Source organism: Salmo salar, chromosome 16 (genome assembly GCF_965601325.2).
Source record: "Salmo salar chromosome 16, fSalSal1, whole genome shotgun sequence".
NCBI lineage: Eukaryota > Metazoa > Chordata > Actinopteri > Salmoniformes > Salmonidae > Salmo > Salmo salar.
Genome location: NC_138306.1, coordinates 72355158 through 72456845, shown reverse-complemented (window position 1 = coordinate 72456845; position 101688 = coordinate 72355158). Strand labels below are relative to the sequence as shown.

At 43.5% G+C, this 101688-nt stretch overlaps 7 protein-coding genes across 7 annotated transcripts; 3 read left to right on the top strand and 4 right to left on the bottom strand.

Annotated features, from left to right (window-relative positions):
* Positions 1-6049: 6049 nt before the first annotated feature.
* Positions 6050-28305, top strand: LOC106574551 (heparan-sulfate 6-O-sulfotransferase 3-B). Its single transcript, XM_014150515.3, has 2 exons — positions 6050-6662; positions 26099-28305. The coding sequence occupies exons 1-2, from the start codon at positions 6094-6096 to the stop codon at positions 26880-26882; spliced, it is 1353 nt and encodes a 450-aa protein (XP_014005990.1). The 5' UTR covers positions 6050-6093; the 3' UTR covers positions 26883-28305.
* Positions 28306-30895: 2590 nt separating this feature from the next.
* LOC106574553 (2-oxoglutarate receptor 1) lies at positions 30896-36932 on the bottom strand. Its single transcript, XM_014150523.2, has 2 exons — positions 36819-36932; positions 30896-32259 (listed from the first exon to the last, which is right to left on the bottom strand). The coding sequence occupies exon 2, from the start codon at positions 32217-32219 to the stop codon at positions 31161-31163; it is 1059 nt and encodes a 352-aa protein (XP_014005998.1). The 5' UTR covers positions 32220-32259; positions 36819-36932; the 3' UTR covers positions 30896-31160.
* On the top strand, positions 32583-34886 carry LOC106574577 (uncharacterized). The gene is given in 7 exon segments (XM_088540368.1): positions 32583-32588; positions 33806-34065; positions 34067-34143; positions 34146-34275; positions 34277-34350; positions 34353-34753; positions 34755-34886. Coding segments are annotated over 7 exon segments (1080 nt in total).
* A 1610-nt stretch (positions 36933-38542) lies between the features above and the next one.
* Positions 38543-42695, bottom strand: LOC106574549 (kelch-like protein 41b). The gene is made up of 6 exons (XM_014150513.3): positions 41449-42695; positions 41028-41185; positions 40792-40899; positions 39590-39775; positions 39261-39407; positions 38543-38872 (listed from the first exon to the last, which is right to left on the bottom strand). Exons 1-6 carry the CDS (start codon positions 42556-42558, stop codon positions 38761-38763), a joined length of 1821 nt encoding a protein of 606 aa, XP_014005988.1. The 5' UTR covers positions 42559-42695; the 3' UTR covers positions 38543-38760.
* An 896-nt stretch (positions 42696-43591) lies between these two features.
* On the bottom strand, positions 43592-80205 carry LOC106574546 (uncharacterized). Its single transcript, XM_014150504.2, has 36 exons — positions 79878-80205; positions 79379-79539; positions 77794-78368; positions 75159-75179; positions 74969-75028; positions 72527-72580; positions 72393-72437; positions 72181-72207; positions 72046-72090; positions 71611-71655; positions 71365-71418; positions 58685-58753; positions 58515-58583; positions 58278-58346; positions 56056-56124; positions 54561-54629; positions 53681-53749; positions 53498-53566; positions 53319-53390; positions 53138-53206; positions 52933-53004; positions 52760-52828; positions 52599-52667; positions 50452-50520; positions 50299-50367; positions 50102-50170; positions 49272-49340; positions 49068-49136; positions 48899-48979; positions 48752-48787; positions 48626-48662; positions 47934-48491; positions 47128-47396; positions 46129-46363; positions 45635-45826; positions 43592-45534 (listed from the first exon to the last, which is right to left on the bottom strand). The coding sequence occupies exons 2-36, from the start codon at positions 79518-79520 to the stop codon at positions 45530-45532; spliced, it is 3660 nt and encodes a 1219-aa protein (XP_014005979.1). The 5' UTR covers positions 79521-79539; positions 79878-80205; the 3' UTR covers positions 43592-45529.
* A 4754-nt stretch (positions 80206-84959) lies between these two features.
* On the top strand, positions 84960-94867 carry LOC106574550 (ATP synthase F(1) complex catalytic subunit beta, mitochondrial). Its single transcript, XM_014150514.3, has 9 exons — positions 84960-85152; positions 87223-87396; positions 87584-87758; positions 87942-88063; positions 88153-88337; positions 88863-89144; positions 89274-89486; positions 91070-91271; positions 94431-94867. Exons 1-9 carry the CDS (start codon positions 85050-85052, stop codon positions 94526-94528), a joined length of 1554 nt encoding a protein of 517 aa, XP_014005989.1. The 5' UTR covers positions 84960-85049; the 3' UTR covers positions 94529-94867.
* A 1308-nt stretch (positions 94868-96175) lies between these two features.
* LOC106574554 (retinol dehydrogenase 7) lies at positions 96176-100664 on the bottom strand. The gene is made up of 5 exons (XM_014150524.3): positions 100560-100664; positions 97651-97965; positions 97179-97437; positions 96812-96975; positions 96176-96588 (listed from the first exon to the last, which is right to left on the bottom strand). Exons 1-5 carry the CDS (start codon positions 100603-100605, stop codon positions 96365-96367), a joined length of 1008 nt encoding a protein of 335 aa, XP_014005999.1. The 5' UTR covers positions 100606-100664; the 3' UTR covers positions 96176-96364.
* Positions 100665-101688: the final 1024 nt, after the last annotated feature.

The following is a 101688-nucleotide window of genomic DNA, read 5'->3' as shown; positions in this document are numbered from 1 at the left end:
CCAATGAGGATTTCTCTTGGATCTCTTCAACCAGAGCTACTCAGAACTATTGAAACTGAGAGGACGCGTTATGTACCCCCTCAATGTGATCCAATTCTAGAACAGAAATACAACACATACACAGAGCATGAATGCAAACAGTCACATGATCTGTCCTCACATCTCAGGACACCAGGGAACGTTTAAAAAATGTATATATCAAAAAAAGATCTAATATCCTGTAGGAGCCTGTGCACGTCGGGGCTGTATATCAGCGGTGAGGTGTTGTGCTGAGTCTGCACTCTGAGGGGATGTTCCTCATACCGCAGCCTGCTTGTCTCAGTCTCAGGCCCTATAAACATCACAGTCACAGGATTACAAGACTCTTTACCACACCTCACTAACTGGGACTGGTGCCAAGGGGGTAGCCAGCTAGCACAGAACATTCCCATAACGAGTCTGAGAACCAACATTTGTTAGCTGGGATGGCTGATGTTGATGTTTACAGTCACCAGGACTGGACTTTTTTATTCTGTTCCTGATTAGACTGGATTCAATTGAATAATAAGACCCCAACCTTATTGAGTAATGTACATCAGCTCAATCTTAAGCTGTAATCAATGATTGTAGCATTGGGAATGGCTCCAACTGCCAAACGTTTGTTCAAAGGTGTCCATGTGAACATCAAACAGTTTGGCAAGTGGGTTAATGTTCAACCAACGAGGAGAGGAAAATGGCGAGAACTTATCTGTCTAGTTTGTTGTGGGGTTCTGTTTGAACTCATTCAACTGCGTGGGGTCCCTTAACAGTGGTGATCTCTGTGCTATAAAGGACACAGCTGTTGTCTTCAGCCCTTTCCACAACACAACTTCTGCTGTATTATCCACAGTCTCTCACTGCTAAAGCCCGGCATGTGTTTATCTAACACTCACAGCTTATGGCTTTGTTCTCCTGGCTGCAGTGACACAAACCACAATGTCACATTTTCCGATGCTGATCAAAGCTGTGATTATGTTACCACAGGACCGGGCAGGAGTCGTGCTGGAGCAGTCACGGCAAAAAGACGATGGAATACTAAAGTGCTTCACCACATCGTCATAAAAGCCTTTGATGGTGGGTGTTTCACGCAAATCACAACAAAAGCATGAGATCGGTATAAAAGCTTAAGAAACATGCATTTGTTAAAAAGCTTAGTGGAAGCACTTAGTCATTATGATGCAGATTGAGAACAGCATGAGAATAGGCTACATTCACGCACACTGTCCTGCACGAGTAGGCTATGCACACGGTCCTGCACGAGTAGGCTATGCACACGGTCCTGCACGAGTAGGCTATGCACACGGTCCTGCACGAGTAGGCTATGCACACTGTCCTGCTGTCAGGCTGTGGGTAACTGGTGCATGGAATCAGGCGCAGGAGAGCAGAGATGAGTGTACAAGGTAATTTATTCCATGAACAGCACCAGTATAAAACAAATACTAAAGGTGCGTGAAATTACCGGTCACTCGTAAATAATGGGCGTAATAACGAACCCGGGAAACAATACCAGCCAACAAGTAACGACCTGAACATGGTGGTGGGAGATTCTGTCACGGTTGTCGTAAGGAGAAGCGGACCAAAGTGCAGCATGTGTCATTCCACATTTTATTTACACTGTGAAACTATGCAATACATAAATAAACTGAATGACAAAAACAACAAACCGTGACGCAGAGGTGAACCATACACTGACTCAAAGATAATCTCCCACAAACCCAGGTGGAAAAAAACCCTACTTAAGTATGATCTCCAATTAGAGACAACAAGGACCAGCTGCCTCTAATTGGAGATCATCCCAAACAAAACCCAACATAGAAATACAAAACTAGAACCTGAACATAGAAATAGAAAACATAGAGAGAAAAAACCTGTCACGCCCTGACCTACTCTACCATAGAAAATAACATATTTCTATGGTCAGGACGTGACAGTACCCCGCTCCAAAGGTGCAGACTCCGACCGCACCTAAACATAAACAACAACCCCCCCCCCCCCCAAAAAAAAAATTTAAAAATAAAAGAAGAGGGCAGGGTGGGTAACTATTGTCTATGGCGGCTCTGGTGCAGTACACCTTCTCACCCCGCGGATCCTCCCACAGAGGAGGCGGCTCCGGTTCGGGGCGTAACCCCCGCTCCACCCGCTGATCCCTCTGCTTCTGTGCCACCGGACCGTGGATCGTCGTCGGAGGATCCGGACTGTATATCATCGTTGGAGCTTCTGGACTGCAGACCACCACTGGAGGTTCCGGACTGCAGACCGCCGCTGGAGGTTCCGGACTGCAGACCGCCGCTGGAGGTTCCGGGCTGTAGGCCGCCGCTGGAGGGTCCGGACTGGGGAACGTCGCTGGAGGGTCCGGACTGGGGAACGTCGCTGGAGGGTCTGGACTGGGGAATGTCGCCGGAGGGTCCGGACTGGGGAACGTCGCCGGAGGGTCCGGACTGTAGGCCGTCTCAGGAGGTTCCGGACTGTAGGCCGTCTCAGGAGGTTCCGGACTGTAGGCCGTCTCAGGAGGTTCCGGACTGTAGGCCGTCTCAGGAGGTTCCGGACTGTAAAACGTCGCCGGAAGCTCTGGACTGGGAACTGTCGCAGGAAGCTCTGGACTGGGAACTGTCGCCGGAAGCTCTGGACTGGGAACTGTCACCGGAAGCTCTGGACTGGGAATTGTCGCCGGAAGCTCTGGACTAGGAACTGTCGCCGGAAGCTCTGGACTAGGAATGCGCACTGGAGGCCTGATGTGTGGGGCTGGCACAGGTTGCGCCAGACTAGTAACACGCACCTCAGGGCGAGTGCGGGGAGCAGGAACAGGACACCCCTGACTGGGCAGGCGCACTGGAGGCCTGATGCGTGGGGCTGGCACAGGTGGCACCAGACTGGTAACACGCACCTCAGGGCAAGTGCGAGGAGCAGGCACAGGGCGAACCAGGCTGAATAGACTCACTGGAGGCCGGGTACGTGGGGCAGGCACAGGATATACTGGACCGTGAAGAGGCGCACTGGAGATCTCGAGCGTAGAGCTGGCACAACCCGTTCTGGTTGGATGCTCAACCTAGCTTGACAAATGCGGGGCGCAGGCACAGATCGCACCGGCCTGTGAATGCACACTGGCGACACAGTACGCATCACCGCATAACACGATGCTTGCTTCGTCACTCGCTCCCCACGGTAAGCACGGGGAGTTGGCTCAGGTCTCCAACCTGACTCTGCCAATCTCCCCGTGTAACACCCCCCCCAATTTTTTGGGGGGGCTGCCTCTCGCACTTCCCTCGTGGTTGATATAGTGCCTCGTAGTATCGCTGCTCAGCTCTCGCTGCCTCAATTTCCTCTTTAGGACGGCGATACTCTCCAGCCTGCCTCCAGGGTCCTTTCCCGTCCAATATCTCCTCCCAAGTCCATTTGTCCTGCTGACCACGCTGCCTGGTCCTTTGGTAGTGGGAGATTCTGTCACGGTTGTCGTAAGGAGAAGCGGACCAAAGTGCAGCGTGTGTCGTTCCACATTTTATTTACACTGTGAAACTATGTAATACATAAATAAACTGAGTGACTAAAAACAACAAACCGTGACGCAGAGGTGAAACATACACTGACTGAAAGATAATCTCCCACAAACCCAGGTGGAAAAAACCCCTACTTAAGTATGATCTCCAATTACAGACAACGAGGACCAGCTGCCTCTAATTGGAGATCATCCCAAACAAAACCCCAACATAGAAATACAAAACTAGAACCTGAACATAGAAATAGAAAACATAGGGGAAAAAAACCTGTCTCGCCCTGACCTACTCTACCATAGAAAATAACATCTTTCTATGGTCAGGACGTGACACACGCACACAAACATGGGGGAAACAGAGAGATAAATAATGAACATGTAATTGGGGAATAGAAACCAGGTGTGTAGAAAACAAAGACAAAACAAATGGAAAATGAAAAATGGATTGGCGATGGCTAGAAAGCCGGTGACGTCGACCGCCGAACGCCGCCCGAACAAGGAGAGGGACCGACTTTGGCGGAAGTCGTGACACCTGCATGAGTAGGCTATGCACACTGTCCTGCACGAGTAGGCTATGCACATTGTCCTGCACGAGTAGGCTATGCACACTGTCCTGCACGAGTAGGCTATGGACACGGTTCTGCACAAGTAGGGTATGCACACGGTCCTGCACGAGTAGGCTATGCACACTGTCCTGCAAGGCCATGCAGGTTATGGTGTAATTTTGTGAAAGGCGGTAATGTTGGAGGTGCATTGCAAAGAAAATCATCAGGAAATGATTACACACACGCACTTGTGCTCACATGCACACGCACACACACAAGGCTGCTGGCCCAGACGGCATCCCTAGCTGCGTCCTCAGAGCATGAGCAGACCAGCTGGCTGGAGTGTTTACAGACATATTCAATCTCTCCCTATCCCAGTCAGTTGTCCCCACTTGCTTCAAGATGAACTGAACTAAATGAATATCACCCCGTAGCACTCACTTCTGTCATCATGAAATGCTTTGAGAGGCTAGTTAAGGATCATATCACCTCTACCTTACCTGGCACTCTAGACCCACTTTAGCAGGGAGAACAGGCCGGCCTGTTCTCCCCGCTACCATCCAGAAGGCGAGGTCAGTACAGGTGCATCAAAGCTGGGACCAAGAGACTTAAAAACAGTTTCTATCTCAAAGCCATCAGACTGTTAAATAGCCATCACTAGCCGGCTACCACCCGGTTACTCAACCCTGCACTTTAGAGGCTGCTGCCCTATGTACATAGAGACGGAATCACTGGTCACTTTAATAATGTTCACATACTGCTTTACTCATTTCATATGCATATTCTGTATTCTATTCTACTGTATTTTAGTCAGTGCCACTCCGACATTGCTCGTCCTAATATTTATATATTTCTTAACTCCATTCTTTTACTTTAGATTTGTGTATATTGTTGGGAATTGTTAGATATTACCACACTGTTGGAGCTAGGAATACAAGCATTTCACTACACCCGCAATAACATATGCTAAGTATGTGTATGTGACCAATAAAATGTGATTTGATTTGACACACACGCACACTAACGTAGTGGTTGCAAAGGTGCTTTGCTTTCCTATAATCTAGGTATTTTCTGTCGCTATTGGACCTGTCCAAGGTTCTGAAACGCTATAGCCTAGTATAGACCGTTCAGCTCAGCACAGGGCTCACTTTAAATCCAAGAAGACATACGACATTTGTTTGAAAGTCATGTAGTTAATATTGGGAATTTGATAAACCAGATGTTTGACATCAGAAACTCCTTTGCAAGCTGACGGAAAAGGAATTTGATGTCCACTCATGGGGCTGGCCGGTGTAGGCCTATAGGCATAATAATGTATCCCCCGTTTCGATTGGCTTAAAAAGTCATGTTTTAGTGTGAACATTGTTATGGTGGCCAATGGGTATTTCACGTAGGCTATGTTCATGGATTGGTTGATTTTACAGCAAGTGATAATAAATGATTGGTTCATATGTAGATGATTCTCTATCCTCCGCTTTCAATTTAATGCCCTGCGCACAGATGAACAATTGTTGTTGAGATGTTGACTTGAGCCGGCCTTAAGCGACACAAAATTATTATTTAAAAACATTGTCGTGGTGACGCAAAGGTGTAAAATTAACAGTGAACCGGTAGGCTATAGAGAGATGCATGGGCAGTGCGTGGCGCCTGGTGGTTAAGCTACTAATAACAGCGTGATGCATTTATGCGAGCTTGCACTCGCCGCCTCCGGACAGTGCTGTTGTAGAAGATGCTGAATCAGCCGCGCGCTCGTGAGATATACTGCCCTGGGTAGGCTATGTCTCCTTTTCAAATTTCACAAATGTCTCCCTTGCTTCTGACAATAGAAGACGATACATTGGCACAGCGTTGGGAATAGTTTATTATTACATTTTGCTGCTGGAAATAAATAGGCAGCCTGTCTAGAGAGATGTGCATCGCTCCAAAGGAGACATCAAGTTTGACAACTGTAACCATCTAGGCTACGATGAAGCAGGGTGCACGATGAGTTAGAGCATTTGGTTTGGCTGGAGACTTTATGTTACCGCTTATATCAATGGCATGACTATTTCAGCACGCACAATGGAGGATAAATCCAACAAACTCATTTTGATTCCGATACTGGCCGTGGTCTTCTTGATGATAGGCTATCAGTACATTTGTCCAGCCGGCAGTAACTCTTGTCGCTTCCTAACTGGGGACAAGTTGAGTGGAATGTTCCGCCAATATCACTCGGGGGACGACATTTACGCGTACCAAGAAGGGCTGGAGGAGGAGGGTTCCTCAAAAATTCTGTCCAAATTCAATTTTACTGACCGAGACCTTGAGCGACACGTGGATTTCAACATCAAAGGAGATGACGTTATAGTGTTCCTCCACATCCAGAAGACCGGTGGGACTACTTTCGGACGACACCTTGTCCGAAACATTCACCTCGAACAGCCCTGTGATTGTATGCCCGGACAGAAGAAATGTACCTGTCACCGCCCGGGCAAAGCGGAGTCCTGGCTTTTCTCCAGGTTCTCTACTGGCTGGAGTTGTGGTCTACATGCGGACTGGACCGAGCTGACTAACTGTGTGCCTGTAGTGATGAACAAGAAAGACAAGAAGGATGCTCAGAGGAACGGACGGTATGGGGTCTCAATTTGATTCTTGTTCCTGTAGCTAATCAGTAGAGCCTAAACTGTTTGTGGCCAGGAGAAACAGTGTGAGATGCAAGTGTATATTGACAGAATTCAATTCAGTGATCAGATAGGTTTGAAGGAATAATGTAGCCTATACTACATTTCTATAACAGGAACAATACCATGCAACAGGGGTGGAAACCTTGCCCTCAGGGGCTGCAGTGGGCAGGCTTTTGTTCCAACCCAGCATGAACACGGATTAAAATCGTTATGGTTTGTATTAAAATACTATGATTAGCCTCTCTTTTGAATAGAGCGTGCTAAAAGCTTGATTAAAGCATAGAAGACAAGGAGCTTGACTAAAGATATGAACAATTTCTCCCCTTGCACTCATGTTCCTGTTGAAAATGAATTTGCCCTTTTCTGAAGGCTTTAACAGGCAGTAGTTATCCTTACAGAGGGCTACTGTACATGACCCTTTCTAAATGGTTATAAACACATTATAAACACATTATAAACTGCCTCTATGTCAGGGTTATTCCATTTTGGGGTAGAAGGGCTGAAACACTTCTAGTTAAAAAATAAACAAGGTTTGTACTTTTGGGTTCTACTTGACATTACAATCATTTAATCTTCTTGTCTTTTTGTTGGTGCATTTGTCCTCTTGTTGGTCCTGATTCCATACTTCTGACTGTAGCTTTAGGATGTACTGTAACTATAGGGATAATACAAGTAGAGTACTGTAGATTATCCCCATGGTCTTTATTGGTATCAAGAGTTCAAAGATAATCAACGATTATGAGGGTGTTATAAAATACCATAAAGACTGAGATAGTAAAACCTGAAACAGTAAATCTGGTACAATGCACGTAAGTATTACAGAAATATGATCTGCTTGTATAAGAAGAATAAGCATGGAAATGAAACAGATCAAACGGTCAGACCAAAACCATGGCGCTGGTTTGTTAAAGTTCCAATGCAGTCATTTTAATCTCAATAACAAATCATTTCTGGGTAGCAATTAATTACCTTAATTTGAGAAATAAATCTCAAATGAAATGGTAAAAGATAAACAAAAATAGCTTGTTGGCATAGAGCAATTTCTCAACAAAAATATTTTCTAAGATTGTCTGGGAGTTGCCTGTGTGGAGATAACTGAAAACAAGCTGTTATTGGCAGAGAGGTTTGGAACTCTCTTTCTTATTGGTCTATTAACCTATTTTCCGCCTGGTGATGTCACCAGGCAGCCCAAAATACCATCCCACCAAAACAGGCTGAAATTTCAGGCAGCCTTTTGAAACTGCTCTTACAGTAAAGGGCACTATCACCATTTTCACAATTTCACAGTATTATTCCAACCTCATATTGTGGAAATATATATTAAACACATGAAAAGCATGTTTTTGACTGCACTGGGACTTTAACATGGGAAATTGAGAGGTTGTCACTCTGAGAGTCTCCATGCCTATAGGCTAGCTTGGAGCATCTATGGGGACATGATGGTCTTTAGTGGAGAGAGAGCTGCCATCTGTCTATTGTTGCTCACGGGTCATCTCACAGACACCCCATCATCTGGTCTCCCCTGGTCGAGGCTGTGTCAGGGCCGGTGCCAGGGCTCTGACAGCGTTGGCATTTCCAGGCAGTCCCCATGCAGCTCCAGAGCATGGGACGCTTCAGTCAGGCTAACGCATGAAAGGTCACATCAGATCCTGTCACATCAGACTAGTTTCATTGGTGCACCCAGCGTGGGTGAATGTGGATGTATCTCCTATTCCTAACCAACATGATCAGGATTAGGCTCTGCCCTAATGCTAAAATCCATCCATCCATCCATCCATCCGTTCAACCCTCCCTCCCTCCCTCCCTCCCTCCCTCCCTCCCTCCCTCCCTCCCTCCCTCCCTCCCTCCCTCCCTCCCTCCCTCCCTCCCTCCCTCCCTCCCTCCCTCCCTCCCTCCCTCCCTCATCCATCCATCCATCCATCCATCCACTCACCCACACATACATCCTTCCATCCCTCCCTCCCTTCTTGACTTCCGTCCTACTTTCCACATAATTTACCTTCACTTGACCAACCCCATCAGTGAGTCATGTGAGGTTACTGCCAATTACTAATAAGAGCACCGTGCCACAAAGTCCAGCATGGCATGCTGCTCACAGCAGAAACACACTGCTCCAACCTTAGAATCTGCTTCATTTGTCAGGTCTGCTCTTGCACAGTCAGCTGCAATGGTAGGAGAGAGAGAGAGAGAGAGAGAGAGAGAGAGAGAGAGGAGGCAAACCTCACTGTCTCACCCAAGTATAAAGCTAACATAATTACATGTTCTGGGTTCAATTTCATATCAGAACAATCAAATTCAAATTGCATTGAATCATCGTCTATGAACTGGAAAACTGCCCATTATCTTCGATAACAGTTTATTTTCTTCAATTCATTGAAAATGAATTGTCAAACCCTGAGGCTGAGGGACATGGCTTTGACTTAGAGCCTGTGAACATTGGCTAATGTGTTTCTTCCATAAAGAGACACCACTACTATATTAGACAATTATATTCTTAACGTTTTGCTTTGTTTTATAGGAGGAGAGATAAAACATCCTTCCCAGGACCCACAGCAGCCTAGTAGTCTAATAATATGGGTTTTGTGCACAAAATCCAGCACGCTAATGATTCAGCGTTGTCTTCCTCCTCCATGTTCCACTGGCACTGGGACCCAAAGCAGACCATGAGAAAATGAGAAAAAAAACATCTGGTGGCAAATTTCTGACATTAATCTTGTCCTGCACTTAAGTCAATTCCTCATCCGTTAAATCCCTCAGCTCAAGATTCCCATCTGAAGAGAAGGCTGTTTTATGTAAGCTCCTCTCCCGGTTAGTTCAGAGGGTAGATTGAAATTCTAACTGTATTTACAGGGAATTTCACATGACCCTGTCACAACCCATTTCACAAACACATATAACAAGGAAGTCACATCCGATAGGATGAAAATGAATAAGAATAAGTCATTAAAACAAAATAAAACGGATAATATATGATCAGAAGGTGATTATCAGTCGAGGTGTAGCAGCAGGTGTCTTCATGTACAGCAGATGTCTCACACTTCGGGGTGTGTGTGTGTGTTCCAGACACTCGGTATAGATCAGCAACACGCACGCATGCAAACACACACACGCACGCAAACCTTCTTCACACATCATTAGACTCAGCATCCTGGTCCTGACACTCAAATACCCTTTGTTTTTCTTCGCAGAAGGCAAGAGAGAGAGAGGTATGATTTCCGACATGAATTAGCCAAGTTGGTAAAAGGTAACTCTGTCATTAGTGTGTTCTCTCTGTGTAGTTTCTATAGACCTGCTATTAACTAGACCAGGGCTTCCCAAACTCAGTCCTGGGGCCTCCCAGGGGTGTACGTTTGGGGTTTTGCTCTAGCACGACACAGCTGATTCAAAGAATCAAAGCATGATGATGAGTTGGTTATTTGAATCAGCTGTGTAGTGCTTGGGAAAAACCAAAACATGCACCCATGGGGAAACCCTGAACTAGACCAAAGGTCCATTCCGTTATTATTTTCCATAGAAGTTGGTCAATTGATCATATGCCTTAATAAAGTCTTGTGTCAGCAACACTTTCTCCCAGCAATTGACTGGGAAGTCTTTCAAAAAACCAATGAGTCGTTGGTTAGGATCATATTCCAAAAATGTATCAGTCCCTAATCAGAACATGCCAAAACGTAATATATTCCATTGTAATGTAATATCATGCATTCTGCAGAGGTATTCAGAGGATAGTAGTAATCTCCACACTCCTTTACGGGAGATTAGAGATTACATCGTTTTATCATCTGGAGGCAGATTAAGGAGCAGATCCCGATTTATACACAAACTTGTTGTTCTTCACGCGTATGTATTGCACGCCACTAAAGCCCCGGATACAAGCCTGTTGTTCTTCATGTGTATGTATTGCACGTCGCTAAAGCCCCGGATACAAGCCTGTTGTTCTTCATGTGTATGTACAGCACGTCGCTAAAGCCCCGGATACAAGCCTGTTGTTCTTCATGTGTATGTACAGCACGTCGCTAAAGCCCCGGATACAAGCCTGTTGTTCTTCATGTGTATGTACAGCACGTCGCTAAAGCCCCGGATACAAGCCTGTTGTTCTTCATGTGTATGTACAGCACGTCGCTAAAGCCCCGGATACAAGCCTGTTGTTCTTCATGTGTATGTACAGCACGTCGCTAAAGCCCCGGATACAAGCCTGTTGTTCTTCATGTGTATGTACAGCACGTCGCTAAAGCCCCGGATACAAGCCTGTTGTTCTTCATGTGTATGTACAGCACGTCGCTAAAGCCCCGGATACAAGCCTGTTGTTCTTCATGTGTATGTACAGCACGTCGCTAAAGCCCCGGATACAAGCCTGTTGTTCTTCATGTGTATGTACAGCACGTCGCTAAAGCCCCGGATACAAGCCTGTTGTTCTTCATGTGTATGTACAGCACGTCGCTAAAGCCCCGGATACAAGCCTGTTTCTACTTGTTCCTTTCCCCTCTCTTTTTCTGTCTTATCATGAGGTGTTTTGAGTACACAGGTTTCGCGACAGAGATTCTGTGTGCGTGGTATTACAGTAACAGCTGTGTGTGTGTGAGTGTGTGTGTGTGTGTGTGTGTGTGTGTGTGTGTGTGTTGTGTGTGTGAGGTGAGGTGAGTGCTGCGTGTAACTCACCCAAGACGACCCAGAGGATTGGAAGTGACTTATTTAGAAGAAAACAACTGCTACGATGAACACGTCAAGCTACTGTAAATACTAATACTCCAGGGTTGAGTACTAGAGTAGTAGCACGCCATTGGCTGTGTCAAAGAATTTCAAAATACTTCTGTCTGACTCTGAATTGCTCTAATATAAGGTAATTTGAAATAGAGACATAACTTGACTGTTTTCATGTCTCCGTACCAAGTTATTTTCTGAGAAGCAATCAGGACATGCTCATAAGTGACATGTGATCTGTGTCTGTAGACCAGTGTTGTGGTTCCATGTATTACTGTATGTAGTTCCATAAGCAGTACATGGTCTTTCTGATAACTGTGATAAAGAGAAAGGTGACATGCTGACTACTACAATCCTGACAGGCTACTGTGCTCCTGACTTGTATAGTTTATCTTTAGGAAATGTCCAAGTCTTTGTAACAAAAGCAGGTTTCTGTCAATTGAGAAATATGCACTGCTGTGTGCTGGGGCGAAAGTGAAGGCTGAAATACATTGTGGTCCAAGTAACTCACTGGAGAGACCATTATTCTTTGGTGTCTCCCCGCCTACCCACCGTCCCTCGCCCTCTTCCTCTCACCCTCGCCCTCCTTCTCCCACTCCCCTCTCTCTCTCTCAATTCAATTCATTGGGCTTTATTGGCATGGGAAACATGTTTACATGGTCAAAGCAAGTGAAATGTATAAACAAAAGTTTATCTCTCTTTCTCTATCTCTCTCTCTCTGTCACACACACACTACCCAAGATCTACCCGGTAAATCTCTCATTTTACTCCACTGTCTCCACACCAGTATCCCTGGGGCTTTCCTGTAGCTCCCGAAATAGCATCCCAGATCTGAGACCATCAGAGAGCCACAGTTAGCCCTCGCTCTTTCTCTCTCTCTCTCTCTCTCTCTCTCTCTCTCTCTCTCTCTCTGTCTCTCCCTCTCTCTATCTGTCTGTCTCTCTCTCTCTGTCTATTCAATCTGAAATGGATCTCTGTGCTGTATCGAGTAACATACCTTCTCTGCCTATTCTCCCGTGGGCTTGTAATGGACTGCACATTGTACTGTGGATGTGCAGTAAGTGTGTGGATATTTGTGTGTGTGCGTGCGTGCGTGTGTGTGTGTGTGTGTGTGTGTTGGCACGAGGGCGTGTGTGGGTATAGAAAGGTATTCTATTATCACCTCATGTAACAACTGGCAGAGCATTCCAGTAGAGGAAGTGATCTGTTCAGTTACGTTCACTAATTGCTCAATTAATATGCAAAACTCTATTTAATCCAACAGCATCAGCTAAACGAGTGGTGTTAAGTTATCACAGCGTCTCTAAAGGAAACAAGGATTTCACACACAGCTGTTCACGCTTGGCTAGCACATAGCATCTTTCCCTGCATTAAATGAGTGTTGCATCAGCATTCACTCTTCATCTGTGGAGAGAGACTATACACGCCGTCGAACAGAAGAGAGTGAAGGAGTGATCCGATTGGTCCCTAATACAGTTGAAGCGGAAGTTCACATACACCTAGGTTGCAGTCATTAAAACTCGTTTTTCAACCACTCCACAAATTTCTTGTTAACAAACTATAGTTTTGGCAAGTCGGTTAGGACGTAATTTTTCCAACAATTGTTTACAGACAGATTATTTCACTTATAATTCACTGTATCACAATTCCAGTGGGTCAGAAGTTTACATACACTAAGTTGACTGTGCCTTTAAACAGCTTGGAAAATTCCCGAAAATGATGTCATGGCTTTAGAAGCTTCTGATAGGCAATTGACATCATTTGAGTCAATTGGAGGTGTACCTGTGGATGTATTTCAAGGCCTACCTACAAACTCAGAGCCTCTTTGCTTGACATCATGGGAAAATCAAAAGAAATCAGCCAAGACCTCAGAAAAACAATTGAACTCCTCCACAAATGGGTCTTCCAAATGGACAATGACCCCAAGCATACTTCCAAGGTTGTGGCAAAATGGCTTAAGGACAACAAAGTCAAGGTATTGGAGTGGCCATCACAAAGCTCTGACCTCAATCCTATAGAAAATTTGTGGGCAGAACTGAAAAAGCATGTGCTAGCAAAGAGGCCTACAAACCTGACTCGGTTATACCAGCTCTGTCAGGAGGAATGGTCCAAAATTCACACAACTTATTGTGGGAAGCTTGTGGAAGGCTCCCCGAAACGTTTTACCCAAGTTAAACAATTTAAAGGCAATGCTACCAAATACTAATTGAGTGTATGTAAACTTCTGGCCCACTGGGAATGTGATGAAAGAAATAAAAGCTGAAATAAATCATTCTCTCAACTATTATTCTGACATTTCACATTCTTAAAATAAAGTGGTGATCCTAACTGACCTAAGACAGGGCATTTTTACTAGGATTAAATGTTAGGAATTGTGAAAAAGTGAGTTTAAATGTATTTGACTAAGGTGTATGTAAACTTCAGACTTCAACTGTACATGGTGACAGTCATTTACATTCAGGAAGAGAAACATTGGTTCTGTCCCAAATGGAACGCTACTCCCTATATAGTGCACTACTTCTGACCAGGGCCCATGGTGCTCTGGTTAAAACTAGTGACCTTTAGGGAATAGGATGATATTTGGGACTCACCCACTGAGAGAGATACACTAACAGTCCCATTCTGCCTAGTGTGAGCTCTGACGTTACCTGATGCTCTGTATCAAACATACTTAGTGAGCTCAGTTGTCATAATTGGGGCTAGTTTGATTTTTTTACCTGACCATGATGTTCTCTGGGCTCTAGTCATTACAAGTGAATTACCCCAACAACATCTTCCAATCCTGGAACTACAAAATCTGGAACTACAAAATCAATCTCACACTAGAGTGAATTAATCTGTTCACTCCCACACTTGGCTGTACAGGCCGGGGACAGTGCTGAGAGTGTGAATGGACAAGAGGTCAGTCTGACCGCTAGAACTGGAATGAGTTTCATTCTATTTCTAGGATCTGACCTTACTCTACAGACAGCTCAGGCAGGTATTTCAACTCCTGTGGAGTTGTCCTCCCTGCAGTCTCTAAGACGGGGCTGTGTATATATAGTATCTATGCTCTTTTATCCATCACTTATCATATCATTCTCTGCCTCTTTTTTGTGACTTCTCCCTCTCACCCTCTGTTTGTATTTTTCTTAGACCCTATGGTGCAGCGAGGGTTTATAATGTAGAGCTCCAGCTCTTTGTTGTGTCGTTGTGTCTGTGGGTCTCCCTGTCCCTCTCTGCCTCTTCTTCTGTAACTTTCTCTCTCTCTCTCTCTCTCTCTCTCTCTCTCTCTCTCTCTCTCTCTCTCTCTCTCTCTCTCTCTCTCTCTCTCTCTCTCTCAGTGAGGGTTCATTAAGTAGATCTCTAGACCAGACTAGGGAGGATATCTCCTACGGTCTGGCTGCTGGCAGTAGTCACACAGCTCCACATGGCTCTGGCTCAATGGGCACACTGATGATCCAACTCCCATCTGATCGTTTCCCACACTAATATAACTCCCATACTGACATTCAAATATTCTGAAAGAAATGTTTAGGCGATGTGATTTTATGTGTTATCTTCAGTTCCCTGCTTTGACCATCTTTCAGGCCCCTACAGTAAGCATTGAATTAATCTGCCACTAAGTATAGTAACATTACCAGTGGTTGGTTGGTTAATGGTTCATGGGAAATGGTTGATTGCCGGTTAGTGATCAGTTAGTTAGTGGTTAGCTCTGATATGTCTTCATTCTCTATCTTTCTTGTTCTTGTCTCACCGTTGGCCTGCTGCCTCTACCAATCCCAACGTGCTTGATAACAACACGACACTCTGCACGGTTCACGGACACCACCTCCATTCCCAGCAGCATATTCCACCTCTTGCAGGGGGGCCCGGGGAGCAGGAGGTCACAAACTCACACCCTCTGGGTCTCCTGCAGGGAAGCTAATTCACACACCAGAAAGGGGTGTCGGAGGGTGTTTGAGGGTGTTACGTTTGGGAATAGGACAACCGATTGGGTTATTGTGAAGATGAAAGTGTACGATAGAAAATGGTACGCCTCGTGTAGCCTATGTGGGTGAATGTAGCTTCAGTGTGGTGTTTAGTGACACCTTTGAATTGGATTTGCACTGGCTGTGTGGTACACTCCCCGAGAACCATCAACACCCTAGCTTCAGTGTGAAGTAGAAACATCCATCTCTTTCAAACCGCTTATCTACCCGTATGACACAATATGGCGGAAGTAAGGGTAGCGTAGGAACGCTAGTACACAAGTACCAGGTCAGGCAACTGTGATTTATGAAAATGTCTGATGAACTTATTCACCTCATTGGATTGGAATCACAGACAGTAGTCTCAGTTTGGCCAAACTTCCTATGGGGGGACAGTGCACAGACTTAAAACAGTCAACACAGTAGTAGAGTAAGAGATGGTGCTGCAGTGGATAGCAGCCATTTTGCAGGCTCCTGACTAATTCTTTTTTGTTGTTGTGCATAACGTGTTCGCCATAATTTCCTATGAACGAAAACAACTTCTGGACAGAACAGCGACCACTAACCTTGATTTGGATGACAATTTATACTTCGATGATTCGACAGCTCTGGACTTGCTGCTTACTCCAGACCAGGCGCTAATCCCCGGGACATGAAAGAGAAAGTGACAGCGCAAGACAGGCAGACGAGCCGCCATCCTGACGAGATTATGTTGACGAGGAAATAAACCGCCTTTACCCTCTGTTCTATTGGCGAACGTACAGTCACTAGAGAACCAACTGAACTTTAATATTCAATGTTTCTCAAAGTCGTGGCTGAACAAGGACATGGATAATATACAGTGCATTCAGAAGGATTTCGACCCCTTGACATTTTCCACAATCATCTCAGCAGCACTCCACCAATCAGGCTTTTATGGTAGAGTGGCCAAGCAGAAGCCACTGCTCAGTAAAAGGCACATGACAGCCCGCTTGGAGTTTGCCAAAAAGCACCTAAAGGACTCTCAGACCATGATAAACACGATTCCCTGGTCTGATGAAACCCAAGATTGAACTCTTTGGCCTGAGTGCCAAGTGTCACATCTGGAGGAAACCTGGCACCATCCCTACGGTGAAGCATGGTGGTGGCAGCATCATGCTGTGGGGATGATCTTTCAGCGGCAGGGACTGGGAGACTAACCAGGATCGAGGGAAAGATGAACGGAGCAAAGTGCCGAGAGATCCTTGATGAAAACCTGCACCAGAGTGCTCATGACCTCAGACTGGGGAGAAGCTTTACCTTCCAACAGGAGAACGACCCTAAGCACACAGCCAAGTCAACGCAGGAGTGGCTTCGGGACACGTCTCTGAATGTCCTTGAGTGGCCCAGCCAGAGCCCGGACTTGAACCCGATCGAACATCTCTGGAGAGACCTGAAAATAGCTGTGCAGCGATGCTACCCATCCAACCTGACAGAGCTGGAGAGGATCTGCAGACAAGAATGGGAGAAACTCCCCAAATACAGGTGTGCCAAGCTTGTAGCATCATACCCTAGAAGACTCGAGGCTGTAATTGCTGCCAAAGGTGCTTCAACAAAGTACTGAGTAAAGGGTCCGCACTGCTCTGATTCAGAGGGGTTAAATGCAGAAGACACATTTCAGTTGAATACATTGAGTTGTACAACTGACTAGGTATCCCCCTTTCCATTTCAGTTTTTTATCTTTAATGCAGACTATACTATTTACCAAGAGAGTTTTCATCTACATTTTTCATGGCTATCCATTTGCCACTACAAACCGATGCTGGCACTAAGACTGCACTCAATGAGCTGTATAGGGCAATAAGCAAACAAGAAAATGTTCATACAGAGGCAGTGCTTCTAATGGCTGGTGATTTTAAAGCAGGGAAACGGAAATTAGTTTACCTTCATTTTTACCAGCATATCACCTGTACAACTAAATGCAACAAAAATCTACATCACATTTACTCCACACACAGAAACTCATACAAGGCTCTTGCCCTCCCTTTGGCAAGTCTGACCAAAACTCTATCCTCCTGATTCTTGCTTACAAGAAAAAATTCAAACATGAAATACCAGTGATGCCCTCAATACGGAAGTGGTCCAATGAAGCGGATGCTAAGCTACAGGACTGTTTCGCTAGCACAGACTGGAATATGTTCTGAATCCTACTATGCCGGCTCTGACGGATGTGGCAGGTTTAGCAAACTATCACGGATTAAAAAGGTAAACCAAGCCGCGAGCTGCCCAGTCACGTGAGCATACCAGATGAGCTAAATGCCATCTATGTTCACTTCGAGGCAAGCAACACTGAACTAGTGTTGTCACAATACCATCATTTTGACTTCAATACCAGACTTAGTACCACAATACTCAATACCATCACGACACTCGATACCAAAACGATACCAAAACGATACCACGGTAAAAAATAAGGCATATTAGCCAATGCCACAGAATGGCACCTGTACCAGACAGATAAACTCAGCTACTGCTCTGTTAAATGGTTGGTCATCTTTTTGAGCACTTTTTTTTATTTTTTTTTACATCAACATATTTCAGAGACAGCCTGAATTAATCAATTATACAATGATACAATCAATTAGACATTTATTTGTTTACCAATCTAACTACATAATGGTAATAATTTATTTGAATGGTAAATCTCTGTGGATAAATTCTGTAAATCACCATGTAGCCTTATCCACAAAACTGGTGAATACATATTCAACAGGAGTGTGTTGAGTTATTGAGCTTGTTTTAGCAGATTTCATGGGGCTACAGATGGCAAACAAGCTTATTTTATAAAAATGTGCACTGTCTCTTTAACCAGTAATAACGTCATTCACAATGCAGTTAGTTCGCTAATGAGAGACCGAATAAGTGAATGAATAATATTTTGGCAATCAGCTTTGAAATCAGCATATTTTGCTGATTACATTTTGCTGATCACAAACAAAGGACTAGGGTAGTGAATTGATGTCAGATTTATCTGTAAGCTAGCAAGGAAAGTTATCCTACAAAGCTGGATGCAACCGGTATTTCATTGTAAAGTGTTCTAGCCTTGTATAGACATTGTTTTGTGAACAATAATTAAAAGTTTCAACATTTCTACAGGCAGTGTCGCATTATTCAAGTGTGTTAACTTCTGTGCAGCATGAGTGGGTATCTAACATAATGCCGCCCAGACTCCCAGTGCAGGTTAGCAATGAGTAAGTGGAACTGGCACGCTATAATAAGGGGTCGGCTGTGCTTATAGACAGAATTGATCCGTGAGACACAATTGACAGAAGTACCGAAAGTAACATAAATTCTAGCACCTAGTATCGAAAAAGTACAAAAGTTTTGGTATACCGTGCAACACTAGTCTGAACCATGCATGAGTGCACCAGCTGTTCCGGACGACTGTGTGAACTTGCTCTCCGTAGCCAATGTGAGTAAGTCCTTTAAACAGGTTAACATTCACAAGGCTGCATACTCATAGCATGCGCTGACCAGCTGGCAAGTGTCTTCACTGCTATTTTCAACCTCTCTCTGACCAAGTCTGTAATACCTACATGTTTCAAGCAGACCACCATAGTCCCTGTGCCCAAGAACGCCAAGGTAACCTGTTTAAATGACTATCGCCCCGTAGCACTCATCTGTAGCCATGAAATGCTTTGAAAGGCTGGTCATGGCTCACATCAACAGCATCATCCTTAAAAGTTTCTACAGCTGCACCATTGAGAGCATCTTGACTGGCTGCATCACCACTTGGGATGGCAACTGCTTGGCATACGACCGCAAGGCACTACAGAGGGATGTGCATACGGCCCAGTACATCACTGGGGCCGAGCTCCCTACCATCCAGGACCTCTATACCAGGCGGTGTCAGAGGAAGGCCCTAAAAATTGTCAAAGACTTCAGCCACCCATAGACTGTTCTCTTTGCTACTACACGGCAAGCGGTGCCGATAGCTTTTATCCCCAAGCCATAAGACCGCTAAATAGTTACCCAAATAGCTACCCGCACTATCTGCATTTTCCCTTTTTGAACTAACTCTTTTGACACATTACATACACTGCTGCTACTAATTATTATATATCCTGTTGCCTAGTCACTTTAACCCTACTATATGTACAGTTGAAGTCGAAGGTTTACATACACCTTAGCCAAATACATTTAAGCTCAGTTTTTCACAATTCCTGACATTTAATCCGAGTAAAAATTCACTGTCTGAGGTCAGTTAGGATCACCACTTTATTTTAAGAATGTGAAATGTCAGAATAATAGTAGAGAGAATGATTTATTTCAGCTTTTATTTGTTTCATCGCATTCCCAGTGGGTCAGAAGTTTACATACACTCAAATAGTATTGCTTTAAAATTGTTTAACTTGGGTCAAACGTTTCGGGTAGCCTTCCACAAGCTTCCCACAATAAGTTGGGTGAATTTTGGCCCATTCCTCCTGACAGAGCTGGTGTAACTGAGTCAGGTTTGTAGGCCTCCTTGCTCGCACACGCTTTTTCAGTTCTGCCCACAAATTTTCTTTGGGATTGAGGTTAGGGCTTTGTGATGGCCACTCAAATACCTTGACTTTGTTGTGCTTAAGCCATTTTGCCACAACTTTGGAAGTATGCTTGGGGTCATTGTCCATTTGGAAGAGCCATTTGTGGAGGAGTACAACTGTTTTTCTGAGGTCTTGGCGGATTTCTTTAGATTTTCCCATTATGTCAAGCAAAGAGGCTCTGAGTTTGAAGGTAGGCCTTGAAATACATCCACAGGTACACCTCCAATTGACTCAAATTATGTCAATTAGCGTATCAGAAGCTTCTAAAGCCATGACATAATTTTCGGGAATTTTCAAAGCTGTTTAAAGGCACAGTCAACTTGGTGTACGTAAACTTCTGACCCACTGGAATTGTGATGCAGTGAATTATAAGTGAAATAATCTGTCTGTAAACAATTGTTGGAAAAATTACTTGTGTCATGTACAAAGTAGATGTCCTAACCGACTTGCCAAAACTATAGTTTGTTAACAAGAAATTTCGTGGAGTGGTTGAAAAACAAGTTTTATTGACTCCAACCTAAGTGTGTGTAAACTTCTGACTTCAACTGTACATATCTACCTCAATTACCCCTTTTCATCGACTGGTACCCTGTGTATATGGCCAAGTTATCGTTACTCATAGTGCATTTATTCCTCTTGCTATTCTTTTTTTTATTAAGAATCTCTCTCCATTGTTGGGTAAGTAAGCATTTCACTGTTAGTCTACACCTGTTGTTTATGAAGCATGTGACAAATACAATTGTATTTGATTTGAGCCATTTTCCAGTAAGTGACTCAATTCCACCTCATCAAGCCAGTGTGTGTCCTTAATGGTAATGAATGAGAATTGTCTTGGCTAATATTGATCCCATGTTCCTCATTTCCTCTACGGCGTGAGTTCCTTGAAAGCCTAAGCAGGCGATGGGGAGGTGAGGGGAGGCAAGGGGGGAGACAGCAAGAGCGTCAAGTTCGCCCCACACACTCAGGGAAATCAATGAGAGGCTGTCTGCGCTGCAGATGAAGGAGACTTGGAGATCAGGCCATAAGAGGTGCATAGACATAGAAATCGAATTCTAGGTCTATGGGAATACAAGGTGTTTCAACAACTATTGCTCCTGTTTTAAGTGTCCCATCCATTCATTTACGTTAGTCATTGAGTGCTTTGTCTGATATAGCAGCATACTGTTTTCTTAGAGTTGTATTTTTTTAATCATATGAGTTTGTCCAAGTATCTTCCCGACTATCATGGGTCCGAGTACCCATAACACCCTCTGTTTCCCTCAGACATTTCTAAACCAGAGAAATGTGTCAAAAAGGTCAGCAGACACTGCAGACACTGGATAGTTTACTAAAGGCCAGTGGATACAAGTCCAGCCGTGTTAAATGCCATAAGCCAACTTCGCCCATTTCGTTTTTTTATATTTGACCAATTATCTTTATTCAACCATCCATCAGACAGACACTGGGAGTCCTGGCAGGGCAGTATTGATTGCTTGTCCAGAGTGCCCAGAGTGTTTCTATGCACTGTTGAAATGGTCAGTTATGAATGATTGAGAGACACTCATCTTATTAGGGTGGATAGAGACCTCTCTCTGCCGCTGGGTCAGATGCATCCGAAATGGCACCCTATTCCCTATACAATCCACTACTTTTGTCAAATAAGTGCACTACATGGAATAGGGTGCCATTTTAGACACAGCCATTGCATTGACCATTCCAGAAGATGAGGAGGGGTGTTCTTCTGAATGAAAATGATTATGTAGTAGTGAATTACGTTGTTGCTCATTTACATACTTTCCCAAAATTGCGTGATTTACTATTTTATCTCAATAAATATTAGTGACTATTTGTAAATTATATCGGCTTCCTCCAGTGCATGTTCATATTCCTTGTTGCAACACAATTTGAATTGTAGTTACACAGGGATTTTGTGAGAGCAACACAGAGAGGAGCTGGGCTAATTTGCCTGCACTTCTCTGAGCTCTGTGGAAATAGTAGTTTGTTTCTCAATGAAGTCATCAGACAGGATCAGTCCTCCAGTCGCGCTAATAGAATCCGAGCTGTCTCATTCCATTATGGAAACCCAGTAGAAATCACAGATATTCATTAGAGGAGTAGCAACCCGCTACAGCTGTTTAAACAGTGGGAGGGAGTTGTAGTGTAGACAGTCATCTAAGGTCAGGGTTAAAGTACCGATTTGAGGATGGTAAGCTAGATCTGTCCATGTACCTGCAGCGTTTAACCTTTTACTGCAGTGGGCTGAATAAGGGAGTGTTTCTTGGTAGTCTTAATAAAAGAAGACACATGCACCATGTCAGATATAGAGTTGAAATGTATTACATTTTGAGTTTGCATCCCAATATTACACTTCATATACATAATGGAATACTGAAAAATATAAAAACCGTTTGACATAAACCCACCAGATTTTCTGTGTTAAAAAAACAATGTTTATTAATTATGAAATTATGAAAAATATGAATAGCATTCTACCCATGAGGCCACTATGTCATTTGACTGCAGGAAAGGTCTACACAGAGGAAATGGAGAAGATTCCCCATGTAATGAGAATGTTTAGTTGGCACGATGTCCCATTTTAGTTGGGTAGAAATGATTGGGAACAAAGTGGCTGCCAGCTAAACTCTCTTTTTGTCACCATATGCAAGTGGACCCTAAGCATTGTTTGAGTGTCATTTATAAGGGATCATAATATATGTATAAGCACACAGAGTATATACGATTTGGCGTTAAATAGTTTGAGTTTCACATTTTCAGCTTGTTTTATATAGATTTCATCCCCTTTTAAAGATGACTGGCGCTAACACTGTAAAGCAAGCCCACAGGCTCTGGTCAGCTTCAAGTGACGAGTTCTTTCTGTGCTGTAGAAATGAAACAAGTATACTGAACAAAAATATAAATGCAACACACAGCAATTTCAACAATTTAAGTGAGTGACAGTTCGCATAAGGAAATCAGTCAATTGATATTAATTCGTTAGGCATTCATTTCAGCATGCCAATTGCACACTCCCGCAAAACTTGAGACATCTGTGGCGTTGTGTTGTGTGACAAAACTGCACATTTTAGAGTGGCCATTTATTGTCCCCAGCACAAGGTGCACCTGTGTAATGATCATGCTGTTTAATTAGCTCTTGATATGCCACACCTGTCAGGTGGATGGATTATCTTGGCAAAGGCTCACTATGTAAACTAATTTGTGCACAAAATCTGAGAGAAATAAGCTTTTTGTGGGTATGGAAAATGTCTGAGATCTTTTATTTCAGCTCATGAAACATGGGACCAACACTTTACATGTTGCGTTTATATTTTGGTTCAGTATATATGTAAATGCTTGGAGTGTAGCCAGTCTGTAAGTCAACATCCATCCTACTACAGAATATGATCTTCGCCCAAGTCAATTACATGCCAAACGTGTGCATGTTGAAACAAAGTGTGCGTGCACTGTTGTTTTGCACAGTAAGATAAAGCTGAACACTCAATTGTTTGATGACGGACTCTATTAACTGTTGACTGATGCCCCGACCTTCCCAACCACTCTGTCCCTCGAACACACACGCACGCACGCACACACACACTCGCACGCACGCACACACACACACAGACGAGTAATCGGAGCGCTTTGACATTCACCCATTCATGTCAATAGGTCACTATGAAAGAATAGGCCTGTCCTGTGGTTGGCGGCCCAGGTGTAGGATCTTAATTGGACCAGTATTGTCACAACAAAATAATCCTGCAGCAACAGGATTTGAACGGTTAGTCCATAATGTTTCTTGAACAGTGGTTAGGCTATTAGCTGCTCAAAATGTAGTAACATGAAAAGTGAAATACTGTTAATATAACTGTGCGTTAGTGTGGGTTTTCTGTGATTTTATGCAAATCATGAAACTCATCTGCATTTCCCGTGGTGCAGGAAAATTCTCAGCAACAAAAGAGTGATCAAATAAAGATCCTACATCTGTAGGTGATGGAGGTCTAAAATGCCCTCTTCCCAGAAACACTGTGTAGGCAGCAGCTCTGGGAGTGTGTGTCCATCTCTCTGTACAGCTCTGGGAGTGTGTGTCCATCTCTCTGTACAGCTCTGGGAGTGTATGTCCATCTCTCTGTACAGCTCTGGGAGTGTGTGTCCATCTCTCTGTACAGCTCTGGGAGTGTGTGTCCATCTCTCTGTACAGCTCTGGGAGTGTGTGTCCATCTCTCTGTACAGCTCTGGGAGTGTGTCCATCTCTCTGTACAGCTCTGGGAGTGTGTGTCCATCTCTCTGTACAGCTCTGGGAGTGTGTGTCCATCTCTCTGTACAGCTCTGGGAGTGTGTCCATCTCTCTGTACAGCTCTGAGAGTGTGGTCCATCTCTCTGTACAGCTCTGGGAGTGTGTGTCCATCTCTCTGTACAGCTCTGGGAGTGTGTGTCCATCTCTCTGTACAGCTCTGGGAGTGTGTCCATCTCTCTGTACAGCTCTGGGAGTGTGTGTCCATCTCTCTGTACAGCTCTGGGAGTGTGTGTCCATCTCTCTGTACAGCTCTGGGAGTGTGTGTCCATCTCTCTGTACAGATCTGGGAGTGTGTGTCCATCTCTCTGTACAGCTCTGGGAGTGTGTGTCCATCTCTCTGTACAGCTCTGGCAGTGTATCCATTTCTCCCCACACACTCAGTGCCAGTTTAATTCATTTACAGCCTGTGCTGTGGTCGAATATCCATTACGACTTGGAGTGTGTGTGTGTGAGTGTGTGCGTGTGTGTGTGCGTGTGTGTGCGCGTGTGTGTGTCATGAGAAAAAAACGTTGTTAGGATCTATTTCTGCTGACACATTAAAATCTCGGTCGATGGTAGTCTGCCACCTGACAATAATCTCCTAATTACCTTTGAGGGTGGTGTGTGTGTCCCCTGCACCAAAAGGTCAACAGTCAGATGGTTCTTTAAATGGCAGTCACAGAGCCATTATTACCACTTCAGTGGTGCAGACTGACATTTCTCTTTCCTTAATTACCCCTAAGAGTTTTGGTAGAAATCAATATTTGTTCATCAGTATAGAGACAACATCTGACGTACTCTGACTCCTCAACGCCACTGCTCACCGTTGAGAAAGTCCTGTTCAAGCAATTCAGTTTCTGTTCAGGCAAAAATGTTAGCAATTCAGTGTTGACTATGGTATCTATCGCATGAAGTGTCTGTTCCTTCTCCGTCAAGTATTCCCATCTGATTCAGAATGTACAAGTGAATGCTTTGTTGAAGCTTCGTCTCCTCTGGCAGGCTCAACTCTTTTCCTACCCGCTCCTCATAAAATCTCTAGCAGCTCGCCGTTAGGAACCTCTGAGTGAAAACAAGCAGCGCTCTACGTTTGACACAGTCTGACTCCATGCAAGATCTTTATTTTGCCGTGTAGCTGCAGCTTTCAAGGTTTTAGTCTTGATCTCAATTCTCAAACTCCTGTCGTACCTGTCGGGGGGGGGTTCCATTTTTTTTTCCAGTGCCCAAAACGGTTCCCCTACTTTATTTGACTACGGGATAATGTAGAAAATACTGCAGTGCGGTGTGATCTGTACTAGAAGAAGTGTTTCTATATACTACACTCATCTTTAGCCTATATTCCCTTTTTTGATTTAGAAGAAATCCTCCAGGGATTGGATGTTCGATAAGTTAATCGTTTTCAGAAAAAGGACAGTATGCTACTTAGCGCAACATGCTACTTAAATGTAGCTATTTGTTATGTAGTGAAAGGAAGGTACCGAGGTATGCATATTCAGGAGCTAGGGAGGCCTAGCAATAGGATGAGAAATATCTCTTATTCAGTATTAAAAATGAGATAGCCCACTGAGCTCTCAGCTCATTTGGATCACTGTTTAGAGAGAGCGTTATTAGAGTTTCCTATCTTCTAATGCTGGCTATTTTTACATGTGAGAAATATTATATTTTCTTCATTCTTTTCATCGCCCCATTTCCACCTTTTTTCTCTCTACATCGTCAAATAATTATAGCTCATTGCCACCTGCTAGCTCATCAGTGAGTGTTAGATAGAGGGAGGGAAAGTGAAAGACGTGTGCCAGTCTCACTCTCTCTAACTCTCCCACTTCTCCCACTTCCCAGTTCTGTCATTACAGATTGGAGAGCACGGAGGAAAGGAGACAAGGAAAGGAGACATGGAAAGGAAGGAAGTATTGAAACTAATGTCTCTTTCTGTCTTTGCTGCTGCAGGAACTTCTACTACATCACCATGCTGAGGGACCCTGTCTCCCGCTACCTGAGCGAGTGGAAGCACGTGCAGCGCGGCGCCACCTGGAAGACAGCCCTGCACATGTGTGACGGCCGCTCTCCCACCCAGGACGAACTGCCCGCCTGCTACAGTGGCGACGACTGGACCGGGGTCACGCTGACCAACTTCATGGACTGCCCTTCCAACCTGGCCAACAACCGGCAGGTCCGCATGCTGGCCGACCTCAGCCTGGTGGGCTGCTACAACGTCTCCACCATCACCGCCGGCGCCGAACGGGAGCGCGGCCGCGTCCTACTAGCCAGTGCCAAAAACAACCTCCGCAACATGGCCTTCTACGGCCTGACCGAGTTCCAGCGCAAGACGCAGTACCTATTTGAGCGGACGTTCGGCCTGCGCTTCATCCAGGCTTTCACGCAGATCAACAGCACGCGGGCGGCCAGCGTGGGGGTGGGGGAGGGGTCTCTGCGGCGACGCATCGAGGGGCTCAACGCCCTGGACGTGGAGCTGTACGAGTACGCCAAGGAGCTGTTCCTCCGGAGGTACCAGTACAGCCGCCAGACACAGCACCGGGAGCAGAGGCTGAGGAGGAGGCAGGAGAGGCAGGAGGAGAGGCAGGAGGAGAGGCAGTGGCTACTCCAGCACAGAGCCCCCATCTCCAAAGCCAGGAGGGAGGAGGAGGAGAGGGAGATAGAGGGGTTGGAAGGGGAGGAGGTGGGAGGTGTAGCCACCACAGAGGACTACAGCAGCCAGGTGGTGAGATGGTGAGGCCGTAACACCCATGCAAGGACTAGTACTTCCTGTCAGTTTCCCTCTCTCTCTCTCTCTCTCTCTCTCTCTCTCTCTCTCTCTCTCTCTCACTCCCTCTCCCTCTCCCTCTCTCTCTGTCTTGGGCTGCCCAATGGTGTCTTAATCTTTCAGATTGTATTTATTATTACTATGTATTAGGATGTGGTCAACTTTTGTTTCTCCTCTCATGCAGAGTTTATTGTGTGTGTTCATTTTCTAATGCTTGTCTGTTCTTCAGAGTAGGTGAACAACTCTGGGGTGTCAAATGGACATTCTACAAGATTTGATCAGAATCTCCATGGGACTGTACGTAAACAAAATTAGCGCCTCAGGATTCTTGAAAGTAATGTGGTTCGCTTAGGGTTGCAAAGGGAGGGTGTATTACTGGAAACTTTCGAAGTTTACCAGTAAACTATCAGGATTTTGGTAGCTTTCTTTTTGTATTTTATCAGATGACATCTACTGGCCATTTTGGGTACTTCAGATTATCACAGGTGTCAGTAATTATCTATGGCCCTCTATGTGGCCTTATCACATGTAAAATGTATAAAATAATCAAGTAAGATGATTCTAAAATAAGAAATTAAATGAAAAACCTGTAAAATATTATCCTAATATAAACCATCAACTTAGTGAATGCCATTGGTGTTTAATAAGAGGGTTTCAGCATTAAACACCTTTATATTTTTTCACACACTTTTATTTATTTTACAATGTCTTTGTTGTAAATGTTTTGGCGCCAAAGTGGTGGCAGTTGTGAAAAAAGTCAATAGTTGGAAGAGTTGCAGAGTTAAATGAAAATAATGCCATTCTTAATTAGATGCTTTTTTTCCATTAATGACGCTATTTTCTCTTGAACCATGTGGTCTATCCACTAAAAACTCATGGACAATATGGACACAGATATATAAAAAAAATGAATATAAATATTTTTAAAGTTATTTGAGTAAATTACCAAAGTTACCAAAGATTACATTTTAATTACCAAAATTACTGAAGATTCCGGTAACTTAGCTTTACAACATAGGACTTGCTCATGATTTCTAAAGTAAGATATGCTAGTAAATAACACAATAAATTATTATTAACCACCCTCCCATACTTTGGTTATTTAGGACAGGACGTGTATTAGTTTACCTTGTAAGTTTGCTTTCCAACTATGAGTTAGTATGTACAGTATGATGGTATTCAAGACATTCACCTGTAAGAAATGTGCATTAAATGTACGCAGCATACCACTGATTTCCAAGCTTTCCAAAAGCTGTCCTCTTTTCTGCTTCCGTTCATATTGTGTGTTAATCATGACAAAGAGAAGCCTTGATGACATCCACTTCTCTTTGCACGCTTTCCCTGTCAAATCCACGAACGCACACACGCACACACACTCACACGTCCACACACACGCACACGCACACACACACACACACTCACTGTGTGATGGAACTCTGTTTAAGATGTTAGAAATAAACACCGGGGGGCACAATAGGCTGGCTGTCTGAACCAATTAGAGCCCTCTTACATCATGGTGGTGTAGAGCTGCCGTTAGCCATTAGTTGTGGTTACAGGCAGTTCAGGGTGAAATGAAGCGTTTAAAGTGCGATTGAGCTCGACTCCAACGCAGCACAATTAAGAGTAGGCTATCTGAATATCTTTCTCCTTCATCAGGGTACATAGTCACTCTGGGGATTTCTACATACCAGAGAGGCTGGTGTGATGTGATGAAGAGAGAACAGAACCAGTGATGTATGGAGGAGGAGGAGGGAGGGGAGGAAGAGGAGGGAGGGGAGCAGGAGGAAGTCAGTGTGTTCTTACCCCAAAATAGCCTCTCTTCAGCCCAGCTGCAGTTCTCAGGCTATCTAATTGCTATCGCAGAAGGAGAGAGAGAAGAGACTTATTGAGGTCAATAATTCTACAACCATCATTACTTCTTATCAAGTCAACCCAGTAACAGTGAGAGAAGTTGTTTTTCTCCATAACTACTACCATGCACTACTCTGAATAACACTTAGAATGTGAAGCTTTTTTTTAAAAAGCAGTGTGATTCCAGTAGAAATCCATTATTGCAAGAATTCAGACAAAAATAAACCTGTGTCAAGTCCACCGCTTCTCCAAATGGCACTTGTTCTAACCGTAGGAGCTCTATCACTTTTACAATCATTAACATGAGCGAGCACTGTGAAATGGTTAGTGAAGCATAAAGGGATATGACATATGGCATTCAGTAGAATCGTTTGGTGCCATAATTTCTAAAGAACAAGCTATCCAGTCACTCCTCTTGTTTTCTGAAGATCTCTCACTGTTGATTGAAATGGGTCATTCCGGTGGTTCTGGTTTGACTAATTTACCTGAAATATACATTGAAATGAAATGCAGACAGCCCTGAACCACATGGAGTCCTTATACTCAGTACACTTATGTCATATGCATCATATTATGTAGAACTGATGTTTGGGAATCCGACTTTTTAACATTTTTTATAGTAAAGTATCTGTGGTCCGTAGAGATGCCTGTAAAAACAAAGGCTTTGTCGACTTACATTCCAGTTGACTTATATGGGAAGGGCGGGTGCTGATCGAAAGACAAGTGGTTATCGAGAAACGTGAAAATATGTGGATAGAAAGGGAGGTGTGCAGGAAGGAAGAGACAAACACTGTAAAGGGTTTTACCAGACAGAAACAAACAGTTACTGCCTGGTTCCCAGTCAGTGTGAAACACAGCACTAATCCCTGTATGCCTCCAAAATGGTACACTATTCCCTATATGTGCACTACTTTTGATCAGTCTCTGGTCTAAAGTGGTGCACTATAGGGAATAGCGTCCCATTTGGGACAAAGGCCCTGAGTAGCCTGGGAGTACACTGACTACAGAATAAATCACTGAGCAGCAATCGCATGCAGTGTATGTGTACATACGTCCATGTGTACAAAAGTACATGCACATCCACGTTACTCCATGTTGAGAGTAGTGAAGAATGACGTCATTGCCAAAAAATCTGGACATCTGAACACCTCTGAATGACAGTAGATACTGTGATAGGAGACAGCATGCTCCTGTTGGCCTACACCTGCACATTCTCAAAAGGGTCAAATGCATAACACTGATTCTAATGATTTGGGGAATTCATCAAAGGAGCTTTTCAACAATGTTTACTGGAACGGTAGAGGAAGAGATTGAAAGGTTGACAAGAAACAACATCCAATAATCAATTGCAACGAGAGACAGGAGGAACTTGTGGCCCGCATAGCCCTACTAATGTGTATTCATATTCAAGTTACCATCCTAGCCTATCCTCTTTATTGTTCTCATTGTGTTACGGTAGCAAGATACTAGACTGAGGTCTTTTTTTACTGTCAGAGTTCACTCAAGGGTTTCTTTGCATTAGATACTTGCTTTCGGTTTTGAATCTGAAGTGAGGTCTGGGCTCCCACAAGGTAGGATGGACAGTGGACATTACCTCCCTTTGATGTGGGACTCAAATAGTACAGCCTCAAATAAACATTTAAGCACCACTAATCTGACACTAGTTTGTTAGTAACTTGATACAATCAAATGATGAAATTTGTTGAAATAATGAAATTGGATGAATAATGTATTATAGTAAATAGCCTCCAGAGGAAAAGCAGGATGAGACAGTTTTTACTATCAGTTTCCTTATTAGGAAGTGGTTCTGTGATTCTCCATAATGCAAGATGTAAAACAGACGTCACTTAACAGCAGGAAGTCTTTCCCCCCAGCCACTCCTTTTCCCCCCAGCCAATGTGTTCCTTATTCCTGGACTCTCATCTCATTGTTGCTTGCATTAAGTAGGGGAGAAATACATACCTGAGAGAGTGCCAACACTGGGTATAGAAGTGAAAACATTTGGTGTCTGAATCATATGGGCATGTTTCTGGTCCTGGGCCAAACGTATCATGTTCTTGTTTCTCTCTCTCTCAAGTCATGCCAGAACAATGCATCAAATACCCACTGAGCTCTGAGACGGATATTGGATGGTTAAATGTTGATTGTTAAATGTTTATTTATAATGAAGTGATATGGCAATATCAATTAGAGTATACAGTAGATATAAAGTCACCCTTTATAGGTATCTAATATTTTTATAGAAACCACATAAATGTTGTAAACCTCATACTGGCATATAATAAAATCTGATAAAAGGTTTTCTATTTACAGGATCACAGTACAGTATACACAGTATTGTAGGACAATATATTGGCATGGTAGTAATATCCACACAGAATGAAGTAGAACACTGTATTATATTTCCTGTCTATGGATGTCCATATCCGTGGCTACTGTCCTTTCTGCTAAAGCTGGGTTACTGGGCTTACTGACGACAGCCAGGCTGAGTTTGAGGTGAGTCCTGAACTTGGTCCACCAGGGGCCCCAGTGGAACACACTAAGGAAGGCCTGCTTGAACTTGTCCCCGGCCAGGGTGTACAGAGCCAGGTTAAAGAAAGTGTTGAGCCCCGCTATGGGCCTGGATATGATATAAGCGGCGTGGACCCAGTGCTCCAGCATACATGATGACTCAGGATTCATCCTGGTGTCTATTCTTAGGATCCTCAGGACGTGGTACGGCAGGAAGCATACCACGAACACCACCAGGATCAGTACGGTGAGGCGGCGTGCCCGCACCCGGCAAGGGTTGTGGGTGTGGGGCCCCTTGGCTAGTTCCCGGACGATACCGGCGTAACACACCACAACCACCACCAGGGGCAGCAGGTAGCCCAGCACGGTCAGCAGCCAGCCGTACCACCACACTACAGCCAGGTTGTTGCTAGCAAAGTCCAAACAGTTGGTCTTGTTGTTTTTATTCTCCATGGTGATCATGGTGAGCATGGGCACAATCTCCGCCCCGGCTATAGCCCAGACTGCGGCGCACGCCAAGGTACCCCACCTCTTTTGCTGCACCTGCGCCGTCCTCATTGGATGCGCCAAGACTACATATCGAAACACAGCCAAACAGGTGAGAAACAGTATACTACCATATAGGTTAAAGTGGAACCCGAAACGCACAAAGCGACACATGAAGTTGCCCAGGGTCCAGGATTCACCGTTGGTGTAGTAGTAGACCAGGAAAGGCAGACTCAGAACATACAGAAGATCCGTCAACGCCAGGTTGAACATGATGATACAGCTGGACTTCCAGGGTCGTAGCTTGGCCAGGTAGATGGCAATGGCGGTGACGTTACCCAGCAGCCCTACAGCGAAAATTACACTGTACATGACAGGCAGGTAGTATAATTTCATCAGTCTGTCCACGTTGGTGCAGTTATAGTCGGATTTGTTCCCGCCGTAGATGACGCTAGACATGACCGTGCTGTGAGTGTTGTTATCGGCCTAGAAGAGGAACCTAAACAGAGACAGTGATATATAAGTATATACGTATATAGTGAGCTCCAAAAGTATTGGGACAGTGACAAATTTGTTGTTGCTTTGGCTCTGTACTCCAGCACTTTGGATTTGAAATGATACAATGACTATAAGGTTAAAGTGCAGACTGTCAGCTTTAGTTTGAGAGTATTTTCATCCATATCGGGTGAACCGTTTTGAAATTACAGGGCTTTTTGTACATAGTAGAGGACCAAAAGTATTGGTACCAATTAACTTCTATGTGTATTGATGTAGTAGAAAGTGAAGTATTTGGTCCCATAATATGTTTCTAAACACTTCTACATGAATGTGAGTGCTACCATGATTAAGGATAATCCTGAATGAATCGAGAATAATAATGAGTGACAAAGTTACAGAGGAATAAATATCATAAACCCCTCCAAAATGCTAACCTCCCCCTCCCCTTGTGCATCTGTAATTTATTCATGATTCATTCAGGACTGTCCATAATCATAATGTAGTGAAAGTGCATGCACACGTCACCACAGACCCTTCATTGCATGTTACCACACGACGGATCTGCTTCCTGTCACATATAGGTGCAAGCGTGTTGCACGTCACAACAGGACACATCATAACATTGTTATTGCATTGTATAATCAGTATTTTCCTACAGGTGACCTCTGCAGACCCAGACCATTCGTCTGGACAGCACTGCAGGGAGGGTATGCACTGTGTTGGTTCGTGAGCTGCTGATTTCACAAGCCTGGACAAACGCAAAGAATTGTTCATGGTCAACCAAGTATTGTTTTAACAGTACTACATGTCAGTGGAGGCTGCTGAGGGGAGGACGACTCGTAACAATGTCTGGAACGGAGCTGATGGAAAGGCACGAAACGCCATGGAAACCATGTGTTCGATGTCGTTGAGACAATTTCCACTCATTCCGCTCCAGCCATTACCAAGTGCCCATCCTCCCCAATGAAGGCGCCGCCAACCTCCTGTGCTACATGCGGCTATCACAAACCGACACAGTGTCCATAACCATATCCAGTCCCTAAAGTTGGTCCCGTTAAAGGAAACATTAACAAGACCCTCTTGCATGATACTAGTCTAGTTACGGTTCATGTGTCCTACAGCATATCTAATGTTCTGGCAGCATTCCAGGCTGATTGTAGCAGTAATGGTAGAACATACACATGGTTGCAGACACGTATTGAGGATTTCATTTCTAGTTACAAGGGCAGATTTGCTGTCCAAGCCACACACGTACAAAGCGTGACTTAATCGCGGCTTTGACTGGCCTCTTTGGGGCTGGTAACTCCATGTCTAACACATATCAGCTGGCTAAACAATCACAATATACTGCATGGATTTCAAATCAAATAGCTACTGGTTTTCAGCACCTGGTGCACCTGGCCAAAAGGCCAGTCAAAGCCGCGATTAAGTCACGCTTTGTACGTGTGTTTGTCTTGGACAGCAAATCTGCCCTTGTAACTAGAAATGAAATCCTCAATACGTGTCTTTAACCATGTGTATGTTCTACCATTAATGCTACAATCAAGGCCGTCAAGTCAGAAGCTGAGACATTATTGAAGCTTAGTCACATTGTCTTTGTCCAAACCCACACTGTGGAACACAATACAGCTTGTATAACTTATGCACAGGACTTGTTCACAGCTGCACGGCAGCAGATATTGGATCTCCACCTGGGTAAGGCGCCACGCCATGCGTCGAATGACCTTAATGTTTCACTTGAACTAGAGAAATGGTTCAAGTCAGACAATATTCAGAATATTCAAGATGCAGAACTGTTAGCCACTATTGTTGCACATTTCTAGAGGATATTTTGGCTGTATTCGTTTTTATATGACTTTCCCTTTTATTTTTCCGGACCAAACATTTCCAACTCAAGCTCCATCCGCCCTTCGTGAGTGGTTGTTAAAGACCAATTCATAAAATGGGATCACTTTGCCGGCTATTTTTGTGTGAATGGTACTGATACGTTGGTAACAACTCTGTCTTGTTGTCATGCGAGTAATTTACACCTGTAATACATTACCATCGGTCATTTTTAATGATAAAAAATGGATGAGAGTACGATCATTGCATGCTATTCTGATGCTATCCAAGTGTCTCATACCCAGTGACATGTGATAAGTGAGATTAATTATTTCTCCTACAGGGGCCTGACCTGTCCAGCTAACCACACTTTCTGCTTGAAAGTGACTGAAGATTTCCCATTGGGACAGCTGAATATTCTAGGCAGGGTATCTATGCACACGGACATTGCACCCTGGTGGGAGGATACCTTCTATGAGAAGAGCACCAGGTCTCTGACGGAACCCACGGCCATGGTACAGGATCTTCTGCAGGATACCTGCTACCATCTTGCACGCTCCCAGGTCGAAGTCAACCTGGTCAAGAAGACTTCAACTATCCCGACTAGTGTCTCCATTGCCCCAGCCAAATACACATGGTGGGACTGGGTGTACCGCATGTTCAGTCTTGGCAAGCCTGCTTGTGGTAACTAGAACTTTAGTACAGTGTTGCTATTGCAGACATTGGATCACCTTTCTTCGTAAGACCACTTGTACTTCTTTCGCTATGGCACCTCTGGTTCTGGGAAAGTCAAAAATAGAGTAAACTAATGTGAACGATGATGAAGGCCAGTGATGAAGATGCGTCTAGCGACTTGCTAGCGCCGAGGCCCAGGATGATGACTCAATCGCGATTTATGACATTGTTTGAATGACAGACCATCAGTGGGCTCTCACAGGGGTCAAACACACCTTATCTGTGGTAATCTGGAGGAAGAGACATTCCCACAGAAATCCTAGGGTCACTGAAGCCAGGAGAGGTGAAGACTGATTAAACTTGAAATTAATGTTACTGTGTGAATTAAATGATCATGTTTGGATTGTTTCAAGAGTTCACAAAGAGCTATGAATTATGATATACGATATTGTACTGTAAGTGCTATGGATTTGTTGTTACAGAGACACTGTGTTATTCTGTTGGTCGGATGGCGGATAGTTAAAAAAGGACCGACACAGAGGTGTGCGCTTATCACACAGTGTTGAGATGTGGTGATTAGATTAGAGAATGCAAAAGTTTTATGCCTTTTGTTTTTATTGTTTTGGGCCATGCAAAGTGATGTTAATTAGATGATGGGAGATACTGGAATTTGCCACTCTTGGAAGAGTAAAAGATGGGTTTAAACGTTGATCATGGAGTCATTGGTAAACCGATCTCCTGATGTACGTTTGTATGTCATAGTAGGGAATTTTCTGTGCCGTTAAGACTTAGGATATTTTGTATTATTTTTATTGGGAAGATTTCTGGTATGTACCATTTGCTAATTGTATTCCTATTGCGTAACTGGAATAAATCTGATTACTTTTAAATGGATACGATCCGTAGTCCTCACATTTCTGAGTAATATTCCTTGAATTATTATTATTATACTACTACTATTACTACTACTACTGCTACTGCTACTACTACTGCTGCTGCTACTACTACTACTACTACTACTCCTACTCATGCTACTGCTACTACTTCTACTGCTATTGCTACTACTACTACTACTACTGCTGCTACTGCTACTGCTACTGCTACTACTACTACTACTACTGATACTACTACTGCTACTACTACTACTACTACAGTACTACTACTATTTCTAATACAGTCACTTACCCTCAATTTTCAACACTAGCCTCTAACAATTTCAACTTCTAAACTTCTTCTATTAACATAAAAATACTCATAAAAAATTACCCTTTCTACTTCCCTCTGCTCTCATTATCACAAAAGGTGTGAGACAGTCTCAGGTTTGTCTGGCAGCATAAACAAAAAAAATTCCACACCATGCCAGTGCAAAGTTTACACCTCAGATCTGATTATTTTTTCTCATCTTGTTCCTTACTTTTTTACTCTGCACTTCATGTATTCTTCCTACCAGAAAATACTGTAACATGTGAAGCCACCTAGTAAGTATGATCAACGCTATACTAGAACAAAGAAAATGATCCTTAGAGTTTCTTTGTACTGAACACATTGAGTCAGAAGCCCCGTTGATACCTGGTTCTAAAATGCGTCCTTTGTCCTGGTCTTGTCCACATTCTGATTGTGCCCACATTTTTAGACAGGTGTAGACGATTAAAAAAACGCATTGTGATCTGTCCGTGATCAGATCTTCCTGACCACCTCTGGAGGTAGTCAGGGACCCAGTGTATTTGGATATTATCAATCAAGTATAAACCGATCTGAATTTAAATCATCACTATACCGGTCTCTAAAATCATTGACAGGTAACACCAGGTCTTAAAATAAATAAATTCATATTATTTTCAAAGAATATGTGTAAAATAATGTGCATACTGGGAGGCACCAGGGAATCTGGACCCAATGCAGACACAGTGGACGGGCTAAAGACACATTTTAATACCATTTGTAGATTCAACGGCTACAAAGTGGGCACGATAAGAATGTGGCAAAGATCAGGACAAAAGTTGCATGTTAGCAACAGGTATTAACAAGGCTAGAGATACAGTTAATGATATGGCAACTTACAGTTAGTCAGTCAGTCAGACAGTGCTGCTCCCTCAGTCATCGGTATCCTCTCTGAGACTTTCCTCCTCCTCTCTCTTTAATATCAGCCACCTCTGGTCCCTCCTTTCAGCTCCATTAACCTCCTACAGCACTGTCTGTCCCCCACTACAGGAAAACACAAGCATGTCACGCACTGTGCCTTTGTTGGGCGTTACCTCATTGACTTCAGCATAGAACCCCCATAGATCCTATTTCAGATGTATTTTACATGAAACTATTGAACATATACGGGAAGTACAGCACTACTTCCTCTTCACTATGGGTACAGTACATCATTCCTGTGCAGCAGTAAAACAAAGGGAGGAATAACATGGAGTATATTGAGCGCCGTTATTCCCCCTCAGTGATTGGGGTTTAGTGTTACCGTACTGTACTATGATGTCACATGTCCTGCATTTGGCATCAGCCGGCAGGTTGATACGCTTGATACATGTTGATGACAGACATTAGTGAACTAGAAATGGATGCCGGTGAAAACGGGCAAACACTGTGGCGGTTATAAGTATTTAGTAATGTTACAGTGCAAGTTCAAATCATGAATGTAAAGGGTATCTAGAGATAGTTATGATCTAGTGAGCGTGCCCTCATTTACAATACTATGCTCCTTACAACATATGCTCCTAAAAGTCTTTGTGGTGAATGTGGAATTTGTTTGTAGGGTTTTGGTGTAAAGTTCACCTACATTTCATCTCTAGGACAGACTACGTAGCATAGAGATTTCCAGTTCTGGGTTACCAGGGGTGTAAAGTACATCAGTAAACATTCTTAAAAGTACAACTTAGGTCATTTTTGGGGGTATCTGTACTTTACTTTACTATTTATATTTTTGATAACTTTTACTTCACTGCATTCCTAAAGAAAATAATATACTTTTTACTCCATACATTTTCCCTGACACCCGAAATGACTCATTACATTTTGAATGCTTAGCATGACAGGGATATGGTCCAATTCACGCATCCCTACTGCCTCTGATCTGGTGGACTCACAAAACACAAATGATTTCTGAGTGTTGGAGTGCCACTGGCTATCCCTAAATAAAACAGAAAGAGAATTATGCCGTCTGGTTTGCTTAATATAAGGAATATGAAACGATTTATACTTTTGATACTTAAGTATATTTTAGCAATTACATTTACTTTTGATACTTAAGTATATTTAAAACCAAATACTTTTAGACTTTTTCTCAAGTGTTATTTTACTGGGTGACTTTCACTTTTACTTGAGTCATTTTCTATTAAGGTATGACAATTGGATACTGTGGGTTAATGAGATGATCCTACTGTATGTCAAATCTACTGTGGAAATCTACTGGGACCTACAGTGTTGGTGTGACATACTGTAGTGTACACAGTGTATGCATAATGCAAGACTCTTGTTTAAACCTGCCAATGAGTTGGTGTTTACCATGTTTGTTTTTCACTATACCAACTGGCTCACACCTAGATTTCATTTCCTTATATACCATATCTTCAACCTGAATCTAGTTCTCGTAACACATGCGTGCTATGCACAGACAAATGTTTCAACTAAACCAGCCATAAAAATGGCGACAACTGTTCCTCCAAATTCAAAACAACCATAACAGGAGTTTTTGAACAAATGTTTATTTTACAAAAAAAAGCGAGCTAAATACACGTTGTGGATGACTCTATAATGAGGGAAACTAATATACTGACGCGGTCTTCACTGAAGCAAAGTAGATGTTTTTATTGGACAGAAAAATCACCTGAGATCAGAAAGAGACAAAAAGAAACTCACAACACAATCAACCAATAAGAGTCCACATTTGAGTTATGTGACACCCCCTCTATTCCTGAAATGGAAAGACTACCCAGAGGAGATGGTGGTAGTCCGGGCAGACGGAGGGCATCATGGGGAATCATGACGGGGCAGCGAGGGTCTAGAGTTTGGGCATCTTGGCAGCATTGAGGCGCATGGATACGCAGGAGGAGCCAGCGGCGTAACGCATCTCCCTCAGCATCCCGCTCCATTCCTTCTTGTCGTCCTCGTACCTAACACAGGGAAAAGGAAGATACAGTGATGAGGAACAAACCAAGATGTAGTTGACTGTTTGTACAGTACCACTGACCAAGTAGGGCCCTCTTTTTTTTTTTCTTCATTTAGCTTTAACTTTATTTGTTATCGTACATTAATATAGCAAATTATTATAATTGAACTAAGATGAATAAGTTCAACTTTTTTGTCCACAGGTATGGAAATGTAAGCCATCTAAAATAACAAACCCACAACTAACAGGGCGGAACAATGCAAACTTTTGTTAGCTCACTGAGTTAATGCCTAGGCTTTAGCACAATGGGCTAACACAGTCCTGTTGCATGCATGAAGACCCGGGCTTGAATCCCGGTTGATAACATAATAACATTAAAAGAGGGGACTTACTGCCAAACATCAGTAACCTCTGCGGGGACCACCTCCTTGTTGTCATTCTGGATGAAGGTGAAGCCCCCCACGGCGTAGAGGGCCCCCTCATTGCTCAGCAGGTTCACTGAGCTCCTCTCCTGGGGAAAGTCTGTGAACGCCTCCCATCTGCAAAACAAGGTGATTAGGGATAGCGTCAGGGGGACTCTTTATAATTAAGGCCATCCTGACTCAAGATGACTAATAATGTTCACCATCCAGAACCAGCAAATGGTGTTGTTATGGTGAACGATATTAAAAGGTGCAACAAGTTCTTAAACTGATTTATCACCAAAGGAAACGCTACATACTTGTTTGTTCCAAAGTCGTAGACTTCAGATGCAGCAGTGAGGCCTTCCTCGTTGACTCCACCAGCCACCACGATCTTTCCGTTGTGAACGACGGCTCCGAACATGGCTCTGGCTGTCTTCATGGCAGCCAGCTCCCTCCACTCTGACTGCTTGTGGTTGTATACAAACATCTTGTTCAGGGCTTTGCTGCGCAGGAGAATGATAGACAGGGTTGTCAGATCTCAGGAAATGTCCTTCTGGCAGCAGTATAGAAAGACTGTGATGGATTTACAGTTACGGTTTGGATTCAATAAATCAGACAACATGTATTACAATCTGTGCTCACATGCAGTGGAGGCTGGTGAGAGGAGGACGGCTCATAGTAATGCCTGGAATGGAGTCAATGGAATAGTATCAAACACATCAAAGACATGGTTTCCATGTGTTTGATGTCATTCCATTTACTCCATTCCAGGCATGATTATGAGCCATCCTCCCCTCAGCAGCCTCCACTGCTCACATGTAACCCAGAGAATACATTATTTTCACTACGGTCACATATGAATAACAGTTTACTTTACCATGTGTAGTTCCATAATGAAAATAATGACTTCTACGCTAGCTCTAAGATCTAACATGAACAGTTCTTAGAATGATAGACTACAAACAGCTGCAGCTTACACCATATCTTTAGCACGACACACACACACACACACACACACACACACACACACACACACACACACACACACACCACACACACACACACACACACACACACACACACACACACACACACACACACACACACACACACACACACACACGATCTTCTATCGTCGTGGGGTCCTGAAATTGATTTTCATTCACTATTTTCCCTAACCTAACCCTAGGCCTAACCTAATCTTAAACCCTAAACCTAACCCTAATGCCTAAACCTAATTGTAAACCCAAACCCTAAACATAACCCCTAAGCTTAAAATCTCTTGTGGAGACATGGGAAATGTCTCCACAAGAGAGAATTTTCCTTGTTTTACTATCCTTGTGGGGATTTTGGGGGAATTCAGGTCCCCACAAGGATATAAGAACAAGACCACACACACACACACACACACACACACACACACACACACACACACACACACACACACACACACACACACACACACACACACACACACACACACACACACACACACACACACACACACACACACACATACTTGTCATCAGTCTTTCCTCCAATGCAGTACACCAGACCCTTATGGGAGACCACAGAATGGCCGTGGATCTTCAGGGGAAGCTTTTTGGTCTCACTCCACTTCATCTTCCTGGGGAAAGCCATTACAGAACAGGAGGGTAAAAAAAACCCACTTCAAATGGTAGAGAGAAGCGCTGAGAAGTCCTATATCTTTCTACTGTACTGAGTGAATGAGACATTGAATGCTATTCCACTCACTGAACGTCATAGCACATCACAGAGTCCAAACACTCGTTGCTCTGGAGGTCTTTTCCAGCAATAGCGAACAGCAGGTTCTCACACTCTCCCATGTTGAAAAGGGCTCTAGGGGAAGGCATGGGGGGTAGAGCTACCCAGTCAGCTGCAAGAGTGTCCAACTGAAATACACAGGGTTGAATGAATGAATGAATGATTGATTGATTGATTGATTGATTTAATGCATTCATCTATTACAAATAAGTATTATGAATAAAGACAGTGTTTTGTGCTATTGACATCATTTATTCTAATATCAAACAAAGACTTTTGTCGATGTAACTTAGTGAGCTAACGTAGATTCCGAAAGGCAAATATTACCAATAGAAGATTTGAAACCATCAAAAGAAGTGACCCAAACTCTAAATGAACAATGATTGGTTACCTGATAGAAGTAGCACTGTAGGGGAGCGTCCTTGTCCTCCTCATCCACAAACAGTCCTCCGATGAGGTAGAGCTGGTTCTTCTGTGACGCCAGGCTGACGTGGTTCCGGGGGATCTGTTCAGACATGGCTGCCAGGAAACACTCGTTCTCGTTGACGTCGTACGCCACCGCTGCCGTGTCGTTGATCATCAGGATCAGGTCGCGGACGTACATGCCGTGGCGACGGTTATTGTTCAGGAAACCTGGGAAAACCTCCTCTGTCTCGCCACCTTCACCGTCTAACCCCTTATCCCCAGCTACCTTCTCCTTCTTCTCTGGGAGTTTCCCCTGGAACGCGTCTTTGATAATCTGGACCTTCTTCAGGAGTTCCGGGTCGGCCTTGATGATCTCGTCCGTCTCCACTTTGTCGTGGAAGTATTTCTCGGGCATGAGGCGGAAGCGGATGCATTCAAAGGCGTCACCCAGTACCTGGACACGTTTGTCTTTGTCATATCGGACCCATTTCATGAGGGCTTCGAACACCATCTCCTCCTTCTCCACATTGAGCGAGTCGCCACCGATGACAGCGAACAGTTCATGAGCAGCCAGCTGGAGGAACTCCTCGTCTTTAGAGAGGATATCGAAGCGGTCTGCAATGTAGTCACGGGCGGACACCGCCAACCTGGGCACGCTGAGGACCAGACCCATCCTGAAGATTGCCAGACAGTTGGTTACGGAGAGCTTCTTCTGAAGATAATTAACACACACGGTGAAGACTGAAGGAATCTGGAAACGATTGGCTACGGCAAATATGTCCTGCACATTTTCGTCGGTGAGGTCGATCTCGGCCGAGTACAGATACATGATGATCATGTCCAAGATTGCGGGATTGACATCGTCCAGGACCACCTCCTTGTTGGCCTTCACCTCCTTGCCATCCTCGGAAAAGAATATCTCTCTGAAGTATGGGCTGCAGGCAGCCATGATGAGTTTATGGCAGGGGAAGCTCCGATCGCCCACTTTCAGAGTGCAGTCCACAAACTTGTTCTCGTTCAGCAGCTCCTTGAGGCCATCCTGGAGCAAGGTGCTCTGGAAGAGGCGCAGCTCTTCCTTCATGGCTTTGGGGTCCATGGTGTGGGGAAATCGGTGGCTTGCAGAGGGGAAGAAATGGTGGCCACAGGTCCTCTTGGCACCCAGTCCAGGCTAGAAAAGGCTGAGCAGAGAAAAGGTTCCCAGCTTGAAGCCCCCACTGCCTACTGCAATTTAATCCTTTCCCCTCTAAATATAGCTGCCTGCATGCCTGCCTCAGTTGGTAGGAATCTCAGCTCTGCCAAATCTGAATGCGGAGACCGACTCATACAGCTGTCACAGACTGAAAGAAGCAACTGGGGTGTTCCGGGCTATAGTCCACTACCATGATTCAGCCTCAACACTGTCATTGGTTAAGTAGTGGCTAAAGAGAGATAATGCTGTCAAAGCTACTGGTTATTAACCCAATATTGGTTGTTTAGACCAGTGTCTCCACCCGTATTCTAGGATATTATGTCCCTATTCTACTGTGCAAAATATAATTTTACTGTCGTGTTAATTGAATTTAGCCCTAAGACTGACTAGGATTGGATTCTAATGAGCAAGGTTGAGAAAAGTTGAGGGTTGAGCAGCAGCAGCTGATAGACAGGCCTCTCCACCTATCAACATTCCTCCTAATTTTCTCTTCATTGTTCAGGGGGGGGGGGGTCATAGGACTGCTGACAGGGACGAGGAATTCAACTTCAAGCCCTGAAAACAGCCACTTTGTCCTGAATTATACTGTACTCTCAGAGTAGGCTTTCATCTCTGTTTAAACTCAGGTGACTACAGATACAATATATAGCAGGTAAACTTAGCTTGATTATAAGTCAAAGTGTTTGGAGTTGGGTGGCAATGTGGACACTGTAGTTGAGGACACTAAAGATAGACCATTTGGACAGGAGTGGAGTGTCTCACACATAATATAAATATAGTGTAGTGCACAGACAGCAGAGTCACCTCGCCAATATCAGAAACGGATACCTATCGATTGCGGTGGCTACAGGAAGAGGTTCCTAAATTCATAGAAAGTGAGATTTAGAGAATACTTTCAAAGTACATTAATCTTGTTTGTATTGATGAAAATACTAAGTGGTTTAGTTAAATTCACAGACGTTTATTTACTCTATGAAAAGTCATTTTCTCAGAGCATGATACATTTGTAGACAAATACACTATCCATGTTAATAGGACAAGTTTCACAAATGGTTGACATCTCAAAACGGTCCTCTATCTATCAAACAGATTGTCAGAACAAATGGTCATAGTTAAAACAACAATATAAGTGTGATCTCTATCAAGCTTGATTGAATTTGCCTGTAGTAGCAACACGTGCACATATTATATCGTTAAAGTTACATAGGCGTTATATTTGTGTAAAGTTACAATCTAAATCAAGTGAGCTACCAATGGAACAGCCGGGGGTTCCTGATGAGAGAATTGAGAACCACTGACTGGTTTAGTCAACCGTTCTCAATTGACACAAGGCCATATGTGAGTCTTTCACAAGACACTGCACTGGCCATAGACATATACATTACTTAATAGCATAACACAACAGATTACATAAACTGGAATGATGACACTCTCACTCACGGTTGCACAAAAAGAGGTAAGAGCAAAACACGGCAAAAAAATATTCTAACGAGCCGGCGAAACTACATTTTAATTATCACTAAAAGAGCAAGTAACGCTTTTGTGAACTGTAGAGAACCATTGAAGAGCTCAAAGGGTTCTTTGAGTCATCATGGTTCCACATAGAACCATCATCTTTCCCAAAGAACCCTTGACGAACCCTCGTTTCTAGTGTGCATCAGGCAAGGCAACATTTCACCAGTAGAGGACACCATACAACTATAGTATAATCCACATGAACCAGTGTGAAATAAATGGCAACAATTGTAATGTAGAAAACTGTACTTGTATGATAAACATCGCAAATTCAGACAAACATAAAACAAAAATCACATTTTTACTCATAAAAATCTTTGTAAAAAAAAGAAAAACATTCAAATGCACAAAACTATCCCTAGACATGAATGGCAGAGCATTGCTGTCATTACCTAGCATGGTTTGTTGACAGCATACTGAGTTGATACAGGGTTGGTTCTTCTTGGATATAGTATCAGTTGCTCATAGTTTCTGTAAACGTGTAAATACTAGGTCACAAGCTAGATGAATAGCATTATTGCAAGAACACGTTATGGCACCAATGTTGTTATTCCGCAGTTTGAACAATGCAGATATTACAATTACGTTAGCAATGTAAAATCAGTGATCAGCATAAAATAGTTATGATGTGAGATATATACAATACATACTGATGCTGTCAAAAAATCTATAGACCATACTGATTTGCCACTGGAAGCATGTACGGTTGAAACTACATACCTGAGTGAGATTGACTGAATTGTGTGTTAAAATGATGTTACAGTATATGATGAGCTATCCATTCATTTTGAATGAAAATGAAAATGGTAATGTTAAGTTAAAGGCCCAGTGCAGTCAAAAACTAGATTTGCCTATGTTTTACATATGTTTCCACATGAGGTTGAAAGATTACTGTGAAAATGATGATAATGCCCCTTTAGTGTAAGAGCTGTTTGAAAGAGTGCCTGAAATTTCAGCCTGTTTTGGTGGGATGGAGTTTTGGCCTTCCATGGTGACATCACCAGGTGGTAAATTAGTTAATAGACCAATTAGAAAGAGTTCCAAACCACAGTAAGGTACTTAATTGTCATCCAGAAATGATTTGATATTGAGATAAAAACGGCTGCATTGGACCTTTAATGAAACATTTTACAGAGATTGGCGGTAAAATTAAAGTTAAAATCAGACACTGGAATTAGTATATGAATATTTATAATAAGTGCGTAGAGTTTTAGTTCAAGGGTAGGAGGGGGGAACTAGGGAGTGTCAAACAAGCATTTATCCAATAGGTACAACATAGTGTCATGACTTGATCTCCTTCCACTGTGAAGTACATGGTGCCATGGAACATCAGTTTAAAAACTGAATTGAGTGAGATGTCTTCTCAGCCTGTTGTGAAGAAAACACACAAAAACATTCATACAAAATCCCATACTCGATGAATAGTCAACGGAAACCAAAGATCATTGAAAGATAAGCTATACAGTACCCGCTCTGCCTTGCACACATGTCCTCTTGCACTCCTCCTCTGTGTCGAAGCGGTTCTGGTTCCCCTCACAGGCTCCGTACCAGAACTGGGCGCATGCGTTGGCCTGCTTGTCGTAGTACCAGCGCATTTTGTAGTCCCGACAGGGGCCCTGGTCTAGGACCAGTGCACAGCGAGGGTCCAGAGGCACAAACTCTGACATGGGCAGAACACAGAGAGAAGACCATTAGTGAAGGCCCACTAAATAAATAGATGTTATATCAGGATGTAGGGGCCATGGCACACCAGTATACTGATTCTGTTCATTGGCAGATATAGCTAAAGCGTCAACAAAATGTGGGTCAATTTCAGTTGGAATCATTCAGTAACTGATTTTGACAGGCTTTGTAGTAATCTGAACAGCTCATATGATTCAATCCTTTAGCTTAATGAACAGACACAGGGTAGACTGCTATGACTACATAGACATAGCACTTATCCCAGCTGTTGCAACATACCTTTGGGAAGTGCGGGTCGTGATGCAGGCACTAACTGGACAGAGCCTGAGGACCCTGAGGATGAAGATGACGTTCCTGATGATGATGATGAGGAAGAGGACCCTCCTGTATTGGAAGACGAGGAATCTCTGGAGGAGGAGGACGTGTTGCGATTCAACGTGGGAACGTCCCCGCGACCAGTCCCCCAATCTGGGGTGTAAATACCTCCATCCTGGCCTCCCTCACGCTGCCCTATCTGGACCCGGAGGAATTCAAACACACAAGGAAAAATATGAGGACCAACAAAGTCCTTACCCTATTGTCAATTAGTAACAAAACACAAATACACAGTTTTAAAGCCTGAAACAGAGTAACAAGCCCAATGTTACTATAGTGAGATACTGTACAGTAGACTAAGAGGAGACAGTGTTACTATAGTGAGATACTGTACAGTAGACTAAGAGGAGACAGTGTTACTATAGTGAGATACTGTACAGTAGACTAAGAGGAGACAGTGTTACTATAGTGAGATAATGTACAGTAGACTAAGAGGAGCCAGTGTTACTATAGTGAGATAATGTACAGTAGACTAAGAGGAGACAGTGTTACTATAGTGAGATACTGTACAGTAGGCTAAGAGGAGACAGTGTTACTATAGTGAGATAATGTACAGTAGACTAAGAGGAGACAGTGTTACTATAGTGAGATAATGTACAGTAGACTAAGAGGAGACAGTGTTACTATAGTGAGATAATGTACAGTAGACTAAGAGGAGACAGTGTTACTATAGTGAGATAATGTACAGTAGACTAAGAGGAGACAGTGTTACTATAGTGAGATAATGTACAGTAGGCTAAGAGGAGACAGTGTTACTATAGTGAGATAATGTACAGTAGGCTAAGAGGAGACAGTGTTTTCATTAGTTCAATGGAGCATGCAAGTCATGTCAACTATACATTGACAGTAGGTTGTCTTCTGGCTAGTGCCTCTGCTAAATGTCTGTTAATGTGCTGTAAAGACCTGTACTGTGGCAGTGCCAGGGTTGATAGGCTGGGTTAGGTCTACCCTGCCACCCTGACTTTGAGTGCCAGTAGTGGTGACTGTTCGCCTCCTGTTGTTGAAGTCCTCCTGGTTGGTGGTCCCATAGCCATTGCCATAGTTCCCGTTGCCATAGTTCCCATTGTTCCCGTTCCTGTATCCATTGTTGCCGTAGCCGTTGGTGACACGGTTGTATATCAGATCACCGTTCTCGTCTTCACAGAACTTGCTGACGAGCTTGGACTCCAGAGCTGAGAGAGAGAGCCACAGAGCAACAGGAGTTGTGATGAGTTGGAACAGGCGATGAATCGCATTGTACTGCTATTAGCCTTGGAGACTTGATGCAGACTTGATGCAGTTAACTTGGTACATTAGGTACATTTACAGACTACTCTGTATAATAACAGTAGACCTACTGCTAACGTAGGGGAAGGAGTTTTTCTTCACTATGTCAGCTGACCAGGGCCATTCAACATTCAGCTAACATTGTAACGACCTAAAGCTTCATATGACACCACCTACAGATGAAACACTATGGTGTCTTAAAGGAGGCCTGGGTAGGACCAATATGTCATAAATATTAATACATTTATGTTTTTAGATAGAAATGTCAAATATTTGTCAACAATCCTTCCCGCAAAGGACTATTCTATGGATTACATTGAGTGATAATCCCAAAAATCATGGTCTTTTTTGTTTGGGTTTTGTGAGGAATCACTCTGATATGACTACACCAACACGATAAACCAACCAACTGAATGTAACACCAACTTGGCGTTTTGCCTTACCTGGCAGCGTGTTAAAGTCATCAATGAGGTACATGTGTTCACTATCAGGGTCCGACGCGATCAGGTTGAGCTCCCTCAGGAACTCGGCCTGCGTGGGGTCCGATGTATTCACGATCCCCAATGCGTACATCTCGATGTTGGCTGCATGTGCCTCCCGAACCGCAATATCCAGCTTCACCGGCTCCCTCTTATCCGTCTGTCCGTCCGTAATAACTATAGCCACTTTACTGACCCCCTTGCGCGAGCTGTAGAAGGCATCCTGGGTGGCCTTGCGGATGGCGGTGCCCGTGTGGGTGCCCTCACCTATATAAGGGATTTTTCGTATGGCCTGTTTGACGTCCTGCTTGGTCATGTGGCGCGCCAGGTTGAACTCTAGCTTGACCTCCAGGCTGTAGAGGACCAGGCCGATGCGGGTGGCGTTGCGGCCCACCGTCACGCGGTCCACCAGGGCCGCCACAAAGTCCTTGATGATCTCAAAGTTCTCCGGCCCCACGCTCTCCGAGCTGTCAATGACAAACACCAGCTCCATGGGCCGCTCCTTGCATTTGATTCCGCAACCTGGAAACAACACAGAGGTATACGATTCTGACGTAGAAAGGATGTTTTCCAGTGCACTCTCGACAAGGCCTGCTGTATGTTGCAATCGATGTTAAATGATACTACACAAGCATAACAAATAATGCTTTATTTACCACAAATCTCCTTGATCATTTTAATGACGTCTTCTCTCTGTGGGTCAAAATCCAGATTGACATGGTGACTAAATGGAATAAAAAAAGACTATGTGAAATCAAAAGACAGCTAAAGATTGAACTTACTGTGAGGCCCATGTCGCCTTTGAATCCCGGTCTGCCCTAAAAGGAAGCAGTAAAACATTGGTCTGATCAGTTTCTACTCTGATTGCATGTATCCATGTTATCAAATGAATCGCCCTGATTATAAAAGCGACCCATGACATGACTCACTGATTGGCCAGGAACTCCAGGGTCACCCAAATCACCTTTGACCCCCTTCAGGCCCCTCTCCCCTCCAGAGCCGCGGTCACCCTGTCATAGAGCCAGATAACACAAGGTCAGAGGTCACAAAAGTTAAAATACACTGCTGTATGCTTCAAATCACTGTGTCTGTCGTCACCTTGGCCCCTGGGAATCCTTCCCCTGGTGGCCCCCGAGGGCCCGTCACACCCTGAGACCCTGCCTCGCCCTGAAAGGGTCCACAAAATAGAGAGAAGATTTGCCATGCTCAACTCAACATTTTAAAGAAACAAGAACATTTTTGTTTGCTTGCTTAGTTCGAATTACTATAGAAGTACCACTTGAAAACAAGAGCGAGACCTACCTTTGGCCCCTGAATACCCTGCCCAGGGGGCCCCGTTGGCCCTGGGGGGCCCAGTCGTCCAATGCCACCCTAGAAATGAGCAGAAGTTATAACTATATGTACAACAGCAATTAAAAAGTGTCAGCACAACACAGCCCAACCACACTGCACTACCTGTGTCAAACCTAGCTAGCCACGCAAAATAAGCTAAGCTAAGGGACAAACCCTTCACTTTTTACTTAAACCTAGACTTAAAAAGTGACCTGATTTCACAGGGCAGCCGTTTCACGAGCAGGTAACTTCACAGCTTGAGTGTCTCTGGCTTTACTGTTCATAGTCTGACACATATAAGCAAGCTTACTGTATGAGACCAGACCTACTGATGTGATGGACAGGGCTACCTCAACCCCCAGGTCTGCCCGCTCCCTAGGGCTTCTGCGGCTACAGAAGATGAAAAGCCTGTAGAGAAACCTGGATGTAATATTATAAGCTAGTCTGCAGGCTCTGGGTATTGTGTTGGTTATAGGCACCCTGGTTGGTGGTTCTCATTAGACCCTTATGTTGGGATATATTCACATGTTCTTGGAAGTGTGTGAAAATGATATATGTCCTGTGAAAATGAAACGCTGATTATCACAGCCTTTGAATACAAGGTCCCTGGGGATAGGTGTTCACATGTACAAGATGGATCTGAAATGTGGAGTCTGTCAGCATGAGGTAATACTAGTATCAATCACCATGAGTCAGTGGGTTTATGATGGCGCTGAACAAGGCTAAATGGGTTTCGCATCAGAGCTGGGATTGATTCTTTGCCAACTGTTTAGCAGGTTAGCTTCTTCTACAATACGTACCGGTAGACCTTGTAGCCCCTCGCCTGGAGGGCCTGCTACACCTGGCAAGCCCCTGAAGCCAATATCGCCCTAAATGGGAGAAAACACACAACTATCATGATGTCCTCTGCTAATTGAGGTCTTCTGTTCACCCAGGGCTGTTGTCACTATCCAAAATAACCCAGCTCCGACACCCTCACACAGAACCATATCTTTACCTTTGGTCCAGGGATGCCCAGCCCCTCCAGGCCTGGTTCACCAGGAAGCCCCGGTAGACCAGGAGTTCCCTACAAATCACAGGTAAACACTAGAATCAACACTGGTACAACTCATGCAATAGCAACACATGAATAATCAGCAGTGTTGCTCACCGTAGGGCCAGGATAACCATCGCCTTTGGGCCCAAATGGACCAGACGGACCAGGACCTCCACGATCACCCTAAAGGTTTATGTGATTAAATAAAAGTACATCAAGATTCAAGTAAAGAAATATCAGTAAATCAATGAATTACGCTGATTAGTCCGATAAAAAAGTAAATCCTATGAATTATTCCCTATTTTTATTTATTATATTTTATTTCACCTTTATTTAACCAGGTAGGCTAGTTGAGAACAAGTTCTCATTTACAACTGCGACCTGGCCAAGGATACAGCAAAGCAGTTCGACACATACAACAACACAGAGTTACACATGGAATAAACAAACATACAGTCAATAATACAGTAGAAATAAATCTATATACAGTGTCTGCAAATGAGGTAAGATAAGGGAGGTAAGGCAATAAATAGGCCATGGTGGCGAAGTAATTACAATATACCAATTAAACACTGGAGTGATTGATGTGCAGAAGATGAATGTGCAAGTAGAGATATTGGGGTGGAAAGGAGCAAGATAAATAAATAAATACAGTATGGGGATGAGGTAGTTGGATGGGCTATATTACAGATGGGCTATGTACAGGTGCAGTGATCTGTGAGCTGCTCTGACAGCTAGGGCTTAAAGCTAGTGAGGGAGATATGAGTCTCCAGCTTCAGTGATTTTTGCAGTTCGTTCCAGTCATTGGCAGCAGAGAACTGGAAGGAAGGAGTACAAAGGAGGTATTGGCTTTGGGGGTGACTAGAGAGATATACCTGCTGGAGCGTGTGTTACGGGTGGGTGCTGATATGGTGACCAGTGAGCTGAGATAAGGCGGGGCTTTACCTAGCAGAGACTTGTAGATGATCTGGAGCCAGTGGGTTTGGCGACGAGTATGAAGCAAGGGCCAGCCAACGAGAGCGTACAGGTCGCAATGGTGGGTAGTATATGGGGCTTTGGTGACAAAACAGATGGCACTGTGATAGACTGCATCCAATTTGTTGAGTATTGGAGGCTATTTTGTAAATGACATCGCCGAAGTCGAGGATCGGTAGGATGGTCAGTTTTACGAGCGATCGTAAGAGCATGCATTTAGTTTTACTTGCATTTAAGAGCAGTTGGAGGCAACAGAAGGAGAGTTGTATGGCATTGAAGCTCGTCTGGAGGTTAGTTAACAGTGTCCAAAGAAGGGCCAGAAGTATTCAGAATGGTGTCGTCTGCGTAGAGGTGGATCAGATAATCACCAGCAGCAAGAGCGACATCATTGATGTATACAGAGAAAAGAGTCGGCCCGAGAATAGAACCCTGTGGCACCCCCATAGAGACTGCCAGAGGTCCAGACAACAGGCCCTCCAATTTGACACACTGAACTCTATCAGAGAAGTAGTTGGTGAACCAGGCGAGGCAGTCATTTGAGAAACCAAGGCTGTTTAGTCTGCCGATAAGAATGTGGTGATTGACAGTCGAATGCCTTGACCAGGTCGATGAATACGGCTGCACAGTAATGTCTCTTATCGATGGCGGTTATGACATCGTTTAGGACCTTGAGCGTGGCTGAGGTGCACCCATGACCAGCTCTGAAACCAGATTCCATAGAGGAGAAGGTATGGTGGGATTCAAAATGGTCGGTAATCTGTTTGTTAACTTGGCTCTCGAAGACCTTAGAAAGGCAGGGTAGGATAGATAGAGGTATGTAGCGGTTTGGGTCTAGAGTGTCTCCCCTTTGAAGCGGGGGATGATTGCGACAGCTTTCCAATCTTTGGGAATCTCAGACGATACGAAAGAGGTTAAACAGACTAGTAATAGGTGTTGCAACAATTTCAGCAGATCATTTTAGAAAGAGAGGGTCCAGATTGTCTAGCCCGGCTGATTTGTAGTGGTCCAGATTTTGCAGCTCTTTCAGAACATCAGCTATCTGGATTTGGGTAAAGGAGAAATGGGGAGCTTTGGGCGAGTTGCTGTGGAGTGTGCCGGGCAGTTGACCGGGGTAGGGGTATCCAGGTGGAAAGCATGACCAGCCGTAGAAAAATGCTTATTGAAATTCTCAATTATAGTGGATTTATTGGTGGTGACAGTGTTTCCTAGCCTCAGTGCAGTGGGCAGCTGGGAGGAAGTACTCTTATTCTCTTATTATTATAGTAGTGTGGCATAGTGTGTCTCACCTTAGGACCAGGCAGCCCGTAGCCCGTCTCTCCTACTGGTCCAGATGGACCAGGTGGGCCAAGATCGCCCTGAGACAGACAGAGTTACAATATGGTTATGATATGGCATAAACCTCATCTACATGGTGAATTGTAGGCATTTTGGGACAGAGGGCTGTTACCTTAGGTCCTATGATGCCCCGCCCTGGAAGTCCTGGCATACCCAGTCGACCTGGTGTCCCAGGCTCCCCCTAGAAAAGGTCAGAGGTTAGAAGTCAGAGATCGCAGTGTGACCACATTACTCTACAGTACAGAGTGTTGACTGAAGATAATTGAGGACAATGCCCTCCCTCACCTTTGCTCCAGAGGGCCCGGTGATTCCAGGAGGCCCACCCAAGCCCCGAATGCCCCTCTGGCCCTGGTCTCCCTATGGGGAGAGACATTATTCATCAAAAAAACAGCACAGAAAACCAACCTCAGAATACCACAGCTGTCCAGATTAATGAAGATGAAAATCTTGAAGCAGCGATGTGAGGAGAAAAACCTGTGAATCTTCTTACCTTCTCACCCTGAGTGCCAATCCCTGCAGCTCCCTCTGGCCCCCTCAGACCACCAACACCTGGTTCACCCTATATAGACAAACAAACAGACACACAAGCAAAGCATATGAATCCAATGGTCACATTCAAAGAGGTACAGTATCAACCTATGGTGCCAGAGAGATGGAGGAAGTTGAAATACCTTCTGTCCCGGGGCCCCATCCTCTCCTGGCAGGCCAGGAAAACCAGCCAATCCTGACGCTCCTGGCTCTCCCTGAAGAGAGATCGTTGGTTGTCTGTCTCACATCGACAACATATCCAAAAGGTGACACCACACCGAGGACAAACTACATATTACATTTCCATTGGAGGAGGACTCACCTTAGCCCCAGGTTCGCCAGCCCCTCTCTCTCCTGTTGAACCAAGCTCCCCTGGTAAGCCCTGGTCACCCTGTGGATGAGAGGAGCACCCATACACAGTCATTAGCATTAGCGAAAGCCTAAACATGCCATAACCACAATTGATCCAAATGTAAAGTCAAGGAAGAAGCATTCAAACACAGACCTTGGGCCCTGGATATCCATCTCCTTGTGGGCCCCTGCCCCCTGGTGGCCCCCGAGGCCCCTCTACACCCTGGTAGGACAGGAAGCACAGGGTAGTCTCATTAGGACAGTAATCCATAAACTATGTTTTATTCTTTTTTTTATTTGACCTTTATTTAACCAGGTAGGCCAGTTGAGAACAAGTTCTCATTTACAACTGCAACCTAGCCAAGATAAAGCAAAGCAGTGTGACACAAACAACAACACAGAGTTACACATGGAATAAACAAACGTACAGTAAATAACACAATAGAAAAAAAGTCTATATACAGTGTGTGCAAATGGCGTGAGGAGGAAAGGTAATAAATAGGTCTAGCCAGACACCTAGGTATTTGTATTTGTCCACATATTCTAAGTCAGAACCGTCCAGAGTAGTGATGCTAGTCGGGTGGGCAGTGATCGGTTGAAAAGCATGCATTTAGTTTTACTAGCGTTTAAGAGCAGTTGGAGGCCACGGAAGGAGTGTTGTATGGCATTGATGTTCGTTTGGAGGTTTGTTAACACAGTGTCCAAAGAAGGGCCAGGTGTATACAGAATGGTGTCGTCTGCGTAGAGGTGGATCAGGGAATCACCCGCAGCAAGAGCGACATCGTTGATATATACAGAGAAAAGAGTCGGCCCGAGAATTGAACCCTGTGGTACCCCCATAGAGACTGCCAGAGATCCGGACAACAGGCCCTCCGATTTGACACACTGAACTCAATCTGAGAAGTAGTTGTTGAACCAGGCGAGGCGGTCATTTGAGAAGCCAAGGCTGTTGAGTCTGCCGATAAGAATACGGTGATTGATGTATGGGTGATACTTGGTGAAACCTGTAATAATGAATAGGTGGGCCTACGTACCTTCTCCCCCTGCATGCCCAGGCCTGGCAGGCCGACAGGCCCTGGAAAACCTGGAGGGCCAAAGCCACCCTGAGGGTCACAAAGAGAGTCGCTGTTGGCATCATAGTATAATTACACCAAGACCGGCTCGAGGATGTGTTACAGGAAAAGTGAATGAAATAAATATACAAAAAGTACATATACATTTATAGACATTGGTTTGGATAATCACCCTTTCATTAACTGTTATTAAATGAAGGGAAAGTAGTCAACATAACACAATTACTGTGTTAAAAATCCTCCTGCTATTAAATATTGAGAATGTTCACACAATTGACTATTTTGATAGGCAATAAAGTAAACAAACTCCAGATCCAATGACCCAGTAATACATGCATGCGTCATCTATAAAATGCCAGCTTGATTCACTTTATAGTGTCAACAGAGCTGTTATAAAGTTACATGGCGTAAAAACAGAATGTTAGCTAACTGCAACATTCATCCAAACCGTTAGTAGCATTCTTGCTGAAGGATTGGCCTCATATGATGAAAGCACTGCCAATATTTCACCACAAGGGTAACCTTGCCAAGACTAATCGGGCCAAGAACAAACACCATTTTAAGGTCAATTAACGTTTAAATCTGTGAGAATGATCATCAGCTACCGGAATTCTATCAGTGTTTGCTTCATTCATAATGGTATATTTAAGCAATGAGGGCCGAGGGGGTGTGGTATATGGTCAATATACCACGGCTAAGGGCTGTTCTTAAGCACGACGCAACACGGAGTGCCTGGATACAGCCCTTAGCCGTTGCATATTGGCCATATACCACAAACCCCAGAGGTGCCTTATTGCTATTATAAACTGTTTACCAACGTAATTAGACCAGTAAAAATAACTGTTTTGTCATACCCGTGATATAGGGTCTGACATACCACGGCTGTCAGCCAATCAGCATTCAGGGCTCGAACCACCCAATTTATAAATGTCATCAATTCATATCCCATAATAAGTGTGGGACCGTGATTCTATTTCTGACAGTACACACGTTATTCAGGTAGAATGAGGCTGCATCTCAGTAGCGTTAAATAGATTTCTCTCCTTGTCTCCTCCCCTCTATCTGAAAACACAGACTAGGTGAAAGCAAAAGACAAGAATCCTTCTGAACCAGGACTTTCCGTCCACCTGTCCAGATCTTTAACACCAGTTTCAATGAAGGAAAAGAGACGAGGAGAGGAGGCCACTTTAGACAATTGAGATGCACCCTTTACATCAGCCTTTACTTCACCCATGAACTTTCTTTCAGCACAGCGTCCAGGCCTTGACCCCTGTGTGATTCATCACCACACAGATTCAATAGGGGCCTCATATATAACCTCAGTCTGAATGAGACCTAGATGCCAGTGCTTCTGGCCACTCCCTACCCAAGGCTCTTTATGTGTTCCTGGGGAACACTGTGTGTTTGTGTGAAGGTCATTCTCCCAGATTTAGTTTATTTACAGTCTATACTGTACCTTGTCTCCTTTCAGTCCAGCGCCAGGCTGTCCTCTGGGTCCCCTCGGCCCCTCCAGGCCCCGGTCCCCCTGCGGAGAGACAAACACAGCTCTTTACAATTCTCTTCAGTCTCTCTCACTCTCTCTCACCAGAGAGAGAATCTCACACCAGCCATAGTGAAGACAGAATCCCAATTTGAGATCAGTGCCCATAACTCAGAATTTCATCTACTGATGTCAATGAGAGATTTAGATTTCAAATTAGGATTCTGCCCTAAGAAAGCTAACAGCAACACAGATAGTTATTAATTGATGAGAAAACAATCATGATCCCGCTAATGAAAAACCACAAGGCTGATAGGAACAATGGAACATTATGAAAACGTTAAACTGAGTTTTTCCTTCCGCCTTGGCAAAAGGTTCAAGCGTTCCGTTGTAATTTGTGTTAACGTCTATCCATGTGCCACGCCGAGGCTGGTTCGCAAGGTGACAACGGACGTCCGTTTACTATGTCTGTTCCTGCATGAGAGACAGGAAGGCTAAACAGGAACGTGATAGGGGTGCTGGAAACTTCTTCAAACAGCTTCCGCGCCTCGCATGCATCCACTCTGGACCTCCAAGGAATGTTCCAGGGAGACCACACGGTTGAGGCGGGTTGTTGAGATGCCGGAGGACATGTTTAGTGTTACTCAAATTTTTTTCAGCAAAGGGGTTTGGCACCGAGCGAGAGTTGATCAGCACTGGTGGAGATGGAAACCACAGCGACCAGCTGAATGTCGTTGAAGGTTCTTTGTACTTAATTACTGCAAGAGTCACGCTCCGACTAAAAGAAAAAAACTGTGAAGTAAATTACACAATAATCAAAGTTGAAGCCGAGAGAGACAAAGAGAGAGAGAGAGAGAGAGAGAGAGAGAGAGAGAGAGCTATGTATGTGTGCAAAACATATCCATTACCTCAGAGGTTACCTCAGATCTAGGGAGAATACACTCTGCAGCTACATCATTAGCATTAGCAATACCTGAGGACAAACCAGCAACAGAACATACCTGCAACGGAGCTTAGATAAAATGTACGCATTAATCCCCCATAATCTTCCATTTCTTCCCCACAGCAGGTGCTGATGACAAGGGTAGCAGTAAATTTTTTTTAAATAATAAATAAATAAATAAAAACTCTTCAGCTCTCGTGAATCTGGAACTTGTCAGAACTTGTGACTAGCAACAAAGCACTGCTGCTCATAACAAGAGCTGTGTGTCTGGGGTCATTCTCAATGCAGGAGTAAAAGCCTTGAGGCCATCTCTAATAGTAGAAGCTTCTAGATGACTGGTGGAAACTCACACCGTCACTCTCTCCGGGGTAAACTGCCAGATAAATATTTCTAATGATAGGATCTTTCAGTGGACTGAGGTTTCAACGAAATAATGCAATAAAGGACGTGTCTCTTCAGTCAGTTGACTAGACTATTATGAGTCGAAGTTGCAACTTTGCCTAACAGAGATTACATTTGGCGTGATGTTACTTCAGTGCATTCCCAAAACGTAATCAAGCGTTGTTTACCCAGACCGTTCAGGAATGATCAAAACTATTGTTGTTCTGTGTTACCTCACCTGCCACTGGAAGCATAATGTTATCCTTGTCGCTAAGTAGGCAATATATATCTATATAAAACGGTCATTACCGTAACACAGCGCTCTCTCTGAAGGAGTCGCAACAAGGGCGAAGGATACAATATAACATAATATCTTTATGAAGGCAAGACACGCACTGCATTGCAAATAGCATAGCCGTATCCTGGTAACACTTGAGTTCAGAGGATATGTTAGAGCAGGGAGAAAGAGAGAGGTCTGGTTTGGGCAGATGTAGCCCATGTGTGCCTGAGCAACCCAGTGAAAAGCAGATGGACTCATTCCTTCCTTCTGGTCTCGGTTGAGTGACTCACTCCTTTCATGTTCTACAGGGGTTCTGGATAGCTTCTGGGGGTTTCCCAGCCCAGGGCCTGTATGGGTTCACCTGACGTCCATTTGAACTCTGAACTTCGCCTACCTGCATGCTGGAAGTTACTCCGTAGTAGAACAAGAAATCACTGATCGATAGATCAGAGGTATACCAAATAGAGGTATAATTCAGATGGACTTTTATGGCGCTGTGTCTTCTATAACCATCATCCGTGTGATGTTGCTGGTTTTACAGCCACAGATCTGGAGCCCAGACCGGGACACATCTCTGCAGATGCTCAGTCATACCTTTGGCCCGGCAAAGCCTTCTCCTATAGGACCCTTCTCTCCTTGGACGCCCTGTGGCCCTTGAGGCCCCTGTGAAACACAAACAAACAGATCAACCAATGGTGAACAGACTTGAATAACCGTAGACTCCATACACAGCTACATGAACACCCATTTCACTGAGACATTTAAGAGTATTCATAAATGCATGCGTACATTGTGGTCGAGTACGTGTACATTGTGGTCGCGCTAACTCACCGGTAGTCCAGGTTCCCCTAAGCCAGGTGGTCCCGGAGGCCCCAGTCGCCCCTGGAACCCCACATCACCCTGCAGAGAGAGTGGAACACCCGCGAGGTGAGATACAACAGGTGGTTGGGGGAAAATGTAATTACCTCATTTTTCAAAACAATGGGGTGATGGAGTGATACCTTGTGTCCAGGAAGCCCGATCCCAGTTTCTCCTTGGATTCCAGGTGGCCCAGAAAGTCCCCGCTCACCCTACAAAACACACACAAGCACACATAACCATGCAGGAACAGACTCACACACAATTCAGTATACAGGAAATGTATATTGAAATGTGTTTGGCACAACATCAATTCATAAATCTGTCTCTCTCCCTCCTTCTCCTCCACTATAGGTCAACAAGAGCAGAACTCTTTGAACGAGGTGACAATTTCCATTGAATTCCTCTTATCTTTAACCTCACACCACCGTCACTAACCCAGCCATTACCTCCCCACATAAACCAATACACACACACCACACCACGCGCTGACCTCAAACCTTAACTTTTTTCCCCTCACACATCTTCCATCAATCAAATTCTACCGGGGGTTTAGGCTAGCACTAGGTGTTCTGAAACTCCTCGAGAATTCAAATCACTATTGTTAAAAGCCATTATTCAAACACAGTGCCCTCCGTAATTATTGGGACAGTGAATCATGTTTTCCTCTTATGGCGCTATGCTCCAAAAGTTTGGATTTTAAATCAAACAATGACTATGAGGTAAATGTGCACTGTCAGCTTTAATTTGAGGGTACTTTCATCCATATTGGGTGAACCGCTTAGAAATTAAAGCACTTTTTGTACATAGTCTCTTCCACCCCACGAGAAAGTTACAGACACACAAATATCATAACCCCCCCAAAAATGCTAACCTTCCCTGTTATTGTTATGGTGAGAGGTTAGCATGTCTTGGGGGTACGTCTTTCTCACTCATCATTATTGATGATTCACTCAGGATGATCCGTAATCATGGTAGCATCCACATTAATGTAGAAGTGTATAGAAACATATTCTATTCATATTTACAATAAAAGTGACTCCAATATGACACAATACATTATTTACCATTAATTTCTATTGGGCACAAAATAATCTGAAACACAACCAAAACAAAGAGAAAATGCATCCAACAAATTTGTAGAGTTACAAGCTTGATGTAGTCATTGTATGCTATGAATATGGGACCAAATACTTAACATTTTACTACTTTAATACACATAAGTGAAATTGTCCCAATACTTTTGCTCCTCTAAAATGGGGGGACTATGTACAAAACGTACTGTAATTTCTAAACGGTTCAAAATACCCTACATTTAAAGCTGACAGTCTGCAATTTAACCTTGTAGTCATTGTTTGATTTCAAATCCAAACTTTTGGAGTATAGAGCCAAAAGAAGAAAACATGCTTCACTGTTCCAATAATGACGTATGGCATTATAATAGAAGAAAATCAACATGCTGTTCTACGATAACGAGAACAGTGTGAGAAGACAGCAGAGATATCTCAGTGCGTAGGCTAGTCTACATACTGTTCTCTTTCCAACATGTGGTCCGAAGCTAAATGTCAGACAGTCTGCCATTCATTTGATCTTGGATGACAGTCAAACAAGCAATATGAACATTCTTTCAAAACAATTAAGCCTCTGAATGCTTGACTGGGAGTGTGGGCATATGTCAGACTTGGCAGTAGTGTTGCTGAGAGAAGTTTGAAAAACAAACTGACAAGATAATAACATGATTATAATCCCTCAACAGGTCTGTGGCGTTCATGCAATGACTGATGATACTTAGCAAGTAATGTATCCATTCAAAACATTAATGCACACATACTTGGTCAATAGTCTGCCATTTGCTTCTGGGCCCCACTTGAATCTGTCTGTCAGTAGCTCTGGTCCAGGGCGTGACATGCGGCTTGCTGAAGGCTCAGCATCAGCAAACCGCACGGAACACCCTGGACCAGAGCTAGTCAGTCTACTCAGTGGGACCAATACCAGTGTTGTAAGACCACATATTGAGTATCTCGGTCTTGTCTCGGTGTTGGATACATGTGTACTCGGTCTTGACTCAAAGTAAAAAAAAACACTTCAACGGGCCAAATATATACAGTCCTTTCTTGAAACATTCATATCCTAAATAGTCTTTATATCTATTATAGATTTTTTAGTGCAGTTGCAAACCTATTGGACCCAGGCCAGTGTGTGACAGGTTCGTGATTCTGAATGTACAGCAACCATAAAACCAGCGCACTCATGTAGGAGAGTGCACTTTTTGTAAAACACGAAGGGCCAGTGGTGTAGTGGAGGGTATACGCAGGTACTGTATAAGCTGTACAAGCCACTTTTTGGTAACTTTTATTTTCAGTGGGCATTGCGTATACACACTTATTCCCCACTGATGTGTACTAAAGTAGTGTAGTAGAGGTATACAACTTATCAATTATGTTGTACAATAGAAAGATCATACACAAAGTAGTCTACACAATCGCAAAGCACGTGAAATATATGCACATGTGCGCCGCACACAGCATAGTTTCAGCGGAATATCATCTGCAAGCTGCAAGAGCAAGCAGCTCTTAACTGGTTGTCACATGGAACAGCTCACAGAAGAATGACATCGGTAGCCGGTAGGGTAGGAAAGACATTTCAACTTATGATATCTACCAGTAAATGCTAACTAAGGCAATGTTGGGTATGCAAACCAGGTATTGAAAAAGTTTGGTCCGAAGTGATGGTTAGTAGGCTATTTGTGATGCGCAATTGTCATCATGTGCTGTTTGCATCAGGGGCGTAGGCATGGGTGGACACAGTCCCACCCGCTGGGGAGCCAGGACCTGCCAGGCCCAGTGGTGTTTAATCATGTATGCCAAGGGAAGCCAGGCTTCCCCAAATATTTGACCAATAAAAACATTTAAATGATAAAATCATGTATCTTTCGTCTCTCTCTGTGTTTTCATAATTTTACGTCAATTCACAAGTGGCTGAATCTCACCGGAGAAATCATCCGAGTGAGGGAAACAGCGCCCCTCCATCTCAGTATGTGGAGCCCATATATCTGATTCTGTCAAGACCAAAAGAGTATAACATGTTGCCGCCATACCATTTGATTGATGCCAGCAAGCGTTTGGACTCCCTTGATAAAAAAAAATATATAAAATAATTAGCCAACAAGCGCTGAGCTGAGCTCAACTGTGGGTTGTCCCAGTGCAGCAAAATGCCCCCTTAAAGAGGCCAGTTTGGATTTGGCTTCAGACCAATCAAATCACTTCATTTGCAATTGCCATTTTCAGAAAAACATGTCTGTTTCTGGTCTGCTTGTGTTGATGTCCTGCAGTAGCTAGATTGCTAAATCGGCCCTTTGGCAAACCATGGATGGAGATTGGGATTTGGACTTGTAGTATTGAATTAATTGTCTGTACAGGCCAATGATTATGACGGTGATTCTGATCTAACCATAAATGAATATGTTGTGCCACTGGCCTGAGATGATTAAAGTTCAATATGTAGACTAGATGTAGCCTAGTAGGCTCACGTTAACTAGCTAGCTAGATAACTTAGCTGGTTCACTGTTGCCCATGGAAGGAGGTCAGGCTAGCAAGAATTTTAGCTAGGTAGCATATGACAACAAAAGCTAAAAGTGCACTGTATGACAGAGCCATAGACCGTTTTGCCAACATGAAAGAGAGGAGGAAGGCATTGGCGTTCAACTAGTGTGAGTGCAAAAAAAGAAACTTGCGCACGCACACACACACAGAAATCAGAACCAGGGACAGCCACATGATATTTAGCAACATTGATTGGACTAAATAGTTTTTGGTGTTTTTACATTTGTTTTCAGTATATTAAACTAAGCATATACAGTGGATTTAAAAAGTCTACACACCCCTGTTAAAATGCCAGGTTTTTGTGATGTAAAATAATGAGACAAAGATAAATCATGTCAGAACTTTTTCCACCTTTAATGTGACCTATAACGTGAACAATTCAATTGAAAAACAAACTGAAATCTTTGAGGGGGAAAAATAAAAAACTCAATAACCTGGTTGCATAAGTGTGCACACCCTTAAACTAATACTTTGTTGAAGCACCTTTTGATTTTATTACAGCACTCAGTCTTTTTGGGTAGGAGTCTGCTAATAGACATCTTGATGTGGCAATATTTGCCCACTTTTCTTTGCAAAAGCGCTCCAAATCTGTCAGATTGCGAGGACATCTCCTGTGCACAGCCCTCTTCAGATCACCCCAGAGATGTTCAATTGGATTCAGGTCTGGGCTCTGGCTGGGCCATTCCAAAACGTTAATCTTCTTCTGGTGAAGCCATGCTTTCGTGGATTTGGATGTGTGCTTTGGGTCGTTGTCGTGCTGAAAGGTGAACTTCATCTTCAGCTTTCTAACGGACGCCTGAAGGTTTTGTGCCAAAATTGCCTGGTATTTGGAACTGTTCATAATTCCCTCCACCCTGACTAAGGCCCCGGTTCCAGCTGAAGAAAAACAGCCCCAAAGCATGATGCTGCCACCACCATGCTTCACTGTGGGTATGGTGTTCTTTGGGTGATGTGCAGTGTTGTTTTTGCGCCAAACATACCTTTTGGAATTATGGCCAAAAAGTTCAACCTTGGGTTCATCAGACCATAACACATTTTCCCACATGCTTTTGGGGGACTTGATGCTTGTTTTTGCAAACTTCAGCCGGGCTTGGATGTTTTTCATTGTAAGAAAAGGCTTCCGTCTTGCCACCCTACCCCATAGCCCATTCATATGAAGAATACGGGAGATTGTTGTCACATGTAGCACACAGCCAGTACTTGCCAGAAATTCCTGCAGTTCCTTTAATGTTGCTGTAGGCCTCTTGGAAGCCTCCCTGACCAGTTTTCTTCTCGTCTTTTCATACATTTTGGACGGACGTCCAGTTCTTGGTAATGTCTCTGTGGTGCCATATTTTCTCCACTTGATGATGATGACTGTCTTCACTGTCTTCCATGGTATATGTAATGCTTTGGAAATTCTTTTGTACCCTTCTCCTGACTTATATCTTTCAACAATGAGATCTCTCTGATGCTTTGGAAGCTCTCTGCGGACCACGGCTTTTGCTCTGAGATGCAACTAAGAAAATGTCAGGAAAATCCTACTAGAACAGCTGAACTTTATTTGTGATTAATCAGAGTCACTTTAAATGATGGCAGGTGTGTAATGACTTCTATTTAACATGAGTTTGAATGTGATTGGTTAATTCTGAACACAGCCACATCCCCAGTTATAAGAGGGTGTGCACACTTATGCAACCAGGTTATTGTAAGGTTTTTATTTTTCATTTTTCCCCCCTCGAAGATTTCAGTTTGTTTTTCAATTGTTCACATTATAGGTCACATTAACAGTAGAAAAAGTTCTGACATGATTTATCTTTGTCTCATTCTTTTACATCACAAAAACCTGGCATTTTAACAGGGGTGTGTAGACTTTTTATATCCACTGTATAGCCTTGTTGATGTTTAAATGTTTAAGTTGAAATGGTGCTGGAATAGCTGAGTGTAACGATCATCTGAAAGAGGGGACCAAGATGAAGCGTGGTGAGTGTTCATATTGAATTTTAATAATACAAAACACTTGAACATAAGAAACAAACGAACGCCAACAGTTCTGTCAGGTGCAAACCACACAACAGAAACAACTACCCACAAAACCCCAAAGGAAAACAGGATGCCTAAGTATGGCTCCCAATCAGCGACAACGATGTACAGCTGTCCCTGATTGAGAGCCATACCAGGCCAAAACAAAGAAATACAAAAACATAGAAAAAAGGACATAGAATGCCCACCCAAATCACACACTGACCAAACCTAAATAAAGACATAAAAAGGCTCTCTCAGGTCAGGGCGTGACAGTACCCCCCCCCAAAGGTGTGGACTCCGGCCGCAAAACCTGAACCTATAGGCTCTGGGCGCAGGCACAGGATCCACCAGGCTGGGGAGACATGCAGGAGGCCTGGCTCTGGGAGCAGGCACAGGATGCACCAGGCTGGGGAGACTTGCAGGACGCCTGGCTCTGGGCGCAGGCACAGGATCCACCAGGCTGGGGAGACATGCAGGAGGCCTGGCTCTGGGAGCAGGCACAGGATGCACCAGGCTGGGGAGACTTGCAGGCGGCCTGGCTCTGGGAGCAGGCACAGGACTCACCAGGCTAGGGAGACATGCAGGAGGCCTGGCTCTGGGAGCAGGCACAGGACTCACCAGGCTGGGGAGACATGCAGGAGGCCTGGCTCTGGGCGCAGGCACAGGATCCACCAGGCTGGGGAGACATGCAGGAGGCCTGGCTCTGGGCGCAGGCACAGGACGCACCAGGCTGGGGAGACATGCAGGAGGCCTGGCTCTGGGAGCAGGCACAGAACTCAACAGGCTGGGGAGACCTACTGGAGGTCTGGTCCATGGAGGAGGCACAGGATAGACCGGGCTGTGGGGGAGCACTGGAGACTCCGGGCTGAGGAGCGTCGCTGGAGGCTCAGGGCTGTAGGTCGTCTCTGCAGGCTCCGGACTGTAGGCCGTCGCCGGAAGCTCCGGACGGGGAACTGTCGCCGGAAGCTCCGGATGGGGAACTGTCGCCGGAAGCTCCGGACGGGGAACTGTCGCCGGAAGCTCTGGACGGGGAACTGTCGCCGGAAGCTCCGGACGGGGAACTGTCGCCGGAAGCTCCGGACGGGGAACTGTCGCCGGAGGCTCCGGACGGGGAACTGTCGCCGGAGGCTCCGAACGAGGAACTGTCGCCGGAGGCTCTGGACGGGGAACTGTCGCCGGAGGCTCTGAACGAGGAACTGTCGCCGGAGGCTCTGGACGGGGAACTGTCGCCGGAGGCTCTGGATTGGGAGTGCGCACTACAAGGTTAGTGCGAGGAGCAGGAACAGGACGTACTGGGCTGGGCAGGCACACTGGATAGAGAGTGCGAGAGGCAGGCACATGCTTACCACAAAAAGCACGGGTAGTTGACTCAGGCCTCACCCCTGGTCCAGCCAAACTACCCGTGTGCCCCCCCCCAAAATGTTTTTGGGGGCTGCCTCTCGTTCTTCCCGGGTAGGCTCCGATATCTGTTGATCACCTGGCCCCAAGTCCAGTCTCTCCTCCCAATCCACTCCTGATGAGACCAGGTGTCCATCTCCTCCCGAGCACGCTGCTTGCTCCAGTTGTGGTGGGTAGTTCTGTAACGGCTGTCTTTGGAAGAAGAGGACCAAGGCGCAGCGTGGTGAGTGTTCATATTGAATTTTAATCATACAAAACACTTGAACATAAGAAACAAACGAAAGCCAGCAGTTCTGTCAGATGCAAACCACACAACAGAAACAACTACCCACAAAACCCCAAAGGAAAACAGGCTGCCTGTCACGTCCTGACCAGTAATAGGGGTTATTTGTTATTGTAGTTTGGTCAGGACGTGGCAGAGGGTATTTGTTTTATGTGGTTCGGGGTGGTGGTTTGTTTAGTAAGGTATTTGATTTATGTATTCCGGGGGTTTTTGGGCACTGTTATATGTTAGTGTATTTCTATGTTTTGTCTAGTCTTTCGTATTTCTATGTTTTGTTAATTGGGGTTGGACTCTCAATTGGAGGCAGGTGTTTTCTAGTTGCCTCTGATTGAGAGTCCTATATATAGGTGTGTGTTTGTTGAGTACTTTGTGGGAGATTGTTCTGTGTATAGCCTTGTGCCTTACCAGCCTGTGTATAGTCGTTGTGGTTTCTTTGTGTATGTGTTTATTTTGGTTCTCCTTCTTCACCAAATAAAAGAAGATGAGTGCACATAACCCTGCTGCGTATTGGTCCACTTTCTCTGACGATGATTTCTCATTATCAGACGACGAAGAATGTTACACTGCCTAAGTATGGCTCCCAATCAGCGACAACGATGTACAGCTGTCCCTGATTGAGAGCCATACCAGGCCAAAACAAAGAAATACAAAAACATAGAAAAAAGGACATAGAATTCCCACCCAAATCACACCCTGACCAAACCTAAATAGAGACATAAAAAGGCTCTCTCAGGTCATGGCGTGACTCGGAGGCAGTGCTGCTGTTGTCTTTGTGCTGACTTGCTGTAACTCCATGGATCTAAATCAGTAGCTGTTTAGTAAACTGTCGAAAACATTAACTTGCTTGACTATGCTGCAGATGATATACAGTTGAAGTCGGAAGTTTACATACACCTTAGCCAAATACATTTAAACTCAGTTTTTCACAATTCCTGACATTTAATCCTTGTAAAAATTCCCTGTCTTAGGTCAGTTAGGATCGCCACTTTATCTTAAGAATGTGAAATGTTAGAATAATAGTAGAGTGAATTATTTATTTCAGCTTTTATTTCTTTCATCACATTCCCAGTGGGTCAGAAGTTTACATACACTCAATTAGTATTTGGTAGCATTGACTTTAAATTGTTTAACTTGGGTCAAAAGTTTCAGGTAGCCTTCCACAAGCTTCCAGCAATAAATTGGGTGAATTTTGGCCCATTCCTCCTGACAGAGCTGGTGTAACAGAGTCAGGTTTGTGGGCCTCCTTGCTTGTACACGCTTTTTCAGTTCTACCCACACATTTTCTATGGGATTGAGGTCAGGGCTTTGTGATGGCCACTCCAATACCTTGACTTTGTTGTCCTTAAGCCATTTGCCACAACTTTGGAAGTATGCTTGGGGTCATTGTCCATTTGGAAGACCCATTTGCGACCAAGCTTTAACTTCCTGACTGATGTCTTGAGATGTTGCTTCAATATATCCACATAATTTTCCTCCCTCATGATGCCATCTAATTTGTGAAGTGCACCAATCCCTCCTGCAGCAAAGCACCCCCACAACATGATGCTGCCACCCCTGTGTTTCACGGTTGGGATGGTGTTTTTTGGCTTGCAAGCCTCCCCCTTTTTCCTCCAAACATTACAATGGTCATTATGGCCAAACAGTTTTATTTTTGTTTCATCAGACCAGAGGACATTCCTCTAAAAAGTACAATCTTTGTCCCCATGTGCAGTTGCAAACCGTAGTCTGGCTTTTTTATGGCGGTTTTGGAGCAGTGGCTTCTTCCTTGCTGAGCGGCCTTTCAGGTTATGTCGATATAGGACTCGTTTTACTGTGGTAATATATACTGCTCAAAAAAATAAAGGGAACACTTAAACAACACAATGTAACTACAAGTCAATCACACTTCTGTGAAATCAAACTGTCCACTTAGGAAGCAACACTGATTGAGAATAAATTTCACATGCTGTTGTGCAAATGGAATAGACAACAGGTGGAAATTATAGGCAATTAGCAAGACACCCCCAATAAAGGAGTGGTTCTGTAGGTGGGGACCACAGACCACTTTTCAGTTCCTATGCTTCCTGGCTGATGTTTTGGTCACTTTTAAATGCTGGCAGTGCTTTCACTCTAGTGGTAGCATGAGACGGAGTTTACAACCCACACAAGTGGCTCAGGTAGTGCAGCTCATCCATGATGGCACATCAATGCGAGCTGTGGCAAGAAGGTTTACTGTGTCTGTCAGCGTAGTGTCCAGAGCATGGAGGCGCTACCAGGAGACAGGCCAGTACATCAGGAGACGTGGAGGAGACCGTAGGAGGGCAACAACCCAGCAGCAGGACCGCTACCTCCGCCTTTGTGCAAGGAGGAGCAGGAGGAGCACTGCCAGAGTTCCTCCTAATGCAAGACAATGCTAGACCTCATGTGGCTGGAGTGTGTCAGCAGTTCCTGCAAGAGGAAGGCATTGATGCTATGGACTGGCCCGCCCGTTCCCCAGACCTGAATCCAATTGAGCACATCTGGGACATCATCTCTCGCTCCATCCACCAATGCCACGTTGCACCACAGACTGTCCAGGAGTTGGCGGATGCTTTAGTCCAGGTCTGGGAGGAGATCCCTCAGGAGACCATCCGTCACCTCATCAGGAGCATGCCCAGGCGTTGTAGGGAGGTCATGCAGGCACGTGGAGTCCACACACACTACTGAGCCTCATTTTGACTTGTTTTACGGACATTACATCAAAGTTGAATCAGCCTGTAGTGTGGTTTTCCACTTTAATTTTGAGTGTGACTCCAAATCCAGACCTCCATGGGTTGATAAATTGGATTTCCATTGATTATTTTTGTGTGATTTTGTTTTCAGCACATTCAACTATGTAAAGAAAAAAGTATTTAATAAGACTATTTATTTCATTCAGATCTAGGATGTGTTGTTTAAGTGTTCCCTTTATTTTTTTGAGCAGTGTATATTACTTTTGTACCTGTTTCCTCCAGCATCTTCACAAGGTCCTTTGCTGTTGTTCTGGGATTGAGTTGCACTTTTCGCACCAAAGTACGTTCATCTCTAGGAGACAGAATGCTTCTCCTTCCTGAGCGGTATGACGGCTGCGTGGTCCCATGGTGTTAATACTTGCGTACTATTGTTTGTACAGATGAACATGGTACCTTCAGGCATTTGGAAATTGCTCCCAAAGATAAACCAGACTTGTGGAGGTCTACAATTCTTTTTCTGAGGTCTTGGCTGATTTCTTTTGATTTTCCCATGATGTCAAGCAAAGAGGCACTGAGTTTGAAGGTTGGCCTTGAAATACATCCACAGGTACACCTCCAATTGACTCAAATGATGTCAATTAGCCTATCAGAAGCTTCTAAAGCCATGACATCATTTTCTGGAATTTTCAAAGCTGTTTAACGGCACAGTCAACTTGGTGTATGTAAACTTCTGACCCCCTAGAATTGTGATACAGTGAATTATAAGTGAAATAATCTGTCTGTAAACAAGTTTTGGAAAAATTACTTGTGTCATGCACAAAGTAGATGTCCGAACTGAGTTGCCAAAACTATAGTTTGTTAAACAAGAAATTTGTGGAGTGGTTGAAAAACGAGTTTTAATGACTCCAACCTAAGTGTATGTAAACTTTCAACTGTAACTGTTGAAATGCAATATTAGCTTTCTGGACTTCACCAGACAGATGTTGCTCTCCGGTTTTATGATGAAACAAGCCTATGTGTAGTTTAATTTATGCCGCCACTGTGTGACTTGTCTTTTTGTTGTAACGGCCTTATTATTTATCTCGTGGCGTATGAATGAATGGGTTAGAGAGCAAACAACGCAATAATCACAACATAAGTTGTAATTTGGCTTTTTTACTGGCTTGGCTTCCTCAGTGATTTTGCCCACACACTGCTACTGGCCAGGTCCACCCAATCAGATTGATCTGGTTTAAGCATTATTGTGGACTTGAATATATTGTTTTGGTTTAGAAAAAATACAAAAATGTTTAGAGTGATTTTGAGAGTGAAAAGCTGAAAAATCTATAGGAAAACACATTAAAAACATAGGATAACATAGGATTTTTCACACCGGGTACCTTTCCTTCATACTGTTTGGGAACTTTTTGGCAAAATTCTCCAGGCACCACTACACCACTGCATAGGGCCGATGGAAAGACAACAGTCACACACAGCATGATGTTAAAGGATAAGCAGTCCATTCACATAATAAGCCAGTAGGTCCCAATCATAAAAATACAAAAACACAACCATTAAGCATTTCCCAATCGAAATGTACATGTATTACTTCCCATTGAAAAAAACATTTCAAGTTTGGCACACAAAGTAACTGGTCACCTAAAGTTTAAATGCAACAAAGTTTCATACACATGAGTTATTGTCAAAGAGATGGCTAACAGCAGCAAGCGCGCTACAATAAAAAAACACAATTCCACTCACCAGATGATGATCATTTGAAACTTAACTTATTGTTGAAGTTATTCTTGAAAAGGGGGAAGCTAACAAATTAGCAACAACATCCTCTTCGACAGCAACTCCTGCTGCTGCTGCTGCTGCTGCAAACTAGCCTACAACAAAAGCTAACTGGACCATGGAAAAATTATAGCTCGCTATTGCATAGTGAACTGTTAGCCTTCGAGAAGTTTCCATAGGCTTTTGTAAAAACAGTCCCTGCTCTTAAGTTAAAATGCGATTGGTTGATTCCACTGTCATTCCAAAATGTTTCCCTAATACAGGCTGAATGGTAAAAGCCTTCTATCTTGCTTCTGATGGCCTAGCCAATGGCTGACTTAGCTAGCTAGATTGATCCCCCCAGAGACCAGCAAAAGAAAAATCCTGATTGGATCTTTTTTTCACTTCAGTGTTAACCCTTTCCTTTCCAACAAAAACTGGAGAGATTAAATCAGAACATCATTGAAAAGCATAATATAATTATAGTTATTATAATAATTATTTTATAAATCCTTAGCCCTTCTTTGAAGTCATAGAAGTCCCATTTTTCCCCGCTGTAATAAGTTGTAAAGTTCCTCTATTTTCTCTCAGTATGCATTCTTTCACTATTCTGTATGTCTAAAGAATCCATAGGTTGTTCTGAAATATGAACACAGAAATACTCTTATTATGGTGGTGATTTGACAAAATTACTTTCATGGCCTTGAATGGGACTTTTTCTGGTTACGGTCTGGACTTAGTGTTGGACTGCCAATTTTCTTCAACCATGAACCCAAGAAACCAAAGACCTGATCCAAACCAGATTCCATACACCCAGACATAATCGATGTAGTCCAGCCAATAAACTATAATCTAGTTATCTGTATAGATTTGAGATAAAAGGTTACCTTTGATCAATGGGTTGAAACTAAGGAGTGGGGGAAATTCTGGCACTGACTTAGTGAATAGACACGTAAGACAGATCAGTCAGTCAGTCACAAAGTAGTTGTTTTCTCTTTCATCCTAAGGGCAGATGTGGTTCCTCTAACTAATGGCTTTCTGTGAATGACACTCTGTTAATGAAAAGGAATTGGGTTTTATGAAATAAAACTCACTTTTTTCCCTATGAGACCCTCAGGCCCGGCATCGCCATTTGGACCAGGTAACCCCTGTGAGAAGACAGAATAAAGTAGTCTACAAATGGACAGGTATACAAACACAATTGAATTTTAAACTTAGAGGACAGCTTGGAGGACATTTTTTACTTAGATAGTAAACTGGGGTCTGTCAGTGACTAACCATTGAAACTACCTAGCTTAACAAAGATGGCCGACACAGAGGATTCTAGAACAGAGGCTTACCTGTAGCCCTCTGTTTCCCCTGGTTCCAACTGGCCCCTCAGGCCCCTGGAGAAGGAGGGGGTCAATCAGTTCATGTCAAAACATGACAAACAAACATAGGAGGCACAGTCGACACATAGTAGTATGGGTTTCACACTGTCTGCATTCATCAATGCAACATCATAGCCCAGACAAACAATAACTAGCTAGCAACACTAAAGGTTGGCTAAAGTATAAACAGAGTGGTATGTAGTGACACTAAAGCTAAACACATAAAATACCATTAAACAAAAATACACTGCTGCTCGCATGTATGGAGCTAAAGAAGACACTTTGACCCCGTGTGCCTAATCAAGACACCGTGCCGTATGTTTTACACCCCTGCCTTAGGTCCTTGGTAAGGGTGGGATTAAAAAAAAACATTTGATGACAAAACAAAAGAAAAATACACTATACCCTGTCTCCTTTGATTCCAGGTGTGCCACATTCTCCTCTCTCTCCCTACAAGAAAAATGAGATAGGTACATTGTGTCATATTTACTAAATACTAGGAAACCCAGAGGGATATTAATCTGGAGATTCATACTCTACCTGCTCTCCTTTGTAGCCCGGCTTGCCCTGAGTAGAAACAACACAATCTTGATTAGCAAGGAGACAGTGATCAAAACATTGTCACAGACCACAAAACAGAATCCTTGTCTTTATTGTTAGCAATACTGAGTTGTTGAAGTCTGTGCCAATAGCTGTGTACATTCATCTAATAATATAACAGCAGGTGTTTCGGGTATGCCCTCTGTACTGACCTCTTCCCCATCTCGACCAGGAAGTCCACTGAACCCGCTCTCACCCTGTAAGAAAGAGAGAATTAAGGTTTTGAAAACAGAATGACAGACTAACTGGAAGAAGACACACACAGGCAAAGCAAATCACTTAATACCTTTGATCCTTTAACACCTGGGTTCCCATCATCTCCAGAATTCCCCTTCTTGCCCTGTGGAGGGAAGGGGAATCACATCAGCATGGTATGGAGAGAAAAATCTCATTTGTGGTGTGTGTGTGTGTGTACGCCTCAACATCATCTGATCAGTGTGTGGCAGCCGCTTCTGGTCTGAGAAACTGCTTTTTTGGGCTGTTATAGGATAATGGCAGTGATTACTGTGCACAGGCCCTTAAACTAAAGTACATCAATGTACATCCAGTGGGGATTCCAGGTTTTAACCCTCTGATTATAATATTCTACAATGTCTGGTCACCAAGGGAACAGTCTACAGTCGAAATTGTCAGATAGGTGAAAGACTACAATGACCTACAGTTGAATTCGGAAGTTTACATACACTTAGGTTGGAGTCATTAAAACAGATTTTTCCACCACTCCACAAATTTCTTGTTAACATACTATAGTTTTGGCAAGTCAGTTAGGACATCTACTTTCTGCATGACACAAGTCATTTTTCCAACAATTGTTCACAGACAGATTATTTCACTTATAATTCATTGTATCACAATTCCAGTGGGTCAGAAGTTTACATGCGCCAAGTTGACTGTGCCTTTAAACAACTTGGAAAATTCCAGAAAATGATGTCATGGCTTTAGAAGCTTCTGATAGGCTAATTGACATCATTTGAGTCAATTGGAGGTGTACCTGTGGATGTATTTCAAGGCCTACCTTCAAACTCAGTGCCTCTTTGCTTGACATCATGGGAAAATCTAAAGAAATCAGCCAAGACCTCAAAAAAAATGTGTAGACCTCCACAAGTCTGGGTCATCCTTGAGAGCAATTTCCAAATGCCTGAAGGTACCACGTTCATCTGTACAAATAATAGTACGCACGTATAAACACCATGGGACCACGTAGCCATCATACCGCTCAGGAAGGAGACGCGTTCTGTCTCCTAGAGATGAACGTACTTTGGTGCGAAAAGTGCAACTCAATCCCAGAACAACAGCAAAGGACCTTGTGAAGATGCTGGAGGAAACAGGTACAAAAGTATCTATATCCACAGTAAAACGAGTCCTATATCAACATAACCTGAAAGGCCGCTCAGCAAGGAAGAAGCCACTGCTCCAAAACCACCATAAAAAAGCCAGACTACGGTTTGCAACTGCACATGGGGACAAGATCGTACTTTTTGGAGAAATGTCCTCTGGTCTGATGAAACAAAAATAGAACTGTTTGGCCATAATGACCATCGTTATGTTTGGAGGAAAAAGGGGGAGGCTTGCAAGCCAAAGAACACCATCCCAACCGTGAAGCACGGGGGTGGCAGCATCATGTTGTGGTGGTGCTTTGCTGCAGGAGGGACTGGTGCACTTCACAAAATAGATGGCATCATGAGGGAGGAAAATGATGTGGATATATTGAAGCAACATCTCAAGACATCAGTCAGGAAGTTAAAGCTTGGTCGCAAATGGGTCTTCCAAATGGACAATGACCCCAAGCATTCTTTCAAAGTTGTGGCAAAATGGCTTAAGGACAACAAAGTCAAGGTATTGGAGTGGCCATCACAAAGCCATGACCTCAAGCCTATAGAAAATGTGTGGGCAGAACTGAAAAAGCGTGTGTGAGCAAGGAGGCCCACAAACCTGACTCAGTTACACCAGCTCCGTCAGGAGAAATGGGCCAAAATTCACCCAACTTATTGCTGGAAGCTTGTGGAAGGCTACCCAAAACGTTTGACCCAAGTTAAACAATTTAAAGTCAATGCTACCAAATACTAATTGAGTGTATGTAAACGTCTGACCCACTGGGAATGTGATGAAAGAAATAAAAGCTGAAATAAATAATTCACTCTACTATTATTCTGACATTTCACATTCTTAAAATAAAGTGGTGATCCTAACTGACCAAAGACATGGCATTTTTACTCTGATTAAATGTCAGGAATTGTGAAAAACGGAGTTAAATGTATTTGGCTAAGGTGTATGTAAACTTCCGACTTCAACTGTATTTACTTATGTGGATATTGTGACTGCCTTTGACTCCAAAAAAACAAATGCATCTTTATTAGATAAACCGGAAACATACTTTTTTATGTAAACTATAACAGCAGAATTCTGCCGATTTTCCCAAGCCGATATCTGTCCCAGCTTGCTGATCATAAAGTGATGCAGGAGTGTTAAGCATTTGCCACATTATCACTGCTTCAGGGAAGCAGATATGAATCGCCTCTAACCACACAAATCACTAAAGCCTACCAAAGCCCCTCAATTATCTCACGTGTAAGCATCAAGGCAGGCTTTGTGTGTTGGTACTGTACTGTCCTTCAGTTTTGAAGTAATCGTCCACTACAGGATGTTCAGTTCGAAAGGGGGCTGTGATCTCAATGTATTGATGTCGAGGGGAGCGTGAGGGAGATGTTGGTCATGTTCAGAAACTTACCTGGAGGCCAATGGGTCCCCTCTCTCCCTTGTCACACGCACACTTCAGGGCCAGAGGACACTAAAACCACAGGGACACAACATAGGGGGTCAGACAGGAGTTCAGACTCCTAAAGAGGAGAGTTCATTGAATAATGTGTGAAAAGGCTGCAGTATATCAAGATTAGTAGGCCTAGATAACTAGGACTTACCCCCTCATCAGCCAACTCTGTCTGTGAAATGAGAAAAACAAATAATTGGTCAAAATTTAGTGCGCTTCATATTTATTCTACACATATCTCATGGCGAGACAGTGACTGTTGAACAAAGTCAGGACATTCCTCTCCCACTCAGCGCAGACGTTAGTTCAACGTCTAGTTTTGATTTAGGTTAAAAGTTGGGTGTAAAAAATGCAATTCCCTCACGTTGTTGACGTTTTTGCAAATCTAATCAGTTTTCCATGTTAATTCAATGTCATCACATTGAATTTTATTGTTGAAATGATGTGGAAACAACTTTTTCTTCAACCAACTTTTGCCCAGTGGTTCCTTTCCCTAAACTTTGGCGACAAACACGGATTGCTAATGTTTGCATATGTTTATTCATGTTGCTTGCGATTTCAATCAGATTCCTACTTTGACACAGCTCTCATATTGTCATACAGAAGATTAAACACGAGTAGCCTAGCTTTAACGTTTAACAACGTTTATTCGAAGTTTAAAGTTACATTGCATCACCGATGTGTAGGCTACACCACCGCGGAATGTTTTGTGGACTGGTTATTTTAATGTTGATTGATGAAATACCTGTTTGGTGCATTTTGGATTATCCCAGTGACATGGGGTTGGGCATCTAACCTGTTCAAGTTGCACATTTCAGGAGAGTTTAGGCTGGAGTTGTAAGGTCTGCTTCCAACTCACACCCTCAAACACGTAGATCCCTTGAACACAGCTCACTTTCCAGGCCACTTTTCTTTTGCCTATTCCCTGCCTGTTCTTTAGCCTATCGTATTTCCTGTTATCAACCAATTGCCTGATCTCCCGGACGACGATACTATCCTTTTCCCTGCCTGTACTGTTGCCTGTTTGGACCCCCTGTGTATGACCTTCTGCCTGCCCCTGCCCCTGGACCCAGCTACCTGCCGCCTCCTGTGGTCCTTTACAAATAAACACCTGCTGCGCTCTGCGCTTGAAACCAGCTCTCTTTCTCCCATTCGTGTTCATTACAGGAGTGACAAGTTTTCCCAGGGCTCTGTAAACTCAGCTGTGTGACTAGTTCTTAGTCCATATCAGTCTCTGCCTCCATCTCACTGTACAAGTCTACTACAACCTCCAGCACTGATCCTGTCAGCTGGAGGCCTAATCCTAAAAAAACTGGTAGAAGAATGTTTTTCTCCAAACATTGTTTTTTTGGTCTGGACATGAAAGCCAGCCACATTCCATATGGAGGAGGAATGGTCGAAATTCAACAGAAACAAACACAAACCACATGCAATGTTCAACATAACTTCTCGGAGCATCCAAAGTATATTTCCGCTCCCAGAGAAACACTTGAAGCCGCCACAGAAGGTCTGTTTATTTTTACCGTGAGAGGATTGGAGCTGATCCCGCCGGAGACGGAAGCATAAAAGAGATAAAAAGACAAGCTAATGGGACAGACAGCCTTATGACATACAGATGCTGCCTGAAACAGGATGAAGCCGCTGTGTTGACTGGGTGCTATTGGGTACCCGAACGCAACTCGAACCAGTCCATATGGATCAAGCAGTAGAGCGCGTATCTAATGCAAGTACAGATGGTTAATGTGGATTTCATGACCCGATTTTCTTGATCGTGTTATGTCTAGCACCTGCGTCAACAATTGGTTGAGAAGTCGAGTGGTGTGCGTGAGACTCGTTGAGCTATTCAGCCATGCGTGATCTTGCTGAGCTTCCTTCCTACTGCACACAGCAGTTTTCCACAAATAGTTTTAACGTAGAACCAATGTTATAGTTAAACAGGTCCTGAACTCATATTGTGTCTCTAGACCTACTGTACTGTTTCATGCCCTAATTAGTCTTATTGGACAGACATCAAAGGGTTAATTTCCATGACTACTTATACCTAAGGTTTCAGTTGTAAAAGAATGTGGTTAAAATAGTTTGAAACACCAGAATGGTTTCCAACAAAATGCCTCAGAAACACCAGCCAGGGGCCACAGTCAAAAATATTGATGTCTGCATTTCCCCATGTCAAGTGAAGACTAAACAAGGTGCTACAGCGATAACAGTATGAATATAAAGGTACTGTGTTTGTGATGACAGAGGGGACCAAATCACCAGCAACTATGACAACCTTAGCAGGTGCAGCGAGTTGAAACCACACAGGATGCCCCCAAAAAGCATCAAATATTCTTAGTCCTAGACTGTTAGGAGATGCTTAAACACTAAATATAAATGAGTCCTCTTCAACCAGCAAAGATAAAGCATGCAAGTCTTGACATGAGTAAGCCTACATAATATTGTGTAATCCAAATATATTTGCATCCATTTCTTCTCAAACCATTTTCAAGGCCCAGCTTGTTGTATACATGATAATATCCAAAGAGTGATTAGCAAACTATGGCCCTGAGGGCGCCCTGTTTTGACAAAGCCTGATTTGTCATTCCGATGGTGAATGCCAATTCCCAAGAGGGAGGAGTCCACACAGATTTAAAATGCCCTACCTTAAGCAGTTATACAGCCATAAGACACATACAGCAAACTACAGAGACCTTTTTCTCTAGACACCTGAAAAATGTGGACTGAATTTACATCTCAACGAACCACAACCTGAACCAGATGACGAAACGTGATGACGTTGCTCTTACGATCTCTTTGATGACCTTGTCCACGATGCCCCTGTCCTGAAGGTTATGGAGGTAGCGATTGGCTGGGGAGCTAGCCAGCTGGCGGAGCTGTGCCACGTTGGAGATGTCATTGGCCGCAGGCGTGATGCCCACCATGAAAAACTTCACGCCCTGGTTTTTGGCGTCGACCACGGCGGAGAAGATGTCTGGGTTCCTGGGGTGGGAGATGCCGTCTGTCAGCAGTATGGCCACCCTGATGCTCCCTGGCTCTGACTCCTCCATGTAGATCTTTGTCAGGTTGGTGATGGCATAGGTGGTGTAGGTGCCGTGGCCGATGTATCCGATGGGTGCAATGCGAGCCTTGAAGTTGGCCAATCCGCGCCACTGCTTGAAGGTCTGCTCGATGATCACATGGCTGCTGAATTGCAGGAGGGCGGCTCGCGAGCTGAGAGCCCGCCCCGTCTGGAGATTGACCCCCTGCAGGCGTTCAACCACATCTGTGGCGAACCTCTTCTCCTGGGCATGGTTGTCCTTGGCGCTCTCCGAGCTGTCCACCAGGAAGGCCAGCTCCAGGCCACAGTCATCGTTCAAAAGTGCTAAGAACATGAAAAAGTGTTAACCAATTGTTTATTTATCATTTACCATGCACATTACACAAGACGTAGCTAGCTCCTGCTAATTTGTCAGTCTTTGGATGGCAGAGGGCAGAGCTGGCGTCAACCCCATTTCAAAGCAGGAGATCCAATATGGGTAAAACTAGGTACTTTCTCATGTCCACCACTAACACCAAAGAAGGATCATTCATCAGTGCAATCATCATGTACGTACCGGGTACAACATTAGCTAGCTACATTACGTAAGTGGTTCACAGAGCTGGGGGGTCACTACCATTTCAAAACAGGAGATCAGACCTGGGTCAATCTAGGTACTTTCTCACATCCAGCTCAAGACCAACATTGGCCAGCAACTGACCACAACTCTGAAGGTTAAGCTAGACCAAAGCCACTCAGAAGATTAAATTACAGATACTGAACCTTAATGACTCAGAGAGAAGATTGAACCCAGAAAAGATCTGATATGATTTATTTATCAAGGTGGAAGTGAAGCTTGGAGGGGCGCCATGACTTGAACTGTGAACTGATGTTCCTGATTCCTGTCTGATATCTAAAAGGCTCTAGGAGAAACGAGTCACACAAGGCATCCTAATCTACAATATTTTTCAAGGAGCGAGGGCACTTATCCAATATAAACCCGGGAATAAATCATATTTATGTTCAAAGAAACGTGTCAGAAAGAATGTGCCTGGGGATACCCAGCTCTTGAGGGGAAAAAAACGTTCAAGGAACAGAATGGTTGCCACTGAGATGGATGGGTTTCTAAGCCTGGCTGTGAAATATAATCATTTTTTAAGTGGATCCCATCATTTGCCAATGACTCTTTAAAATGAGATTTTCTTGTAGCCACACATTTTTTCGGTGATGGATGCTTTACCCATGTAGTATTTTCAGAAGTGAAGATATCCTATCAATTCTAGCCAACACTATGTCTCAGAAAAGCTTTTCTGTGTCTTTCCTTTCAAACGAATAAATACTTTCGGAACTCTTACATTGGCCATTCTTGGGTATGACGTTGGTTGTCAGTAGTTTGTTCTTGGCTCTCCTGTCCACGGTTCTCTCATCATAGTCATCCTGAGCCCAGAGACTGTGGAGTCTACAGAGCAGCAAGAACCAGTACAGAGAAGGGGACATCACCACCTGTTCTCCTCCTCTGAGAGAGAAAGAGAATAAGAAAGAAAGAAAAAGAGAGAGAGAGAGAGAGAGAGAGAGAGAGAGAGAGAGAGAGAGAGAGAGAGAGAGAGAGAGAGAGAGAGAGAGAGAGAGAGAGAGAGAGAGAGAGAGAGAGAGAGAGAGAGAGAGAGAGAGAGAGAGAGAGAGAGAGAGAGAGAGAGAGAGAGAGAGAGAGAGAGAGAACAGTAAATTCAGCTTGTGTTCAGGTAGAAACTTGTCACACATGAAAATCTGCACACCAACACAGAGGTGCAAAAGTCCACCATTGGCTGAGACCCATAACCTGTATCATTGTAACTTGATCCTGCACATACTCACAATACAGTGCTCCAGGCTCAGCTCAGTGTTCAGGATTGGGAAAGATGAACGTGAGAGAAAGAGAGAATCAGAGAGAGCAAGAGAGGCAGAGGAAAGAATAAGACAGTTTCAAGTGTTGTTCAGGTTAAGTTCCACTTAGACTCCTGATCTTGTCCTGCTCCTGTGATGGTGTCCAGTCTGTAGGATGGGAGATGGTCAGGTCAGGTAGGATGTCTGCAGTATGGCAGCAGTGAATAGAGGGTCTGTGGAGGTCTGTGCTCTGGTTCACACTGGGTTCCCTGAGGTCTCTTTAGCTGCAGCCATCCTCACACAGACACAGTAAGTACAGTAGAGGCAGAACCAGCCCCCTTTCACTCACAGCCACTCCATGTTTGGAGAAGGGTGGGGCAAGGAGCTTTTGCGGGGCAAGGCTAAGCTGGGGGAGAGTGTGGGGGTGAAATGTTAATAGTTGTAGTTTTTTTATAAATGGGGGTTGGGATGGCACCTCCGGGCTGTAATAACAAAGATCCATTTTATTAAGACTATAGTCGTAGTCAGTGTATGGGCCTTTGTCCGTTCTTTTTGTTGCCTCGTATCTTTTACTATTATCCACTGGTGACCAGGGTAAATTCCCATTTCTGCCCCATATTGACCTGATGTCTCATTCTGGGAATAATAGCTTCTGGAAGCCTCACCCACAGAACAAAGCAAAGCTTTTATTAAGGAGACTGGTAGTGATTTACTTCTAGGGCTCTAGACAGCGCACCTTGCTAGCACAATTTTCCATGATTCACATTCATGTGAAGGCACTAGTCTTTGGCTGCAGCTGCAAGGGGTGAGGCAAGACTATAAAACTGTTTAGAAGAATAGCTGTAGCTACTCCTCCAGAGAATTTAGCACTCCAACAATCAGTTTCAGTTCACAATACCATGTTCACCTTGTCTTTATGGATTGGCATTTTTTAAATAGGAAAATCTTTTTTTTAAACTTTTGATTCACTCCACTCTGAGTAAAAAAAAATCTGGAATATAGAGCTCATGCAAAGGTAGTGAAAATCCAAACCCATTTCCCTGGCCGCCAGACTTCTGGCCGCCAGAAAGAGAATCATGCAGCTCTGCTCCAGCTGTGCACTTGGTGGTGACAGCGTGTTTTTTTTTATAGCCCACAGTATTCCAAACCTGGAGGCAGAACGCAATCAGAGGTGAGCTGCCACTCAAGAATGCTGTCATGACAAATAGGCCTGCTCAAATCTGGTTCAGATACCTCCCCCTTTCATGGGGAGACAAGTAAAACATGGTTAGGATCTCTCTAACACTTATTTTATGGTGCTGATCAGCCCAAAGGGATCTCTGCACAGTTCAATTCAACCATCAAGCAACTATAATGTTTCAAGGTTTGGTTCATTTCAAGTTGAATTCATGCTTAATGACAAGATGGTGATCTGACGTGTTTTCCCAGTGTGATGTACATATCGTGTGGTGCATGTACACATGTGCAGTAAATTGAAAAGGAGTTTGGCAAGGACATAAAGTCAGCTTTTCCTGATAGCTGATGACATCATTTTAACATAAAGTCGTGCAGCCAGGTGGTTAAAAATCATCAATCCATAGCATCTCTGCACATTCTCAACCAATACTTAATGCAATTCACAATGTGCTTGCAATCTGTACAGAGTTGGCGTTCTCTTTGATTTCCTAGCAGGTTAGGACTTAGTGTAGGGATGTCCCATGGATCCCGGATAGCACTAACCAATCTGGAACGTGTCTGTGGAAGGTCAAAGGTCTCCTGTAGATCGTCTCTCATCAAAGTGGTCATGTCACGGACTGTCATGAAACGCAGTACAAGCTGCTTTCATTATGATGAATGGCTGAGGTGTCGACTGAAAGCGTCTCGAACATTGGTGTGAAGAAGAGCATGAAACAGCCGGTAAAGGATTTCCAGAGAGGAGTGGCAAACATGAAAACCTAAATTGTGGTTGGCAGGGAATGTTGTAGCATCCAGTCTAGTCCAGTGTCTGGCTTCTGATCCTATATGTACTTATGAAACTACGCTTCGAATGTACCAGTGCATATTTCAGTAACACTTTCAGGTATACTGAAAATGATTTATAAAGGGTTACAAACGGTTAGTTATCCGTTTATAGATACCAGATATGCCAAATACCAGATAGAAAGTTCCATAGAAAACACAAGGCCACTGAAAATAATTTACGCTGAGTGTATAAAACATTATGAACACCTGCTCTTTCAATTAAATAGACTGACCAGGTGAATCTAGGTGAAAGCTATGATCCCTTATTGATGTCACTTGTTAAATCCACTTCAATCAGTGTAGATGAAGTGGAGGAGACTGGTTAAATAAGTATTTTTAAGCCTTGAGACAATTAAGACATGGACTGTGTAGATATGCCATGAAAGGGCAAGACAAACAATTAAGTGCCTTTGAACGGGGTATGGTAGTAGGTGCCAGGTGCACTGGTTTGTGTCAAGAACTGCAACTCTGCTGGGCTTTTCACACCCAACAGTTTCCCGTGTGTATCAAGAATGGTCCACCACCCAAAGGACACCCAGCCAATTTGGCACAACTGTGGGAAGCATTGGAGTCAACATGGGCCAGCGTCCCTGTGGAATGCATTCCATTTCTTATAGAGCCCATGCCCCGATGAACTGAGGTATAGAGTGTGTATGTCTTTCTTAACCAGACAAAACCATCTTAAGAATGTTGAAAAGCCCTGACTCATGTGTAGACAAAGCCTGAGGAGACAGGGGCATGGAAATTATTACCACAGTACTTCAGTAACATTCATCCATTTTCATAGTTAAGGACAGGAGAATCTTTATTTGGAAGTTGGTGTGACAAGCTGGCTGATACCTTATCTAAAAGGCTTAAAAGAAGAACTGAGAAATAAATAGTTATAAAAGTACTTATTTTAAAAACTGCAGACTTAAAGTAAACGCACATGGCTGGTGGCTAAAATCAATGGCTCTTCCACACAGTCAGGAAACACACCTTTTCAAGAAAACACAGGCCCCGATTAAACATTGCAGGCTCCTGTGCCGATTAGCCACTCCCACAAATTAGGCAATACAATGAGCAATGCAATACAACAGGAAAAGTTTGGAGATGATAGAAAGTGCAGGTTATGGATCAAATTAATTATGAATCGAAACAGAAAATAAATAACATTGCAACACAATAATTTACAGTTTAAAAACTGCAATAAATACCTTTAATCCATATATTAAAATAAATTGTCCATAGTGAAGGCTCTCCTTCACAGTTGGCATGTAGCTTACTTCAGTTCCCATAACATAGGATATTCCATCTATTACATTACTGGGATTCTAACACTGGTTGGTAGCATTCATGACCACACTTAATTCCACATGTTGCAACAAAAAAGAGAGTATGAGGATAGAGTGGAAGCACCAAAATGTATAGTGCAGCCCCACACTCTAGTGGAAAGACAGTGTATGTGCTGAAATCGAGCTTGTGCACACTGTACATAGTGTTCTAAACACAGTCTGGGTGTGGAGCTGTGTACAATGCCTTCGGAAAGTATTCAGACCCCATGACTTTATCCACATTTTGTTAGGTTACAGCCTTATTTTAAAATTGCTTAAATTGTTTCTCCCCCCCCCCCCCCCTCAATCTACACACAATACCCTATAATGACAAAGCAAAAACAAGTTTAGAAACTTTTGCTCATTTATAAAAAATTAAAAACTGAAATCACATTTACATAAGTATTCAGACCCTTTACTCAGTAAAGTGTTGGAAGGAGAACCTTCGCCCCAGTCTGAGGTCCTGACCGCTCTGGACAAGGTTTTCATCAAGGATCTCTGTACTTTGTTCCGTTCATCTTTGCTTCGATCCTGATTAGTCTCCCAGTCCCTGCCGCTGAAGAACACCCCCACAGCATGATGCTGCCACCATGCTTCCCCGTAGAGATGGTGCCAGGTTTTCTCCAGGCATGACACTTGAAATTCAGGCTAAAGAGTTGAATCTTGGTTTCATCAGACCAGAGAATCTTGTTTCTCATGGTCTGAGAGTCTTTAGGTGCCTTTTGGCAAACTCCAAGTGAGCTGTCATATGCCTTTTACTTTGGAGTGGCTTCTGTCTGGCCACTCTACCATAAAGCCCTTATTGATGGAGTGCTGCAGAGATGGTTGTCCTTCTGGAAGGTTCTCCCATCTCCACAGAGGAACTCTAGAGCTCTGTCAGAGTGACCATCAGGTTTTTGGTCACCTCCCTGACCAAGCCCCTTCTCCCACCGATTGCTCAGTTTTGCCGGGCGGCCAGCTCAAGGAAAAGTTTGGTACCCTTCCCCAGAAATGTGCCTCGACACAATCATGTCTCGGTGCACTACGGACAATTCCTTCAACCTCATGGCTTGGTTTTTGCTCTGACATGCTCTGTCAACTGTGGGACCTTATATAGACAAGTGTGTGCCTTTTTAATGTCCAATCAATTGAATTTACCACAGGTGGACTCCAATCAAGTTGTAGAAACATTTAAAGGATGATCAATGGAAATAGGATGCACCTGAGCTCAATTTTCGAGTCTCATAGCAAAGGGTCTGAATACTTATGTAAATAAGATATTTCTGTTATTTGTAATAAATTTGCAAAAATTTCTAAAAACCTGTTTTCACTTTGTCTTTATTGGGTATTGTGTGTAGATTGCTGAAGATGTAATTTTTTTTAATCCATTTTAGAATAAGGCTATAACGCAACAAAATGTGGAAAAAGTTAAGGGGTCTGAATACTTTCCAAAGGCAATGTATGTTTGTGTGTTGCTGTGTTTTGGGGAGATGAGTATTCACTTACTTACTGCATTACTTACTGCATTATACACACACACACACACACACACACACACACACACACGCACGCACACACACACAAACCTATAGTGACCTTGAGTTTGAATGTTATCTAGGTTGTTAGAACATTATACATGATTATTCTTGCTGAATTGACATGATACGTGATTTGTAATGTTGCGAAGACAATTACAAGTGTTGTAGTATGACAGTAATATGTGGAAGTAGCAATCAATGTAAAATAAATCACGAAGTGCGCCTGCTCAGTTTGGCCCTGAAGTTGCGCGCACGCTCAGTTCAGCTCCGCGGTCATTCATTATAAAGGCACAAGTCATTTCGTCTCTTTTCCACCTTCAGCCATTTTGACAATGTTAGGAGCTGTGGGACGCTGCTGCACCGGGGCTCTCCAGGCACTTAAGCCTGGGGTCCAGCCCCTGAAGGCCCTTGTTGGCTCTCCATCTGTCCTTGGACGTAAGTTTTGCAAGCATATTGCATGTTACAGGGGTAGCGAACCGTTTGGAGCAGAACTGGTATTAGGCTAACTGCTAGTTAACTTTAGCCCAAAGCTAAACGCTGTCTTCTGTGTAGCAGGCCTCACATTTTTTACCATCCATAATTTCGTGTACTAATTTAATGTTGAACTTACGCCATGCATTCGATTTAATTGTTATATTAATATGTGACGTAAGTACATATAGCTGAGTGACATGATTCTTGTGTAAATTGAAATGACCTTTGTATGACATGAGGTTTGGAGGCTCGCGCTAGTGAGTCCATACTGTGGCTAGTTAGCCAGCTAAGTGTCATTCAATTACTAATTGAATCACTGTCGATGTTATTTCGGAGTAGGCAACTAGCTTAGAACGAGTAGAAATGAACTTCAAAATATTTTGCTTTAACTAACTAGCAGTTTCACTTATTCACACGTCTGGTTAATGTGACGTTACAGTAGTTTGCTAGCCATCTGACAACTAGCTAGGGCTAACTTATTAGGCCAAGTTACAAAAATACCAATGTCACCTTAGTAACTCGGTTGCCTTGACATGTATCGGTCTTCGAAGGTATTCGTTTTTTAAGAATTTGTTAACTAGCTAGCTGATTACTTGAATTGCTGAGCTGTAGCAATTCTCCTGCACAACATGGCCGAAAATACTTGACATTGAGTTTGCTTCGGCGTTTCCGACCTCCCAACTTGCACCCTTTTTGCGTACCAACTACGCAATTCTGTCGGGCACGACATCCGAGTTAAAAGTACGCAGAAATGAATAGGGCCTGAATTTTATTTGCATTTTCATTAAAAAAATCCACTGAGTAAATCTAACGTCCCGATTCTCGAGCTGCAACAGACATGTACGGAGTTCGTGTCAACGGACATGGCGAGTAATACATCATTATTCGAAGTAGCCCCTCCTGTTTGTTGTGATGCTGAGTTTGCCAACTGTCAGCTGTACGTAAACACATGGACAAATCCCCTTTCGACTCCTTGTGTTGTGGAAAGGTAAACACTAATTGTATCAAGCTAACGTTAGCGATCATAAGATGGACATTCAGTGGGCTCTGTGGTGCCAGCAGTTCACTTGCATTTGTTAGTGAAAGAAATTAAATGCAAATACGAAAAATAACTGGTCTCATTTGTGGAAGTGTGAGAAACATTTAATTCTGCGTCCCATTAGTTGTATTTTCCACGTAATATTACGAGGATCACGCAACCAAATAGAATAACTAATTATGATCCACGTCACAAAAAGCATTACTTATATTTATTTTTGATTATACTTTTTTATCTTAGCATTAAATGGAGTCGGGAGTTTGGAAAACTGCGCGATGAAGAATGAGAGTCCGTTATTAGCTATAGAGGCTTCTATAATACCTTTGCACTAGATTTGAGTTTTTCTCAATTTCGAAATGATGTATGTGCGGCAAAGAAATACAATAGGCACCTTTACATAGGCTACAACACTGGCCTCTTCTAGCGAACAGCGTTCCGATTCCCTTTGTGGTAGCCTACTTAAGCTTTGTGTAGGTAGTTTGCACTCTGTGTTATTATGGATAACATGTTTATTTGATGCTCTGCTTCAGACATTTATTCTTATATCAGTGAATGTTTTTTATCGTGGATAAGACTTTTGTACCAAAACGCAACTTATTTGTTTAATTAAACAAACTCTGAGAATGAAGGCCCTTTGTGTTCTTTCTAGTTAATGTTGTTAGTGACTTTCACCATGTGTAAATGGAATGCTGTCAAAAATTCCAACATTTTTAGGCTTCATTTGGTGCAGTCACTCAGGAAAGAACCCCAATTTGGTGTGTTGTATGCATGCGAGTTGAATCTCCAATTTGCTGCACGTGTCTGGTACTCTAAAAAGTTGGACAGGGTTGGCAGGTCTGGGGTTTGCTCTTGTGCACATGGCTAGCTACACAGGTGATATTACATTTCCAACCCTTTACGTTGTGTAGGATATCTTGGCAAGGGTCAGCAGACATCGCGTATTATTGATATTTCACTCAGTCATACGGTTTTGGGTCAATGCACTTTTACAGGTAGAGACTACTCTGCACCTGCTGCTGCTGCTGCCTTCGCCCATGGAAGGATCGTAGCGGTCATCGGTGCCGTCGTTGACGTCCAGTTTGATGAGGGCCTCCCACCCATCCTCAATGCCCTGGAAGTTGCTGGTCGTGAGTCCAGGCTGGTGCTGGAGGTGGCACAACATCTTGGTAAGTCATTTGACCTGCATTTAGAGGCAGCCTAACTTGTATAGAATTGTCTTTTTTGCCAATAATTGGGCAGAGATCAGAATTTGTCTACTTGTGTAAACACAGCCATTGTCTGCAAAGGCATTGTACCAACATTGCATAATCAATAACAGCTTATTCGGATGAAATTTGTTATGTTGACTTTCAGGTGAGAATACTGTGCGTACCATTGCCATGGATGGTACAGAAGGTCTTGTCCGTGGACAGAAGGTTGTAGACACTGGCGATCCCATCAGAATCCCAGTTGGTCCCGAGACCCTGGGCAGAATCATGAACGTCATTGGAGAGCCCATTGACGAGAGGGGACCCATCTCCACTAAGCAGTAAGCACTTTCTCTATCAGCCAATTCATAGTTAGATATGGCAATCACAATATTTACATCCATATTCAATTATTTTTAATGCATGACTACTAGAATCGTCTTGAGACTATGAATGATACACAATTGGAAATTGCTTGTTCAAAGTGAAGTGTTGGCTCTGATTATACATTTTACAAAAATTAGGACCGCAGCCATCCATGCCGAGGCCCCAGAGTTCACTGACATGAGTGTGGAGCAGGAGATCCTGGTAACTGGCATCAAGGTGGTAGATCTGCTGGCTCCCTATGCCAAGGGAGGCAAAATTGGTACGTGGGACAACCAACATCCTCATTGTTACACTTTTCTGCAATTAGCTAATTCAAGTTTAATGACTAAGTTGCTTCCCTTTCTTTAGGTCTGTTTGGTGGTGCTGGTGTGGGCAAGACTGTGTTGATCATGGAGCTGATTAACAACGTGGCCAAGGCCCATGGTGGTTACTCTGTGTTTGCCGGAGTGGGAGAGCGTACCCGTGAGGGAAATGACTTGTACCATGAGATGATTGAGTCAGGTGTCATCAACCTGAAGGACGACACCTCCAAGGTGACCAACTGGTTACATTTGACAGTCATAAGCAGGTGCCTCTAAGGAGTCTTATACAGATTGATGGTATTTAAAGTTGTCACAGGGAAAAATCCCCCAGTTGAATGTCAAAATGTAAGGTGCAATATACAGGAATCGCTCTGACATTTCCTGGTTGTATAAATCCAAAGTCAGGTTTCCCAAAAAGTTATATATTGTAGCATATCACCAGTCTGGAAAGTTGACCACATTACCCACTTGACTTGACGTTCACGTCAGAATTGCATTCATTTCCATTGAAATGCTATGTTTGCCTTGCAGAGATAGTTGCAGTGCGTTTGGTGTGGTACATATGCTGGATATATAGAATGTGTGCATAAACTGCTTGACAGATGGTAGCAAAGGTGAATGTTGTATACATATCCAGATGATGCTGCATACTATTTTGTGCAATGACTTGTCGGTGTGTGTGTGCGACACGTCAGTTTTTATTATGGGTTGACCTAGATATATTCTTTAACGGTGCCCTCTCCTCCACACCACTAGGTAGCGCTGGTGTACGGACAAATGAACGAGCCCCCAGGCGCCCGTGCCCGTGTGGCTCTGACTGGTCTGACCGTGGCGGAGTATTTCCGTGACCAGGAGGGTCAGGATGTGCTGCTCTTCATCGACAACATCTTCCGCTTCACCCAGGCTGGCTCCGAGGTGTCTGCCCTGCTGGGTCGAATCCCCTCCGCTGTGGGTTACCAGCCTACCCTTGCCACTGACATGGGTACCATGCAGGAGAGAATCACCACCACCAAGAAGGGTTCCATCACCTCTGTGCAGGTAAGCTGGAGTTCAAGCAGCATAGGCCTGTTGGAGGGCCATGCAAACATGGCAGTCTGTAGTACCAATAGTCTGACATGGCTTCAAGACTGAAATGCTACGTGACTGTAACAACCTGTCTTCTCTAAGGCCATCTATGTGCCAGCTGATGATTTGACTGATCCCGCCCCTGCCACCACCTTCGCTCACTTGGACGCCACCACTGTGCTGTCCCGTGCCATCGCTGAGCTGGGAATCTACCCTGCTGTTGATCCCCTGGATTCCACCTCCCGTATCATGGACCCCAACATTGTCGGCGCTGAGCACTATGACGTTGCTCGTGGTGTGCAGAAGATCCTCCAGGTTAGTGTCTTAAAGCCCCCCCCCCCCTGGTGTCAGTCACCCCAACCTTTAAGTTTTGTTTGTTTAACAGGGACAGTGCATGTTCTGTTTCAGTAGAAGTGCTGGATTTAGCCACCTGGCAAATTTTCAGATGCACACACTGGCAGGTTATTAAACCATTCCATTTACATACATTTACATTTAAGTCATTTAGCAGACGCTCTTAACCAGAGCGACTTACAAATTGGTGCATTCACCTTATGATATCCAGTGGAACAACCACTTTACAATAGTGCATCTAAATCTTTTGGGGGGGGGGGGGGGGGTTAGAAGGATTACTTTATCCTGTCCTAGGTATTCCTTAAAGAGGTGGGGTTTCAGGTGTCTCCGGAAGGTGGTGATTGACTCCGCTGTCCTGGCGTCGTGAGGGAGCATGTTCCACCATTGGGGTGCCAGAGCAGCGAACAGTTTTGACTGGGCTGAGCGGGAACTGTGCTTCCGCAGAGGTAGGGAGGCGAGCAGGCCAGAGGTGGATGAACGCAGTGCCCTTGTTTGGGTGTAGGGCCTGATCAGAGCCTGAAGGTATGGAGGTGCCGTTCCCTTCACAGCTCCGTAGGCAATCACCATGGTCTTGTAGCGGATGCGAGCTTCAACTGGAAGCCAGTGGAGAGAGCGGAGGAGCGGGGTGACGTGAGAGAACTTGGGAAGGTTGAACACCAGACGGGCTGCGGCGTTCTGGATGAGTTGTAGGGGTTTAATGGCACAGGCAGGGAGCCCAGCCAACAGCGAGTTGCAGTAATCCAGACGGGAGATGACAAGTGCCTGGATTAGGGCCTTGCGCCGCTTCCTGTGAGGCAGGGTCGTACTCTGCGAATGTTGTAGAGCATGAACCTACAGGATCGGGTCACCGCCTTGATGTTAGTGGAGAACGACAGGGTGTTGTCCAGGATCACGCCAAGGTTCTTAGCACTCTGGGAGGAGGGGACAAGGGAGTTGTCAACCGTGATTGTGAGATCATGGAACGGGCAGTCCTTCCCCGGGAGGAAGAGCAGCGCCGTCTTGCCGAGGTTCAGCTTGACCTGGTGATCCGTCGTCCACACTGATATGTCTGACAGACATGCACAGATGCGATTCGCCGCCTGGTTATCAGAAGGGGGAAAGGAGAAGATTAATTGTGTGTCGTCTGCATAGCAATGATAGGAGAGACCATGTGAGGATATGACAGAGCCAAGTGACTTGGTGTATAGCGAGAATAGGAGAGGGCCTAGAACAGAGCCCTGGGGGACACCAGTGGTGAGAGCGCATGGTGCGGAGACAGATTCTCGCCACGCCACCTGGTAGGAGCGACCTGTCAGGTAGGACGCAATCCAAGCGTGGGCCGCGCCGGAGATGCCCAACATTCCCATGACAATGAGCACATGCAGAGCAACATAGGACAAGCAACACGTAGCATGCATGCAGAGAGCAATAACGGTGGCGTAAAATGCTTAAAAGTAAGTGTTACACACCTCACAATCTACAGATATGGAACGCGGCAGTACACAGCTTCTAATAATGAATGACCGACCTTGCCCTTAACATTATGCCTACAACTCTCCCCTCAGGACTATAAGTCCCTGCAGGATATCATTGCAATCCTGGGTATGGATGAGTTGTCTGAGGAGGACAAGCTGATTGTGTCTCGTGCCCGCAAGATCCAGCGTTTCTTGTCCCAGCCCTTCCAGGTGGCAGAAGTCTTCACTGGTCACGCTGGCAAGCTGGTGCCACTCAAGGAGACCATCAGTGGCTTCCAGAGCATTCTAAATGGTACGTAGTACTTGTGATTTGGTTTAAAGATGCACTGTGATATGACGTAGATACGCAAAGTAAACCGCTTAGTGGGTCAATTTCTGCAACTACTAAGAGCATTAGAAGCATGAGGTTAACCTGTCTGGGAACGTGGGACGCAAGCATCCCACCCCTGGTACATCCTATCAACAGCAGGTGAAATATCAAGGGCGCCAAATTTGAAAACAATTAAATGTCATAATTCAAATTTCTCAAACATACAACTATCTTACACCCTTTGAAAAATAAACATCTCCTTAATCTAACCACGTTGTCCGATTTCAAAAAGGCTTTACGGCGGAAGCATAAAGTTAGATTATGTTAGGACAGTACATTGAAAATAGCTGTGTAATGTTTTGTCAATGCAAAGACAGGCGTCACCAAAAGCAGAGAACCAGCTAAAATTATGCACTAACCTTTGACAATCTTCATCAGATGACACTCCTAGGACATTGTTAGACAATACATGCATTTTTTGTTCTATCAAGTTCATATTTATATCCAAAAACAGCGTTTTACTATGGCATTGATGTTGAGGAAATATTTTCCCTCCAATACCGCCAGTCAATCAGCAAAACAAATTAAATAATTACTATTCGAAAATATTATATTGTCATTCAAAGAATTATAGATTAACATCTCTTGAATGCAACCGCATTGCCAGATTTAAAAATAACTTTACTGGGAAATCACACTTTGCAATAATCTGAGTACTGCGCCCAGAAAAATAGGCTACGCGATAGACTAAGCGCCATGTTGGGGAGAGCTAAAATCAAAAATACTATGTAAATAATCCTTTACCATTTATCTTCATTAGAAGGCACTTCCAGGAATCCCAGGTCCATAACAAATGTAGTTTTGTTTGAAAAAGCTCATCATTTATGTCCAAAAAGCTCCGTGTTAGCGCGTCCTGTAGGCTACTCAAAAACATGAAAGACGCCCGCCGGACTTGTCTTCATCAAAGGAAAAAAAATATTTACGTTCGTTCAAACGTTGTATAGCATAAATCATTAGGTCCTTTTTCAATCAGAACTTCAATAATATTCAAGGCGGACGATTGCATTCTCTTTTAAAACGTATTGGAACGAGAGTACCCAAACATGCACTCGCGTGCCAGAGTCGTATCGGCCATCCGCTTATGACCAACGTTCCAAGTCTCTTGTTCAGTCAGTTTTCAGACTCAAACCACTTTGTAAAGACTGGTGACATCTAGTGGATGGCGTAGGAAGTGCTCAATGATTAATACGTCCCTGTGTTTCAATGGCATAGGCTTAAAAGTCATTCAACACATCAGGTATCCACTTCCTGTCAGAATTTGTCTCAGGGTTTTGACTGCCATATGAGTTCTGTTATACTTACAGACACCATTCAAACAGTTTTAGAAAATTCAGTGTTTTCTATCCAAATCTGTTAATATGCATATCCTAGCTTCTGAGTTGGTGTAGGAGGCAGTTAAAAATGGGCACATTTTTTTTCAAAATTCTCAATACTGCCCCCTATCCCCAACAGGTTTGAACCTCTCTAGGGTAGGTGGCACCAAATCGTCCCACCTACGTAACAGCCAGTGTAATCCCGTGGTGCGTTATTCAAAAACCTCAAATGCATAAACTTCAATTTTTCAAACATGACTATTTTACACCATTTTAAAGACAAGACTCTCGTTAATCTAACCACACTGTCCGATTTCAAAAAGGCTTTACAACGAAAGCAAAACATTAGATTGTCAGCAGAGTACCCAGCCAGAAATAATCAGACACCCATTTTTCAAGCTAGCATATAATGTCACATAAACCCAAACCACAGCTAAATGCGCACTAACCTTTGATCTTCATCAGATGACAACCCTAGGACATTGTTATACAATACATGCATGTTTTGTTCACTCAAGTTCATATTTGTATCAAAAAACAGCTTTTTACATTAGCATGTGACGTGCATTCCCACCGAACACTGCCGGTGAATTTACTAAATTACTCACGATAAACGTTCACAAAAAGCATAATTATTTTAAGAATTATAGATACAGAACTCCTCTATGCACTCAATATGTCTGATTTTAAAATAGCTTTTCGGTGAAAGCACATTTTGCAATATTCTCAGTAGATAGCCCGGCATCACAGGGCTAGCTATTTAGACACCCAGCAAGTTTGGCATTCACCAAAGTCAGATTTACTATAAGAAAAATGTTATTACCTTTGCTGTCTTCGTCAGAATGCACTCCCAGGACTTCTACTTCAATAACAAATGTTGGTTTGGTTCAAAATAATCCATAGTTATATCCAAACAGCGGCGTTTTGTTTGTGCGTTCAAGACACTATCCGAAAGGGTAAATAAGGGTGACGAGCATGGCGCAATTCGTGACAAAAAAATTCTAAATATTCCATTACCGTACTTCAAAGCATGTCAACCGCTGTTTAAAATCAATTTTTATGCAATTTTTCTCATAAAAAAGCGATAATATTCCGACCGGGAATCTGCGTTTAGGTAAACAGACTAAAGAAAATAAAGCATTCGGTCGACTCGGGCACGCGCCTAAGCCCATAGTACTCTGATCGGCCACTTGCCAAAAGCGATAATGTGTTTCAGCCAGAGGCTGCCTCTATCGTTCAGCTTTTTCCCAGGCTCTGAGAGCCTATGGGAGCCGTAGGAAGTGTCACGTTAGAGCAAAGATCCTCAGTCTTCAATAAAAAGAGCCAAGATGAAACAACTTGTCAGACAGGCCACTTCCTGCATGGAATCTTCTCAGGTTTTGGCCTGCCATTTGAGTTCTGTTATACACAGACACCATTCAAACAGTTTTAGAAACTTTAGGGTGTTTTCTATCCAAAGCCAATAATTATATGCATATTCTAGTTACTGGGCAGGAGTAGTAACCAGATTAAATCGGGTACGTTTTTTTTCCGGCCGTGTCAATACTGCCCCCTAGCCCTAACAGGTTAAACTTCGCTGTTTTGGTGATGTGTCTCCAATGTAACTGAATCGAATAATGCTTAGTCTTGCTTATCGCAATATCTGCAGTGCTGCTCGTGGCAACGTCATTTCTGTCCGTCTACCTTTATACTGATGAATTTCCTTGGTGTTGCCGGTGTGAATTTCTGCTTGTTTTGAGCTAAGTGTATGGTCATTCTTTCCCTCCAGGTGAGTACGATGCCCTGCCCGAGCAGGCTTTCTACATGGTCGGACCCATTGAGGAGGTGGTTGAGAAGGCTGCACAGATGGCTAAGGATCTCGCATAAGTTCATCTATAACTGAGGGAAGGAGGGAGAAAAGGAAAGAAATGCAGGGTTGCGTAGGAGCACTTGATTTGTAAGAATGTCACATGCCACAATTATCTGTCATCCTGAAAAGTTATTTAATGTTTCCAATGAAAGATGGAATAAAGATCTGTCTTGACAATTTTGTTTGGTCTCGACTGTATATTTTGTAGCATTTTTCAATGTATTGTAGAAATGCTATTCCGGTCTGGGTGCTGTCAGACTGGTTGTAAAATGTCATCCTACAGCACTGATCCACTAGATGGCGTTCAAAGGCTTTGTACAATGCTTGAGTGACTAAATAAAACAGCTGTCAAAGTTGAGGGGTGTTTGTCTTTCCTTGCATGAAGTGCAGTGATATATTTGTAAGATGCTTTTTAGACCAGCATGTGATGCATTTTAAGACATACAGTAACTATAAAATCATTGTACCATCTAAACTGCTGTGAAACCTCATTCGACAACCAAAAGCTGTTAGACGCTGGTGTGGGAAGCATAAATGGAAAAGATCTACTGCTTTTAGACTTGATTTCAATAAGTCATTGATCCATATAACTAAGTTGGGTTGTGCCAAAAAGTTAAATAGAGCTAAGAAATGTTCAAAAACAGCACTAACACATGCAATCCAGATTCCTACCACAGCTGCAATTGTAAAGGCCAACTGACAGTTCTGATACTAAACTTTTCTTTGCTGCAGATACATTGAGTGGGTGGAGGACAAGTTTGAACTCGCTAGCCCTGCTCAGCAGAGACGTGGACATGTTAATGTACAGCACCAGTCAAAAGCTATATTTTTGAAATGTTCTACATTGTAGCATAATGAAGACCAAACAATGAAATATCATGTAATCAAAAAGTGAATTTGAGGTTCTTCATAGTAGCCACCCTTTGCTTTGACTGCTTTGCACAGTCTTGGCATTCTCTCAACCAGCTTCATGAACACTTATTTTTTTTTTGGTTACTACATTATTCCATAGTTTGAAGTATTCTCTATTCCAGAATGTAGAAATGGTCAAAATAAAAACCCTTGAATGACTAGGTGTCAACTTTTGACTGGTACTGTATGTATTTAAGGTAAAAATCTGACATGGGCTGCAAGATCAAAATAAGTGTAAATCTTTCATAGATGTACTTATCTCCTACCAATATTTAAATTTTTTATAGAATTTAAGTCCTGAACGTAGAGGTATTTGAATCATACCGGCTAATATCAGTGAAGTTGAGAATCTGAATGATTCAAAGCTTGTGAACTTCCTTTTTGGTCACTTATTGCAGGTTAACCTTCAACATACCAATATCAGCACACCAAGGACAAAGACTGTCAAACCTTGACCTTAATCCCCATTTATCTTGTAAAGTTTTCAAAGACCAACCCAACACTGCCCAGAGATGGAAGAGGATGCGAGACATCCCACAAATTCTGTTTCAATGGAAGTCAATGAATTAAGTAGACCAGACCCAGCTGCGATTGAATGGGTGTCCATTGGTAGTGCCACTCCCTTAAGTAAACTAACTTAATTTTTTTTCCAATGATGAACGGCCTGAGTGAACTGTCTTCAGTTATCCATTATCTTTGATACTGGCATAGAGAATGCACTGAATAAAAGAGGGGAAATAGGTGGTACCAAATAGCAATTATGGCTTTTATTTTTTTGTCAGAGGTTAAACCATGTCTGTAGCAAAGCTTACATCATGCTGTATTTTGGCATGCAGACCGGAGGATACAAAGGTGTTATATACATTAAAGACAAGCAGTAGCACAGCACAATAAAGTATTTGTTCTGACAGCATATAAACACTGACAATCTTACGGCACCCTTAGTAGACAGCCTTGGCTGGAATGATGGCTTTCTTGAGCAGTAGCCAGTCGACGAACCTGGTTGGCATGTAGGACATAGGGATCCAGAAGAGCTTGGCGTCCCACCCTGGCGAGTAACGGGTGCGAGGACGGACTGCAGAGACGGCGTGCTCCATACAGCTCACCACCTTCATCAGGTCGGCGTCGGACATCTTGGCAAGCTTCTCCCTCATCCTCATGTCCACTAGAAGGGACAGGGAAGGTTTGTCTTTAGCTATTCAAGATGGCCACCTACACTAGAACATTGGGGTGAATAATGCTTTCTGAATAGATCAAATCCTTTGAAAGACTGATGTCACAGAGGGCAGACAGAATAAAAAAATTGCCAAATATTGCATAGGCTATAGAAAACATTTGTGCAAATTAATACATTCCAGAATGCAGGAAAATAAAACTTTTATATTTACCCTTGTCCAAATAATCAGGTCCATAATCATCTCTGACTTCTTGCGGCATCTTCTCCCACAGCTGCTTGAAGCTTTTCCCCAGGACTATCCAGTCGGTCATGGTGGTCTTGAAAAAGCCTGGCTCAATGCAGATGACTTTGACTCCGAAAGGTACCATGTTTCTCCTGAAAAACAAGGTAACAAAACTTCTGTTTACAAATTTACTCCTGATATGTTACAGATTTTTATAGTTTCATTCGCTGAAGTCAAACAGTCAAAGTTGTATTGCTTATGGTTCACCATTGCTAGATTACTGAATGTATGTAAAAAAAAACAAAAAAACACTGATGAAAAATATGGCATGGATAGGATAATGTTCTTGTTTCACCTGAGACTGTCATTGAAGGCCTCCACTCCATACTTAGACACGGTGTAAGGTCCTCCACCTGGACTGATCCTGCCGAACACACTGGCTACGTTGACCACGCGACCCCTGGCCTTCTTGATGAGGGGCAGCACACTCAGGGTGACTGCGATGACCCCGTTCAGGTTCACGTCCAGCATGGACTTGTAGTCATCAATGGTCAGCCAATCACAGGGGGCCGAGGGCATGGCCACGCCTGCGTTGTTCACCACAGCCCACAGGCCTAGAAGGTGACAGGTCATTAGGTAGCTCTCTGAACATCCATTATTTCACAGGTGTTTGATAAGAAGAGGACGTGAGGACAAAGATTCCGGCACTCAACATGAATGTCAACACATGTAACTGAACTGGTAATATTGCATAATTTGACTGGAAACAAAATGATGATGACGATAGATAGGACTGTTTGCTTTTCAATATAAACACTGACACTCACCCCTAGCCCCAACTTTGTCTTTAATCAAAGCAGCTGCTTTGTCGACGCTCTCGTTCTTTTTGACATCCAGGTGGAGGGTAGTGAATCTGCCTGAACAGGCCTTCCTCAGATCTTCCTCTCCCTTCTCTGTGAAGCAGGATGCGATCACACAGAAACCCAGCTCGTCCAGATGTCTGGCCAGTAGGTTGCCGAAACCAGAGTCACACCCCGTGATGTAGACATATTTGTCTCCTTTGTCTGGGACTCTGGGGATCTCCCGGAACCAGCGGTACAGGTAGTAAAACACCACCAGTCCAAGGAGGTACAGAAACATGTCTGGGACAGGATGAGACAGACAGCCTTTTAATAGCCTTCCCTGTAGCTCAGTAGCCTTCCCTGTAGCTCAGTTGGTAGAGCATGGTGTTTGCAACACCAGGGTTGTGGGTTCGATTCCCACGGGGGGCCAGCACAGAAAAAAAAAAAAAAAAAAAATGTATGTAATTGTATGAAATGTATGCATTCACTACTGTAAGTCGCTCTGGATAAGAGCGTCTGCTAAATGACTAAAATGTAATGTAAATGTAATAAGTCATCTCTAGTTTATCAACATTTTAAGCTAAAGGTTCTGATCTGTTGTGTCAGCCACATTGCATAAAACAGGTTTATTGATGCTAGTGGTTGTATTCATTTGGGATCTATCGCATCCCACAACTGTCCCAGACTATGTTTGGAATATTTATTTCTCACACAGAATTGAATAGTCAACTTTTGCACTATGGGGGATAGTAGACTGACATAGGCTAGTGATTTTGCTGTTCGTTAGTCCTACTCATCTTGTTGGCTGATGAAAAGTAAATGTGGACAGTTCCTTCAATACGCAACACGGAATTGGATAAGGATGCACGCAGTTGCGTCCCCAATGGGTCTGTTAACTTGTAGCCTGTGAGAAAGTCCCGATCACGTGATGAGAGCTTTGTGGATTACACAGCACTCAGGGAGAAGGGTACAAAGCCGCACTCTGGGCTGCAAAATGCATGGATTTTTTTAGGGTGCATTACATCCACAAAGGGGATGCCGCTGTGAAATTCGAGGCAATATCAAGTGCTTGTCAAATTTTGAATGAGCCACTATTGGAGTGTGTACAACCTGCGCAAAAAAACAAAGCAGAGCTCATGCCTTTCAAGCGACTTTTTTTTCAAATCATCATTAGAGTCTCATCATGCAGCCTTACAATGTATTAAAAATCAAAACATATAGCCCAACGTTTGTAGAACAACTAAAGTTACATTAATAACTCTAAATTAAGCATATACTGTAGGAGTACCTATTTCTTTGTTAACCGCTCAACACAGAATAGCCGCCGCATGTGCGCACTCCCTCAAATCGTTTGGAAAAAATATATTTTATTCAGCTTTGTTCAATTGTATTCTTCATAATATAAAATAATGCCATGGAATTATAAGCAAATCTTGTCTGCTAAATGAACTAGTGTAGCCCACAGCCATTTGGCATAGCCACATCAAGACAACTCAGAGTATGCTATTATTTTCTTCTGAAATAGACTATTTTCTTCATATCATGCTTTTTTTGTTGACCTGTTTAAAATAAATAATGGATTTATTGTGAAAGTGTAGGCTACATTCAGTGGTGTAAAGTACTTAAGTAAAAATACTTTAAAGTACTACTTAAGTATTTTTGGGTATCTGTATTTGACTATTTTTGACTTTTACTTCACTACATTCCTGAAGAAAAGGATGTACTTTTTACTCCATACATTTTCCCTGACACACAAAAGTACTCGTTACATTTTGAATGCTTAGCAGGACAGGAAAATGGTCTAATTCACGCACTTAAAGAGAAAATACCTGGTCATCCCTGCTGCTTCTGATCTGACAGACTCACTAAACACAAATGCTTTGTTTCTATGTTATGTTGGCGTGTGCCCTTGGCTATCCGTAAATAAAAAAAGAACATCGTGCGATCTGGATTGCTTAATATAAGGAATTTGAAATGATTTCTACTTTTACTTTTGATACATAAATATATTTTAGCAATTACATTTACTTTTGATACTTAAGTATATTTAAAACCCAAGTACTGTTTTACTTTACTCAAGTAGGATTTTACTGGGGGACTCACTTTTTCTTGAGTCATTTTCTATTAAGCCCCACCCACCATTCCTCAGTGTACCAAACGAAGTCCTTGCCCCATCACAGCAACTTACAGAAATATGCACATTACACAATATGCGGTTAGACATACACCAAGTGGGATGATTGGATCCGCCTTTCACAGTTCATCAGTAATATGCGTCATGTAACAGTAGCTTATAGTAATACAGTTATTGTAGTTATTCAGTCCGTAAGATCATCAGAAAAATACTTTGACGATCAACCACAATTCATGGAGTTCATTGGAATGACAGATACACAGGCTGGAACAGAACGAGGATCAACAGTTATGTGCCGGTTTCAACGTGTACTCTTGTGCAGTTGCTCTTTGTAAATTATCCACTACAAAATGAGCCAATGTCTTGCCAAAATGTCCTTAAAACCACAACTAACAAATACTATTGAAAATGTGGTTCAAATAAACTGGAAGGAATCTGTGCAACACTCCTGCATTTCTATTTGAGTGTAATGTGAATCTCATGTTATATGCAAGTTCTCGGTGTTTCAACTAACACAATATGGACAGTTGACAGAAGTGAAAATCCATTAAAAACATATCAAAGTACTTTTTTACTATTGAAGAAAAAAACACTATTTTACTATTGAAGAAAACTGTCAAACTCTCCATTTCAATAACACGAATGCGCACTGTCCATTACATAATAATAAATATTTGTTCGATCAATTATGATAGCTAGCCTATCCTCAACTTTTGCATGTTCAAGAAGACTACAGTCTGGTGGAATATTGAAGTCTTACCAGTCTGAAATGTTCCACGCCAGCGCAAGAAAGTAACAGTTTTCATAAACTCCGCAAGACCAAACTCTGCACAAGGACGTCACATGTCTAGCTCTGACCAATCGGAGCCAAGTTATGTCATTCGAATAAATTAGGTCAAAAATGATTTCATTACACCTCCTTTGACAGGAACTTGAAACCACTGAACGTTCTCTTGACTTCAATATGGAAGGAATATGAAAGTATTCCTTCATCCATATTTCATCAATGTCTAATAGATGACAAAAAATGAAATTAGGCCTGCATATTAAATCCCGATATAATTAATACAAATATGATTTTTACAGAAAATGTGTTTTACATTTTAAAATATGGTTGCCATGGATTATCATTTCAAATATACTGAACAAAAATATGAACGCAACATGTAAAGTGTTCGTCCCAGTGATGCCAATTTAGCAATTTTGTTGCTAGATTTAGCAATTTTTCAGAGTACCCTGGCAACTTTTTTTCAAACAGCACCTAGCAACAAATTTAGCTACTTTTAAAAATGTTTTTGGAACTTTTAGTAACTTTTGAAAAGTGACTCAAACGCTAAAATGCATTTTCCCTCTAAATGACACCAAACCGATTTTCTCTGTCACACACTCAGTCACAACACACAGTGTGCCTGGCTACAAAAGTGCATTGAGTGACGTCAGCAGCAGCAGGCCAGCAGCAATTTCAGCAAATTGCAAGTCATTGTTGGCTGACTGCAGCAGCAGTAGTATGCGTTCGACGAGACAAACCCAATGAATATAGTTGGTCACAAATGTTTGATCTTGAACAGAAATTACAACATCAATCAACATGTCTCAATCAAAATTGCATAGCCAGAAGTACAGAAAAGGGAGTCTGTACCTGAATTTAAAGGGTGGCTGAAGCCAGTAATTGGGGATGATTGTCGGCCATACTGTGCGTACTGGAAATCAGAAATGCTTGCAAAAATGTATGACATCAAAAAACATTGTGCTACAGCAAAGCATATAAATAAATCAAAACCGTACAACCCCACAATGCAGTCTACATTACCACAGTTGGTTAAGAAAGTGGATAACTGCAAAAGCGCGGAAGCTACTATGGCAATGGCCATTGCAGAGCATTGTTCGCT

Bases quoted from the DNA above. Each gene is read 5' to 3' on its own strand.
- LOC106574551 (XM_014150515.3), top strand. From the start codon at position 6,094: ATGACTATTTCAGCACGCACAATGGAGGATAAATCCAACAAACTCATT. The intron at 6,663-26,098 runs GTATGGGGTCTC...TTGCTGCTGCAG, and splicing joins GATGCTCAGAGGAACGGACG to GAACTTCTACTACATCACCA.
- LOC106574553 (XM_014150523.2), bottom strand. From the start codon at position 32,219: ATGTCTAGCGTCATCTACGGCGGGAACAAATCCGACTATAACTGCACC.
- LOC106574549 (XM_014150513.3), bottom strand. From the start codon at position 42,558: ATGGACCCCAAAGCCATGAAGGAAGAGCTGCGCCTCTTCCAGAGCACC. The intron at 40,900-41,027 runs GTGAGTGGAATA...GGCTTTCCCCAG, and splicing joins GTGATGTGCTATGACGTTCA to GAAGATGAAGTGGAGTGAGA. The intron at 38,873-39,260 runs GTAAGTCCCCTC...TCCCTGTGTTAG, and splicing joins GAGGTTACTGATGTTTGGCA to GTACGAGGACGACAAGAAGG.
- LOC106574546 (XM_014150504.2), bottom strand. From the start codon at position 79,520: ATGTCCCCTTCTCTGTACTGGTTCTTGCTGCTCTGTAGACTCCACAGT. The intron at 52,829-52,932 runs GTGAGGGAGGGC...GACCTTTTCTAG, and splicing joins CCGGGCCCTCTGGAGCAAAG to GGGGAGCCTGGGACACCAGG. The intron at 52,668-52,759 runs GTAACAGCCCTC...TGTCTGTCTCAG, and splicing joins GGGGCATCATAGGACCTAAG to GGCGATCTTGGCCCACCTGG.
- LOC106574550 (XM_014150514.3), top strand. From the start codon at position 85,050: ATGTTAGGAGCTGTGGGACGCTGCTGCACCGGGGCTCTCCAGGCACTT. The intron at 88,338-88,862 runs GTGACCAACTGG...CCACACCACTAG, and splicing joins TGAAGGACGACACCTCCAAG to GTAGCGCTGGTGTACGGACA. The intron at 89,487-91,069 runs GTTAGTGTCTTA...CTCTCCCCTCAG, and splicing joins GTGTGCAGAAGATCCTCCAG to GACTATAAGTCCCTGCAGGA.
- LOC106574554 (XM_014150524.3), bottom strand. From the start codon at position 100,605: ATGAAAACTGTTACTTTCTTGCGCTGGCGTGGAACATTTCAGACTG. The intron at 97,438-97,650 runs GTGAGTGTCAGT...GTCACCTTCTAG, and splicing joins AGACAAAGTTGGGGCTAGGG to GCCTGTGGGCTGTGGTGAAC. The intron at 96,589-96,811 runs GTAAATATAAAA...TGTCCCTTCTAG, and splicing joins ACCTGATTATTTGGACAAGG to TGGACATGAGGATGAGGGAG.